This window comes from Hippocampus comes, unplaced genomic scaffold (genome assembly GCF_001891065.2).
Source record: "Hippocampus comes isolate QL1 unplaced genomic scaffold, H_comes_QL1_v1.1 scaffold317, whole genome shotgun sequence".
NCBI lineage: Eukaryota > Metazoa > Chordata > Actinopteri > Syngnathiformes > Syngnathidae > Hippocampus > Hippocampus comes.
The window spans coordinates 898,045-1,023,142 of record NW_017805531.1 but is presented as its reverse complement, the minus strand read 5'-3'; the positions used below and the strand labels follow the sequence as shown (position 1 = coordinate 1,023,142).

At 42.6% G+C, this 125,098-nt stretch overlaps 16 protein-coding genes and 2 long non-coding RNA genes across 36 annotated transcripts in view; 9 read left to right on the top strand and 9 right to left on the bottom strand.

Moving 5' to 3' along the window:
• The window catches only part of tsen15 (TSEN15 tRNA splicing endonuclease subunit), a 3,273-nt gene extending 1,184 nt beyond the window's left edge, over positions 1–2,089 (top strand). The window contains exons 3-5 of the mRNA XM_019877742.1: positions 610–745; positions 1,057–1,254; positions 1,462–2,089. Of these exons, the coding sequence (XP_019733301.1) occupies positions 610–745; positions 1,057–1,252 (332 nt within the window). The 3' untranslated portion in view covers positions 1,253–1,254; positions 1,462–2,089. The remainder of the gene's footprint in view (positions 1–609; positions 746–1,056; positions 1,255–1,461) is intronic.
• LOC109520493 (uncharacterized protein C1orf21 homolog) lies at positions 2,070–7,697 on the bottom strand. Its single transcript, XM_019877743.1, has 7 exons — positions 7,617–7,697; positions 7,302–7,481; positions 5,980–6,124; positions 5,043–5,122; positions 4,644–4,714; positions 4,463–4,526; positions 2,070–3,182 (listed from the first exon to the last, which is right to left on the bottom strand). The coding sequence occupies exons 3-7, from the start codon at positions 6,068–6,070 to the stop codon at positions 3,141–3,143; spliced, it is 348 nt and encodes a 115-aa protein (XP_019733302.1). The 5' UTR covers positions 6,071–6,124; positions 7,302–7,481; positions 7,617–7,697; the 3' UTR covers positions 2,070–3,140.
• A 20-nt stretch (positions 7,698–7,717) lies between these two features.
• sec22ba (SEC22 homolog B, vesicle trafficking protein a) lies at positions 7,718–10,493 on the top strand. Its single transcript, XM_019877740.1, has 5 exons — positions 7,718–7,881; positions 8,557–8,666; positions 9,057–9,217; positions 9,287–9,433; positions 9,858–10,493. The coding sequence occupies exons 1-5, from the start codon at positions 7,807–7,809 to the stop codon at positions 10,010–10,012; spliced, it is 648 nt and encodes a 215-aa protein (XP_019733299.1). The 5' UTR covers positions 7,718–7,806; the 3' UTR covers positions 10,013–10,493.
• Positions 10,494–10,503: 10 nt separating this feature from the next.
• imp3 (IMP U3 small nucleolar ribonucleoprotein 3) lies at positions 10,504–13,584 on the bottom strand. The gene is made up of 7 exons (XM_019877741.1): positions 13,044–13,584; positions 12,846–12,953; positions 12,193–12,267; positions 11,483–11,562; positions 11,331–11,382; positions 11,166–11,238; positions 10,504–11,079 (listed from the first exon to the last, which is right to left on the bottom strand). The coding sequence occupies exons 1-7, from the start codon at positions 13,178–13,180 to the stop codon at positions 11,053–11,055; spliced, it is 552 nt and encodes a 183-aa protein (XP_019733300.1). The 5' UTR covers positions 13,181–13,584; the 3' UTR covers positions 10,504–11,052.
• Positions 13,585–13,654: 70 nt separating this feature from the next.
• Positions 13,655–20,138, top strand: ripk2 (receptor-interacting serine-threonine kinase 2). The gene is made up of 11 exons (XM_019877737.1): positions 13,655–14,201; positions 14,911–15,064; positions 15,417–15,572; positions 16,099–16,256; positions 16,333–16,382; positions 16,486–16,647; positions 16,955–17,040; positions 17,837–17,938; positions 18,043–18,139; positions 18,901–19,107; positions 19,613–20,138. The coding sequence occupies exons 1-11, from the start codon at positions 14,002–14,004 to the stop codon at positions 19,996–19,998; spliced, it is 1,758 nt and encodes a 585-aa protein (XP_019733296.1). The 5' UTR covers positions 13,655–14,001; the 3' UTR covers positions 19,999–20,138.
• Positions 20,139–22,222: 2,084 nt separating this feature from the next.
• On the top strand, positions 22,223–27,472 carry LOC109520487 (Y+L amino acid transporter 2). The gene is made up of 10 exons (XM_019877738.1): positions 22,223–22,426; positions 22,857–23,380; positions 23,910–24,035; positions 24,110–24,254; positions 24,455–24,578; positions 24,730–24,833; positions 25,762–25,858; positions 25,975–26,124; positions 26,851–27,034; positions 27,117–27,472. Exons 2-10 carry the CDS (start codon positions 22,870–22,872, stop codon positions 27,185–27,187), a joined length of 1,512 nt encoding a protein of 503 aa, XP_019733297.1. The 5' UTR covers positions 22,223–22,426; positions 22,857–22,869; the 3' UTR covers positions 27,188–27,472.
• A 6,933-nt stretch (positions 27,473–34,405) lies between these two features.
• On the bottom strand, positions 34,406–42,303 carry LOC109520508 (coiled-coil domain-containing protein 39-like). Of its 2 annotated transcripts, XM_019877780.1 has the most exons (20): positions 41,967–42,303; positions 41,641–41,760; positions 41,378–41,524; positions 41,147–41,305; positions 40,988–41,080; positions 40,120–40,248; positions 39,703–39,894; positions 38,751–38,854; positions 38,525–38,657; positions 38,203–38,397; positions 37,965–38,129; positions 37,750–37,887; positions 37,157–37,365; positions 36,897–37,029; positions 36,655–36,814; positions 36,360–36,466; positions 35,343–35,483; positions 35,041–35,220; positions 34,833–34,921; positions 34,406–34,587 (listed from the first exon to the last, which is right to left on the bottom strand). In XM_019877780.1, exons 1-20 carry the CDS (start codon positions 42,063–42,065, stop codon positions 34,431–34,433), a joined length of 2,850 nt encoding a protein of 949 aa, XP_019733339.1. In that variant the 5' UTR covers positions 42,066–42,303; the 3' UTR covers positions 34,406–34,430. The 2 variants fall into 2 exon arrangements, with proteins under 2 accessions (XP_019733339.1, XP_019733338.1); XM_019877779.1 differs by lacking the exon at positions 34,406–34,587 and having other exon boundaries at positions 34,592–34,921.
• LOC109520516 (uncharacterized) lies at positions 34,488–46,981 on the top strand. The gene is made up of 3 exons (XR_002169194.1): positions 34,488–34,593; positions 46,390–46,428; positions 46,530–46,981. It is a non-coding gene; the product is annotated as an uncharacterized LOC109520516 (long non-coding RNA).
• On the bottom strand, positions 42,519–50,348 carry LOC109520515 (coiled-coil domain-containing protein 39-like). The gene is made up of 19 exons (XM_019877792.1): positions 49,808–50,348; positions 49,309–49,428; positions 49,074–49,220; positions 48,825–48,983; positions 48,650–48,742; positions 48,440–48,568; positions 48,158–48,349; positions 47,552–47,655; positions 47,342–47,474; positions 46,400–46,594; positions 46,134–46,301; positions 45,912–46,049; positions 45,279–45,487; positions 44,978–45,107; positions 44,751–44,910; positions 44,097–44,203; positions 43,595–43,756; positions 43,020–43,099; positions 42,519–42,921 (listed from the first exon to the last, which is right to left on the bottom strand). Exons 1-19 carry the CDS (start codon positions 49,904–49,906, stop codon positions 42,831–42,833), a joined length of 2,616 nt encoding a protein of 871 aa, XP_019733351.1. The 5' UTR covers positions 49,907–50,348; the 3' UTR covers positions 42,519–42,830.
• A 234-nt stretch (positions 50,349–50,582) lies between these two features.
• Positions 50,583–54,777, bottom strand: dcun1d1 (DCN1, defective in cullin neddylation 1, domain containing 1 (S. cerevisiae)). Its single transcript, XM_019877791.1, has 7 exons — positions 54,680–54,777; positions 52,811–53,024; positions 52,508–52,676; positions 52,233–52,363; positions 52,043–52,125; positions 51,637–51,733; positions 50,583–51,067 (listed from the first exon to the last, which is right to left on the bottom strand). Exons 1-7 carry the CDS (start codon positions 54,680–54,682, stop codon positions 50,991–50,993), a joined length of 774 nt encoding a protein of 257 aa, XP_019733350.1. The 5' UTR covers positions 54,683–54,777; the 3' UTR covers positions 50,583–50,990.
• Positions 54,778–54,888: 111 nt separating this feature from the next.
• Positions 54,889–56,480, top strand: setd9 (SET domain containing 9). The gene has a single exon (XM_019877790.1). The coding sequence runs from the start codon at positions 55,023–55,025 to the stop codon at positions 55,845–55,847; it is 825 nt and encodes a 274-aa protein (XP_019733349.1). The 5' UTR covers positions 54,889–55,022; the 3' UTR covers positions 55,848–56,480.
• A 1,048-nt stretch (positions 56,481–57,528) lies between these two features.
• Positions 57,529–65,065, top strand: eif4a2 (eukaryotic translation initiation factor 4A2). Its single transcript, XM_019877781.1, has 11 exons — positions 57,529–57,646; positions 59,546–59,591; positions 59,663–59,795; positions 62,095–62,234; positions 62,633–62,801; positions 62,913–63,022; positions 63,212–63,355; positions 63,657–63,794; positions 64,050–64,139; positions 64,678–64,757; positions 64,821–65,065. Exons 1-11 carry the CDS (start codon positions 57,618–57,620, stop codon positions 64,963–64,965), a joined length of 1,224 nt encoding a protein of 407 aa, XP_019733340.1. The 5' UTR covers positions 57,529–57,617; the 3' UTR covers positions 64,966–65,065.
• A 366-nt stretch (positions 65,066–65,431) lies between these two features.
• Positions 65,432–73,861, bottom strand: LOC109520510 (lactosylceramide 1,3-N-acetyl-beta-D-glucosaminyltransferase A). Of its 8 annotated transcripts, none has more exons than XM_019877782.1 (3): positions 73,519–73,861; positions 73,267–73,360; positions 65,432–69,869 (listed from the first exon to the last, which is right to left on the bottom strand). In XM_019877782.1, exon 3 carries the CDS (start codon positions 69,657–69,659, stop codon positions 68,529–68,531), a length of 1,131 nt encoding a protein of 376 aa, XP_019733341.1. In that variant the 5' UTR covers positions 69,660–69,869; positions 73,267–73,360; positions 73,519–73,861; the 3' UTR covers positions 65,432–68,528. The 8 variants fall into 8 exon arrangements, with proteins under 8 accessions (XP_019733341.1, XP_019733346.1, XP_019733345.1 ...); XM_019877787.1 differs by having other exon boundaries at positions 65,432–69,794; XM_019877786.1 differs by having other exon boundaries at positions 65,432–69,791.
• A 1,864-nt stretch (positions 73,862–75,725) lies between these two features.
• Positions 75,726–89,427, bottom strand: LOC109520496 (F-box-like/WD repeat-containing protein TBL1XR1). 3 transcript variants are annotated; one of them, XM_019877755.1, is made up of 16 exons: positions 89,210–89,427; positions 86,637–86,703; positions 83,730–83,833; positions 82,997–83,142; positions 82,633–82,861; positions 81,998–82,130; positions 81,559–81,700; positions 81,372–81,435; positions 81,205–81,302; positions 80,408–80,468; positions 79,887–80,008; positions 79,703–79,777; positions 79,488–79,615; positions 78,639–78,804; positions 78,377–78,478; positions 75,726–77,891 (listed from the first exon to the last, which is right to left on the bottom strand). In XM_019877755.1, exons 3-16 carry the CDS (start codon positions 83,785–83,787, stop codon positions 77,865–77,867), a joined length of 1,551 nt encoding a protein of 516 aa, XP_019733314.1. In that variant the 5' UTR covers positions 83,788–83,833; positions 86,637–86,703; positions 89,210–89,427; the 3' UTR covers positions 75,726–77,864. The 3 variants fall into 3 exon arrangements, with proteins under 3 accessions (XP_019733314.1, XP_019733313.1, XP_019733315.1); XM_019877754.1 differs by lacking the exon at positions 89,210–89,427 and adding an exon at positions 88,797–89,007; XM_019877756.1 differs by lacking the exon at positions 89,210–89,427 and adding an exon at positions 88,333–88,746.
• LOC109520498 (calcium-activated potassium channel subunit beta-2) lies at positions 83,117–97,800 on the top strand. Of its 5 annotated transcripts, XM_019877761.1 has the most exons (10): positions 83,117–83,197; positions 94,032–94,168; positions 94,850–94,952; positions 95,162–95,292; positions 95,449–95,545; positions 95,658–95,796; positions 95,873–95,992; positions 96,128–96,298; positions 97,017–97,212; positions 97,307–97,800. In XM_019877761.1, the coding sequence occupies exons 6-10, from the start codon at positions 95,786–95,788 to the stop codon at positions 97,589–97,591; spliced, it is 783 nt and encodes a 260-aa protein (XP_019733320.1). In that variant the 5' UTR covers positions 83,117–83,197; positions 94,032–94,168; positions 94,850–94,952; positions 95,162–95,292; positions 95,449–95,545; positions 95,658–95,785; the 3' UTR covers positions 97,592–97,800. The 5 variants fall into 5 exon arrangements, with proteins under 5 accessions (XP_019733320.1, XP_019733318.1, XP_019733321.1 ...); XM_019877759.1 differs by having other exon boundaries at positions 94,032–94,163; positions 95,449–95,796; XM_019877762.1 differs by lacking the exon at positions 95,658–95,796.
• A 1,649-nt stretch (positions 97,801–99,449) lies between these two features.
• Positions 99,450–117,138, top strand: LOC109520494 (phosphatidylinositol 4,5-bisphosphate 3-kinase catalytic subunit alpha isoform). 5 transcript variants are annotated; one of them, XM_019877747.1, is made up of 21 exons: positions 99,450–99,738; positions 101,712–102,130; positions 102,388–102,597; positions 102,682–102,932; positions 103,088–103,333; positions 103,497–103,582; positions 103,668–103,773; positions 104,766–104,918; positions 105,101–105,235; positions 105,806–105,930; positions 106,062–106,143; positions 106,361–106,525; positions 106,851–106,954; positions 107,467–107,638; positions 108,679–108,785; positions 109,737–109,858; positions 110,064–110,142; positions 112,755–112,925; positions 113,054–113,171; positions 113,250–113,401; positions 114,278–117,138. In XM_019877747.1, the coding sequence occupies exons 2-21, from the start codon at positions 101,779–101,781 to the stop codon at positions 114,546–114,548; spliced, it is 3,207 nt and encodes a 1,068-aa protein (XP_019733306.1). In that variant the 5' UTR covers positions 99,450–99,738; positions 101,712–101,778; the 3' UTR covers positions 114,549–117,138. The 5 variants fall into 5 exon arrangements, with proteins under 5 accessions (XP_019733306.1, XP_019733308.1, XP_019733307.1 ...); XM_019877748.1 differs by lacking the exon at positions 99,450–99,738 and adding an exon at positions 100,825–101,383 and having other exon boundaries at positions 101,476–102,130; XM_019877746.1 differs by lacking the exon at positions 99,450–99,738 and adding an exon at positions 100,825–101,606.
• A 700-nt stretch (positions 117,139–117,838) lies between these two features.
• kcnmb3 (potassium calcium-activated channel subfamily M regulatory beta subunit 3) lies at positions 117,839–122,520 on the bottom strand. Its single transcript, XM_019877757.1, has 4 exons — positions 122,339–122,520; positions 120,490–120,693; positions 119,676–119,850; positions 117,839–118,548 (listed from the first exon to the last, which is right to left on the bottom strand). Exons 1-4 carry the CDS (start codon positions 122,422–122,424, stop codon positions 118,180–118,182), a joined length of 834 nt encoding a protein of 277 aa, XP_019733316.1. The 5' UTR covers positions 122,425–122,520; the 3' UTR covers positions 117,839–118,179.
• A 693-nt stretch (positions 122,521–123,213) lies between these two features.
• Positions 123,214–124,214, bottom strand: LOC109520500 (uncharacterized). The gene is made up of 2 exons (XR_002169190.1): positions 123,571–124,214; positions 123,214–123,446 (listed from the first exon to the last, which is right to left on the bottom strand). It is a non-coding gene; the product is annotated as an uncharacterized LOC109520500 (long non-coding RNA).
• Between the last annotated feature and the right edge of the window lie 884 nt (positions 124,215–125,098).

Sequence of the window (125,098 nt, the reverse complement as noted above, 5' to 3'; positions counted from 1 at the left end):
GGGGGCGCTGGAGCCTATCCCAGCCGTCTTCGGGCAGTAGGCGGGGGACACCCTGAACCAGTTGTCAGCCAATCGCAGGGGTGTGCGATGTATCGTCCTCAATCTTATCATTAGACATGGGCGGGTGAAGCTTCATAAAGTGATGGGGCTTTCCTTCCAATTGTACTGAAACAGATTCAGACCTCTGGTGCTTCCGTGAAAGCAACACTAGGGACATCTAGTGGACGAAAGAAGTCAAAGCAACCTTTGTCACAAAATACATGTAGAGTGAAACATTCACACAGTCTTATTCAGTAGTTATCTGAGCCGCTTATCCTCACGAGAGTCGCAGGCCACTTTTTTAAAATCAAGATATTTATAATTTGTGCCTATATCACCCAAATCCAAGTACATGCAGTTGTGAACTAATTCAATTGTACCTTTCTAGCAACATTTAGTTGTCCTACTTGTGAGTACAAAGCACATACTAGGACATGGATCTTTAGGTGGATGTCAAGGATGATTGATTTGCATCTTTTCTTCAATTTTTTTCCCTATAAAACACTATGGATGTGCCTTATGTATGAATGGTGCTGTACAAATACAGTTGGATGGCCTTAATGTTTGCAGTGCGTCACTGGAAAGAAGTGTCCTGTGTTAAAAGTGACGAACTCAAGCTGGTTTTGTTGGAGGCGAAAGAGAAGGAAGGATCGGCCATCCACTCAGTTCTGCCACTGCCTGTGCACCGGTCTCTGAGCCACAACGAGTGAGGGAGAAACATTTTCTTCTTTTTCAAAGACTGGAAAGCACTTGTTTATGTTTTGAGTAATTCTACATGTTTCTATACGTAAATCAGCAAGTCACGTATCATCAACAAAAAGACAAATGTTACTGTCCCCTACTGGCAGACATTGCCGTGATTATCAAGTACATTTTCAGGATGATGTTGGTAAGTGGTAGGATAACTGTAAAAAGTATGACAAACGTTGATTCTTTGGGAGCAAATTAACTTGCAGGGTTGTGAAGTCATTAAAGTGTGATCCATAAATGCAATATATTTACCGTCTTCCCTAACAGTATACGACAGGTTTTGGACAGAGGTTTTCCTATGCTGCTGTGTGCTGTGGCCTCGGACTCCACGCTGGTCTACCAGAGGTTGACTGACGGTTTGGTGACCCCTGACCCACCAGCAGGCCCCTTCCAGGATGTGGGACGCCGGCAGCACAGGAAGAGACGACAGCAGCAGTTGACGTCCGGCGGGAAGCACAAATGATGGCGCATCTGTTTGGACGTTTAGCCACATTGCAATTTTCTGCGTTGGCCTACTAGGATGCTGAAGGAGCCTCAGATTTTGACTCCGTTAGCTGGTAATGCTAAGTCTACTTGATCAGAGGTCCCGTGATCCAAAATGTTTCTGGCAATACAAAAATATTCAGATTAGACCTTTACATGTGCGATTGCGTGGCAATCAGTCTTCTGCAGGTCACTTCATAGAGTTCATCTGGATTTAGGTCTGGGCTCTGGTTGGGCCATTCCAAAGCAAGAAGTCCAGGCATGCAAAGTTGTTTGAGCATTTATTCCGTCGCCTTGATATCCAGCTTCAGGTTCATGTACAATTACACTCTTTGCCCCTTAGACAACTAGTAGAGTGACTGTGTCTTACTAGTTATCATTTTCTACTTACTAGTGCCACTTTTGGCCTGCTGGTACGGCCTAAGGATGGATAAGAAGAATAGAGAAAAAAATGCTCAACAATTTTATGGAAAACCATTTGAGCATTTATTCGATATCCTTCATATTCAGCTGAAGGTCCATGCGCTTCACAAGTAGTTCTAGTTGCGTGCAGATGTCCACTTGTGCTGGAGCATGTAATTATCCTCTTCGTGTGCAGAAATGTCATACAATAGTGGCACTATATGGACTTGAAGCAGGATATCAAGGTTATGGAATAAGTGATCCATCGGCTTTCTATTGCAATGTACCAAAAGTGGAGAAATTATTTAGTGCAGGTTGAACTTTTACTTTAGATGCCAGTTTTACTTAACACATTTGGATCAACAGCAGTGGAGATCAGTTATTAAAAAAAGAAAAAAAACAACATTTTTTTTCTCTAGAAAAACAAAAGACCAACATTGACTTACACAGTAACACTGGTGAGTGAAATACAGACTCCGAACAACATGTGACTTCACCCAAGCGGGGTTCATCTGGACGCGGTATTGAAGCAGGTCAGTACATAGTAAGCCGACCGTGTGAGTGTTTTAAATGTGCAGTGATGACAGGAAGCAACCCTGAGCCTTGTTTCTCATAAATATATTAGAAAAAAAATGTGGGTAGACACACAGACATTTAGTTTTGGCCCAGAAATTGTAGAAAAGAGATTCATATTGTTTCCTGGAATGCAGAAGTCAACCTGGTGACCTTTCAGGGAGGCATATGGGCACAGTGGGCCTCATGCATGAAACATCTGTATGCGCAGTTTTACTCTATAATTGTACGCTCGACTAACTCTGTTGTAAATGTATTATTATTTTTTTAAATCACCAGGCTTAAAGTCTCCATAAGCTGCATGGAAGCTGATTTGAAACATCAATGAAAAACCAAAAATCATGAAAACATGACTCAAGGCAAAGAGGTTCGATTTGCTGAATACATGTTTCTTCTTTTTTTTTTTAACTTTCATTTTTCCGATGACTTCATTGAGAGGAACACAACTCGGACACCCTTCATGTATTGGGGCATCCAATTTAGGTATAAGATACGGATCTTATTTTTCCCCATAAATATATTGAAGTGAAAAATCAGAACCATTCATGCATGAAGCCCTATTTTCTGACTTGTCGTAAACTTCCAGCCGTGTATACTGACTTTGAGGCGAAATCCAAGCAGGGAAGAGTTCCTCTTGATCCCGAAATCCCTGACATCCTGTGATGGCTTTTTCAATAAAGTAAACTGAACCGAAGTATTCTCCTCAACTCCTGAACCGTCTTTGATTTTTGGTCGCTGGATTAAACAAGAAGGAGCTTCGTATTGAGCATACGGGCAAGAAGTTGCTCAGTGGAGTTTTGTCCTTCCGCCCTTTACGTAGGTGGAATGATACTTGCCCATTGCAACACTGACATCCTCTCCATCTGATGGCTGAAAGATGCATGGTCATAGTGCTATGTCATGTCCTCCTCCTCCTCGGAGCAGTAATCCCTGCCCTGAAAGTAATACAAAATAGTATAATCAGAATTAAACACAGATTTTTATCATCTTTAAGTGGAGGTCAAGTCAATTTTTTTTTCAATAATATGCGGTATTTTGATTTAATGCGTTGGTGGGATGAGAAGGAAGTAGAATAATCCACCCATTTTCATCATGTAACATTTGCAATGTGAGCCCAAGGGCACTTTGACTTCAATTCCAGTCGACAGCAGAGGGCAACAATGTCAAAATGGTTGCGCCCCGAGATACCGGTACAGTGTTTAAATGCGAGGGGCACATAGAACATGTTACAAATAAATTGTTTGACTTGACTTCCATTTGAACTGAGTTAACTTTTTAGGCAGACCCGTATCTTTGAAAAAGACAAAAGGTAACTGCAGTGAAAAAGAGAAATACACAAAGTAGAAATACTTTCTCAAATGAAAAAGATGACAATAAATCTTGAAGAAACAGATTCCTAAAGTCAAGCAATAAAGAATAATCATACATTGGTGCCTTGAGATACAAGTGACCCAACGTTTTTCATGATTTTACAAACTGGCAAACGGTGAACAATTCTTCAAAAAAGAAACTTCAAGATGTTTAATGCCACTCCCATTTGAAGTTTACAGTCACCTTAAACATCAAACAAGGACAATTTCGACTTGTGGTATAACAATAAACTGAACAACTTTGCCTCCACTAGCTTAATGCGAACAAATAATTGAAAATGCTAATGATTAGCATCGAGAGTGGCAATGTTATAACCCTTTAGCCAAACGGATATTTTAACACATGCTGAAGCAAAACATGAAGACAGGCTATCACAATACTCACATGCTTATAATCTGCGTAAGACGACGAAATATTAAATGCATTTTATGAGTCACAAAGAGCAACGGTGACTTAATGACTGCATTATACTGCCGCCCGGTGGCCAAGTTGCACACACCAGGAGAAGACTCAAGAAATGTACTTTACATTCCCCCCCCCTCCAAAAAAAACATCTTGATTTTTTCCCCCGTGTTTAGGGGAAGGCTGGAATGGATTAATTTCCTTTAATTTTAATGGGATGATTTATAGTTACTTGCGTGGTCACCAATGAATTAAACTCGGATCTCAAGGCACCACTTTATTTCCAATGAAGCCACGATCACAAACCAAGTTGACTGATTGTTGTCCCTTTATGGTCAGTGTAGTCGCGTTGTCACTTGCTGTAGATTTGCCTCAGTCGGGATTAACCTCGACCACATCATTCCCTCATTATACAAAGATATAATGTGTCCTCTCATCATACCTTTTCAATTTTCTCATCAAGCATTCTGAAGAACTCTTGCTGGCTCTCTGAGGAATGAATGCTCCTGTAAGGAGAAAACAAGTCAGGGGTGCGCAGGGTAACACGACAGCCCCAAAACAAAATACCTAGACAAATGTGATGTTGATATGGAAATACAACATCATAGGCCAGTGACTCTTACAGTATTTTTCCATCTTCATTTGATCCCATCTCATCCATGTTTTGACTTTTTCCAAGCAAAGCACTTTTCTCCTGCAGGACATAAAAATACAGACCTTCTACTACTGCGTATACTCAAATATACACTAGTATATAGACTACTCACAAAAAGTTAGGGATATTTGGCTTTTGGGTGAAATGTCAGGCTATTTTCATTCATCCCTTAGAAAACAAATACAGTATACACATTCCATTTGATATGTAAACAACATACAGTATAATAATAAATGTAACGTATACAAGTAAGTATAATAATGCTATGCTAAATCCGTCGCATTTACACTGTTTATTCTTATGTTGATTAATGTGTACCGTCCCAGTGAAATAAATAAAATAAATAAATAATAAATAAAAAACAAACCATGCTGTCCTGGCCATCCCCTCCTGCCTCTTGTCCACTGATGTACTTGACTTTCTCCTCTCCTTTCATCTTGTACTCATCTGCGAACGAATGGGCAGAGACAAAAGAGGCAGAGAGGAGCACATCTCCTTGTATTAATCCATGACACCAACGCCCGGTGGCTCCAATCCTCCCTCTCCCCTCGGTTCACATGCAGTTCTCACACTTCAGTTCTCGGCTAAGTAATTATGTGCTTGATTTCTCACGCTGCGACTCAAATCCTCTCCACACAAAGCTTGGCGAGCGGCAAACACACGAGGTGTCAGCCTGATTCTCCTCTCCCCGCGTTTTCTCTCACAATTGCGTGGCCACCCCTTCCTCCTCTGGCTCCCACGCGCTCAGAGAGCGAGGAGCTAAAATACTCGCTGCATGCAAACATCCAACTATTGTAAGAAATGAAAATCATCCCCTTGTGATTCAGTGCAATGCAAACTACTTGTACAACCAGGATAATTTTTCAAGACATATTCCCTTGGCACCAATTACTACTTTCCTATTAGCCAATTCTTTGACACTATCTTGTGACATCTTAGAGCATTGTACACACACAAAAAAGGCACGTTTTACAGCAATTACCTGAGGATAAGTTTCACTGGAAAAAAAAATAATGGGTGAATAGTGAATGTAATTTTTTTTTTTAATTTGATCTTTCAGGGCATTATTATGTTATTGTATGTTGTGTCCAGTGTGGCTATCTAATAACACTTATCAACAATTGTTTAAGATTTTTTTTTAAATCCAATCCATTTTTTTCTCTACCACATCAGATTTGCATAATTATAATACTCTTAATAATATAATATGGAATATAGAAATAGATTGTTTAGTTTAATCTGCATCAAAAATATATTGGGGGAAACCTGAAGACAGCAGTGTAATGGGCGCACAATCAACTGACCAGAGAAGAGGTCTCCATTGCTGTGGGCTTTGCTCTGGTCCTCTTCACTGTTGGGTACTGCAGACACCTGCTTGGTGGAGGTGCAGCCCATCTCCTCCTCCTCCTCAGCCTCGCTCCTCCTCACCCGCGAGCATCACGGTCAAGTCTGGAGGGAAGAGAGAGAGTGAAGAGTGCTGTACTTGTGTAAAAATAGAGATATTTGAGTACAAAAAAAAGACTGGTTAAAGCAGATATATTGGTTCAACTCCTGTTCGTAAGTAAAAGTTTTTTTTTTTAAATACAGAATCTGAAATGTACCCAGGTTTACATTTGCAGTGACTCATTTGTTTGTGTTGTTTTTAACTTTAGTGTGATTTTTTTTTAATGACTATTACTTTTGTAAGTGCAGAGGTTGGAGTAATATGCTACATTTACAAAAGCAATTTTTGGTATTAATCGTACTTGTTACTTTTCCTTGAGCCACATTATTCAAAAATAGCAGTACTTTTAACTGAGTACAATTTGTGGTGACTCAACCCACTTCCCATCACTGCACACAGGCCAAGGGAGACCATTTGAATACTCCAGCATACATCAAGCACAACATAACCTCCATAGCCAGGAGAATAAACCTCTTTAAGTTGTTCATTTTCCGAACTGTGCTGGCACAATTCCCTCGACCCGCAGCTTGAAACCACTCATTTCTCATAATCAATTAGTCATGAAGCAGCAGCAGCAGCACCGCCCTCGTGCAGGTTAAAGCACGTCTCATTCCCAGCCCTTATTGGAGTGACAATGACTAGCCGGGCTCGGTCCACTCACACCAGCGCTGATCTTGCCAAAGAGGGTGCACGGTGGTGCCAGCTGCACCGAAACAATGGATCCTTTTTTTCACCCTCTCTCTCCAGGCCTTTCAGTGGGGTCATTGATTAGTGCATCCAGAGGTGGGGGTGGGGTTCTGTTACACTCTCAAGGATTAAACTGGCGGCTGCTCCATCCACCACAGACCTGATCTATAAAAGTGAGCTGCATCAGGCTGTGGGCCAGGGATTGATCTCTCTTGGTGAACAAACTGAAAGTCCAGATGCAGTTATCTGAGCCAGACACAACACAACTATTTTTTAACTGTCGGGTTGACTGCAGCCCACAATCACTCATCAGTCATGATGAGTGAGAGATTGTAAAGTATGAAGGCTTTGATTCAATTTCCAAAATAACACCGAGGCGGGCTAGGGTTATGCCACATATAAGTAATGAGGGGAAAAATGGGGGGAAAACTGCCATCGCGCATGACTACATACGCAACGATTTTCAACTGTCAAATATGATAAGCGAAAAATTACCTCTCAGGGGTATCCATTATTAAGGGGTCAGTCCTCAGGTTTCAGATTAGAGAGGGTTTTTGGAGCCAGACAGACCGCATCTGCGCCTCTTGGTTGGAGGCAGCATCCGAAGTCGAGATGCAGTAAGTCCGTCTGCCAGCTGTCTGGCCGGTCGCTGGATGATGCCGATTATACCCTGAACTCGATACAAATACACATCCAAGCCACACAATGGAAACAATGACTTTAACGAATCTATGGTATTAAAAACAAAAATGATGCTGTTTTGAAATCGACTGTGGGCGACGATCTCCTCGACTCGACCGAGAAACCCACCACGGAGTTGCATTGGCTTCAGGTGTAACACGGACGTATTTCACCGGCGCACCGCTGATTTCCGTCCAACTCCTCTCTTCCGCGTCGGCAACTTGACCCCCCCCCCCCCAAAAAAAAAAAAAACTTCGTGAAGTTTGGCGTCTCGGGGTTACAAAAGTTAACGCGTGCGAGTTTTTCAACCTCCAGGAGGATGATTTTCCTGACAATGATCGCTCGTGTGGCGGACGGATTGCCGCTCGCCGCTTCCATGCAAGAGAATGATCAGGTTTGAATGGAAAGCTAACTCCTCTCACCAAACCCCTTTCATGTTTTCAAATGTTTGACAGTCGCTTGCCTATCCGAGATAATATAACGATGATAACGCGCTACCTCGGGTTTTTATTCTGTATATGAAAATTCGGCGTGTGTATTTGGAGTTATTCTTTTTCATTGAAATTTAAAAATACATAAATGTTTTCAGTGATATTCTCCTATAGAACAATCTCACGACGAGGCATAAAACACACAAAGTATATATGCTTAAATGACAAGTTATTCTCACACGTGGGCCTGTTTAGTTGAACACAAAGTTACAGTTTTGTTGTATGAATGGCAAAAGGTGCCTTGTGCCATGGGGTGGAATTGAATTATTTGTCAACCATATGGAACCAAACCAAACTGTGTATCTGCTTGGATAAGCTTCAGCTCACTGGCAGTTCACTTTCGTGTAATCAACTTTTATTAACCTAACATGAAATTGCCAATCATCTGGATTTCATTCCTGACAGTCATACTGGCCAAATGCTGTAGACAGGCATTCAATCCTCATAAAAAGTTTTGGGGTTTTCAGCCAGGTAAAATTTGAAAATGGACCGAAACTGCACTATAATGTAAAGCTGCACAGGTGAACTTAAGTTGACTTTCTCTGAAATTTTAAATGTAATGTTGTTCTTATTGCCAGTCAGGAAGAGACCTCCAGCAGTACCAGAGTCAAGCCAAGCAGCTGTGCCGCAAACTTAATGCTCAAAGTCCAGACCGCTGCACGCTGGAAGCAAAAGACATCAGCTTTCAGTAAGTCAAGACAGGAAGCGAGTTGAATAGATATGTCGGTGGCATCATGAGAAATGCACACTACAGTGAACCCTCATTTGTTGCACAAATACATTCCAGATAGGTGGATATCTGCGATATCGGGAGACCATATCAAAAATAGATTTAGTTGAATTATTATGGTATAACACCAATTTTAAAGTATTGCTTTGCGCTGTTCACATTTGCAATTTTACAAATAAGAGGTCAAGTATGCTTGCTTCAAGCTGTACACATTATATCTGAACCACACAATAGCCGGGGTTCACTGTATTTATTTTTTGGAGGGTACATATTTGTAAAGTCCTTGTTCACGTTGGTGTCCAGTTTGCCTGGTAGCTGTATGCCTGAAATGGTGTATCTTAATTTCAGTTATTTAATAGCAGAAGATGTTTGCTACCTGTCCCTTTGCGAGCCATCTTTCCCCAAGAAAATTGTCTTTGCCTACCTGGAGGACCTTCATCGTGAATTTTCTGACCAGTATGGGAGGAAGATTTCCACAGTCACAAGGCCATACTCCTTCATCGAGTTTGGTAAGTCTTCCTTTTGTTGCACATTATGATGTCTCCTCAACTCTAAATGTCATATCTTTCTTCATCTAGACACATACATACAGAAAACCAAAAAGTCATACATTGACAGTAGGGCCAGGAGGAACTTGGGTAGTATCAACACAGAGCTGCAGGATGTTCAAAAAATTATGGTGGCCAACATTGAAGAAGTTCTGCAACGTGGAGAAGCACTTTCTGGTAAGTTTTTTTTTCCTTTTTAGTTCTGGCCAGGTTACAAAAACTAATCGCAGAACACTATTGTGAGGATAAGCAGATTTGAAAATGGATGGATATTTAAGGCTATGGCCTGACTAAGTGAAGCTCATCCCCCTCACATCATCATAGTTCTTCGGCCCCAAGATGGCACCAAAGCAATACTTTTCTATTAGACATAGCTTTGACATGACCACAATTCATGGTACATTATGGAGTGAAAAAAATATTTTCGGACCAATCAATTGTACTTGGGGCAGACGATCCGTCACCACGCAGTTGTTGTAAGCACTTCAAACTACAAGCTCAATGGATAGTTCTCTGATCATATAAATCGGAATATATCATGGTTATATTTGTACCCCTAAGTGTGTCAGTGAAAGCTCTAAGTAATCTGTTTTTCTACCAGCCCTTGACACAAAAGCCAGCAATCTGTCCACCTTGTCGAAGAAGTACCGCAGCGATGCCAAGTACCTCAACACCCGCTCCACATACGCCAAAGTAGCTGCTGTGGCAGTCTTCGTCATCACACTCATCATCTATGTACGCTTCTGGTGGCTCTGATGGAATTTTGACAACGTTTGGAGGGATTTCTCAGAGAGCAGCATGTTTAAATTGATTACCACTGTGCCTTAACAGGTGAGGTAGAGTTCATTGGTTGTATTACGGAAAGCCATTTGAGCATTTATTCAATATCCATCTATCCATCTTCAGGGCAATGCTCTTGTGCACTCTTTGTCCTCACGTGCAGGACAACTACGGGGGGATATTGAATAAATGCTCAGAACAGCGACCATATGATGAAGGCAAATGTTTCAACAGTGGCCGTGTTAGAGACAATGAGTGTCGAGTGACTTTGGGAGAGTGTTGCTCTGGAAGCAGGCTCGTGTGTGGTGCGTTCAAAAAGTTCAACTGTGCTGATGAGTCATGTTTACATGTTTGTTTTAGGGGAGATATCTTTAAGTTAAGCCTTAAAAACTGTGACTAAAAATGTTCAATGTTAACAATTAACAAAGTTGGAAGTCTTAAAAGGGATTAAAAAATATACCCAGATGTCAGTGTTTTCTTGTCAAATGTATTGATATCAGTACTGTAGAAAAGTGTACAATGTTTACACAGCACATACGAACCATTTTGTTAGACACGTAACTACTACGTATCTGTACAATCCGATCCATGATCCAAAAAGCCTAGTTTTACAAAAAGGTGATTCACACGAACTTTACCCAATTAAAAAAAAATTTTGCTCATAAGTCTTCACAATATTCCTCAGAAGTCTTCTCCGGTTCAAACAAAACAAACATCTCTGAAAGTTTGCCCAGTTTCTAATGACATTTTGTAACATCTCAAACAACTAGATGGCACACCAGATGTGCAATATTTGACTGTTTCAGAAATTGCATCGCAATTTTGAAATGATGGATGGAGACGATAGATCTTGTGTTTGAGAGTGGTGGGTGAGACTTTGCTTGTCTTTACAAGTTTGTGGGTAGCAAATAATTTATACCGACGGGTCATTTTCTCCTTATTGATGACAGTTTAACATCTCCCGTTTTATCTGGCTTGTTGCAGAATGAACGTGGCAAAAAAAAAAAAAAAAGAAATCAGGCAAACATGTCAAAGTCGTCTCTCTGTAAAAGAAGAAGGGGCCAATTAATGAAAAGGCTGTGATCTTATGAAGTAGTACTTTGCAAGTCAATCTTACAGCAACGCTCACCTCATCATTGTAATTCATGACATGCTGTTTGATTTTTGAGGAATCCACCCAGGTCACAAAATCTTCCATGTTTCTGCAAAGATGAAAAAAAAAAAAAGATTTCCTACATTTCCAAGTCTGCAGCAGTTTGTTTCAAAGTATTTCAGTGAAGATAACTTTCCAGACCTTGTGATTAGAAACGCTGGATCTGTGACAACTTCCGGGCCCACACGCACATCTGAGAACAAGTGAAGGTCCACTGGAATGTGTTTTCGCCTGAGACACAATCAAAACCATCCAGTACAAATGTGCTGACATTAATAAATAGTGAAGGATACGTCCTTGCTCAATCAAGGTGATGGCCGTTTTCAGGTTCTGGGCCATTCGAAGGGTCAGCATAATGCAGGGAAGCCTCCTCCTGTGGGAGTGAATTGTTTTTTTTTACAAGGACAGAAGGTCAGATGGAATCAAAAGGGACCAAAATTTTAAGTACAACACATTTGCATTTAGTCTTCAATTTGTTTTTGAACATTCAAGTACACTTTCTATTTTCCTATTTACTGCGTTTAAGGGGAAGCCCCTTTCGATGCATCTCATTGGCAAGGGGGTCTTTCCACATGCAAAGAATGCAAGATACAAAATAGTGATTAAAAACGAATCCACCTTACACAGCATTTCTGCAGTTGCATATATGTTCTTTATCTGTATTTTTGTATTGCATTCTATACCATGTACAGTTCATTTTTTTTCTCTTAAACATTTTGTGCATGTTATACCTTTCTTTTTCCACCCCCCCCCCCTCAATTTTTGCTGCTGGTGATTGGAAATTTCTCCATTGTGAAACCAATTTAGGTTTTTCTTATCTTCTTATTTTAGCTAACCCTCATCAATTTCTTTTAACCGTATTACAATCAAGGGGAAGCAGATGATTCCTGGTTTTGACCGTACCCAGTAATTTGTGCTGTTTCATTCTATTTCACCGGATTAAAAACGGTGAAAAAGTATGGCCATGGACACACCAACACACAGTAAGTAGTAAGAGTCTTACCTGCAAAATGATGAAGCCGTAACTTTCTCCGTGAGAGACAAATTCTGTTTGGTGGGGATAAGTCCGGTGCTGTAGCTATTAAGAATAAAAAATGCATTAGTTTTACTCATAGACTTGCTTACAAATTGACCATTTAAATGCTTATTTAGGCCATGAATTATATGTAATGTGTGCACAAAGTACAATATATATTTGAAACACTGGTCATACAAGTACCCCCCCCCCCCGCCATTAATTGCTTCTCAAACTAATATTAACCAATGCGGGGGGGGTGTCGTCAACAGTTAGTAAAATTTCCAGATTTGTTATCCATGCAGCATGAATTTTAGTTCTTTCCTTTCATTTTCATGTTTCACTTCAACAATGTGTGTTGAATGGTAACCCCCCCACCCCCACGATTTGGGAAAGTACAGTTCTAATCTTACTAACACAAGAATATTAATTCCTCTTTTCCAAGGATACTTGAAGTTGCAAATACTGTATATTTAACTGCAAGTAGCCGTTATCCCGTAATGGACAATTGGGCAAGCAAATTGAGCGCACCTTCTCCAATTGCTTACCCAGACATCCACGTTGGTCATTGGGATGATATTAAATCCACAAATAATTATTTATTTGCCCCCATTATATTATTTTATTGATTAAACTCCTACAGTTTTTCTAGTAGACGATGTGTACTCTGAGCTCTGAATCCATCTTTCTCGTCCAAGTCCCGGATTTTCTGTGCCAGGTCCCTGATGTTCCGACTCAACTTGTTGTACCTAAGAAAGAAACACTACTTTTACTCTTTAATTCATATGTATGTCTCTTTCATTTTATATACACAGCGAAAGGAGCTATCGGTTGCTTACTTAGTGTAGTCCTCCCTCTTCTCGATATGGTATCTCCTCAACACTTTGACCTCGTGAATGTTGTTGTCCACCTCCCAGTTAATAAAGTCCACCTTCTTCAGTAACTTCTGCTCATGGTACTTCAATTTCCGGACCATTTTGTACTATTTAAAATTTCTTTTTGTGCTTACTGTTTTCACCCACACGTTGCGTGGTTGGAGACACGGGAAGCAAGCTTTTCTCTTCGTTGGTGAAAACCGGAACTCTGATGTTAAATAGTGCCACCTCTCGACAAGACTAGGAAGTGACTTTTATGCACCACTTTACACAAGAGGGTAGAGCATTTGATCTCACCTCAAAATGACAGAATAAAGTATTTTTCTGTTAACATAATCCAACGATATGTAACAAACGAACTGTGGGGCCTGAAACGTAATCATTTCCTTTTCATACGTTCCCATAGGGATATTTAATTTGATATACGAGTAAACTGACGGAACGAATTAAATCCTACATCACTGTAGTGTACCACTGAGACGCGAAATATGGCCACCGCCTGAAATTGCGGAGTCCGATGACACTGAAGGCGGCCTCACAAACCCCGAAGCGTGACGTCATGAACAATAACAAACCCGCCTACTTCAGTCTACTCGTGAGTGGTGACCGAGTTATCTTGAAGGGCGGTGCCGTATTATTTAGCAGATGAAGTACACAAACCGAAACATCCCGGCCTGAACTTTGGTGTCGGGGTGTGTATCTCTACTCCAGCAATTAGGCTGAAGTGCCGCTCCCATGCACCATTCCTTCGTTCCCTTCTTCATTAGCTTAGCTCGCTAGCGCACAACGACGTAATGTCATGAGATGTGTGCGAACACGCTGCCGCTCCTCCCCCTTGCGTATTTCGAAAAGGCCACTTCTGCTTTTTACGGCAGTCTAGCGCATCCGAGACCTTCGGAAATTCGAAGGCTCACGTTGGGCGATGGAGCCACACGCGGCTACGGGCTGCGTGAACGTTGGTTGTCTGACCAGCACCTTACCGGAGATTCCCTACCAGAAGCTGACCGACTTGTACTACCTAAGCAGAGGGGGCTTCGGCACCGTGTTCAAGGCTCAGCACTCCGACTGGAGAACTACCGTGGCCATCAAGTGTCTCAAACTGGACTCCCCGTTCGGCGAAAGGTACCACGTGTTTATGTCTGTGGTTACTCTTTGTATAGTATAAAGATGGAGCAGCCGGGATGTAGTATTGAGTGGGCGGGGCGGGGTCACCTTTGGTCAAATTCAGTTTTTCCAACTTTTAATGAACCAAGGCACGTAATTTACACAACAACCTGCTCCAAACAAAAGTTGTATTGTGGTTTGACAGTCACAAATTGATCTTTTTTTTTTCTGAGGAACCTATCAAAAAAACGAACCTGCAGCCAAAAGCCCCCTCTAATATCCATCCATTTACTAAGCTGCTTATCCTCAGGGTCGCGGGCGTGCTGGAGCCTATCCCAGTTGTTTTCGCAGGGCACACAGAGACGAACAACCATCCGCGCTCACAATCCCCTAATAGAAAAGTAGTAATTGGTGTCAACACGAGCGGATCGAGGTTGTGCTCACAAACCCTTTTGAAACTGCTTCAGTTACTGATTCAGTTACTGGTTATGAATGGCAACAGTTAGTGTCGTTACACCTGTTGCCATTTAGTAAAAGAACTGTCTGTCACTGTGTGTCGTTTGAACAGAAGAAAGGTGAGATTTGTTGTAAATAATGATTGATGTGAAAATTCAATCAGGGTTAAAAAAAAAAAAAGTCATATATGGTCATTTCCTGAGCCCTTACCTCACATCAAGGATTTATTGAATTGTTTGTGAAGGCTAATTTGTATCTGTCCGTGTTCCAGAGAGAGGAAGTGTCTGCTGAAGGAGGCAGAGGTCCTCCATAAAGCCCGCTTCAATTACATCATCCAGATCTTCGGCATCTGCAACGAGCCGGAGTTCTTCTGCATTGTGACCGAGTTTATGAGCAATGGCTCCCTGGACCAACTGCTGCACGAGGTAGATTCATATGTGCCTCCTGTATCATGTCATCACTGTCACAAGATCTGTCTGGTGTTTTAGACACTGTGAGATATCAGAGCAGGGGTCACGAACCTTTTTGAAACTGAGAGCTTCTTTTTTGGGCACCGATTAATGCGCAGGACTGCAAGTTTGATCACATACGGTAATGCTGCGGTTCTTCCTGGAAACAAAAGTGAAACTGTCATGTATTTATACTCTTAAGTATGAAGAAAAGCCAAATGTAATTGGGGGAATTTTCTGTCTTTCAGCCAGTTACTAGGCAAAGGTTCGTATCATCAACTCACCTTGGTAAAAATTGTCTGTGAATTTGTGTGTCGTGTGAATGTAGAAGGACATGTACCCCGTGCTCGCCTGGCCTTTGAGACTGAGGATCCTGTACGAGATCGCCTTGGGAGTCAACTTCCTTCACAACATGTCCCCGCCACTCTTACACCATGACCTGAAGACACAGAATATTCTGTTGGACAGCGAATTCCATGTGAAGGTGTGTGCAGGGTGCTTTTTTTTTTTTTTTTTTTTTTTTTAATTATAATGAAGACATGCTTCACTGAGCAATCCTGACATCACAAACCGCTGAAGCCTCTGGCTGGGATAATTAAAGACTATTTGAAGATTTCCTCTTTTTCGGTTAATGTTCATCGGGGTAGTATTTTATCCAGAGCTATACAATTTTATCGAGAAATGATACTATTTATAGACGAATGTTGTCGAAACCTCCTAAAAATGATCATTTGAAAATTTGTGATAAAACAGGATTACATGCCATGAACCAACTTTCAAGCCTGCAATTTATTTGGCATGTTGGCTTGGCGACAGCATCATCAACTGTTATCTAATTTCTTTCCAAAATTCGATTTGAGGATTTTTCTATGTTGTTGAATTCATTGTACTCCACTTTCAAAAAACGTACTTGTCCTTTATTCATCTCCTGACTGATTTTTTTTTTTTTTTTTTAAACACTCAATGTCACTGCAGTGCATCGACACGCTGATGATCTTCTTTCTGGTTAGATTGCAGATTTTGGTCTTTCCAAGTGGCGCCAGCTGTCTGTCAGTAAAGGCTCGGGGTCCAAACCGTCAGAAATTGGGGGTACGGTGATCTACATGCCCCCTGAGGAGTACGAACCCTCCAAGAGCCGCCGTGCTGACGTCAAACATGACATGTACAGGTGAGACGATGTCAGTCAACAATCAGTCATGTGGTCTTGCTCACGTGTCTGCCTGTTTTTTGTCTTTCGTATAAAGCTACGCCATCATCATGTGGGAGGTGCTTTCCCGGCAAATTCCATATGACGGTAATTTTTATTTTTTTTCTTCTTCTCCATCTGCGCTTGCTCACTCTCGGATTTCGTTGACTTGCTGTCGATGTGACTTTAGTCTGACTGGTGTGTGTGTCAGAAGTGACCAACCCCATGAAGATCATGTTCAACGTACTTCGCGGGATGCGCCCCGACACCAGCTACGCCAGTTTGTCCGATCAGATCCCCAGCAGAGATACGCTCGTTTGCTTAATGACCTGCGGCTGGACCGCGAACCCCGACGAACGACCTTCTTTCCTCAGTGAGCATGCGCACACGCACCGCACACTTGTCTCTTCAACCCCAACTCCGGTCTTTGTGTCGGCGACGTGGACAGATCCCGTCGGCGACGAGTTTGCCCTTCGGCGAGGTTCGGTATAGATTTGGTTTCTCGGGATCGGTCAATTTTAGAGTGAAAAAGTGCGAATTTGGGGAAAGTGGTAAATAGTTCCGTGTATGGCCTGAAAGTGCTAAACAACTTCAAGTGGGAATGCTTTGAATGTTAAAATGTGACTTTCGGTGCTTGTAGGATTTCGAGTCACATTGTGAGATCCTCGCTGTCGTTTCAGAGTGTCTCATTGAGCTGGAGCCCATGGTGAGGAAGTTCACCGAAATCGACTTCCTTGTGGCTGTACTAGAGATTAAGAAGTCAAAGGTCAGCCCCTTTTTTTTTTTTTAAAGTCAAACCGTAATTCACCTCTTACAGGAAGTTATTTGCTTCATTACTGATTAAGTCTTGCCTGACTCTGAGTCCCAAGTATTGGTTGCATGACACATACACGGTACAACATTTACTGTCCCCCATCTCATCTGAATGGCGTATGGCCGTGACGTGTGTTTGTTTCACAAAGTTCATCCTTGAGAAAGTCCCCCCGGAAGGTGACGCGCAGCAAAGCGGGAGTGATAAAGGCTGATGGGTCATGACTTAACATCGTTTCCCCTAACGTGACCTTCCTCTCAAGTGTCTATGTGCATGTGTGAATGTCTCCTTAACTCTTAAGTGGTTATGGGGGAGGAGGGGGGGGGTTACTTCTCCATATTGCATATCAACGCACGTGGGATGGTAATGTTCCCTTGCTGTGGGTCTCGTGAATGCGGACGGAGAAAAACATATCACACTTTTGGCTTTCAGAAACGTTCAGGTTCTCGCTTATAAAAGACTGGTTGTTTGAAAACATCTTACGTAACCCGGTGGTTCCCAAACTCTGTGTCGTGACAGAGCATCGGATATGCTGTGGGGAAATTCCCCATCTTCACTTTCTCTCAAAATTGTTGACTTCCAAATAGTTTCTCTCTGTTAATCCACCCTCATACAACAGAGTCATCGCTTTCTTTTCAACTCATTGGGCGGCATGCGGAAAAATGTTTCTGACGGCTCAATAAAGGTTATGGGCAACATTGATTTGTCGCTAGTCGGCGTGACTTATTTTTGTCTCCCTCTCCATCCGTAGCTGACCCAGCGATCCAGCTGCTGCTCAGCGCAGCCCGAGAGCCAGAAACCGGCTGAGGATGAAACTCTGACGAAGCTGAGGGAAACGTCTCGCCCGTGGCCGGTCAGTTGGGATGCGCCGGCATGTGCGATGACTAGAAAGAAAAAAAAAGTTAATTCACTGTGTGCGCTTGCAAATGTGAATCATCCCCCCTTGATGTGTGACAGGAGAGCTCCACCTCAGGCTCAGGCTCTTGTTCATCCCAAGAAACAGACATGTCGCTGCCGGGCGCGCTCACCAGCACCAACACGGAGCCTTCAAAAGGTGACACTCAACTTTTTCGCCGCCATCGTTGCACACACTTGTTGGAAAGTCAAGTTTCATCACATCGAGAGAGTGAGCCTAAAAATCGTTTTATGTCATTTTTGAGACCGGATTTAGTTTTTCTATAATGTGGGCGGGCCAAACGTTAGTGCTCAAGGACCACGGTTGATTTTTAAAGTGAACATAAAATCAAGTCATGATCATTACAAAAATTCACTCTGATTTTAATGACTTATCGTACTGAATTTAATTATGATGACCGAACCAGTTGTTTGATAAAATAAAGAAAAAGAAATGACAAAAATAATGTATTTATTTTTTAATTTTAACAATTAAAAAAAATTTTACTCACAACACATTTTACAATATTCAGAAGGCCAATTATTTAATATATTAATTAAAAAAAAATTTTTTTATTTTACTCATTTTATATTTTCTATTTAAATGAAATCAACAAACCAATCAATCAAAAAATTAAAATAACTCATGTATAGATTCTCCATCTTCATACTTAATTTAATCACAATGAATTAACCAATTCTGAAAATACTATTCATACTTCATTTAATTATGACGATGGAACTGATGAACACAATAATCCTTTTTGATGTGTATGTAAAAGTATCACTTAATTGTTTGATTGGACAAAATGAATTCGAATGATTACCCCATTTTAGTCGAAAACGAAACCTGCTGAAATAATGCTACAAATATACTTGCTGACGTGAGGTGCTTTCGTTTTCCTCTTGTGCCCCCCGCAGAGGGACCTCCATCATCAGTCGCCATTGATACATTGGAGCTCCCCGAATCTCTGAAGGACCCCTGCGCTGCCAACAATCTGAATGGCTTCCAGAGCGCCCGGCCCATCACCGACCTCAGCAAATCTCTCAAAACTGCTCTGCCCGTAGCCGAGGGCGAAACACAGTTGGACGCCCTCACACTCCGTGTCAACTGTGCAAAGCCACAAGGTGATAGCGCATTTCAGTCAGACACACAATTTTCATTGTGTTTGGAATCGTTCCCGATCCACCAGAGACAGTCGCTAGAACCCGTCGACTGGCCCCTTCTCAAATGATGGCTTTGCAAGATGGAAAAATAGATCAAATTCCCAAACTCGTGTCAAATGGGAGTTGGCACGCACCTGCCACCCTTTCAAATGCTTCCCGTTCTACCCAAATACATTTCAGCTATTCTCGTAGGCTTTTACTGTCATTTTGTCTGAACTGCTCATAATTCCTCGCACCTTGTCAAAGGTTCCAGTTCCAGCTCTGTAAAACACATGATGTTGTTGCGACCATGCTCCACTGTAGGTCGGCCCTTCTTTTTGCGATGAGTGGCCTTAGCCGAGTTAGAAGAAATTGCGAAAAGTTCTCTTTGTGATTAGGGAACAGAGATTGATTGAATAATTGTGGTTTTTGTTGTTTTGCCACATTTTCCAATCAACCATATCATTCGTCTCCTTCCTCCCATCAGATAATTTGCCTCCATTGCGCAGCTCGTCGCCTTCGCAAGGTCCTATCGGTCAGTGGATGTCGACGCGACGCGAGGAGATCGTGGCCCAGATGACGGAAGCCTGCCTCAATCAGAGCTTGGACGCCCTGCTCGCGCGCTCCATGCTGATGCGCGAAGATTACGAACTGGTGGTGAACCAGGCCACGCGCGCCGCCAAGGTGCGCCAGCTCCTGGACAACTGTCACAGGCACGGTGAAGACTTCTGCCGAGTCGTCGTCCACAAGCTGCACCAAAACAAGCAGATGGGCCTCCAGCCGTTCCCCAACGAAATCGTTTCGCCCAACGCGGTCTTGGTGCCCAGCGCACCGCCACTTTCGGTGTCCTACAACATCCCGAGGAACATGTAGGCCCGCATGAGGAACCGTCCAGATTGTAGAATGTGCCAAATAATTGCTCTATGGGCCTTTTCACCGTTTCTGGGTGACAAAGACTCCAAAGGAACTGATTAGAAAAACAAGATATAAAATACGTCATGATGTTAGCCATTGCTACCCGCGCAGCAATGCGGATGCCTGCGGCCTTACATGTCGCACATGCCAGGAAGCGCCACCGGTGTCAGTCGAAAAGATGTGGCTATGGGAGGTAAATTGCTTCCAAGATGCAGTGAACATAATCGCCGATGGAACGGCGAATTAATGGACTTTTCTTTGCACGTTGAAAGCCGTAGTCTACTTGTAGGCGAGCCTTTATGTTTTGCTAAATGACTTGAAAAGAGCCCAGCCAGATATTTTATCTCCACTTGTGAAAAAATCCCTTCCACACACACCCAATGATGGAGGTTTGGATTGAGCGGATTAGAAAATGGATGCATCATTCTCTGTAATTGCACAAAAGAAATGGAATGAATTAATTGTCGTTTTTTTGTCAGTGGTTCCCACTGCTTTTGGCTCCATTTTCCTCCTTTATGCCAATTGAACATAAACTACCATGTGAACCCCAAAGTTGCCCATTTTTTATTTTTTTATTTTTTGGAAGTGTTTTTTCGTGGGAAAGAGTTGTCATTTATGCAAATCAAGTTGTATTTTTTCTTCTCAAGAAAACAAATTGTCGTCTTTAGAAAAACAATAAGCTGTTTTGTCAGGATAAAAAGGAATCAAAACTTCTATTTTGGAATAGATGCCTTTTTTTCTTAAAAATAAAATAAAATAAAAGTGGTAATAAAACCCATTCAAAAAAAAAATCTTGCACGATGCATTGACATATGATTGATATTTTTCAGTCATATGACAATTTATCGCACGTTATTTTCTGAACCCCAATTTGAGTACCACTGATCAAAAGAAATGTACTTGTGATTTTATTTTTCCGAAGATTCCGTGTTTTGCGGTGTTTGTATCGCCTTTATTCAGAGGCTGCTCGACAAAGTCTCGCGTCGGTATGTCGTTTGTATGTTGTTTGCAGTCACTTGGATGTCGCCTCATTTGACGAATGCAAACCTTCTCAGCACTAGAGCAAAGATGAATACAGTATATGATGGCTCTTAAGAAGCTGGAAACAAACTGCAAAAGTAGGGTTGACTTGGAGTCCGATTAAAGTGTTCTTTGACCCGTCCAGGGACTTCTTTCTTGGTTCATCGCTTCAAAAATATTACAGTTATCTCCACATACTCTCTTTGTCCTCAACCTGAAGACAATTCAGCGTACTCGTCGAACGCCTCTCTTTGCTACCAACTCTACTGATTGTCTCGGGACATTGTTGTACTTTCTGGTCATAACGAGGTTTGACTGTATGCCCAAGTTGTCTGACTAGCGTGGTAGAAATGTTGTCCAACAGTGTATAAGGGCCGAGGGGGGGCGAAGAGTCTCGTTCGACACAGTCGTTCAACTTGTGCGTTGTCTCATGAGGACAAAGCTCGGACTAGTATGTGAACCATAAACTGGATCGCTCAAAACGGCGTTCCAGAAGTGCCTGTTCATTCTCTGAAACGAGATAAGAGATGAATAGAGCGGTGAGCAAAAGCTTGGTATTTTTTTTTTATTTGCTACTAGTTCTGCATCACATTATACGCTGCTGCATTTGGTGGCTTTGCTCTCTTCCTCATCACTGCCCTCACTTCCTCAAACTGAGTCTTCAGTGGTTGTATTGCAGCTGCGGCACTGACTGATATCTGAAGTCAAAGCTGTGTGTCTTAGTTCGCCTTTTCACTGAAGTCATGGAGTTTAAAAAAAAAATACAAAGCCATTATATTTAGGTCATGGCGTTCTCGGACTTTTTATTTCCAGAGACCCCTTACAGGGGGAGCATTTTTCCAAGAACCCCCCTCATAATCCGAATTCATGACAACGTGTAAACCTAAATCCCATTGGAATGGAAATGTTGTTTCTTTTGAGGCAAAAAGTCATAATGTTATATTAATTCATTCACATTTTTTTAGAGAATGAATTACACCAAACCAAATTTCTACATTAGTATACAGTCCATACCAGTTGCGATATTCTTTTACATGCTGACTACATGTTCTTTCTCTGCTCATGCAGGTTGACAGTTTTGACCCAGAAGTGTCCTGTTCTGTCTTCTGTCGAGGGGGGAGGGCAAGATCTGCCCCCAGACTGAAAATAGCACAGACGGGAACGAGAGAATGTAGTTTTGCATGGAGCTTGGAAAAACACATGTGAGATGTAGTTGAGCTAAGCTGTCGGGTTGCCTCACCGGCTGTCTCGCCGCGTACGACTGCTCAACGTGGGCCCGCGAAGGTCTCACGGCCTCGTTCTGGGGAGTGTCAGTGGCCCCATCGCAGGAAGATTCGTAAAAACAGCAGTTGATCTGAACAACAAGGTAAGTCATTCCTGTTGTCTTCTGAGATATTTCATCTGGAACACTTTGTTCCTTTCATGGCCACACTCTTGGACTGGACCAAAGAGAGAAACGTGCCTGCTGATGATCCGATGGGGGAATTTGATAGCTTGCATGACCTTTTTAATTGTATGAGCCTGTTCATAGACATCAAGCTTGGTAGTAGCATGGAGTTCTATGTCCCTGTGAGAAAAGTCAGAAGTTCACATTTGTAACTTTGTGTTGTTGACCCAAGCGGCTCCCTTTTTTTGTGTGAGAGAACAACAAAAAGTCATGCATTGCCAGCTTGCTCTTCCTAGTAACTATCCGATTCAACGTATAATTTTATGAGGATAAAGTTTTGAGATTCACTTGTTCAAATATGACTTGTAAATGTGGACTATAATTTCAACAGAGTTTGACTTTCCCTCAGCGCCGCCTGAATAATGGGTGAACTAAGAGAGAAGATGAGGGCCATATCCCAGACGATCTGCCCGAGAGGCCGAGTTCCATCCGACGAGGGTATAAAAGCTCCAAAAGAGGGCAAAATGCAGATGAAGAGAGAAATTTCCCTCATGAACGGGGTCTGCCTCATCGTGGGCAACATGATCGGCTCTGGGATCTTCGTCTCCCCGAAGGGAGTCCTTATGCACAGCACCTCGTTTGGACTCTCCTTGGTCATCTGGGCTCTCGGGGGGATCTTCTCGGCGTTCGGGGCCTTGTGCTACGCCGAGCTGGGCACCACCATTACCAAGTCTGGAGCCAGCTACGCTTACATCCTGGAGTCGTTCGGTGGCTTTCTGGCCTTCATCCGCCTGTGGACGTCCATCTTTCTGATGGAGCCAGCGAGCCAAGCTGTCATTTCGCTGACCTTCGCTAACTATCTGGTGCAGGCTTATTATCCAACCTGCAGTCCTCCATACAATGCCGTACGGCTCATTGCAGCAGCCTGCCTATGTAAGAGTTTGATTTGATTTTTTTTTTAGTCATCAACACACTGCCCATCTCATCACGTTATGGCTGGATCATGGCCACCAAATGAAAACCGTGACAAATACAGTGGAGCCCTGACGTCCAAATTCAATGAATTCCGTGACCATGTTCATATCTCAAATTACCTTTTAACATTGAAATAAATGGACATGCTATTAATCCGTTCCAGGCCCTCCGAAAAACATCAACCATTTTTTGTAACATGTTTTTTATGAAGAAAATACCACTCTTCAATATTGCACTTCGTACAAACATACTGTAATAACATAATTGAATAGCATGCAAAGGATGGATGGATGGATTTAACACTAACAATGTGGCAAACTCAGTGACAGAGTACATCTTGCTGACAACATAATTGAATAGCATGCAAAGGATGGATGGATTTAACACTAACAATGTCGCAAACTCAGTGACAGAATACATTTTGCTGTCCTTCATTTGGGACCCTGGGAAAACTTTGCCTGTTTTCTGTCTCCTCTGGCTTCTCCAGGCATGATCATCTTCATCAATTGCGCCTACGTGAAGTGGGGGACGATGGTGCAGGACATCTTCACATACGCTAAATTGTCAGCCCTCGTCCTCATCATAATGGTCGGGATCCTGAAGTTGTCCACCGGTAAGTAGCAATGAATCAACAAACCAAATCATCTGAAGACAAAGTGGCTTTCTTTACTCAATTTCTTTGTCTAGGTGAGACAAAAAGCTTTGAAAGTCCATTTGAGGGTTCCACCACGGATCCTGGAGACATCGCTTTGGCCTTATACGCAGCGTTGTTCTCATACTCTGGCTGGGACACACTCAACTTTGTCACAGAGGAGATTCAGAATCCAGAGAGGTAAAATAAGACTGAAAATCCTCTTCTTGTGTTCCTCTTTTACGCTGTCTGCTTTGCCTGCACATATGTTTCGTCCGATGACATCATCACATTCTGTATGAGTGGAGACGGCCCTTTCCTCAACCATTTTTTATACAATGACTCCATATACTCCTTCTCGACAGTCTTTCTTTGATAACAATGTATCGTTCTTCTCGCAGGAATCTCCCCCTGGCCATTGCCATCTCCATGCCCATCGTGACAATCATTTATGTGATGACCAATGTGGCCTACTATGTGGTTCTGGACATGCCCTCTTTGCTGGCCAGTGACGCTGTCGCTGTGGTGAGGCATCAACAGTCATCGTGCTGCTAAATTTAGTTCTGCTCTTCCTGGAATGCTTTGACTCAACACGTATTTTCCCCGTTCGACATGAAATGTGATTTCACTGATTTGTGATTATTCGGAATTGAGGATGCAAAATCTGATTACACAGACTTTTGGGAATGAAGTTTTGGGACCGTTCAAATGGATCATCCCTGTTTCCGTGGCCATGTCCTGCTATGGAGGGCTAAATGCATCCATTATTGCTGCTTCAAGGTAATTTTCGAATCAGCAGCAGTGGCAAGTAATGACGCACAAACACTTAACTATCTAAGTAGGTGAAGGAGTTCAAACAGTAGTGTTGGTACTACACAGTAAATTTCACTCTAAAAAGACTATTTGGTCACAGTTTAAACAGAGTAAAAATTACACTTGGAAGAGAGTAAAATATTCAGAGTACATTGTACTCAAAGCAGTGGATTAATCGTACTCCAAACGATTAAAATCAACTTTTATTTGATGAGAATGTAAGTTACACTGTCACATTTTACACTAATGAGAGCCTCATGTCGTAAACTGTGATCCTATTTACTCCCTCAGACGTGGCTAAAAATGTGCGCGACTCTAGCCAAACGGAGTCCCCCTTCTAACATTGATTTGCAAGTTGAAATCAACAGAATCCGCCAATAAATGAAAGAAGACACAGGAAACAGAAAGTAATAGTAAGAAATTGACCTAACGTACAGCTAAACGCGGTGCTGATGAGCAACCATGACTTCCGAAGATGAAACTATTTTGACAAGTTCCTCCCGCCCTCCAGAGCGACGCGGTGGAGGAAGCTGTTGCGCATGATATGTCGTCAAAATCAAGGTCATACAAGAAACCTCTTCAATCATTTGAACAAGTTGCACCCAAGTGATCGAGTGGAAAGCATGAAAATTTGTCTGCCCACGTAAACATGAGCAGTTTAGATGCTAATAACTAACCGGCAGCCACAATTAATCGTCTCATCTTTTGCTGAGTTACATTTGCAAGTCGGAATGCAGTATGTCATGGATTGACCGATTTGGACTCAAATTTGATCACATCGTAGACTAAAAGTCTTTTTGAGACGAGGACAGAGAAGAGTACTTTTGCCACTGCTCTAACATACGCACAAGTCACCTTTAGTCCAGGATAACTCAAAAATATCCTTATGTTGCAGGTTGTACTTTGTGGGCGCTCGAGAGGGTCACCTCCCTGACACCCTTAGCCTGATCCATTTGAAGCGCTACACACCCATCCCTGCAGTGTTGTTTAATGTGAGGACATCCCAACTCAAACTAGAATGGAACATCTAAATTCTATACATTCATAAAAAAAAAAAAAAAAAACTTTGAATGAATGACTATTTCTTTTTTTTTTTGTATCATTGCAGGGCTTGATGGGCCTCATTTTTCTATGCGTGGAGGATGTGTTTCAGCTCATCAACTATTTCAGTTTTAGCTACTGGCTCTATGTGGGCTTGTCTGTGGCCGGCCTCATCCATCTGCGCTTCACCCAGCCCGACAGGCCCAGACCCGTGAAGGTGTTGAGTTTGCTTATGCTTTTTGTCAAGTCGGATTAATATGTAAATAGCTTTTGCTAAAATTAGGAATGTAATGTGTTCTACAGATGGAAACATAATAAAAAAAAAAACAACAAAATGCTTTAAATAGCAGCTGCAAATACCATCACATTTGTAGACGACTGGCTGACAGCAAGCTGGACAGCGCCACTGAAACATCATCCGCATCGTTTCTCAGAAAGAGATTATCGTGATTAAGCCTACAAACAGATCCGTTACCAAGGCAGGGAGACGAACTTATCGTTTCGGTCTTTTCTATAAAAGCAATTATGCAGGACAAATAAAGGCTGATGAAAGAAAATTCAGATGCTAGATGTCGCAGTATCTATCGTGTCCAAACCAGCCACCTTTTAATTTCAAACTATCAGGTGCCTGCGTGTTTGAAAATGTAAAATGTCAGTAATGTATTCAACAAAAATGCTTTCAGAGACGTATAAACGTTCAGCCGTCATTGAAATGTTGTTGGAATTTTCTCTTGAAAAATCAAATGAGTTCAGAGTGTTGCAATTCACAAGGAAGAGGATCACATGGAAACAAAGTGATACGATAACATTTTCCATCACGGGGGGTACACATGGTTGTTATGTTTGTATGATGAGAGGGTCCTTGGACAAATTTGAGATTGCCCCCCTGTAAGAAGTCTCTGGAGCCAAGATGTTTGACAACCCCTGTACTTTCTCTCCACAGCTGACCTTGTTCTTCCCTTTCATCTACTGCCTGTGCAGCCTGTTCTTAGTCATTGTCCCTCTCTATGGAGACACCATCAACTCTCTCATAGGCATTGCCATCGCCCTCTCCGGCGTGCCCGTTTATTACGTGGCCATCCACCTGCCCGAGGAGAGGAGGCCAAAATTCTTGCGGCCGCTCAACAGTAAATTTCTCTTTTGAAAATGTTTCCTTTTCTACACATGTGCCGAATGAAACTCTGATTCCCTTCCTTTTTTTCCCAACAGTGTTTGCTACCAGAAACACCCAAAAGCTACTCTACTGTTGCTTGACGCAACCCGACGGTAAAAGACAGTGAGCTGTGGACAAACATCGGCGTGAGGCCGCCCACCGTTCTCAAAGGAAGGAGCTGATGTTGCGTCTCACCGCGAGCAGTGAGAAACGACCCCCGCACGTGTCTGTGAACATGTCACACGGCGGGTCAAGTTTAAAAAAAGGCCTGCGGTATCAAATGACTGCTGAGGGCGCTGGCCTTGAAAAGCAATATGCACTACTCGCAAAAAGTTGGCCGACATGGAACAAGACCCCTTGCACAACCGCCCCCCTACAAAAATCCACAAGTAGTTGACGCCCACCCATTAAGGTGAGTATGGTATTTTTCGCACGATAAGGTGCTATGGAGTCTAAGGCGCATCTTCAATTAATGGCCTATTTTAAAACTGTTTTCATATTTTGAGCGCACTGCTTGATGAGGCATATGGAATAGAAGCGACAATAGTGGCTGCGGTTGCATTATGCATCCACTAGATGGAGCGACGCTATAGGGAATACAACACAATACAGCTTTATTGATATCGAGCTTTCACAACCGCTGCAGATGTCACAAAGCACTTTCTAGAACATTTAAAATACTATGTCCAAGAAATCGGGATATTGATCAATCAAGAAGGCGCATAGGATTATAAGGTGCACTGTCGGCTTTCGAGAAAATTGAATGCTTTTAGGTGGGCCTTATAGTGCGGAAATTACGGTAATTCTCGATACATGCCAAAAGATGGTGGCAAAGCAATATTTTTATAGTAGACGTTGCTTTGGCACAAAACAGTGATCAATGGAGTCCGGGTTCCCGCCCCCAAAAAAATCCATGAATGACAAACCGGGGTTTCGGACTTTCTCTTTTTGGACTATTTCTCACTAGAGACCCCCCAAAAAAATCCATGAATGACAAACCGGGGTTTTGGACTTTCAGGGGAAATATCCAAATGACCCTTTTCTCAAAACTTTTGATGTTCTGTAGTTCAATGTTTCAGTTTGTTTTTGCACAATTTTCTGTTCGCTAAGTAGCCACAATGAAAAATTCACAATCGGTATTTGATCAATGTCCATCCAAAAATTTCAAGAAGGTCAAATGAAATTTGTTAGGTTGATCCTGACATCTCCTAGAAAAGCTCAATATCCCAAACTTTTTTGGAATAGTTTATTTCTCACGAGAGATCATTTGGTATCTTCCATGAGGATTTTAAGAAAACCTTATTTGAGATGGTGCTACCTTGTTTTTTTTGACTGAAAACTAAACCGGAAGGGCTTTTTGCAATGCATGGACTGATGAATTGTAGGACCGTTTGTGTTATCTGTATAGACTTTGTATTATGATGTGTTTTGGGATTTTACACCATGAAGAATATTTCATAAATAAGTATAGTTCCACCAGATGTTTCAGAGTGATCTATCACATTAAAATGATTGATTCTAATGTCTGCACATATTTTCTGTCTGAACTGTTTTTTGGGCAGTCAATCCAACTTGACACCATTCTTTTTTTTTTTTAAAGAAAAAAAACCTCCAATGGGTTGTTGCCTTTTTCTTTTTTTGCTGGCCAGCACCATGTTTGAAGTGACGTTGCTCTCTCTGATTGAAGGTGAGCACGATAAACAAATGACAAAAGAAAATCTAAAACAAATGACAAAAGAAAATCAAAAGACTTTCTCTCTCTCTGATCTGCTCCAAGCGCCGTCGATTCTCATGCTTTGTTCAGGACACGGAGCAGTTGGCATTCTCAAAGCCAGCACAGATCCATTTGTTGGTGAAGCGTTTGTATCCCTCAGCTTCAATCAGGTCACTTCCTGAAAGAAAACACGTAACACGTCGCATATCACATCATCTCAACTAGTTCAGAACAGGGTTACCATACTTTGGGATTTTCCATTGCAGTTGGTTTTAATGCTTTGTTTTTGTTTTCAGTGTTAGTTTTAGTTTCTTTTAATCGTATCACATCATCTCAACTAGTTCAGAACAGGGTTACAATACTTTGGGATTTTTCATTGCAGTTGGTTTTCTATTTCGTTTGCACTTTTGTTTTTTTAAATTCTGTTTGTCTTAACCAGTTTTGAGATCAAGTTTGTTCGTTTTAAAAAAAAACAATTGTTTGTTTTCATGCTTTGTTTTGGTTTCAGTATTAGTTTTAGTTTCTTTTAATCAATGGATTATTTGTCTGAGGAAAGATTTTTTTTTTTAATGCTCACGTCACGTCAAGGTATTGTGTAATAAAGTAAACTACAATTCTCAAGCGTTTAGAATGAACCTCGAAAGCTCCCGCATGACATTAATTGACAAGAATGAAAATGAAAGACAGTTTCCCTCTCATTGTACATAGTTTTCTAAATGTAAGATGTCATTTCAGTGAGGTTTTTCTTCAAAGCATTTTTGTTTTGATTTTCTTCACGGAAATGTTTTCACAATTTTCCTTTTGGTTCTTTTCGTTAATTGTCGTTAACTATAATATTAATATGTGCAGATTGCTACGGTTGTGGTTCGCTGGTCAAAGTTGCCTTTTACCCGTTTTGCTATGGCCAATCAATCAGAGGATGCAAAAAATTCTGACATTTATTGCATCTGTTAAGATGAATTGAATTCGATGGAACAATTGTTAGAATTTCGGCCGGAAATGCAGGGAGTTGCTTCCGAGTCTGCAATCGGCCACTCTGTATTTCCAAGCAATAACGTGGATTCCTGCGCACATGAACTGACCATCCATCAAGTTCTGAAGGCTGCAAAAGTTGGTGCTGTTCTCGGCTGGATCTTTGGAGGACTCCGACGTTCCTTCTCCCTGTGTATGACCCAAACACTTTGATCAGCTTATCAAATCAATACCTTTTTTTGACACGGACTTCACATTTACACGTCACATTCTTTTTTTTCAAGAGCTTTAAGGTGAAATCAGGAATGAATAACATACGGTCACTTTGCAAACGGCGGACTGCTCCAGAAGAAACTGCAGGTCGTTGACTCTCTTGGTTTTTGGAGACGTGTGCGTGGCTGTTATCATATGCGGACCAGTTGACACGAGCTGCAATGAATTTTGAACGCACAACTTTAATAACACAATCAATTTTTTACCCCCAGCCTGGAAACACTGGCTGCAGTCAATGTGATCATCCTCGGCAAACATCGTGGTGACATAATCGACGCGTGGAATTGAGCAAGATCGAGTTCAGGTTCAATCAAATGTTATCTGAGGAGGAAACAAAATGAAAACATTGTGCTTTCATTCAAGTGTGTCATTGAGATTTTTTTCCCATTTCTCTGGTTCTATTTACAGAGGCCAAACTCTTGACCAGCCACATTAGGAAAAGCTTGAATCTAATGAGCAAGGCACTTAATTCCTTCGTTACTTGCTGATCTGGGAAGTAACTCACTCCGACAGCGATTATGCAACTGTGTGCCTAATGGAATGTCTGGTGAGTGTACTCATAAACTGACTTCGTATGAGCATATCTCTCCTGCATCTAGGCAGCTTTGTTGGATCTGCCAGGCCTTGATCTGGTTCACCAGTGTTCCGTAGACATCATCACACGGGATTCCAAACAACCTGCAAAGCAGATACCAGGGACACTTTTTTTTTATAACTCTAATGTTTAATTAATGATTATAGAACATACACATCTTCAATCATTTATACAAAAAAAATTGTGTACATGTCTTTTAAATTTATTTTGGTTTTTCACTAATCAATGCAGTGTCAAAATTTTAAACAGAATTCTCATTTATATGCATCAATTCCAACCAACACGCCAATCCTTTAATAAACGTCAAACGTTCTAGACTATATTTTAAGTACCGATGAGTCAAGCTCTATAAACTACCGGTACTCAAACACAATTCGCAGCAACACATGTAGACCAAGCCTATAATCATTCCCACAAGCACAAATTCTTTATCCTCTGTGGAAAAACAGATTATATTGCTCTACCTTAGTACAAAAAAAAGCGCTCTTCTTTTTTCATCATCAAATATACGTGCAGTATGGTTGCGTGTACTATACTGCCTCCTGGTGGCCAGGCACCCACACCAAACATAATCCCCACGAATAATTAACACATGAAATCATGATGCACAAACTGCTTAATTCCTCGCTTTGTATTGGTTTTTTTAATCATTGTATGTTTTTATAATTTGAATACTTTAAAGTGCTATTTTTCTTACTTAGAAAGCCTTTCAAAATATTTTATTATTACTGACATAGACTAATGGTATTTCCATTCATTTTGTTGGGGACAGGTCATTTGGGATACGAGTGCTTTGAGTTATGAGCGTGGTCACACCACAAATTCAAACTCCAAAGTCAAGGCCTGCTGTACCAGAAATAATGAAAATAATTTGTTACAGAATGATGCTCAAATAAAGAAGCATACGATGACATGCTAGCTAAATGCAATGCATTGCAAATCTAAAATACAGAAGAAAAAAAAAAAACATCCTACCACTTGATTTTGCACTGCGCTGTGCCGTTCGCCAGCGAGATGGCGAGTGTTGCTCCAAGAATAATGGCCAAACTTGTAAACGGGAATCTCAGGTCCATCATAACCAGATCACCACGAACCGGAATATGCTGCACTGCACGGGCTCCTTCTGTCCACTCCGACAAATGTGACGGCTTAAAAGGACAACTCAGAGTTCATGGGGAATATTGCAGCAGAGGACCATCCCGAATGAATTAACGCAAGAGGGACATGGGAATATGAAACCAATGTAGCCTCAATATGAGAGGAAAATTGCAATTAAAGCAAACATTTGAATCGACAAGGCAACTCGTTTTGCTTTTGACCGGGAAATGGCCGCATTTTCCTCTTGGGTTATATCGGTCGTAAATCAGAGCAGGGTTTTCCCCTTTCTCTTGACAGTTAAGTTCCTCAGTTAATCATACACAGTGGGCAACAAAGACAAGTACAGTATTCACGCTCTGTACTTAAAAGATGATACTTGTGTCAAAAATACTGAATTTAGTGCTTGTGCTGACAAGTAGTTGTCAGTCTTTGCACGTTTTCAGTACCGGTAATCATCTCCGCTCGTGTTTCGAAACAAATGACAAGTACAGTATTCACGCTCTGTACTTAAAAGATACTTGTGTCAAAAATATTGAATTTAGTGCTTGTGCTGAGAAGTAGTTGTCAGTCTTTGCACGTTTTCAGTGCCGGTAATCATCTCCGCTCGTATTTAGAAACATATCTCTGAATTCACTTGACAGGGTCGTTAGCTTTTTTTTTTTCCCATGATCAATTTCAAAGCAGAGACTTCATTTTGCACGAACCCCTCTCACTTTCCATAGTTGACAAAGACAAAGGTAGAGGACAACAATACCGCAGTGTTCACACAACTGGTGAGTGACGATGAGGTTTCATTTCCTGGTACAGAGCGCAAGTGGTCAGAGGAGCCTGGAGAGAAGAGAAGGAACATTTTTCCACAACTGATTTCACAGCTGTTTTTATCCGGCAGGACTTTGTCATCTTCTTGATGCTTCTGCTGATCCTGTTTGTTGTGTCTCTGACCTCATGTGCTACACAAATAAGTGAGTAAATTCAACTCGTCTCAACCCTCTTATTTAAAGCATTTTCAGTGATGGCGAGAGGATAGAAACAAAACAATCCAACAAGCAAAATCATTCTTGATCACTGTGACCTCTTTAGTCGCAGTAGGGCTGCAGACAGCCCCAAAGTCAACGTCTCCGACAAAGTTAGGCAAGTGCGCTTTTTTTCTGCTTGAAACTTCCATATAGGCACTTGTTTGAATTCTTCTGAAATTATGTCATTTTGTGTTTGCCTGTAGACGTGATGGCCATTTTGGAGACGAGAGTTCTGTCTGAAATTGAGTTACATGGCATGCCAACACAAGCATTTTTGGACAAGGTAACTAACTTGAAACCACAAGTCACAGTAATTTGTTTATGCACCAGCATGAGACCTAAACATACGATTCAATTATTTGTGTGTTTCAGCTCTATGAAGTCTTCCGGATGGAATCAAATGTGACATTCGTTCTAACAATAAAGAGTATCACCGAGGTTTAAAATGGGAAGGCAATTCTCAGCAGCATGTCTGATATCTGTACAACAAAAAGGTGCCTTGAGATACAAGTCCAATGTGTTCCCGACCATGCTTGGAACTCAAAACACACACGAGTTGCGATTAGAGTGATTTTAAGTTCCAAGCACGGATCCCCCACTTAAATGATTGGAAATGCCATAATTCAGCATCCTCAAAGAAAACAACACCAATTTTGACAAAGGTGTGTTTTTAATTAAGGAAAACAGCACTCCATAAAACTGACTTCAAGAACATTAAGAAGTGAACCTTAGCATTTTCTTTAATAATAATATATTGTGTGTGCACCCACTAATCAGAGTATTCTGTTTCACATTGCGTTTGTTGAAAATGAATAAAGCAGCAAAATCTACCCGTTTTTAACCATCTCTGGGAGCAGCCATTTTGCCACCTGCTGACGGAAAATGACATCACAGCTGCTCGGGGCTCAAATACTACAGGGCTCTTTAGATTCAATGTAAATGGTCTGTTGACTCTTTGGAGGGCCTCAAGCTTCGACTCACCATTTAAAAGCCCCCCCCGCCCCTAAATGGATTTGTTCTCAGGGGGTCACTTGCGTGAGAAACGTAGCTGTGACAAATGCCGTGCGAGCAGGTTTGAATTCTTTCATGTCACCACTTTACCGTGTGAGCTGCGGCCGCTGTAATAGTTCACGTTCATGCTTTCGATGCACATTCCTGCCATTTTTCATGTAAAACTGTTGAGAATGAATTCAGAAGTTTAAAATGATGACAATTTCTAGATGATTTATTGGTTATATTTCCGTTGTTTCAAGGGTTTTAACACTGTGACACCGAGGGGAGGCTGTCTTGTTATTTTTTGCAAATTTGTTAGCTTATCTGAATCTTTGTGGTTGTTAATTCAGCATTTTTTCTTTGGAGTGCCATATTATTTACAAATGTTGTAGCAGGCTTTTCCTGACCTTTTATTTTGTTTTGCTTCGTAACAGGTACATCAAGATTTTGTGCGAATATTGACTCCTTTTTTTTTTTTGGGAACCGTTCATAATTCCCTCCATCTTGACTAAGCTGGGGCCATAGTGAGCTGAAGAAGGAAAAAAAAGCCCCTAGCATGCTTCACTTGCGCCTCCTCTCAAAAAGCTTTTTTTTTTTTTTTTCCAAATGAGTTGTACGGTTTGTATTCCACATTAAAGGTGGGGAAAGTTTTGAAATGATTTATTTTGGTCTATTTTTTTATAGCATAAAAACCTGGCATAGTATCATACTATGGATTCTTCAAGTTGCTGTTGGCTGAGCTGGAGCCCCCGCTGACTGAAAAAGGAGGGGATGGAACAGGTAGATCCAGACTGAGGGCAACAGTCTTCACTAAAGAAGACTGAGGGGCAGAGGTGCTGCGTCTGCTGGCTGAGGAAGCTGAAGACCTGCAGGTTGGAGGACAGTACATTTAGACATTGACACTTTTTTATTGATTGAATGTTTATTTCAAAGTCAACACCCAGTATCAATTTGATCCCATCCTGAAACTGTTGCCCTCTTCCACATTTGTGAGTCTAGGAAAATACCCCGCAAAAAAGGGAACATTCCAACCATGTGCAAAGTTAAGACTGCACTTCGCACCAGAATTGCATTGATCACAAAAATAGGGCTCCAAATGTGTGTGTCAGACCTGGCAGAGGTGGAAATGCGAGCTGAATTGGTCTTGGAGCTTCTGTGGCTGCCGGGTGTGGACGGAGGAGACGGAAAAGACAAGTTGGTCTGAGAGAGAAAGGAAATTCAACATAATTTTTTTTTAACATTTCTATTTATTTATTTGTTTTAATTAAATACTAAATCCCACGCTAAAGGCTGCATCATATCATTTTCCTGCGGTTTACCTGTAGAAAGTACTTCTCCAATACTGATCTGAGGTCAGGTCTGTCCTTTGTGGCATCATGAAGCATCTTGTTGATACTCCTGTCTAAATCTTTTAACTGTCTCAGCTTGACGTCCTTCTCCTCGAAAGTCTCTGACTTGGTGTTTCTTGAGCAGCGGATCTTTTGTGTTAGTTTAGAGCACTGGGTAATCACAGAAACGTGAGAAACATTTACGGTATGTTAAAGAGAACTTCTGCAATGATGATACATGTCAACGAAATGTACAGTCCAGTAACGAAAAGAAATCGGTCACAACATCAAACCTGTTTTGTGGCTCTGTTAATCTTTTCCTGCTGAGAGGCAACCTCCCGATTCAATTTGCTGATGACGGACTGTGTGTGTTCGATCTTTTGGTTCTCCACCTGTTTCGCCCGTAGGAGACTGTCCAAGGTGTTGTTCAGTTCCTGAACAAAACCAGAAAGGCGAAAAGTGCAGAAGTCAGTTCCTTGGTCGACTCAGAAAACAAACACAAAAAAAACAGACACCCAATTTGCCTTTGTGATATAACATGAAATGAAGACAAAATGGAATTGTAAGAATAAGTACAAAATTATTTTTAATGCTAAAGAGGTAAAATTCTGCCCACTGAGTTCTATTATGATCAATGTCCTCCAAATGGATCGATGTCGAAAGATAATGTTTTCATGGTAGTCTCCAACCTGCAACACTTCCACACAACGATGCTGCTCCAGCGCTCCCCCTACAGTCATCAACTATAATGGAAAACAAACACAAAAAAAACAGACACCCAATTTGCCTTTGTGATATAACATGAAATGAAGACAAAATGGAATTGTAAGAATAAGTACAAAATTATTTTTAATGCTAAAGAGGTAAAATTCTGCCCACTGAGTTCTATTATGATCAATGTCCTCCAAATGGATCGATGACGAAAGATAATATTTTCATGGTAGTCGTCTCCAACCTGCAACACTTCCACACAACGATGCTGCTCCAGGGCTCTCCCTACAGTCATCAACTATAATGATCACCTCAGGAAATTAGAGCAGCCACACTATACCTCTGTAGAAATGTTTAAATGTCAAATGACAAATTATTTCGACATTTACTTGGTTAAGCCACACCTAGTAATCATCTTGTCTGCCTCACCCTATAGGATCTGGATTTTGGCCTATTTTGCTGCCCTTCTCCCCCTGCCCCTTCATTTAAAATTCAGGAAACAACATTGAGCTTTTGCATGTGCATTCAGTCGATGATTTAGGACTCCAACTGTAGGGAATCCAGTGAGGGAAAACGCTCAGTGATAAAAATAAAATAACCAGTTGGTCTTGCTGAAGCTCTCCAACTTGTCTTCTCTTGTACTTCAGTGTGCTTTCAACCAAACGTAGCTGCTCTTCCATCCTGATTTTTTCCTGGTATTCTGGGCCTGACAAAAGAATCAGAAGTGGTCCAAATAAATCATCCAAAGGAGAGGCCTGTAAGCTATTCCTAAAGTCCTGATTTTTTCCTGGTATTCTGGGCCTGACAAAAGAATTAGAAGTGGTCCAAATAAATCATCCAAAGGATGAGGCTTGTAAGCTATTCCTAAAGCGACTGACAACAACATTGACTGACTGGATTCTTTTGCTTTGGCGACCGACGTGTGGAATCCTGAATTGCTGACATTGAACAGCAGCGTTGTGTTCTGCAGAGCTTTATTTTCTTGCTCGGCTTTGCGTATTTTGGCAGTCAGACATTCCGCCTGCTCCATCAGTTCTGCTCTCTGTAGCGCCGCCTTGTGGGAAGGGGGGAAAATGCAATATGGTTACACAGGTGGTTTCCCAATCTTAACTGAGCACCCAAAAAAGTCCTGTCACCTCAGCAATGTAGCGAGCTTGACACTTCACCACATCTTCCTCATCCTCCCCAGAGGTTGCCATTGAAAAGGTCACAACTTCAAAATGTTTCTTCACGCCATCAATTTTGGACAACTTTCTGTTCAGGTCAGCGCTGTGAAAAAATCACTTTTAAATTCATTGGCTTTTTGCCGCGCTAACTTGCCCGAAACTTGAAGGTCGGGACTTGGGACTTAACAAATGAGCACCGATATAAACGAGAATGACAGTCGAAGTTTCACCTGATTTTCTGTCTCTCCTGCTCGGTGGTCTTCAGCTCCTGACTGAGCATTTGACTGTAGATTTTGATCTCCTCTTGCCTCCCTTGGATGGCTTTCTTCACATTCAGTTGTCTTTTCTCCAACGAGAGCACGCCGTTGGCTTTGTTGAACAGAAGGTCCCTCTTGCGCTTCACCTCCAGCTTGAAGATGTTCTGCTCTACGAGCTGTTCCTGATGAGGAGCGACAAGTAACCGTGACAAGTTAGCTTAACTTGACCGTCCCTAAAGATGCAATTTTTCAGTAAATTTGGCACAACTTGGAAGTTCTTCAACCGTGGGTCGAATGGCAACATTGACGACTGGTGTTTGAGCCATGCCAATATCTCGACTTTCTAAGCGCAACCCACAAAAGTGGATTCAATGCAAAAACTCCTCGGTTGCACTGCGCTGCGTTAACAATATTGTTGAGTTTGCCTCTCGGGATTTTCACCTCCAGGTGTCTGGGTGTGTCAGTGAGCTTGAAGATTTTTTTTTTTTTTTTTTTTTACTGTCACACGAGAATTCCTTCAGGTGGTCATATAAAAACAGAGTCAACTGTTTTGCAGAGTGCAGTACCTGCTTATTGAGGCCAAGTCTCTTCAGCTCTTTTTCAGTATTATTGTTGATGAGCTTCAACTCTTCAACTTTGTTGAAGAGTTCTTCCTTCTCGGCTGCTGACTTGTCATTCTCTTTCCTCAAATAGCGAATGTCACCCTGTCAACGACAAACTATGCAATGACAACTGGAAAAATGTGGTCAAGATTGGTGAATTCTCCCGTACGCAGGCTGACTTCAGATTCTTTGATTGCGTTGATGATCTTGCCGGACGTCTTCATCATGTCGTCGAGGGCTTTGGTCAGTTCACCCATCTTCATTTCTAACACTTGCTTCTCATCCGAGTCGTGAACGCCTTGCAGTCGAGCGAGCTTCTTCTCCAGAAAGACGATCTGGAAGTCCTACAACGCAAGTGTGCCAAAAGAAAAGACGTGCTACCATCTGATTTCAAATCACAGTTTTGGCCCAGCATACTTTTTCACTCATGATCATCTGCTGCCTCCTCAAATGCTTCTCCTGTTTGCTGAGCTTTCGTTCCAAATTGCTGATGGTGGATTTGCCCCACAACTCTTGTGCCAAAGAGTCCTTCTCCATTCTCTTGAGGTTGTCAACATGCTGCTTACAACGGAAGAGCTCCTCCCTGCAGTCACGCAGTTGGACATCCAACTCCTTGTACAAAAGAAAAAAAATATCTATTTTCTTTTAAAAGGCCTTTTGGGAACTATTTGGGTAACATCAGCGCATATCCGGCAATGTTTGTCCTTCTTCATTTATAAGTGATCACATGATTCCTCACCTTAATGGCCTGCTCCTCGTCTGTGAGGAACTGTTCCATTTGGGCAGCTTTCTCTTTCTCGCTCAGGGCGTTCTGCGTCACAGCTTTCAGCTTCTCCTCAAGGGCCGAATTTTGGCTCAAGGTTTGCTTGAGTCTACCATCAGACATGAAGAAACAACTTGTTTCCCAGTCCCTACAATGTCTTCCATTGACAGCTGTGGCAAAGAACGGATGAAATGTGACTGACTTGACATTGTTTTTCTGGATTTGATCTTTGAGCCTGGCGATGTGGGACTTCATTGACTCCACGGTGGAAGCTGTTTTATCCAGCGAGGTTTTGCAGCTTTTTTCCTGCAAACGTGTCAAACAAGTCAAATACACAATCAGCTCAGTTAAAATACTGCATATTCATGTTTTCATGGATTTTTTGGGGGGTGAGAGGGGACTTATCCTTTATGATTTGTTGAGTTTGTGCTCAGGCCAAAGCCATGTCTAATGTATGAAAATGTATACAATATAGGTTGGGTGCCATTTTGTGGCATCTTGAAGTGATGGGAGGAGCTTAATTAACTCTTGTCTAATTTGAAAAAGTGCTTTGCCACCATCTTGTGGCATCTGAAGGCAATAAACAACTTTTTTTGGGGTGGACCTCAAATCATGACACTGGCCAAGAATTTTTTTCTCCATTTTTTGGATCAGAAAAGCAAGTCAACATTTCAAGATTTTTTTTTCTGATTCCCAATCTGCCCTAATTTTTTCATGTCATACTACTAAAAATAATTTTGAAATAATATCTTCTGATTCCCAATCTGCCCTAATTTTTTCATGTCAGGTTTTCATACTACTAAAAATAATTTTGAAATAATATATGAAATATAGCAACATATTTAATCAGATTTATGAATTACGTGTTAGGTTCAGCAACAAGTGGATTTTTTTTCCCTGAAACATCATACCAAGAAATAATCACAAAGAGTAAAATCTATATTGCGCAAGCTTTTATACAGGTCAAACTTAAAAAAAAAAAAAATGTAAATACCTCCAAACCTTGATTGACATTCTTAAAATCAGTGTCAAAATATGCTTGGGGACACATAAAACCATCTTTGGATTAAGTTTTCTATTGACCAGTGATCTCGGCAGAATTTTCGTTAGAGATTCACAGCACACGATTTCATCTCGGCTCCGAAAATGTTTACCTCATCCTTCAACTCCAAATAATTCTTCTCCTGCTCCTTCAGTTCCTGCCGCAGTTTTGCAGCCTGACGATTGGCTGCGGTCAATTTCCTCTCGTTTTCCTTGTTGTCGTTCATCTGCGAGTCGTACAAGTGCTTCATTTCTGTCAACTGGCCATTCTTTTCCCTGATGAGCCGGTTGGTCTCTGCGAGATTCTGGAATGATGGATGGACTCGTCTGTGTTGTGCGGGTGTGTTTTGTGCTTCTTTTTTCCTGGGTTAAATAAAGGCAGCGATGGTACCATCCTGCTTGTTCAAAAAATGGGAAACTCATTTTCAAACCGAAATCAGGCGGAATGGTCCATCTCTGAATGTTATCTATCGTCAGGAAAAACCCAAACGGTGTTCACGTTGTGTTAGAAATGTTGTTTGGTTGGTTACCAGAGCCCAGTGTTGTGTATCAGCATCTCTTTGCTTCATCTGTTGGATGGTGTTTTCCCACTGGTGCATGATCTTCTCGGTTTCCCGATGAGCCTGCTGCAAATGCTCCGTTGTCTTGTCTAAAGCAATCTGACAGGAACAATGGGAAATTTGCGATTCCACTCTGTCCAATCTGTTCTTCGATATGTGAGGTATATATGAGATATATCAGGTGCCAACAGGCTAAAAATGACATGTAACTCATCTATACAGATAAAAGAAAACTGTCACTTTCACTCATAAAAATCCTCATATGCAAAAAAATACAAATAAATATCAAACACACATAGACCAAAAATGTTCTGGGGTTTGTTTTTTTTTTGTTTTCTTTACTTTTGGTGAATGAGACCACTTTTGGGGCATTGGTATAAACTTTGTCTCCATGAGTTTTGTTGGGTTTGGATTTTTTTTTTCTGGGTTTGTCTGTGCAGGGGGTGGCGGGGGGGTGTTCTTTTCAGTGTTTTGTTCTTGATATTTAACATTTAAACGACTGATTAAAAGGAGCTTAGTCAAGGGGGCTCTATTTTATTTTGTGCAGTATATGTTATAAGAGTTACAGAATATTTAACAAAGGAAGCTTTATTATTACAGTATCATTATTATTTTGTATTTATCTTATTTTCAAGCCAAAATATTTATTTTTCATTTGAATTAAAAATAAAGACATTTCCTACTTTCAGTGACTCGTCAACGCATATGAGTGAAGGGATTCTATATGACAAAAAGTTTTGGGGGTACGACACAAGCCACAAAAAGTTATAATAGACCCACCTCGGCTATAAACACAAGAAAGATGCACAAATTCAACATGCGTCTTGCTGCGTCGTACCTGTACAGATAAATTTTCAGTCATTTGCATGTCAAGAGCTTTGCGCTTCTTATTGGCCTCCAGCGTTGTCCTCTCGATGGCCAAAGTGAGGCCCTGTGAGATCAACAAGAGATTTTATTGGGCTTTCAGAGACCTTCAAACACGAGCTCTTCTCCTGACCTTGATCCTCTGTTCATCCTGCTGCGAATACTTGACGATGGCCATCACGTCGTCCTCTTTTCGTGCCGACTCCTCCAAAAAAGAATCCATGGCCCGCTGGTCCCAGTTCATTTGAGTGCGAAAGCGCTGCAGCTTCTGTTTCGCCTTGAAGATGTGATCCTGACGACGCAGACAAAAGATTAATATAGCGGTCACGCCGCCGCAAACCGAAACGGTTGGCAATTGATAGACCTCAAGCGTGTTCTTCCTCTCGGCCAAAGATCGAAGCTCATTTCGCATCTGAGCGGTTTCCTGCGCCAGGTGGCCAATTTCTCTCTGGGCGATGGCAGTGAAGTGCGTCTCCAGATCTGCTTCTCTGTCTTTGGCCTGGCATAGGGCCTTGGCACAATAACCACACAGGATATACCGTAGCTACTCATCAGAGCGTTTGCATATAAATGACACGTTCTCTGCATCGTTGGGGGGTGGGGGTGGGGGGGGCAGGGCGCAAATACCTCCAAATTGTGCAGCTCTGCTTCAACGTGTTTCAGGAATTCCGTTGCCAGTTGTGTTTGGTCTTTATGATTTTCTCTCCTGCTTATCAATTGCGATAGTTCCTTCCTCTTCCTGAGGATCTGTGAAGACGTCATCAGATGACTTGAATGGTGGGAAAAATCTTGCCCACATTCAAATATATCCCTAATTTCATGATTTTTTTTCTTGTTTCTTTTGACAGAATTTTTTTTTTCAGCGTAATATTATTCAGACACTCCGTTAATCCTGCAAATACAAAATAAATAAGATAGCAATTGTGGTATATTTCATAAATAAAATCTCTCACCTCTTCAATTAAAGCCTTGTTTTCAACATTGGCCCCGGGAACAGCGTAACATTCCTCCCAGCTCATCTCTGGAAAAACTGCCAAAGCGGGACTCAACATTGCACATCAATCTCGAGTCACCCCAAGATGAAGATCTAATTTGAGCTCTAAGGTTGTAATTTTTTTTCTTTTTCTCGCTGCGTTACTATCCGTAGCTTCTTGCTGTAAGCTGCGAGGACTGCTGTTTGTTGTTAGTCGCTCCTAGCAACCATTCAGGCTTCTTTTTTTTTCCCCCTCCCCAAAGATGAGCACCAGGAGGAGGCAGCAGGCAGCTAGGTTTAAAGCCCTCTAGCACAGGACAAATACAGAAATGTTGTCATTTTCGGTCAACAATTTTCAAAATGTGTTTTTCCAAATTTATCATTGTCAAAATTATTCAATGACTCACAAGACAACGGCTGTGCTGTAATTGTTGCTTTATTTGTTATCAAGGGGAAAATTTGGACTGAAGCATGTTAAGAAGAGCAACAAGTTCTTCCACTCAATTGTCAAGTCAAAATTTGTTTTTCCCCGAATTTAATGTTGCAAATTCCAGTTAAACTCACATATTTTAGGGTTCAGTCAGAATCTTTAGAAGCTACTGGGAGGGGCAAATATATCATTTTACATGTCACTCAAGTATCTGATCTAAAAGGACTATCGCACACTATTGCCCTTTTTAAAAGGTAAAATGTATTTTTAAAAAAAGAGCTTCCAATAGTCTATGTTTCTGCCTTTTTCACTCATGTGTGTAAGGACTAACAATCATCCAATGCGCTCTCTCTCAATGAGAGGAGGTCAATGGCCAAGTTGCTGACCATCCAAAAGGTCACGAGCTCAAAATTGTTAGGGAAGATCCTGGCCCAGGATCACGGTCTTCACAGTGGGGTCCGGCTCATCAGAAGGCTTGCGGCTGCTGGCTGAGAGTGCAGCACACCTATGATGGCGAGGGAAGACTAGAGTTACACACCCAGAAACAGTTTTAAGTATATTTTAAAAAAAAAAAACATTTTTAAAAATGAAGGTGTGTTTGACCTTGCAGAGAGAGAGCTGCTGACAAGGTTGGACCTTCGACTCATGCCAGAGACAGCACGAGAGGGAAAAGGCAGACTGGCCTGAAAGAAGCACATACGTAAGCATTATTGCATCGCGATAATATCAACATCCAAGTTTACCAATCTTGACGCGAGGTGCATATTTTACATCCGAAAAATCACACGGCAACAACGACAGTAAAACGTATCACGATCAAAATAATGATCTTATCTCGATTCACTTCCACGTTTAGCAACTAGTGCGAAACGTGAACGCAAATCTATTATTCGGCTCAGTTGTCCGCAGTTTAAAATGCACCCCTCTGCCATCTAGTGGAAGAACGTTGTCACTGTACATCGCTGGCATAGATTGATGAACAAGGATATATTATTTGGACTCAATAATCTTTTTCGGCCCAACTGGGTCCCACACAGTTGTTTGGGCATCACTGATCTCCATCTATTTACCACTTGGGATTCTTCAAAATGTCACACACACACACACACACACACACACACACACACACACACGACCTCATTGATGACAAACACACGAAACGGCGCGAAGAGCCCAACCTGCTGAAAGTGTTGCACCAGTGCCGATTTAAGCTGAGGTTTGTACTTGGTGGCAGCAAGCAGCATGTCATTGACAGAATCATTAAATTCCATTATTTGCATGACTTCCTTCTCCAAAGCCTGCTTGGCTTGTAGTCGATTCTTCAAGGCACTGTTAATTTCCTAAGACAAAACAGGAGAAAAATGCTAAAGAAAGAGGAAGAGGGTCGCGCCCAGCTTGTTTGAGAAATCCAAGTTTCGACGTAACTGTCATGACAGATGCCAGCAGAGAGCAGCATCGCATCACTTTGGATTTGGGATCTGGCGAGCTGTTAAATTGATAATAGATGATCGAATGAATCTCGATTTGTCACGTCAAATATGAGGGAGAGAAATGCCAACACGTTGGAAGTTCAACATTGAAGGCTAAAGAATGGAAATGCAACTTCGTCATGTTACCGACCCTTCTTAAAAAGGTTTGTTGTCATAAATAGATTGTTTGTTAAATCCTTGCTTGCAGTACCTGTAGGTCCTCACGAAGCTTTTTAGCCATCTGCCTTTTGGACCCCAGCGTTTCCTCGGCTACCTGCAGCTGCTCTTCAAGCTTGAACTTTTCCTGATAATCTGGAGCTGACGTGGAAACACACATCTATTATTTATCTTTTTCTCAATTTCTTACTCTCACATTTATAATTAAGAGATCTCAACACTCGTAGTGAAATGAATGGCAATGCTATGAATCCGTTTCAGAATGCCCTCTGAAATATCAACATTTTTGTAATGTATTTTAAAATATAAAAAGCACATTTTTTACGATTACAGTTGACCCAAAACACAGAAATGGCAATTAAAGAGTGTAAGGAATGCATGGGAATTCACGACTTCTTTTTTTCTTCACTTCAATGGACATTGTGCCATTCCTTTGGATGTGTGAGCGTTGGACACCAGGGGGCGGCATAATGCACTTCTACCGATAGACACAAAAACATGCCTTTAAGTATATTGGCTGTCTGGCACCACTGCATATGTTAAGTTTGAACGGTTTCTATCAGTAGAGAAACTTGGGAAACAGTATTGGGGCAAAAAGGGACAATCACACAAGATCAAAGGTTTTACAAGCAAACTATTCTCACGAATCATTGCCAGCGATAAGAACGTTACCGTCAAGTTTACATACTGGCTTCTTTCGCTTTGACGACTGTTGTGTGAAATCCGGTGTTGCTGATGTGGAATAACAGAGTTGTGTTCTCCAGAGCTTTATTTTCCTGCTGGGCCTTGCGGATTTTATTATTTAGACACTCTCCCCGCTGCTTGAGTTCGGCTTTCTCTAGCGCGGCCTAGTGGAAGAGAGTGGCATCTCCATGACGGTGCCAGAAGAAATGGCGACGTTTCCCATCTTCTTACCTTGGCAATGTAGTGAGCTTGAGACTTGACGGCGTCCTCGTCATCCTCTTCGGCTGCCATCGTAAAGGTCACAACCTCGTAATGCTTCTTCGTGGCTTCAATCTTGGACAATTTTACATTCAGTTCCAGACTAGAGAGGATGGCAATTAAGAAAAGAAATTGTGCTTCAGGTGCGAACCCAACGCAATGTTGTCAACAAAGTCGAAATTCCAAATAGAAAGCCGTAAGAAAACCTGGGTTGGACTTTGTAAGGTTCTGTTTCAACATTTAGCCATCTTTTTTTTTTTTTTTTTTTTTTTACCAGATTTTCTGTCTCTCCTGCTCGGTGGTCCTCAGCTGCTGACTGAGCATTTGGCTGTAGACTCGGATCTCCTCTTGCCTCTCGTGAATTGCTTTCTTCACGTTCAATTGTCTTTTCTCCAAAGACAGCACGCTGTTGGCTTTGTTGAACAGGAGATCCCGCTTCCGCCTCACCTCCAGCTTGGAGATGTTCTGCTCCACGATATGCTCCTGAAGAAAGGCCACTGGGCATTATGATCAATGCAGTTGATCCATCATTAACTGATTTTTTTTTTTTTTTAAATAAGGACAGAATAAACCCCAAACGTATCAACAGTGGTAAATTTTATATACAGTATCTCATAAACGCGAGTAGAAAAATGCCTTTTTGCTACAATGTAAAATAGGCAGCGTACAGATGCCTCTCCCCCCCCCCCCCTCCCACCCCACACACACACACACACAAAAAGAGGGGAATTAACGTCTTAACCGCCAGCAACAAAAGTGAGAACACCCCGAAGCGAAACGGTCCAAATTGGGCCCAATTCGCCATTTCGCGGTGTCATGTGAGTTATTCGGGTTTTTTTTTTCTTCAATGTTCAATTTGCATCGCTCGCACTCTTTCAGTCAAACACGGCATCCATGCATCAGCAACCTGTTTCTTGAGCCCGAGTCTCTTCAGCTCTTTCTCAATATTATTATTGATCAGCTTCAGTTCTGCTACTTTGTTGGACAGCTCCTTCTTCTGAGTGGCAGAATCCTCCCGCTCTTTCCTCAAATAGCGAATGTCCTCCTGCCACAGACAAAAAAAAAAGGAATACAAAGAATGATGTCATCGTTTGTTAAGATTGGCACGTCCTCCTGTGCGCTGTCTCACCTCGGACTCCTTGATTTTGACGAGGATCTTACAGGATGTCTTCTTCTTCTCCTCAAGGGAATTGAGCAGCTCCGTGATCTTCAATTCCATCGCCACCTTTTCATCGGAATCGCCGACGACACCTTGCAACCGTGCTAGTTTTTTATCTAAAATGATCAACTGGGAGTCCTAATGCATAAGATAAAAAATGAGGAGAGAAAGTAAGCAGTTGGGCTGAGGTAGTTATGGCTTTTTTTATGTTTTTTTTTTTTTTTAGGTATGCCTACCTTTTCATTCATGATCATCATCTGTTTGAGTAAGTACTCCTCCTGTTTCCTGAGCTGACATTCCAACGTGTTGATGGTGCATTTGCTGCGTAACAAATGCGCCATATAATTCTTTTCCCTTTTCTTGTAGTCCTCCCCATGCTGCTTGCAGCGGACAAGCTCCTTGCCGCGTTCACACAGCTGGTTGTCTAGCTCCTGGTAAACAAAGCGGCATGGTGAGTAGCAAATAAAGCACAGTGTGGTGCCTTTAGATACGACTTGAATTCATTTGCGCAAAACATTCATGACCCAAATCATCGCTCCCCATTGAAATGAGTGTGCGTGCCATAAATCCGTACCAGCTCCAACCCCAAGGGATGATTTTTGCAAAACTAACTTTCTTCCGTCACCATAACATCCACAAGGATCGTAGGCTGCGTTAACTTCAGTTTCATCGATAACTAGTCAAACGTGAACTAAGCTTCATATCGGTCATACCTTTGATTGAATAGATGATAAGTACCACAAGTGGTACATGCGCTCCCTCTAGTGGTGTTAGAGGGAATCGCTGAAGCAAATACAGATAACACATGCAGTATATTCAATACTTTTGTACGATTTTTAAGTACAGTTCAGTTACGTTTGATTGAACTCTTTAAAAATGTGATTCTTTTAAAACAACTTCATTAAAAATTTCAACGTAATTAGTATCACCACTGAGTGCTAAGTATCTTATGCTCGGGTAAATGCGAGTGAGCAAAACTGAATGGCTTGACTTATAACTTGCTTAACCTGTCATGACTTGACCCGACTTGCCCGAAAACTTGCAGGTTAAGAAACGGGATCAACTCGTACGTGATGTGATTTCCTCCCACCTCGGAGGATGACCAACTTGTATTTTATGGCATTGATTTTGCAACTGCCATGGTGGCATGAAACAAGCAAAGCGTACAAGGTCCCCACCTTGATGGCCTGTTGCTCTTCCTTGAGGAAATTTTCCATCTGGGCAGCTCTCTCCTTCTCACTCAAGGCGTTCTGGGTGACAGATATCAGCTTGGCCTGAAGGGCAGCATTTTGAGCCCCGGTGTGATTCAGTCTGCGAGAAACAAAATCTCGGATCATTGTTCTGCGGGGTTTCGGCACGAGACGGTGTGCCTGTTGAGTTGGACTGACTTTTCGTTGTTGTTCTGGATGTTTTCCTCCACCCTGCGTATGTGGCACTTCATCGAATGCACGTTGGAGGTTGTTCTATCCATGACGGCTTTGCAGTTTTTCAGCTGCAGATACATGAGGATAAACATTTAGAAACAATAAAATCGATTCAATTTATCTTGAACAAAAATTAACTTTTATTTTTAAAATGATTATTTTTTTTTTTTCTCTTAATTTCATAAAGTCATCTGAATTTTTTTGGGGGGGTGGGGGATCCTATGATACATTCCCAAAAGTCTATGCTCTTCATTTTATAAGGCTTGATCTTGACTTCCAGTTTGCGTACATGAATGGTGGACGTTTTTGTCCAATCCGATTTGAGCCTGTGTTGCTACGTCCATCAAATCCGCCTTGGCACTCAGTAGCGCTGGCCCATATCAATTCAACGTGCTGGGTATAAATAACCTAGCATGTCGGGCCCAGACAATTTTTGAACTATTCCAGATGACGCGCGGCACAGTCGCATGCTGTCGAAATGTCGTCAAAAATTTCTGTGATTGCGATGCGCCAAGAGGTCGATGAACTCAGGTTAAAAAGCGCGGGGCCGCCCGCCGACTTTCACCTTACCTCATCCTGCATCTCGACGTAATTGCTCTCCTGCTGCTTGAAGTCCAGTCGCAGTTTTGCAGTTTGTCGATTGGTTGCGGCCAATTTCTTCTCTTTGTCTGTGTTGTCGTTCATCTGCGACTCCTGCAGGTGTCTCATTTCCATCAGGGTGTCGTTCCTTTCCCTGATCACCTGGTTGGTCTCAGCCAGTTTCTAGATCGACAGCGAGACCAGCGGGTTACGCGTGAGCGTGTGTGTTCACATTCTGTTTTGTTGAGATTGTTCAATCCAAAATTGGTTTACCAGAGCACTCTGATGGATTTCACCATCTCGTTGCTTCATCTGCTGGATGGTGTTTTCCCACTGGTGGATGATCTGCTCAGTTTCCACGTGAGCCTGCTGCAAATTCTCTGTCGTCTTGTCCATAGCAATCTGCGAGGAAAACGCGACACGTACGGACGGTCCTCAAGTTCCTTTTCCGTTTCCCCCCGGATGATTCTTTTGTTTCAGTACCTGCGCCGCTAAAGTTTCGGTCATTTCCTTGTCAAGTCCTTTGTGCTTTTTATTGCCCTCCACCGTCGTCCTCTCAATGGCCAAAGTCAGTGACTGCGGGGCGGACAATTCCAACGCAGTTGAGAACGATTCGGAAACGACGAAAAGAAACGCGTGGTGCCAATTTGTTAATGACCTTGATCCTCTGCTCATCCTGATGTGTATACTTCATGATAGCCATCATGTCATCGTCTTTTATGGTCGATTCCTCCAAAAAGGAATTCAAGGCCTGCTGGTCCCAGTTCATTTGCACCCGAAACTGCTCCAGCTTCTGTTTGGCCTTGAAGTTATGGTTCTGAGCATGGATTGGGGAGGGGGCAAAAGGTTAGTCATCGCATTTTGGCAATTTTATGGTAATGTTTCAAATCAAAAGGAAACAATCCACCTCGAGAGTGTTTGTCTTTTCCGCCAAATACTGGAGATCGTTTTCCATCTTCGTATTGTCTTGCCGTAGGCGGCCGTTTTCTCTCTCGGCAATGGCGGTAAGGTGTTTCTCCAGTTCTATTTCTCTGTCTTTGGCCCTGCACAGAGCCTTTGCACAAAAAAAAAAAAAAAAAAAAAGTGACTGATGAGCCAATTCCCAAAAGAAACTTTTTTTTTTTTTTTTTAATGAAACCTACCTCTGTGATTTCCAGCTCCTTTTTGGCATTTTTCAGGCAGTCGCTTCCCAATTGCTTTTTTTCGTCATTAGTCTCACGTTTGTGTTTCAGTTTCAAGAGCTTCCTCTTTATGTCACATATCTGAAGGATCAGAGAACAAACATGGCGTCATGGCATTCCCAACAATTTGCTCCTGCACTTGCTGTTCAGCACCCCCGACTGCTAATTGGAACAGCTCATAATTCCCTCCACCTTGACCGAGGCCCCAATTCCAGTTGCAGAAAAACAGCATTTCCTTTTTCAAACGAGTTGTACAGAAAATATGTCCGCCACACAAATATGGAAAAACGATTGAAATTCATTCATTCTCCAAACCGCTCATCTTCAGTAAAGTTGCAGGCACGTTTTGAAATGATTCGCCAAAAAATGACACTTGTTCCACATTGCATCGTGGAGATCAAGCATGTACGGTATAAAACTGACCTGTGGTCGTGAGAAAATAAATCAGGGCCATACTCACCTCATCTATTAAAGCCTTGTTTTCGGTGTTCAGCACCGGGAGGGCATAGTGCTGCTCCCAGCCCATCTCGGATAACACTCTCGCTGCAAATGCGGCCATATTGACTTATTGCAAGTCAGGTTTCTATATTGGTAAGGATTTCTTTTGTTGGCTGATGCGACCGCAGCGTCAAGTTAAAAGTGTACGTGGATACAACTGACTCGTCACATCAAAAGCTGAACGTACTTCCCCCTCCCGTCTCCCTGGCCTGATTGAATGTACGACATCGTCGTGTTGGTGTCGTAGTCACAGTGACTCTGTTGATGTCACCACAGAAATGCATCATTTGAAAGGCAACACTTATAGGGGGCGCTTTATGACACAATATGGCAGAAGATGCCCCTTGGAACTACGTCTCTTGTCGCCTAGCAACGATGCCGGGAGATTGGGGAGGACTGGGCAGTCGGATGTAGAGGTAGCCAAAGTAGTGCACTCACGTTCTGTACTTAAATGTAGCGATATTTCGTGTAAAAAGTAACCTATAGTAAAGATAACTCCTGTCCTTGCGTAAATGTTAAACAGATTCTGAAATGTGCTTAAGTCCAAAAATGTTGTCATCACATAAATCAACCATTCCTGCATGAATATGGTCTGACTTATTGGAAGCACACGGGGCTGGCAGTTTCAAAGATACCAAATTGAAACATTTATTTCATGTTCAAAGAAGGAAACAGCATTGATCTTGAAAAAAAAAAAAAAACAGGCTATAAATGAAATAGTCACAGATGTATCATAAAATAAAAATCGGGATGCCACTCAGAAGTCAAATTTAAAATTATTATTATTATGAAAGAATGTTGACATTACAGTTCGAGAGTGTGTTTGTTGACACTGGAGCGGAGCTCAAACACATCCCAAAACTGAGACGGTGCCTCATCTCGCTTGGCTTGGGCACCCCCTTCTCAAAAATCCCAATACTGTAGTTAAAAGCGCCCCAAACCACCACAAGCTGACCGACAAAGTGATATGCATTATTTTTATATCCGTCTTGTACATACACGAACACTCACTCACGCACGTGTTTCTATAAAGTCTCTGCTGTGTAAAATATTTCAGTCCTGAGGATTGAAAAGGCAACGCAGTTGTCAGCTCAGTGAGGGCCACGTGTTCTTTTCTCTTGTCTGCGTGGGCTGTGGAGAGGAACTTAAACTGCAGTACTTTTGGTCCCGACGTGCGGTCGTGCAAACTCCACAAAGTCATCGATGAGTACAGGCCAGGCTCCTGACGGAGGGAAAACATTCATGAGGCCACGATGGTTCTCGGTGAATATGAAATATGTTTTGTCTCTTTTAACCCTTTCGGGGACAGCGGTTACTACAGTGGACAGCGTATCATGTTATCAGGTTACAGGGTGCATGAAAGGATTCTGGAGCCGTCTGAAGCCATAACTGAATTTCCTAAGAGTCGAAAACTGAACGACAAACCTTGCAGTGGATTTTGTTTCACCCCATATACTGTCATGATGCTGTTACGGTCTGTTTTTGTCTTATGTGCGATGCTGCAAGGTGCTATTTTTGTTGTTAAATACACTGACATTTTTTGGGGGTGGAGGTGGGGGGAACGCCAGAACGGATTAATGGCATTGCCATTCATTTCAAAGGGGATAGATGATTTGAAATCCAAGTGTTTTGCGTTACAAATGTGGTGACTGAATGCATCGAGCTCGCAAATCAAGGCACCATCGAATGACAAAACAGGCTTCTAAATCCAGCGACATTTAATAGCTTTCCCGATTGTAGCCATGCCGAGAGCAGACACCTTTTCATTCCAAACTGAAAGGCGGTACGAACCTTCCTCGTCATAATTGGACATGTCATCTGTGATCATGGTGCTGAAGTCCAGCAGCAGGTTCCATGTATCCTTGGGAATCGATCTTTTATGGTGCTCCTACAATAGAAAAATGGCAGAGTCAAGCCAAAGAAAGAGATTGGTGAGCAAGAACTTTCCCCGAGGCTTTAGTAGGATTGCTTTGAAATTCTACGACAACTGAGATATTTCAGATGACATTTTGGCTGGAGTTCCAATATTTGTCATCGACAAACAAGGCCATTCGCAGTCATTTAGAGCCGCTGCAGACCGACAATCTGAGATGACCGCGAGTTAGAGATAACTTCCTTTTCAGAATGACTTCCTGTAACACTTCTTGTGAAGGAACAATGCCAAAGTGCATCTTGGGAACGCACACGGTGTACTTACAACTAAAAATGTTTTCCATAGGTCGAGGAACTTGAATCTTCCATCCAATACTAAATTCCAATATGCAATAGCCATTTCTAAATCTAGAAGAACAAAGCAAAAGGGAGAAGAGAAAAAAAAAACACGTTTAAAATAGAGATTACAAAAAGCGGGTTACCGCACATCATTTGGTGTGTCACAGTTGCGTTACCTAAACCTTTCTGGCCAGGATTCTTTGCAAAATTAAATGTAAACTGGTAAAAGTCCTTAAATCTTCCTTGGTCTTTTAACTCCTGCTCCATCTTGGGTAGCTGAGCTTTTAGCTTGTCTATACTGTCGCATCTGAGGAAACACAAGACAGTCGATGATCACGTCTCATACTTGGACCACAACGGGAAGCCCGCAAGAATCGGACTCGGGCTCCCAATTTCTGGACTTTCTTGACTCGATTTCGATACCCTAACACGACATCGCCCTACATCTCACCCTTGCTCTGCCATGCCATCCATGAACTCCTGTTTCGAGAACTCGCACTGCGTCGCAGCCCTGAACTTCCAAGCGATGAGGAGAACGCTTATACTGGCGGGGTCCAAACCGAGGTCGTCGCAAAACTGCTGGATCCCTTCGATGCCGATCTTGTTGTCATCGTGAGGATCTGGGTGAAAAAGATGGGAAAAATTATCCATAATGAATACGTCAATAAAGATTTTAGCGTAGTAATCTGTGATCAATCTTTCTCCTCAACCCGCAATAGGATAATATGCAGAGTATATTTGTTGAAAGTCGTACCTCTATATCTGTTGTATAGTTGCTCAAGCTTCTTCTTGTCCAAAGCCCCTTTTAAACTGCAAACGTAGAGCTCTGGGTTTTGGAAAAACTTGTCGGTGGCCACCTCTAGTTTCCAGTCATGTTGTGACAGACAGACGAGTGCAGTCTTCTCGTTGGATTGTGTGAAAATCATGAACTGGCGAATTTTATCCTTCTGTGAGGACTTCAGCTTGTTCTGCAAAAGGGGAAAAACCAACAACAAAATTTCGAGACACCCGAAAAGGCACACAGCCAACACACAAATACTACAGTATGCACAGTAATTACTAGTGCTGAACAATTTTGAAGAATAATTGTGATTACCCCCCCCACTCAATATTGCGAAAACCAAAACCATTTATAATGCAATTCTTTAATTTCAAGGTTCTCTTGACATGCATTTTACATGTGCCACTACATTAATCACATCAACTTAATTCATTTAGCACAGTAGTAGTGATTGTTTTAACACTTTTACTAATCAATAACTTGATTAAAAAGAAAAGAAGAAAAAACACCTTCAGAGTATTTCAAAACAAGTTCTCCAATCGGAGACAAGCTCTAATAGGACGCTGCCATTTTTAAACGTGCAAACGACACCGCCACTATCAAGACAGGGCATGTGCAGACTTGACACGGCCTGGCTGTTTCGACTGAACTCTTTACACAACCCCTTTGATGATGAATACAATTCCATTTAAATTCTGACTTTTTATTCCCACTGAGCTGTTCCGATGGGAGTTTTGTCATTACATTTGGCCATTTGGTTTCATGCTGTTCGAAATACAAGGCTCCATGCAAACCCGGCTAAACTGGCATAAATCAGATTACACCAATAATGCAAACGAATCTGTGGCTTTTGCACTTCAGCGTTTCATGTTTTACGAAGCAATGATATGGAAATACGTGGACCGTACTTTTTAAGCGCTGAACATATCCAAACACTATATAAATAAGTGCATGAAGTACACGTGTATATTAAAAAAAATAATGCGTATCAACCAACCAAATTGAAGCCTTTTTTCCCCCAAATTACATTCTACAACTTTGTGATTGATTGATTTAAATTTGATCAATTGTTCAGCTCTAGTAATTACACTTTATAAAACCTGTTTATTTCTTTACATGCTCTTTTATGATGCTTTTGCATTAACTGTGCTACTTTTATTACTAATGCAGGGGAAATTTGACATTGCAATTGGTTTCAATGGGAAAAATTGATTTTAGTCACCCGTTTAGCCACGGAAGGAAATAATTTTGAGTTACGAGCTTTGTACAGTTCAGTCTGCCCTTTACTTTTACTTAAGTGAAGGAATTGAAAGTCATTTAATTTCTACCATTTTTTTACACACGATTTTACGTCTACTTCAGTACAGACTGCGTATGTAAAATAAGGCAAACTGTTCTAAATGATCTTAGATCTGAAGCACACTACAAGACTGACTTAATAGCTACATCAACATCCAAAGAGCCCACACATTTCAGTGATCAGACGCCAAAACACTGTCTGACAACTGTGACCAACTGATTATCCGCTTGCTCCCATTTGTTTGGGGAAGGAAACACTTCGCCAAGAGCAAGTCGACAACACTACGGGGATGTCATTTGCGAGGAGTGTACAACTCTGATCATTTGGCTTCAAACCCCTTCAGCAGCTTCGCTAGCTGAATGGACGAGTTGGCCTCAATACCTTCAGCTAGTTAGCGCATGCTAACGCGCCTAGTTGCGGATTGGTGGGACCCAGAAGGGCTGTTTCTGGCAATTAAGTGTTTTTGTCGACTACAAGGACCGCGTTATCGGGATTATTGATATTTTCAGCAGTGCACTAATGTAAGAAGTAACGTTTCTTACCATGTTTGTCTTTGCTTGGCTCCCTTTCCTCCCATCCAGCTGGCTAAAGCTTGTAAAGTTGTTACAGAAACAAATAAGTTTCCGGTTGTTTTTGTTCAAAATAAAAGCGATATTTGTTTGATCTGTAATATTTCAGAGATGATTTAATTACCTGTAATTTCGATGACTAATGCCGAAAATATTTACGTTTATGATTTAAGATTTGGTGGAACGACAAAAGGTTTGGCCACGAATAGCCAGGAGCAATTCTACTTTTATAGTTCAGTACTGGTGTCGGAAGTTATTAAGTCATTGTTTCAACCTAGGTATTTATCAGTGTAGGGTTAGTTCCTTGTTCCTCTGAATGTTTCGAAAAGTACTGGAGCGATTTCGGCTTAAGTGGAAGTCATACCGGCACCGATTTTTGCCTTGGATTGTTTTAAACATTTCTAAAAATGAGAAAACACTTCGACATGTTCAAGAGCGCTGTGAGGACAAGTTGGTCCCGGACGAAGAGGTCTCACGGAACCTCCTGCATTTCTTCCGAGTTCTCCACAGGACGAATCGTCGTGTGGAATTCGGTAATTTCCACAGCCAGGTAATAAGTGACTACGAGCGGCGTGTACACGATGCCATGTTCCAATCACTTGGATTCTGCATCGACCGGAAGCCCAGCACACTTCCCGATGCAGGAAATGGAGTGTTTGTCACCAGGGGCTTGGTTCCCAAAGGAGCAACAGTTGCCATGTATCCTGGTACCATCTACCAACCATATGAGCCTATTCTCCTCCAATCCATCAGAAACCCATTTGTCTTTCGGTGCATCGACGGCGTCTTGGTTGACGGAAATGACAAAGGGATCTCCAAGATGGTGTACAAGTCATGCAGTGGCAGAGATCGAATGGGCCCTTTGATGACGAGTGATACCACCTGGCTGACAGTCACTCCACAGAATCCGCTGGCAGTGGGTCAGTATGTGAACAATTGCTCTAATGAGAGGCCCGCCAATGTGTGCTACCAGGAGTATGATGTTCCCGACACACTTCCCATGGAGTTTCGGTGTTATCTTCCCAACGTCAACTACAGTGCGCATTCGCAGAGACCTCTTCGCTGTGTGGTCCTTGTATCACTCAGAGACATTACAGCAGGAGAGGAGCTATTTTCCAACTACTACACTATTGTGCATTAGAAGCATCAATATGACATGGACCTAAGGACCACTCAGAGCGAAGTTCCCAAAAATAAAATGTGCCTCCACAGCTCTTTGTTTGATTGTTACACGAACTCATCTAATCGTACAACTGTGCTTGCGTTGTAATGGTACTGTTTGGTCCAGAAATAGCTTCACGGATTACATGCATGTTAGATTCACCAACGCTGGTCCTCGAGGGCCCCTATTCTACACGTTTTCAATGATTCCCTACACCTTTATACTGATTGAAATGATCAGGATCGTTATCATTTTCCTCTCCCATCCCACCTGCACTGAGTACAAGGGACGTTTCATGACAAAGCCAGCCTTCCTTATGTGTCTGTACAATTTTCCCCAGCCAGCAGCTGCAAAAACAATCCTGGCCAGGAAGCATCCATCCCCTAGCTGTCGTTCTCAAAATTGTTTTCAATAACTGTGTGTACAGGGAAATGCAAGACAGACAGTTTTGGCAAGAAATGAACACTGTTGGATCGTCCCTTCAGGGACTAGAGCAAGAACTATTCATTCTCATGACTGGAATACTATAAGGTCAAACTATGGTGTCAAATGAGACTTGTGTCGAAATCACTCCACGATGCAAATAAATTGCACTCCAATTACACATTTCAAGTTGCATTTGAACAATTTCATGAGTTGGTCAGTAGAGGGAAAACCGTAAAATTGCACTAATTAAAATGACCAAGAATCACTCGAGAACAGACTGCAAGATGCCAAGGAAAGCATATGTCTGGCTTGATTGAAGAATCATATGCAAGCCCAGGCTGGTCAGTCTGAAACCAAGTCTTGTTGCATTAACTGGTGAAACCTCCGATGTGAGGCAAAATGTGTTCCAAGACAATCAATTCAATGCCTTGAGAAAGAATTGACATGGATTAATGAGAATATACACAAGCACAAGTGAAGCTGGGTCAGCATGTTCAGGTATGTGTGGTGTCAAGTTCTCCATGTATGGCAGTCCCTTCCCCAGTGGTAAATGTGACCCATGTCACCCACCACCAGTCAAAGCATAATTATAAATAGTACTCTGCATTGATTGTCTCTGTAATATCATGCCAGTCTGTGCATGTTGTGGATTCACTGGCCACATTAGGTATACTTCAAAAGAGAACCTCGAACAAGAAGAGCGTAAAAAGCAAAGAAACAAAAAACATGTTATCTGGTTAGAAGTTCATATTTTAATGACGAAAGGGGAATGATTTGTTCTTCATAAAATCACAAAAAAATATCAGAAACCCCTCTCAGTACAAGGCGGTCTAGTAATATGCCACTGAAGACTACAGTAATAATCATATTAAATCAATACCTATTGGTATAAACATTCTAACTCCACGAAAATGTTGAAACAAATGAGGTATGGACTCTTGTCACGATACAAGACATTGTTTTCATTTCACCATTCCTTCTGACTTAATGACTACCCTGTTGCGCAACTCTACCGCCATACGTTTGTCCTTTCCCAGGCACTGTAGTTGCCGCAGTACTGTTCATTACTGAAAAATCCCTCCGCTAATAAATGTAGTTAGCAATGATTTCATTTTCCTATAACTATACGTAGACACTATTTCAACGAACTGATATGTGTTATATTTTTATACGCTGTAAAGAAAAAAATCCACACAAGATAAACAATATTCCCGACGACAGCGAGTACTGAGTTCAAACGGCGAAAGTAGTTCGGCCGCATAAAGGGAGTTGACGTCGCCATCAGCGATCTTTCCAGTCGCATGCCGAGCTTGGATACGTATCATGTCTAACGATTGTGCTGATTACAACAGGTAATTAAAATTACGCGGCGGGCGAAACATTGTTGCAACGCGTGGAGCAAAAGTTTATTCATATGTACATTTTTTCGCCCTATGTCCCGTCGACTAACTGAAAAGCAGCATAGGCCCCGAGGCCAACGCTGCTAACGGTGGGATAGCTAACGGTTGGCTAGTATACGTTCGCGACGAGTCCTTCCCTCTGTCAAATATGAAAAATATTTTTCCTATAGATATATCATACAACGTGTCAGCAATGCTATACTGTTAATGTGAACCAGGTGGACCATGTTCCAATGTAGATAAATGTAGTCCCAATTGTCCGCGGACTGTACAGTACTGCATAGGCCCAATTGCCCGACATATTGGCTCTCTGATCGAACCGTGGACTCCATGTTGAGATTTTCCTCAAAGTCTGTACATGCGTACGATAATAATTTGCGGCGCAATTTGGCACGAACGTCCTCATTGGTACGAAACCCGCTCGGTTACATAAGCAGCATTTTTTTGCGGGGGGTGGGGGGCGGTAGGTAGGTGATCTAGCTCGGCCCGTATTTGCGAAAGTGGACGAGTAGCTTGCGTTATTACTTTAGTCCTGTAGGGCCAAGGTCATCCGATATTTGCTTGCGAAGCAGTTGCTATTTTTCTGTCTAAATTTCTTAATTTTTTTTAACGTTAATCCGACACGATTGCGCCATAACCGGGGAGTCTTCGCCGCACCACGTGGTCGCACCACGTGCTTGCAGGGGCTCGGGTTAGTAATTTGGGGGCCGAGGCAAAAACCCAGTCCTGAGGCCCTCCGGATCTAAGCATTGCACAGATTTTGAATGATACAAGGTAAACTGTTTGGGTAGGAAAACATTCTCCTTTCGGCACATTTTCCTGATCAGTATGAAATCTAAAAAATACTTGAGGATTAGGGAACAAGGGGATCATGGCAACGCTTTCCTGCAATTGATAACAATGTTACTCAACATGTAATATAGTTTAAAATATCAATATTACTTACCACTTCAATATTAATATCATGTGATGAGAATTGTCCCCACATGGTCTTTACATTATCGCCTTTTGCTGACAATGGTGGCAATACTACTATGGCCAAGAACGTTTAGCTCTTTTCTGTTGTCAATTATATACATTGGTTGTCACGGTGAAAGAGATTCAACCCTTTTGGTAGTCTTAATCCAAAGTCATTGTTTTCCTCCCATATTCCCCAACCCTCTCAAGTTTCCTCACGATGAGTCCAATTTTATGTCACCGTTTTACTGAATCAAATCTGCACATGTGCAGCAAAGAACAGAATGGCCTGTTCCATGAGAAGGGAGGGCCAGAGCACTTAAAACAAGCATTAAATATTAAGAAGTTAGATTAAGGCTGAAAATATTGATTTATATACAATTACATCTAATTAATAGTTTTTAAAAAATGTTTGGCGGCCCCTGGAAATGGGCAGTAACTGCCAATTGTTTCCCCCAATAGTAAGTCTGCCACTACGGTTGCACATAGCATGGTGTGATCGTTCACGCCTCGTTTTACCGAATAAACGTGCCAACATTCCACTAGTTGTAAGGGCAGAAGTGCAGCCCAAAAAAAAAAAAAACGCGTCAACTTTTGTGTTGCTTCAATTAATACAATTTACTGATCTATCAACCCAACTGGTTGAGGCAGATGGCTTCCCAATTGAGTCTCAGGCCTGTTCAAGCGTTCTTCCTTGCAGGGAGTTTTTCCTTTCTGTCCATGTGTAGTGCTTATGTTGGGTTCAGCTGGCCTCTTGATGTGTGGGGAGTGTTTCTTTCGACCCTGCTCCATTATGTAAAGTGCTTAGAGATGACCTGTATAATGAATTGGGGCCATATAAATTAAATTGAATATAATTGATTGTTTTATTTATTTATTTTTTTGTCTCAACAGCGACCATGTGGGGCCAGATGGAATGGAGCCAGATGGTGTCATTGAGGTACGAGCACTTTGCAACCAATTCATAGTGCAAGATGCCGACACGTTAGTTCATTTGAATTTTGTTTTCAGAGCAACTGGAATGACATTACGGACAACTTTGATGATATGAACCTGAAGGAGACGCTTCTCCGGGGAATTTATGCATACGGTTTTGAGAAGCCTTCGGCCATTCAACAGAGGGCTATAATCCCTTGCATTAAAGGTACAGTCGTCTATGAAACCCCTAATTAACTGGTGTATTTGAGTGATATGATGCTTAACCATCTTTCGGGACTTACCCAATAATGGTGATACCTTCTTCTCCCTGATCACTCAACATGTAGTCAATGTTTCCCAACCTTTATTGAGCCAAGTTACACATTTTTACATAAGGGGTATCTCAACCGCGCGCCACCAGACAGACATCTTGAAAAAGATTATTGTCACTGCCTGGTTGAATTATATCTCCAAAACAAGTTCTCGGGAAGTTAAAATGTTTTGCTCTTGACAATACCTGGTACATTTTCAATAGGGTCCTAGCCAGGCAAGTTCGCAGCTCAATCAAGTACTGTCATTACAAGGCTATTAAAACAGGGATTGGCAGCTTTGGTTTTATGGGCAGGTGCCAAATCTCGCTGGAAAATAAAGTCGGGCGTGCGAAGCACTCAAACATTTCCTGGTAGACAGCAGTGTCGACTGTGGACTTGATAAAAGACGATGAACGGCAGCAAATGACGTTGTTCCTCAAACCATTCCTGACTGACGAGATCACACTGGACAACATTGTTTTTGATCTGTTAAGAGGACCACTGAGCATCCCACCCGGGGCCCCACTTAGTGTGTCGGATTCTAACAAAAGTGTACGTATGCATAAAAAGCATGAAATAATGTGAATACGTATACGCGCCCTTTCTCTTGATAAGTCACTGAACTTGGAACCTGCACGTACCGCCCTCTACATGATCAATGGTCAATCCAGTAGCAGTAAATGAAAATAAAGGAGCCATGCTAGTCAACACTTTGTGAAAGGTGAATCATAAGGACCATGTTTATCAGCGCAGTGGAAACAAAGAAGGGAATATTGTTTGGTTGGGTACAAAAAAGAGAATTTTATTGTTGTGACTACGTCCCATCGAGTGTTGCTGCGTGCGCTCACACAGATATACAAATGTTACTGCTAGGGTACGCTGGTTGTGGTTACAATGTAATAAATTGGCATATATTGTAGTAAAATCTAAAAATAAGGTGCTGGCTGCTGATTTGATGGGCAGGAGTGGCTCAGTAGTTGCTTCCAAGCCAGTGACCCGTGCAGGTGGCAGGTATCCCAAGGTCTCCTGGTATTGTCTGTGAAATGCACCTTTCTTCTTGGTCAATAGGCTCTTGAATCATAACTGGGCTTTTTCCCCCAACGCAAAGAAACTTTTAAAAAAAATTCTATTTTCGTCATGTTGTCAACTTGTGGGTCGAGACACTTAGCAACTTGCCATGCATGAATGGCCTTTTTTAAATGGTGGTCAGGTTCCCAGGCTAAATTGTACACCGACACAAAATGTGAACTAATATGACATGGAAGCATTCTACTAGTCGACTGGTTGGGCGCTGCTGCTTCAACGTTATCAGGGTCTCCTCATTGAAGATAAATTATTGACCGCATAAAGGTAATTTGAGCAAATGGCGTTAAAAAGTTTATATCAAATTGGTAGCGCTTTGCATTAATCAGTACCCAAGAAGTAGATCCCGGTTTTTGACTGTCCGAAATTGACTAAATTTGGACTTGGCCAGTCATTTTATTGGCAGTCTCTCTTGTTGGCTCAGGGTGTAAAGTATCTGTAGTTTGGATGGTAAAACTAATAACGCTTAATATTGAGGCACTGACTTGCTAATACACGCACGCGTGAATCAAGTCAAACGTGTTGTGTTCCCTGTCACCTGGCGATTAGCCAGGGCCTTAGAACGTAGGTGGGCAAAGCATGCCCAATTCAAACTAAACCTGCCACCAGAGGGTGCTGGAATTGCACACATGGAAAACGATCTCGCCCTTTGAACAGATGAGATGCTTTTAATAACCTGACATGACGACAAGGATATTGCTGTTCTTGCTGTTGATCGTTTCATCCCTACGACATACTGTGTGAAATCTGTCCGTGCCTGTGTGGCTGTACAGTTTGTATTCTGTTGTGACCACCAGAGGGCGCTGGAATTGCACAAATCGAAAACAATCGAGCCCGTTGAACAGACGTGATAAATCGAGCAAACTTTATCCACTATTAATGTCTTGACACGCGATATTGCCGTTGTTACATTTCTACTAATTATGGGAAAATTTTGGTTGTATAGTTTGTATTCTGTTGTGGCGAGGCATGGGGAATTTCTTGTCATTGGGAATATGCCATTTAACTTAATATTTTTTATGTGTGCTGTGGCACGATGGTTGGGGAAGCAGTGACTTAAAAGTATGAACAAATGACTGCCTGTACCGTTGAGTCTCGCCATGAATAATTCTGTGCCCCTTTTGTCATCAGGCTATGATGTCATTGCCCAAGCCCAGTCAGGCACTGGCAAGACGGCCACATTTGCCATCTCTATCTTGCAGCAGCTGGACATAGAGCAGAAGGAGACTCAGGCTCTGGTGTTGGCTCCAACCAGAGAGCTGGCTCAGCAGGTATGCTGTTCCTGAGGTCATGACTCATGAATACCTCAGCAGTGTCTCAGACCTAAGCAGCACATTGAGGAGACTATTCAGATCCAAAAGGTACCGTTCTTTAAAGACTTGTGTAAATTCTGCAAATTTAAACCGTAGCCCTCTAAGATTTGGTGTAGTCCCAGTCCATGACTGCACTGGTCTAAAAGGTGATCTGGCTTATCTTCCTCTGTCTTTTTTGGGAATTTGTTGGTGTGAGTAACTGGGTGACGTGATGGCATACCATCTTTCGGGACTGACTCTTCGTGTTGAGAGCTCTTGACACACTGATCACTCTCCAGTTTGTCTGCGCGGGCTGCCGTTCTTCGGTGTTACTCTGAGCCCGGTGTGCTTGTCTTCTGCTTCTTCCTGCTCTTTAGATTCAGAAAGTCATTCTGGCTCTCGGTGACTACATGGGGGCAACTTGCCACGCCTGCATCGGAGGGACCAATCTCCGCAGTGAGATCCAGAAGCTTCAAGCCGAGGCCCCCCACATAGTTGTGGGCACACCGGGCCGAGTGTATGACATGCTCAACAGGAGACATCTGTGTGAGTGGAATGACGGGAGTTTTATTGATGGATTGAATAATAATAATAATATAATAATGAAAGAAACGAAGCTGTTGGCAAACACACTCATGCCAATACATTCCCTTACAGCACCAAAATGGATTAAGATGTTTGTTCTGGATGAAGCTGATGAGATGTTGAGTCGAGGTTTCAAAGATCAAATCTATGAGATCTTCCAGAAATTGAGTACAAACATTCAGGTAAGACTATTTTATTGGACATTAGCAGTTGGAGATGGTTTTCACCCCCTCCTCCGTTAAGAGAAGTCTGCTAGAATTGCATGATCCAGAACATTTTATCTCAGTGTGGAAGGTGGTGTCTTATTTTAATTGCCAGCTTGCCTTGCGAACATGCGCTTATCGTTTTCAACCAATCCATGTTGTCTCCAGGTTGTCCTGCTCTCGGCCACCATGCCTACAGATGTGCTGGAGGTGACCAAGAAGTTCATGCGGGACCCCATCCGCATCTTGGTGAAGAAAGAAGAGCTTACCCTCGAGGGTATTAAGCAGTTCTACATAAATGTTGAGCGGGAGGTAGGTCTGTTACGAGCCGTATTGACTTTGAAACGCGCCTTCTCTCTAAAGCACCCTGCCCAAACTGCAGAAGCCGAGCCTCCCGGGGCTCGGCCAATGTGGGTGTGTAAGCACGGGTACACCAGGGAAGGAGATTAAAGCCACAGTTTCGGAAATGAGGCGTGGAGGGACCTCTTTCTTAATGTCCGCTGTCCATTGTCTCGAGATTCTGTGCTACATGGCTTTTTCATCAAGGACTTAATTGCGACTGAATTTGTTGAAGTGGCTGGACGTGAATTTTTGTGCGCGTGTGTGACCTCAGGAGTGGAAATTGGACACCCTGTGTGACCTCTACGAGACTCTGACCATCACCCAGGCTGTGATCTTCCTCAACACTCGAAGAAAAGTGGACTGGCTCACAGAGAAGATGCACGCTAGAGACTTCACTGTTTCTGCTCTGGTAAGATGAGTGACTATTCATTACACAGGTGGACAATATAGTGCCCACTACGTTTGCCAGTTCAGCCGACGGAGCATTTACAGTCAAGTTAATAAATGTTGGAGCATAGGCCCAATTCTCGTCTTGGCTGTGTCACCAGCTGCGTGTCAGGAAAGCGCAGGTGACTGATGACAAAAACGAAGAACTGCTATTCGGGGGGTCTGAATGTGATTCAGATGAGTCACAATACTAATTTTGTGCTTCCTCTCTCCACAGCATGGTGATATGGACCAGAAGGAGCGTGATGTCATTATGAGGGAGTTCAGGTCTGGCTCAAGCAGAGTGTTGATCACTACTGATCTGCTGGTTAGTATCAAACGGAGCGGTGTTTTGCCAACTTTTATACATTGGAAAAATTCAAACTGCAAATCACATACCCCAAAGTGTCTATATTGAGAAAATAATAACCTCAGTTTACTTGCTGTGAAATCTGGGTCAGTGATTCTCTTGTATGAATGGCTACAGTTGGATACACGCGCTGATTGTACCTTCTGCCATGGAAAATCCATTTCGTTTTTCCGCTTGTCACTATGTCGCTGATGGTTCATTTTGGGACCAATTTTAAGTGAACCGTATCGTTGACAATGTAAATGTGGTTCGGTGTCGTTGCAACAGCGGTTGTTGGTTATAATTATCAAGCCCAAAAGCTTCCAAAAATCCTGTGAAAGTCCCGCAATGACTTGGCAGAGTGAACTTTTGGGAGATGAGTGCTCAGACTCCACAATGGCTTCCTCTAATGTAGGAATCTGTTACTTATACCCGAGCGACATTCGAGTATAGCTGAGGTTAACCATCAAACGTCCTGATTTAAATACATGGCCTAATTTGTCAATTGTTCTCCCAGGCTCGTGGAATCGACGTACAGCAAGTGTCCCTGGTCATCAACTATGACCTTCCTACAAACCGAGAGAACTACATTCATAGGTAAGTTGGAATTGCCAATGAGTTTTTCTCCCAACATGACTGACTCCCTCCATTCCCCCCCAGAATTGGCCGTGGTGGCCGCTTTGGCAGAAAGGGAGTCGCCATTAACTTCGTCACCGAAGAGGACAAGAGGATTCTGCGCGACATTGAGACATTTTACAATACAACGGTGGAGGAGATGCCCATGAATGTGGCAGACCTCATTTGAGCGTTTTGGGTTTTCCTTTCTAAAAACGCAGTGATAGTTGACTGTACACTTGCATTGTGCTTATTATTCCAGGAGGTGGGGGAGGAAAAAAATAAATAAAACAAACCACCGTGTTGATGCTAAACCTTGGATCTAAATACTTTTGCGAGGTGATTTCTATGGTAGTCCCACTCGGGCCATTGTAGGCATCGTACCCTGCACGGTTTTGGCTGGTTGGAGCTACAAAGCCATGGGGTCTGTTATCGTGGTCCTTTTCAGGCATTTCTTTCCATGTTCTATTATAATGCGTATATTTGATGTGCTCCACCATTTAGTAACCTTCTTGTGGACTAAAAGGTACAAGTGCTGTATAAAGTCTGCAAATTCTGTTATGCTAACATGTGCGATGTGTTGTGGGCCTGCTTACTTAGAGGCACTTGTCACGGTATTATATAATATAGTAGATTTGTATTTGCTTTTTTGTGAATGTTTATTTAAATGTATCATGTTTTCATCCAACTCGCCGTCAGAATTTCTCGGCTAGGCCATAGTTTGCTGGTGTTTTACTCACAATAGGGTATATTAGCATTTAGCGACATGCACACCTCCCCCCTGCACTACTTTTCAGATATCCTCTCAAATTATAAGAATGTCTTAATAAATGAAAGTTGCTGTAACCTGCTGTTGTAGTCCTTTGAGGTTTTAAGTCTCCACCTGCTAGCGATACGGTTGGTGCCACTTGTTTGCAGGGAAGAGTCATCTAAATCATTACTCTTTCCAAGCAGATATTGCATATTTTTATCCCGCTTTGCTACTGGTGTGAATGGGACACATGCAATGGAATCTTTGTGCTTCGGTTTGCTGAAACAGTAACACCACTATACACTCACTTCATAGTCAATGAAAATAGAAACTTGGGACATGCATGCAAAGTTACAAATTGAAATGCAGGCATTCTGATTAAATCCGCTCATTTTTAGGGGTTGGTCATTATGCCACTTTGTGAAAATGGCATCACAGTGACAGGGCACAGCTTGCCAAAGCCACATGACCCAATCTCCCCAGAAAGGTAAATACAGGGGCTCTTGTTGACAATCCATCAGGTACTATTGATATTATGTGCTGCCCTCTTAGTGTATACACTGAACACTCAACTACAATTTGCTTCAACATAAAGCTAATTTTGGATTTAAACTTAAGTGTCTTATATGTACTTTGTGGTGCGATGCATCATACACAGTGCAATATTAGATTGAGGTTGTTTGGGATCCCTTTCATGTGTTTAATGGACATATGTAAATTCTCGAGTAAAATGACACCATTAAAACATAATAGGCCTTTTTTTATGACACATTGTTTTATTTCAGTCCACAAAACTGCTTGCATTATCAGTCACATTCAACATTTTTCTTCTCTGTGTGGAATTTTACACTAAGCCACGCAGATATTTTTGGACTCATTAGATTGGCCATCCTTTGAATTCACAACCAGGACCACAAAAAAACAGTCATTTCTGCCTTGCATTGTGTTGTAAACCAGTCGACAATTTTAAAGTCATTTTATTTGACTTGAGGCAAGACACGGCATCTGTATTCAAGAAAATAAATATTTAATCAAGTACTCACAGCTAAAGTTCAACCGTAGCTTAATGAAAGACATTATTTTATATATTTTTAGCAGGCAGTCTGAGTGACTTGAGAAACAAGACGGAGCATTTACTCTAAGTGGAGCACGGAACGAAACAGGCACGGTCTTCTCTGACAATTTTTATGAGGTTAATTTATTTTAAAAACGAACTGTGTTTCAAAAATGAACGTAGGAATGGAGTCTTAACTTTGGTGTCTCGTTACAGCCCTACCATCCGTGGCCTTATTAGCAAGAGGGTTTCATGGCTAACGTGTTGTTCGAGCCTAAAACCCACCAGCTTGTCGTCAATAATTCTCCATCTAATTTGACAAAGCACCCAGGTAAGATGTATTTTCTTTTCCAGTTGTCGTGATTAGTGAATTATCTTTTGGTTTTTTTTTTTTTTGGTCAGTTTAGGTTAGCGAAGCTATGGGAACACGTTTTGATTGCGTTAATAGCTTGTGCTTGCTTTGTCAAAACGGATATTGTATATAAATGCCAGTAAATATATTTTTTACTTTTTGCCTTAATTACATTTCAGAGTCTTAGGAGACTTACGGAAAAACTCAGCTCAATGGAGTACTTTTACTTAACTAGCAGAGGATGTGTACTTCTTAAGTAGAGTTTTTTGCTCTCTCTAACAGTAAGAAAGACTCCAATTACAACACTTAAGTCATGTCATGTCCAGTCAGGAGTGTTTGACACAAAGGACTGAGGTCATACAGTGGCGCCTTGACTTATGAGTGTCTGTGACCAAGCTCAGAACTCATATATCAAATCAATATTATTGAAATTGAAATTGTGTTGATTCCCACTGTTAAAAAATACCTGTTTATGTGATTGAATACACAGTGCTGTACTGAATATTAAAAAAAACCCAAAAGTGAATGTAAAAAAAAAAAAGTTTGTACTGTACAGTGGGGCAAGCCTGTAGTCACAAATGTGTACTTAAAGGGCGCGGGGGCCGACTGAGTGACAGCCCAATTGTCTTCATGTGGGTACTGGATGTGAGCCTACTGTATTTTGTATTTGTGTGTTTTGACGATTTCTTCCATTCATTCATCCATGTTGTTAAGAACTTGTTCAGCTTGTCCTGTCAGGGCCCACCAAAATGAGTGACTCACTGACCTGGTATAGGTAGTTGGGTTTTTTTCCCCACTCTTGACTCGACTTCCAGCCAATGGGAAGCTCACTTGTAACTTTTTTTTTTTAAAGCAACACAATCCCAAAAAATTAGTTGACGTGGTTATTGAAGTATTCCAGCCATACAGACGGTTCATTTATTACAGGCGGCAATGACGTGACGTCATCTTCAGTAGCCGTCTCCATTAAATGAGATCAAGGAGCTTTGACTCAAATACCCAAAACGTTTCTACTTCTTCCCACCATGCTACTATTGCGATAGGAGATGATCAAATGCGCCCTGATACACATTTACCTCCGTAAGCACTGCTCTGGTGTACGTCACTTCATGTCATGCATTGTGCCCATGCGTGTGACATCACAGACTCATTGATTTCAAATTAGAAGTTGTATTTGTTTTTGTAATGTGAACCAATACATCAGATCAAATTTAATAAAAAAGTCTGAATTGGGCATCACATCTTGCAGTGTGAACGCACCCCAAATAGCTCAATTAAGTTGCAGTGATTGTTGAGGGTCAAGATTATGTCTGTTTTGTAAGACAGTTTAATGCTTATTTAAAAAACATAACATGCAATGCTCTTTATTTTATGTTTAGTTTGACAGTCAACTGGGCTTGGCAGTCAACTCAACTTTTTCACTCTCTTCCAAATTGCACTTAGTTCGTTGCCAATATTTAACGCTCATATCTTTTCGGTCTAATTTTTGCTCGCAAGTCAAAAAAAAAAATGGGATCTTATCACAAAAAAAACTCCACAATCACTTTGTAAATCAGGGTACCGCTGAATTCTTAAATGTTCCTTCCTCGTACAATCTCAATGAAAAGCGGCGAGGCAAGGGTAGCCGTTGAGATGGTATCGACATAGCAGAAAGATCTTCATGGCCGTGCAGTAGAGCTTGCCTAGAAGTCCGGACGTCCTCTCTTTCACCTTCGGGTGTGTGGCCGCCTTCCACAGGTCTTGGAGGTCCTCCACGTGTCCGTGGGAGGTAATCATCTGGTTATAGATACACAGGTGGTAAGGTGCCTTCCCCTCCCCCGCGAAATACAAATGCTCTTGCGGCGACACGCCAACGGCTTTGGCGCAGATGCCCATGAACACGTCGTCAATGTGAAGCGAGGCATTCAGCGTCAGGGTGGCGTGGTAGATCTTGTCCGCCACGTCGCCGGACAGCACGTAGCCCCCCCCGGGCGTGTAGTCCGGGTACGATATCCACTGGTACATATCCGGAGGTACGTAGTACTTACTGTCTTGACTGCGCTTCGGTGGGGCGCCCCGGTGAACCCGGCCCACCCAGAAGTCAGAGACCCCCTGGTCTCGGAGGCCTTGCAGGTATGCCACTAAGTTGGGCATGTGAATAAAGACGTCGTCGTCTGCCGTCATGAAAAAGCGGGCGTGAGCGCAGCACCTGTGCATCCAGTGAAACTGCATGATCAGCTTCAGGGTTAAGTTGTGGAACGAATCCCGAAAGTCCTGCTGGATCAAATCGCCATGGTGACGGTCCTCTCGGAACAGCCGCATCTGAAGAATAGCGTCCGTGCCGTTGGGTCCCGAGGGCGCTCCCAAGGCGAAGACCACCTTAACCGTCACCCCCAGTGAGTCCAGTATAAAGGTCTCGTTACCCCAAGTGGATCGAATGGCCTCGCGCCTGGCGGTGTTCACCGGCGACGATTTCACAAATAGCAGCAGGAGGACATCCTGGTCGTCACATTTGTTCGGGTGATCCAGCAGGTTGCGGAAGTTGCTGAAGCTGCGAGCCTGCTCCCGCGTGATGGTGAGGCTCCTGTTGATATCGCCGAAGCGGTTCACCAGGAGCCGGTACGAGAAGGACTTGACATGGTTCATCATGCCGTTGTCCCACCAAACCATGACCACCGACAGCACCAGGCAGGTGGTCATCAGCCGGACCCAGTGCATCCTCATTGAACGGCGGACTCTCCAAAACATCTTGTCACTCTGTCGGGCCAACGAAGCGGCGAGGTGGGTTATGAAAGCTCGGAGCTGCGGTACCGTGGCCCCTCCTTGCGGCACTTAAAGCGGGTCTTCCATTCTAGGCGGCGATGATGGGATTCACTGGGTCTGCTGGGAAACATCGTCCATCACTGAAGAATTACTCACGCCCTACAAGCCACTTAGCAGCCAGTCATTCATCTTCATCTGAGGAAGGAGAGCATATTTACTGTGGTGACAAGATTAGGGCCAAACAAACTGCAGCGTTAATAGGATAGTTCATGAAAGTCCAACAAACAGCGGTAATTGCACTTCGGCGCCGCCGCGGATGACGGCAAAGCAAAAAAAAAAAAAAAGCTGAGATGTTGGGGTCTCCCGCGATTTGAGATATTTGGGGTCTTCACGCCATTTAACCTCATTGGGCCAAACATTCACGTTCTCAACCATGGACAAGAACCTAATGTGCACGTTTTTCCAAATGTGGGAGGAAGCCCGAGTACCTGAAGAAAATTGAGGTGGCTCTTTTGGGGTCTTACAAGGCGGAAAAAGAAAACAGCGACATTGAGGATTGTGAACCGGGGTCCAACAGATTCATCCATCCATCCATCCATTTTCTGATCCGCTTTATCCTCACAAGGGTGTGCTGGAGCCTATCCCAGCTGTCTTCGGGCAGTAGGCGGGGGACACCCTGAACCGGTTGCCAGCCAATCGCAGGGCACACAGAGACGGACAACCATCTGCGCTCACACTCACATCGAGGGGCAATTTCAAGTGTTCCATTAGCCTGCCATGAACGTGGGTTTCCATGAATGTGGGAGGAAAAACCAGAGTACCCGGAGAAAACCCACGCAGGCACAGGGAGAACATGCAAACTCCACACAGGAAAGGCCGGAGCTGGAATCAAACCTGGTACCTCTGCACTGTGAGGTCGATGCGCTAACCACTCATACACCGCGCCGCCCCCAACATTTTCAGAGAAGCATTATATTCGCCATTGTAGTGGCGGCTGGTCAATCGAGGGCCCCCACCCTTTCACCTCAAATAAGACCAAAATTCAATCACAAAAATCAAATGCTTTGATAAACCTCAAAAACATATTTTTACGCATTTCTGGCCTTGACCTTAACCCACTGACCCTTGGTTAAAACTTTGATTGCCCAACTCCCCCACCAAGACACACACAGAAAAACAACAACCATGGATATTAGAATTAGTTGAACAAAAATAATTAGCGTCTCGCGCTGGCTTCAAATCCACCGGTTTTTAACATTAAAAAAAAAATTCTCCGTCTCGTGTAAAAGAACTACATACGGGTACCGTGTTTTTTTTTCTGCTGTTGTTACCTTTAGCTAATTTAGCATTTTGTCATTAGCACATGTCACGTTAGCAAACATGCTATCTTGATGGAGTACACGGTGTGAGTGCTTTTACAACTTGTCCGTTAAAAAAAATATATATATATCACGATTCCACAGAGTTGATTTGCCATTTCTGCCCCGGAAGAGCAAAACCACTATAGCGCGCAGCTTCACCGCTAGGCCACAAGCAAGGTTTAAGAGATGATGTTTTTCCCCACCTTCTCAGAGAACGGCACCTCCATTTCCTGAATCATCACGACCAGCAATACTGACTGTCACATAAGGGGAAGTCCGAAGTACCGCATTAACCTTTGAACATGTTCCAAGTTACTGTGGCAAAATTCAAGCACGTCAAGTCAGTGCTTGGGTTCAGGAAGTCATAAATCATGTCGTGCCTTCTTGCTCAGCCACAAGATGAAGAGTATGGTCACCGATGACAGTCGTCATTTTGGTGCCACATTTTGTTTTTTTGTTTTTTTTGTAATGGTCGCAAACTAGACTCTGTATTATCTGTTACTGTGCTCGGTTATACACATAGCAGACGTAAAACTTAGTTAATGTTTCACCAGCGATCTGGGAGCCGAACTGTCAAGTTAACGTATCGCACATGTCTTTGCGCGCTCGCTCTATTGTGACCGCTGTTGATGTCGTCGTCGATGCGGCTTGCCTGTTATGTGACAAACCTTTTTGTTTCGTTTATTCTCTTCTTCACAAATTTCATGGAAAAAAGAAAACCCTTAATCGTCAAATCCAAATGGAATCATCACGGGCGCTCACTCCGTGATAGCGCTTTTATGGGGTGGCCTCTGCACTCTGAATCAGAGCATGCGGTTGGGTTGCCAGGTTTGACTTTAACGCGTGTAAAAGTTCACAACAAGCCCAAGCCCAACAAGCTGTGTGACCAAATGAGAGACTAAAATATCTGACAACGTAAACGACTCAAAGCGGCAAACAATGTCACAGTCAAAACATCACCAACCGTTAAACGCTGTTCATGTGGTTACGTGCTTTGATATTTGCGTGAGGAAAAAAACAAATGTCAAGGTAAACAAACTCCTTTTCCCAGTTTGATCCAAAACTCAGAAGATCCCGACAACTATTTCGAGGCTTTGCCCAACATGGGGCGCTGTGAGAGTGATTGAAGGGATGGCCATTGCGCCAACTGGAGTGGCCTGGGCCATTGATACCGTTTGAGTTTGTCGATCCCACTAAAATCTATACCACTAAAATCGATTCTCAAACTGAAACTCCAATACTTCAGTCATTTGAGGCATTTGAAGTCACATTCCGGAAAGGGAAATCGGTACGGCTATTGAGTGACTCACGCGTTGCAGCCGAGCGGCTTTCCGCGCTAGCAATTCAACCTCATTAGACAGTTCCATATTGATGTGTTGCGGCAACATCTAGAAGCGGCTACTAAATTTGTGGCGACCCCGCCACAGGTAAATGTGGGAAACATTGCAGTTGTAACGTCTTAATTTCGATCATAAAATGTGCATAAAATGCAAAAAAAAAAAAAAAAGGGTGATCAGATCTCGGCGGCGCGATCTTATAGTAGTCGATGATTGGGGCGATCAGTTTCGTCACGTTCGGTCGCATCTCTCGCCATGCAGTGGGCCTTGAAGTCTGCCGAGAAGTGAAAGCACGCTTGCGGGCAACGGTACCCAAACAAACAAACTAAAAATAAACGGCAAGAGTTGGCAGAGGCCGCAAGGGTTTGGGCGAAGGGGGTGGGGGTGGGGGCTTGGCGGACATTTGCTATCTGAATGCAAAAAGCCAACACAGCAAATGTTGCCATATAAGGGAGGCCGGGAGGGGGGGAAGTGGACGACCCTGTGAAAGCGCTGAGAGCCGTGGAAAAGCGCGTTTGTGTGTGTGTGGGTGGGGGGGCACAATGGACGGCATCAGAAAAGCTGTGCTGCACAATGCAACGGGTGAGAATAGCCCCGCTTCCTGCTCTCAAACCTGCAAAGGGGACAAATCCTGATGGGGTGTGAGCGGCCCGGGTGTCCCACCGCACCCTGAGAGCTTTTTAAACACCACCAGTGGACGTGTGGTGTCTAATGGTGGGGTCACTCCATCAGAGCGGCTTTTTTTGTTTTGTTTTTTTGACTGTGGGTAATGACACACCCAACCACCAGTTTGCACTGTACTGCGCGTCCCAATAATAACGAGCCATATCCGCCAACACACCTAATGAGCAGGGATAAGAGAGTATGGGACGGGACAAAAGAAACTGCTCTCACCTCATCCTCGCAGCAAACGGACTTGTGGTTTCAGGTCGGCTCGGCTGTTGACTGAGGGTGTCGCTGGGACCGCTGCGGCTCAACTGTGACAACGCTGTGTGGAAAGCACAGTGGCTGGACTGAAGAACAACCCTTCCGAGTGTTTATGCTGTGTCTAAAACCAGCGCAGCAGGGAATGCGTGGCGCACCGCTTGCATACTTGCAAAGTTGCCATTCGTCTCAATAGGAGGCGCGCCAGCGTTCGACACTCACCCCAAAGAGCGGCTTGAACCGTCCCTCACTTCTTGCGTAAAGTCCACTGTTTGACATCGAGTTTGCTCATTGGATATTTGGTTCTGGTTTGCTCTCTGTCTGTCTGGAGTGTGTTGCCTGAGCGGTCTAAATCTTACCCGCCTCCCACTCTCAACTCTCACTTCCCCTTATGGGTGTGGATGGGGGCGGAGCTATTCAGTAAATGGAGTCAAAAGGCAATTAACTCCCAATTCAGGGATTCTCACATTGTTTGGGTGAAAGAAGCTCTCATCGGGAGACATTTTGCCATGCCTTCAGGATCCATGAGCCAATTAAACATCGCTACTGTGACCGGCGAAGGCCAGAGGAATTAAAAAGTGGCCAATTTTTAAGAATTAAAAAAAAAAAGTGTGACATAATTTCTTTTCAAAACGTGCCTTTGATTCAGGAAACGATGTAGATGACCAGCGTTCCAGTATTTGGAGTAAATAAATCAAACCATGCCGACCAATGATGTGAAAATGGATAATTTTCTGTGGCACAACTGACTTTGGAACGACATGGCGTTTGGCAATCACTGCGCTAAAAAAAATGTAAATACTCCATAAACACCAAATCAAGAATTAAAATGGCTAAACTTGTGATTGGTAGAAAAGTGACTTTTCGTGGTTGACGCCACTCACGCATCCATTTCAAAAGGAAACCACAACCCTCAGCGTCTCTTTTTGGCAGTGAGCTGATGGGGTAGGCAGACATTTTGTTTTCAATTTTGTCTCCTGTTTTTCTGCGCAGGGAGTCTGGAGAAATGTTTAAAATCCTGATTTAAGATTTATGGATTTCTAAAAAAATTCGTGAAACCGCACCTGGTGCGCAATTAGTCTCTTGGCCTGACATCTGAATTCTGGCTTGTGTTTTATGTCCCTTGTGTGTCATCACTCTTGAAAGGGAGAGTAAGAGAAAAAAAATATGGGCGAAACAGTTTAAGTGTAATGTATTAACTCCACTCGACATTTTATTATCTTGACTGTAATATTCACTCACTCTGCATATTATTATCTCATTAGGCAGCATTCTGGTGACACATCTCTTCTGTTGAGTCCTTATCAACAAAGTCGAACTCGAGCAGTTTGTATTGCTGTGGCAACCTTGAGCAGTATAGCGCTTGAACCCCGAAGTAGATAAGCGTTTGCTTATTGTTACAAGACAAGGGTTCCATTCATCTGCCGATTTTCAAAGAATTACCATTCAGAAGCACCGTACAGTTGTCTTTAACGTTGAAGTTCAGTACATTTGCATTTCATTGTTTTTTTTGTTTTTTGTTCAAGATTAATTTTTTTTAATAAGGAGCCAGAGACGGCACAGTCGAGTCCTCAATCACCCACTCTTGTTGACCAATTGCCCCTTAATTTAAATACGTGTTTTTAAGCACATTGTTTGAGATTATGTTCCACCAAAATGTTTTGTTAAGAGTGTTTCGTGCAACGTTTCCCATGTACCCGCGTTACCGCGGAGTGATGGTTAAGTTCTGCTCTACGTCGCAAAGTCAACTGCCGGAAGTGGCACCAATTCAGTGTCACAATAAGGGCCCAACCCGGAAACGCTTCTTAAATGTTGCTATCTTAAACGAGGCTTTGTGTCATATGGTTTGCGAAGTGAAAGTGTCTTAATTTAAGTGTTTTTTTTTGCGTTTTTCTTTAGAAAAGCCAGATAAACATACACATACCCAAAGCCCACAATAGTATACCAATGTTGTATGAAGACAGAAGATGACGGTTTTTCTTTTAAATTGTGGTATGAATATAGCTATAACGTGCACAGGGAATGCTGAGTGTGTTTTGTAATGACCTTTCTTGTGAACGTTTTGAATTAGGTTAATAAATGGAGCGCGCCTACAACTTGGACCTTACCCACCCGTTCAGGAAAAATACTGCTATTCATTTATATTTTGTGCACACATTTATACTACTTAGTGGTCACAAACAACTTTTGGGTGCATGTTACACTTTATTCGTGGCCAAACTATTTAATATAGCCAGATGATTGACATAGTACAATTGCAGGCTCTGATGTTTTTTTGTTATTTTTTTAAATGTTGATGGTTTATATAATTTCCTTTTAATCTATAATTTTTTTTAGGGGGTTGTGGGAGCAACCCTCTCTCGTGGAAAACGCTCTGGGGCTCTGTCAGATTTTTGAGGGGGGAAGGGGGTCAATGAAACCAAGTATTATTATCAAAATATATTTTATTCTAGACCTTGAGATCTGACTGCTATTCCAACAGTCAGACTGCAACCATGTGGTGAGTGAGAGAGTACAACGCAAGTGGGGGCAAAGACATCACACAAAAAAAAAAAGCAAACTGTTATTTACATTTTCTGTGATACACCAACAGTTATCCAGATTTTTCTTTTTGTTCATTTTTGAGTACATAGCTACAAATCAATCTGAATTACAAAAGTTTGGAGGAATACAAAACCTTCAAGGGCTCTCAAACATAGCAAAGATAGAAGAATCAACGTTAGTATATATATATTTTTTTCTTGGTAGGAACAAAAAACAAACAAAAAAAAAAGCTACCACTTGAATGCAGTGTAAAAAGCGTATCTAAAACAAACATTAAAAAATACCATTCCACTGTCATGGACCTCATTTTGCAATGACGTATTTGTAGTACAGCTCAGTCACCATCGACACCACTGAAGCAAACTTCAAAATAGTACAAAACGTTTCAAACAGGTAACACTCTGACAAACCTCCAATGTATTTGTATATTCGTACAGAGCTGATGTTATGGCTGTAAGATGACACCTGGAATGCAGACATTGGTTTCAACATTTATGAGTCAGACGAAATGTAATTAAAACCCCTTGAATCTCACTAGAACACTGCACTGTTTTTTTCCTCTTTTTTAATTGGTTTTTTTTTTTTTTTACTTTAGATGTGTTCAACTTGAACAAAACACACCTCCCTGTTTCTCCATTTTTTCTAAAGTGCAGGAAAAGAAAACCCTTTCAAAGGGCAGCTAGTTCATCTTTCCAATGACTGTTAAATGGTATTTTATCATAAAAAAAAGAACTAAACAAAAAAAAAAACAAACAAAAACATTCTTCATGGTCACGGCCCCTGGTCACGCTCGAGAACATCACGCATTGCATTTCAAACATGACAATGGACTTGAATCCACTCTATGTGCTAGAGTGGCACACACATGGATGCATTTTAACAAGAACAGACTGGCAACAGGAGATAAAAACAAACAAAACACAAAAGCGCCGTCTATCTGTGCATAGGCTCGAACGAAGCCCGTCTCCAGAGCATTTGATCAAAGCAAGAGAGCCGCTCACATACGATTTGGGCAAAAGTTGGAATCGAGTTTGAAACTTGCGGTGCACAATTGAGAGAGGATTAGTTTGATGATCACTCAGCATTACTTTGCCTTGAATTGAGGATGCAAGTATAATGACTATTAGAATGGATGCGAGTTAAAGCTCCACCGCGCCCTTTCACTCTCTCTCTTCAGATCCCAGCCACGGTCCTTCACTATGACAGAGGCAGAGGCCAGATGCCAGAAGACGACGACGTGAGACGAACTTAAAGAACAGAGACGATAAGTCTTGAGTTTTTTTTTTCCTTTCTTTTACAGCTTGACATAGAACCTGATGAATTGAGAACACCTGAAAAAAAAAAAAATCGGGGCAAAAGATGCAAACAAAGGATATATGGATTGTTTGGATGACTTGCGTTATACCGTATTTTGCTTAGAATGGGGGAAGGGGGGGAAAAAAAAAAGCAACACGTAAACCAATGTACCTTGTAGTCTATACATCTGCATGTTTGAAGAGTGCCAAGAAGAGATGTCCTACTGAATAGTGGGCATCCATTAAAAAAAATAAAAACTCTCCATCCTTTTGCCCCAGCACATGATATAAAACTTACAGTAAAATCCAATTTAAAAACAATGTCCACAGGACACCAAATGCTGACATATGCAATATGCACACACCAACAGAGAACGACAACCAACAACAAAAAAATCTTTAGAATTCTGGAACAAAGGGGGGGTACAAAAAAAAAAAAGAGGAATTCTGGTATTTTGGTGTGCATATAGCGGGCTATGAACTGGGTTGAACAGAAAGCAACGCCTTTCACTTGAAAGTCTCTCACACGTGCCAAAAGCGGATGTTGTGAAAATGTGGTCCTCGAATGAGTGTTGGAAGGCGGGGGATGGGGCAGCACTCCGTTCGGCGGTCATGACAGGCCATGGCGTCTGGTGGGGACTACAGCAGTGTGGCGGGACAGGCAGGGACAGTCAGTCATTTTGGCTATGTACACATTCGTAGTCGGTCCATGGCTCCCCCGCACGAGTGTCATTTCCTCAGGTCTAATACGCAAACCTGTAAATGGGAAGAGGAGGACGGCGGTGAACAAAACTGACAGTTTACAGGCAGGAAGCCACAAGATTCTCACTTCCTCATCCAGATGGGCAGAGTAGCGAGGGATGGGGGCGCCAAGGCTGCACGCTATTGGGAAAAACATGCCCTACGGCTGCTGAGAAATCACTGCCATATATTACCGCAATGTACCCAGAGAAATGACAGTATCGAATGAAAAAAAATACATATAACAATGAGATGAAATAAGTAGATTCAATGCATTCTTATAATTCTAATAAATGTTGTTAAAGTTGTGTGTATCCATCTCTACATATACACACGCGTACCTATTCCGAGAGAAAAATATTCACGTGTCTATTTGATTCAGTTGGCCACTAAATAATTTTTTGGGGAGGACAAATAATGTTATGATTAAAATACAATTAATCGAGAACAATTATGAAGCCCCCCCCCCTTTTTTTTTTTTAAATCAGAGAGGTACTTACAGATCCATCCGATGCGCTGGCTCCTACTTTATCCCCAGTGGCATTCCAGCACACCTCGAAGATCCCTCCTGTCCCTCTGTAGCTGTGGACTAAAGCACCGGTCTGAAGACACAAACGGACGTGAGCCACGACTGCCTCCTATGCATGTGCGTGTTAGTCAGAGAGCGAGAGAAAGAGAAAGAGAGAGAGAGAGAGAGAGAGAGAGAGAGAGAGAGAGAGAGAGAGAGAGAGAGAGAGAGAGAGAGAACTTTAGCGTGCGGACCTGAGTGTTCCAGATGTGGACACACTTGTCGAAGGAGCCGCTGGCGAGGTGTCTGCCGTCAGGACTGAAGGCTACGCTGTACACGGGCTCCTGGTGGCGAGTCAGCGTGTGGATGCACACCCCGCGCTCCACGTCCCACAGGCGCACCGTTGAGTCGAACGACGCACTGTGAGGGAGCGCGCCAACGGGGCAGAGTTACGTTGAAGGCAAATGTCAACTTTGGGCAGAGCACAACTAAAACATGACAGCAAGTACCCACCGAGCCCCGCTAGGTGAGAAAACGTTTGTCAACTAATTCGCAAGTGTTGGTAAATTCAACACGTGGTTTAGCTGTAGAAGAGGTTGAGGCGCAGAGGGTGAGATGTGCTTCCCTTCCCAATACGGATTGGGCAGTTTTGATATGACCTGCTCCACTGCATGTAGTAATTGATTCTATTTTTTTTCAACCAGTACGATGCATGTTGTTGATATTAAGGCCAAACACTTCGACACAAAGCATTATCTTGCTTTTTCGACGCGATACAATTCAACGCGATCACATTTTCACGTGACATAGTTTTATACATGACAACAGAGTGACCCGCCGTCTTGTCTTAACTGACCAATCAAATTACACCACACGTCACAGAGGACCAATTAAGCTGTCCGAGTCCGCCCTCGCACAATTGTTTCCGCGGTTAGCTTGAACTCTTTTTCCTGCTGGGTACCCGAATCAGTCGAGGACTCGTTCCATCCCGAGTAACTGGTTTGCGATTGTTCTGTTCAAGACACGTCGCTTGATGCGTGGTGGCCCTCAGAGTAAATTCGCCATCAGCGAGTGATTTGAGCATAAAATGTCCCGGACTTCACCTGGCCAGCATCAGGTTGGCATTGGGGTTGTTGGTCCCAGGCCCCGTAGGGCTCCACTTGATGGTGTAAATTTCTTTACTGTGGGCTTGAAGGTCATGGACACACATGTCCTGTTTCATACTCCAGATCTGCCAAACAAGAGACCGGGCCGTGAGCTCCAAGCGCACGCTTTTGCGTCCGAAGGTGGCCACCAGACCGCGCATGCATGAACTGACCTTTAGAGTCATGTCGTCGGAGCAAGAGGCCAGCAAACTGCCAGTGGGGTCCCACTTGATAGCGTTGACCTCATTCTACAGAAGGTCACGTGAGGATTGAGTAAGCGGGACGTTGACACACAAACTTATTCGAGTGGCATCGACCAACTAACTTTGTGCCGTTGAGAAAAGCACGGCGACTTACCGTGTGTCCCTGGAAGGTCTTGACAGGTCGGTCCTGACCCAATTTACAGACATGAATGCACATGTCTGTACTGCAGGAGGCAAATGTGTTGTTACTCTGCCAGTCAACGTCCAGAGCAGGCGCTGCGGGGGGGAAAAGAATAAAGAAGACATTTTTGCAATTCGGGGTTGACAAAATGTAACGTCCACCCAATAATTGATTTGCACGGCGTTAATTGCCATTGTATGTCGGGAGGGGAAAGCAAAGAATCTTTTTGCACCAAGACAAATCATTTCAAAATTGGGAGGACCTCTCTGCCAATGTCAATTAAGGCCTTTAGGGTTTTTTTCAGGCTCGCGGATCCCTTTCAAGACTTTTGAAGGATCCATAGGAACCCTGTTCTATAGGTCACATCAATGGTGGCAATTGTTTTGAAATATCTTTCTTGCCCCCCCCCCCCCATCCTAAAAACTTGATATTTGAACAGGGCAGTTTAGACTTTTCAATTCTGCTTTAAAAATCAATGGCAACCTGAGTCTCACCTGAGTGGAAAGGAAACTGCTGCTTTGCCTCTCCTGTGTGAGCGTCCCATATAATTGTTGTCTGGGTGAATGAAAAAAAAAAAAAACATTTAACCATCAATATGCAAATACTAAGACTATAAAATGAAATTGTTATTCCAAAATTTTGGTGAATACAAACTCATGGGCTACTGCTGATTTCTAAAGAATACAAATTTTTTCGAGAGAGAAAAATTAGAGACTCGACGTTCTCTTTTGGTATGTTTGGTGTTTAGATTGTCGCAACACAATCTTTTGTCGCTCTTGAAAGTGATGTCAAAAATCCCACAAAACAGCTGGCGATCTGGGGAACCGCTTTGAAAATGCCTGGCAGTGAACCGAGCTAACGACCGACGTTAGGAACAAAAAGCGCAGCAAATATGATATTTTTGAAAGCTCACGGTCAGATTTTTTGCGTTTACGTGTCTGAGCTCTTTGGGGAGTTCCTCTTTCATTCATTTGTTTTGCTTGGAAAAAAATGCTTTGTCAGCGGTGAGAATACTTTGCATGCATGGGCGAGATTCTTCATTTTTAACTCTACAAAAAATGAACAGAATGACATTTTTCATAATGGCTTGATGATGATGATGATTTTACAGCCATATGTTCCACTGGAGAACACTAGGTGGCAATGTTGAACAAGGAGGAGGCTCAGCCAGCTCACCGTGACATTAGTTTGGAACATGAAACGGTTTTAAGCATTTGGAATACTGAGAATACAGTCTAGAGAATATTCTGCACATAACCGTTAGGTGCTCGCAGCCCCCAGAATGACTTACTTTATCGACCCCAGCACTAAGTATGAAGTTTCCTTTCTTATTCCACTTGAGTGCAAATATGGGACCTTTGTGCTGACCCAAAGTACTGGCCAGGTTACCTGTAAAAACCACATTGTTGAAATATGCGGGTGATATTAAAAAACAAAATAGAAGCCGTGCGAATTTACCATCTTTTGTCCATATCCTAGCAAAGCCGTCGTAGGAGCCTGTTGCTAAGAGCGTGCCCTCGCTCTGAAAGACAATTTATTTTCATCATGAAACAGGAGATAAACTGACCCGGAAAAAAGGCGATCACAGACACATGCGCCGAGTTTACGACGAGCAACCCTACGGGTGAATTGAACACACACTCACATTCCAGTCTAGTGAGGTGACGTCTTTGTTGCTCGGCACGTCCTGGCCTCCTTCCCGTATGCAGTGCCTCAGAACCAGCTGGGTGGACCCACCTGAACTGTTCTCACTCAGGTTCCAGATTCGAGCCGTCGAATCTCCAGACCTGTCGTAGTTTTAAAAAATTGTAAACAGTGATCATATCAATTTCAACCAAATTGTAAACGCTCAGAACACAATGCACTCTCATCTCTTACATTTCTTATTAATCGATAATACTGTGAAGCTTTCAATTTAAAGGATCAGACTCAAAGCCCCCCCCCCCCAAAAAAAAAATAGGTTGAATGTTATTATACATTACAATAATTGAACTCATCAATCGGTTCGTTAAACATGGGTGGTAAAATCACATTTTGGAGACATAGACTAACAATGAATAAGTATCTTGCAGGGAGGCACTGACCCAGATGCCAGCAGATCATTGACTGGATTCCAGGCACAGATAAAAACTTCTGATTCATGACCTCTGAGGACCATGGCTTTACTCTGGGGTATTTCCACATCCCGATCCACCTCCATCATCTCTGAGTGGTGATCTACAACACAGGACAAGATGGACAGTCAGTCGTGCGGCTCACGACTCAAGCTCGTTGGTGCCCCCCCCAAAAAAAGCAACTACTGCAATTTAGCATCTTTTAGTGACGGTATTACCGTATACTACAGTATAACGAAGGGAGGGCAAAACGGTGTCAAAATGTGGACACAGCCCAACTCTGCTCGGGATGTACCAACACCATTTTTTTTTTTCAGACTATGAGCACAAGTGCTCGCATTTACATAGCCGCCGATACGATGACTGATACTTGATAGTAAACCTTGAGCTAGCGGTAAAAATGTTATTTTCGGCCCATCTCCAGCAGAAATAACATTTGATATGGTCGCTATGAAAAAGGGGAGGGTAGGGTGTTTAAAATACATACAGTATATATTTTCAACAGCTCCGTCAAAAAATTGCTTCATGCAAGTGGGCTCCAAGCCCACCGACGACAAAAGAAAAAGGCCGTTTCGTAGCTTGTTTACAACCATGCGCTTGCTTACTGGCTAAGGCATGGGATCCGTTTTCCTCCCCGTTGGCTGCACCCTCTCCGTTCTTGGTGCTTCCCGGGGGCCCGGTGCCGCTCCCGCCGCCGCTGCCTGCCGCCGCCTGCTGTTGCTGCTGAGCCAACTTGTCCCTGTAGGCCTGCTGCCTCGTTTGGACCACATCGGGCATAACAGCATCGATCAGAGATAGTGACTCGATGGGGCGCCCGTCAAATAAAGTCCCATCCTGCAAAAAAAAAAAAAAAAAAAACAAACATGCAGGGAAACAATTAGAGAAATATGATCATAAAACGCGGTGACGACAGATCAACACCGCAGTCACAAAATGAAGCCGGGTGTCTATGTCGAGCTGCCGACTGACTTCGTTGATGCTGACTTCAGCCTCCACATACTGCAGGCCCTTCTGGATGATGGAGATGAGGGCAGCAGGGGGCACCAGGGCTCCATTGATGTTGGACTGGCTGATGTGGCTCTCTATGCCAAAGGTGAATGCTGAGTGCGAGAAGCCTGGAGAAGAGCAGCGGGGAAGGTTGCTGATGCATGCTTTTTGAATACGGACAAGGTAAGAAAAACTAAATATTCAGTGGTGTGAACACGTTTGACTATGCTTACAGTTGCACAGGTATTCTTTTTCTAAATGTTTTTCCCCAATCCGGGAAAAGAGAGAGAGAGAAAATAAATAAGAACAAGGGCTGCGACTATCAAATATTTTTTGAATTCATTATTCTACCGATTATGCTATTAATTAATCTAATAGATGAAATTTTTTTTTTTTGTTGTTTTCAATTAGGTAGGCGAATCAAATGATCAGAGTTAGACGAATTATTGTTTCAGCCCTCAAAAGAGAAAATGCCGATTAACCATTTTGCCAATTTGGACAATCTCATCCATTTTTGCAAAAGGCAACATATAAACAATGTCCGTGTCAAGTAAGTGAAAGCATGAACGCAAAATGATAGTCAGGTGCAATTACTCCTGAATAACAAAAGTTAACAAGACACGACTAAAAGGCCAAAACAGAAAACCCCAAAAACAAGAAAAAGATCAGTTTTGTTATCTTGTCTCTCAATGAAGTGAATTGCATGCATATTTACCTGACTCCTGCAGGTATCTGTAAACCAGGAAATTAACCTCATCACTGCTTATGCTCATTTTTAGTCCTGGTCATTAAACCATTTGGTCAGCACACTATAGGAGCCTGGGGAAGAAAAGATTTGGTTATTCACACTTCGTGGCAAAACACAGCACGCGCTCAAGAAAAATAGGAGCAACGCACCATAAAAATACACAGGATAGCACTTCGCACCAGCAACAATTACTTTCATCAGGGGATTACGCGGACGTTCCACAGGGTGGAGGAGAAAAAAAGGAACTTTTATTTCTTTTTTTTTAACCAACAAAAACACAAGTGATCTTTCATTTGATGAATAAATTCAAGTTTGTTTCTCCGAGCTCGAGGCAGGGAAACCGTTTCCATTCATTAACCTACAAGTGGAAAGAATTAGCAGTTGTCTCCACGAGGCAGCCATTACAGGGTATTTCGAACTAAATCTGGAATAGATAGGCTTCCATAATAACAGATCCCAGAGCTTGTTTACTGCGATGCAGATTCTTTCTCGCAGAACCAGCGCTGTTCAAATGCCAGTCGCTTGATCACTTTCCACTTGTCAAGTTTCGTGAAGACTGCACTCCTAAGCACAATATAAATAAATATCCCAAATCTCTCAAACAAAGCCTTCCGGCCGACCGAATTGGAGTCAAGATTTTTTTTCTTTTGTTTAAGCAAATTGCAGCCTTTGTAATTTTAATACGTCGTTCTGGTCGACTACATTGCGATGTCCATTTGAATTCGATGAATCGTTCAGGCCGAGAGAACAGCGAGTCTTGGGAACTCCACTTCACACTTGGATACACACTGGCGGCATTCCATCTTTGATACGACTACCTCTAAAGAGGGCAAATTCCCGAGGTTGACTTCAATCCACTAACCCACATCAATAGCGCACACAGAAGACCATCAAGTCAGTTGAAAGGCTGGGGGGAGGGGGGGGGGGAGATATCTGTCTCAGATGGCCAGTGTGTAAGGGGCTTATCCCCACTGCTGCAACAGGTGGTGATTGTGCTCCTTTCATCTAGTTAAGCTACGTCATGTCAAACAAGGAAGTGGTGGGTCGCTGCTAACGGCGCCAAGTCGAGGGGTCAATATTTTTGAGAAGCATTTTCATAATTGTGGTGGTGTCTCTTTTTGGTAAACTATTTCATGATGCTAGTTGAAGCAGAGACGGAAAAAAAAATGTTGCCCCCGTAAACACACGCCTGTCTTTATCCGCCCCCACAATTCAGGCAAGACAGAATATTGCGAACAATGTGAGAAATTGAAATAACAGCTGCATCGCTCGTAGGGGGGGGGGGGGAGATATCTGTCTCAGATGGCCAGTGTGTAAGGGGCTTATCCCCACTGCTGCAACAGGTGGTGATTGTGCTCCTTTCATCTAGTTAAGCTACGTCATGTCAAACAAGGAAGTGGTGGGTCGCTGCTAACGGCGCCAAGTCGAGGGGTCAATATTTTTGAGAAGCATTTTCATAATTGTGGTGGTGTCTCTTTTTGGTAAACTATTTCATGATGCTAGTTGAAGCAGAGACGGAAAAAAAAATGTTGCCCCCGTAAACACACGCCTGTCTTTATCCGCCCCCACAATTCAGGCAAGACAGAATATTGCGAACAATGTGAGAAATTGAAATAACAGCTGCATCGCTCGTAGGTCCAAGTTATTATGCTTCTGATGTTTTCCCAGATTTTCCCAGGCTGATGCAAATTAATTTGCAAGTCAGGAATAAGTTGAATGCTTTTAAACAAACCTCGCAAAGATTGTTTTGGGTTTTTTTTTCAAAATTTCAAATGTCGTTGTTGGTATGCACTTCGAAAAGTCATTCGATGTGACTTGCCAGCCCATATTGGACGATTGTTTAGCGGCTAGCTACTAGCCGCTACTCTGGCAACAGATGCCATATTATATAACGTCAGCGTAATTTGAGTTGACTATGCCAAACCACATTCTGCACGTGTTGCAACAGCGCGGCTTCGTAGTAAGCATCACAACTGCAGGATTATCACGTATGGGTACTCAGCGAGTCCTCTTGTACCCATGCTCAGAAATAGTGGTACTGGTGGTACATGCCTGGTTGTGATACTTACGCCAACGTCAGTCGACACGAACGTAGCCCGATTTTGTGCCGACACCCGCGTCGCAGACAAACCGTGTCACGTAGCCGATTTTGAGTTGCCCTGAGGCATCGTAGTCTGTGTAGTGTGACATACTCAATGATTGGTCGTAAGGCGTGTGGGACGCTTTCGCGAGCACGACGGCGAAAGTCTGGCATGTCAGAATTTTTCTTCGTCTTTCCGATAACTGTGACACATCCTACAATTGGTTTATCGGCATTGACCGATAGGGAGACCGTGCCCCCCTACTTCTTGATGAGGGACTGGACGTGGCACTCAATCATAATGCGGTGAATATTATTGATAAGTATCCCTAGCGTTTCAACACATGTGATATTTGCCAACTGCAAATAGTAGCCGAGTAGCAAACGTGGTGTCATTAAACAAATTTGCCATGTTCTTTTTCCGACTACTTAATCCAATTTGCTCCACGTGAAACTACTAACCAAGAATTTCGCTCTATTTTCCAACGCTGCAGTTGAGCAGACAGGACACAAACGTAACCATGATCAGCCCGAGTAGCGGCAACAAACAATTGCAAGCACATGACAGCTGCTGCCAACCTCCCCTCCACTTTATAACCGTTGTCATGTTATGACTATCAACAACTGAGACGGCAACAGAATACATATTAATGGGAATAGGTGCGCCTGCTCCACTAATGGGTTTAACGGTAGTTCGTGTAATTCAAGAGCGCCATCGTCGCACCAGTTGAATACAAAGCACTCTCACGGGGGTACCGGGCAAAACGGGACCCGGATAATGGAAAATATCTTACCCATGTGATCAGGATATCTTTATGCGTGCATCATCGCTTTGTTGTCCTCAAAAAGAACGCTCAACCCCTGAAAAACACAAATCATAATGATGTGTCATAGAAGAAGCATTTATATTGCATCACTGAAAAACATTACAAGTCGTCGTGGGGTCAAGCTGCCTAAACTATCGGCTATCAAAAGACCGGCTGCCATGGAACCAACGTGGATCCACATTTAAACTCTACTTCAAGTGAGAAGTGTGCAGGCAGTCAAACCCTATCCAAACACGCCGTACTGGTAACAGCGTTATGACAATGAACTTGTGCCAAATGAACACTTTAGCAAGGTTGTGTCAGCGTGGCTGAGAAGAAGTAAACACGGAGGTGCGACACCACACGAGGAGAAAATGGTCACCAACCCGAAAGCGAAAGGAGTAGATAAGGCCAATGTGTAACGTGAATATTGATTATCAATCGATTAGCTTTATTTACAGACTTAAGACAGATACAGTACGCCAATATATTTACTAAAATGCATCAACAGTAAAAAAATGTTTCCAGATGTGAGACTGCTATCACGTAGCATTTAACATTGTGTTCAACAAACACGACATGTTTTCATTGTTATACAAAGCATGTTTATGCATTCGATTTCTGAGAACAGCCTCCCTAATATTTTCTTATAACTAGCGACTCTTGCACCACAGTCCATCTAAGTCAGGGGTGTCAAACTCATTTTTGCCGCAGGACAAATTGTAGTTACCATTTCCATTGGAGGGACGTTATGATTGCCAAACCAAATAAAGAAGTCAAGAATAATAGTTTATTCAACTATTATTTAAGTGACTCTCAAGAAGGGTTTGGTAACAAGAAAGTCTCTTATTATATCTCTTATTTATTACATGCAAGCATCGTGGGAGTTGACATGGGCCACATAAAATGATGTGATGGGCCAGAGCTGGCCCCTGGGCCTTGAGTTTGACACCTGTGATCGAGGGCTATCAAAAGCAATAATCTCAGAGCATCATTACGCGTTAAAACATTTTTGGTTGGCTAGTTCAAATTTTGGTGGTTTTATTTATAAGTTATTGACAACACAGCTCCCAAATACAAATATTGGCATTCGGAGCATTTATTTGCTGTTTTTTCGTCTCTTAATTTCTTCCAGAGTTGCATGAAACAGTACGCTCTGAACAAAGACAGCATTACAGTATTCTATACTGGACTAGACAAGACGTCTGTTGAAAGGGTAACGTGAAAATGTTCCATAAAGTTAAATCTGAGATGTCGGTATCCATTCCAACATTGTGTCATGCACCATTGTGGCCTTTTACTCCCAGATTCAAATGAAACGAGAGTCAACTGCGTCACCCTGGAATTGCTGTTTTCTAATGGGGGGGGGAAACTCGCATCGTATCTTCACGTTTGCTTTGTCCCCTCGTTACATTGTTAGTTTCCCTCTACAGCGAAGTCACGTGTATGCAAAAGCGTGTCAACATGCTTATCTGTCGGGGGGCTAAATTAGCAGGATAGCGTGGCGTGCTAGCCATTTGCGGAAACACGTCGCCCATCCCCCAACACATTGGCGGTGAATGGGCTCCACATAATAACAGTGTTGACCTGCACCGATGCATTTAGTCATCTGAAGCACACTTCTTTGAACGCATGAATGACTAATAATGCATTTAAATGAGTAGTAAGCCATGTCATCACTTACCCATCAACCGTATATTAACGCGATCGCTGCATAATATGCGAATGTATGACTAATGACAACGGCACATCACCTCATTTAAATACACGGTCATCGGCAATTATCTCATATTTAATGTAATTTCAATACAATTATCCAGGCTATTTTCTGGATATCGTGTACGACCATTACAGCGACGCCCCAGCCGGCAATGCTCTTCTTAAGGCGGTCGCCACACAAGGCGCTTTCAAAATTGAATTAATCTTCTTGTGGTACCACTGCAAGTGTTGCTGGTGCTTCGTGGTTCTCTTGATCACAAGCCCACCAATAGATACATTACAATTAGCTTGTTTTTAAGGGGATTGAAATGAGGACTGTACTAGGGCATGGCTAGGTAGCTCCAAGCTAACCTAGCCCCCGTGCGCTAAAGCTGCTAACAAGCTGGCTAACCGCTAGCGTGCTAAGTGTCGCTATAATCTGGTACCTACTTGGGTAAAAACCTTTTCAAATACGACGATATCTCCCGACAGTTCTCGTGTAAAACTTGGAGCGTGTCATGTGTGCTGTCGATTGTCTTTTTTTGTTGTTGTTATTGTTGCAAATGTTAATATCAATCGTTAGGTTAAAATACTAAAGCTAAAGCCAGGCGGTAAGAAGCCTGCAACGCTTTCAGACGTTCGACATAGTGGCTTGACCCAGCAGGCGAAAATGGGCTGCCTGTAACTACTGTTATTTTCAAAGCGCCGCGCTCATTTCATCTTCTTGTACTCTCCCAGCGTGTTTATGGCTACCTCATACGCGATTTTAACAGCACGACAATAAATCACACACATACGTACTTTTAAGCACAAGCAAGGCGATCGTAGTAGCGATCGCAAAAATCGTCACATCGGGGACTAACCTATTTTCCGAAAAGCAGCAAACACCCGGTGTATGTCCTCTCTTGTTTTGCAGATAAATTCCGGTTACGTTGAACGGCTTCACGGTAAAACAGAGTCAGATGTCCTTGCCGATTCGAGCGATGAGAGGGAAATGTAAAATACCAAGGCCCTGGAAGTTTGTCCTGCAGCCAAGCACCAGTCATAACAACAGAGAGCGCGCCCATCCCCCACCACACAGCTCATTTGTGCATGTGTGGTCACCACTAGCTAGGATTAATGACACCCCACCCCCTATCCTCACCCCATCTCCTCACCCCCCCATCCTTCCGTCAGCCATTCAGACTGGAAAAGTCAACAACAAGCTTACATCATCATTGCAATCTCTGTTCTACACAGATTTTGTTTGTAGCTTGATACAAAATCCATAATCACATTAATTCATCCAATGTCCCTAAATGATAAAAATAGCCCGTCAATATTTATGATGCTCGCTGATAAACATTTATACTATTCATTGCTATTCGTTTCTACAGCAAATTTCCACATCATCCATCCATTATCTTCGGTTTATCCAGGTTCGGGTTCGTGGGGCAGTGGCCTAAACAGGGCAGCCCAGACTTTCCTCCCCCTGCTACTTCGTCCAGTTGATTTGGTGGTATCCTGAGATACCCAGCTGCATCATCCGTATCTCCACTCTGAGCCCCTCACTGAGGACCCAACCTTCTCACCCTATCTCGAAGAGCCAGCAGACATTCAAAGAGCTTTTTCCTTCTCCCCAGTAACTCCCTAAACAGTAACCGCTGTGGAACAGTCTGACCGCGGTGATCTTTGTACCTCCAGCTCTCTACATACTTGAACAAGTGTCGTTGATCAATATTCCACAGCACCAGACCGTTTAAAGCGCTCAAGGACTTTCTATATCATTGCACACCTGAAGTTGTACAATAATTACTGCTACTGGGCCCTCAAAAATGATGCAACCATTTTCTGCACCATCTGCGCAACCGTCATGGTATTGGATTGCACCACTGATCACTTTTTCTCTGCCCGATGACATTGCACATTGTCGCACAGCTGTCATTGGGTGGTACTACTGTACAGCACAGCGGTACCCTTACATTACAGAAAGTCTTTCAATATTTATGTGTCATGTCTTTGTTTATCGTACTTCCTTGTTATTGCAATACTAGTGTAGCCTATAGTACCAGAGTCAAATTCCTTGCGTGTTCTACATAATTAGCCAATAAAGATGACCGACATGACTTCCCACCTCCTCCATGACCACAAAGCACATTATCGGACGCCGGCGAGTGGGCCAGAATTCCTCTCAGCCGCCCCAAAGTCATTCTCCACAGCCTCGCTGAAGTCCTCCCACGTTAATAATCTTTGCCTCGCCGAACACCAAAGCTTCATCTTGGCCTGCCAAAACCTGACGCCTGCCTCGGGAGTCCTTCAGGCCAGAAAAGCCCAATAGGACTCCTTCGACTTGTCGGCATCGCTCATCATCGGTGTCCACCACCGTTGAGCAATAAGTACGCTTGTACCTACCTGATGCCCTTTACTGTCCTCAACGCCTCTATTAGCGGTTCCAGAGCCAAAATTGTCCATTGAGGTGAGCCGAACCATATCTAGCCCGAACCCCTCGACCTGGCACACCAGTTCGAGCTTCTTTTCTGCCAGTCAGATGACATTCCAATTCCCTAGAGCCTGGGAATTGAATAACCCAGGGTTGTCGACGCTAACTAAAATTTTGAGTTCTGAGCTTCAAAAGTCAGTGTCATTATTTTGAAGCTGTAGCACATGGCAAGTATTTCAGGATTGATTCATGTCAGCTCTGCTGACGGATGTTACCACCCTGCTTCTGCCCTCTCCCATGTGAGATGATGACACACAATGAAATACCATATTTGGAGCTCTTTCAAATGCATTGTTGCAGCGACAGCAAACATTTTCAGAGCATCTTTCAGGCAAGTTAGAGTGTTTCATGTTTTTTTTTTCTTTACAACACAAAAGAAAGGTTGAATCTACCTTGGGTATTTTGACAAACTACTGTCGCCTTCGTCAGAATTGCTCATAAATGTGTTATACTGTACAGTATAGAGATATGCAGGTCACGGAGTAAGTTTAGAAATGGTTCGCATTTACAGTATTTGTAGCCTATATCCAAAAGGGGATGATAAATGCGTGATCAAGTGATGGATTCAGTTGAAGCAGGAATACTGCAGTTTCAGCCTCTGAAGCGTCTGATCCTTCCTCCCACTCAATTATTGCAGCACTCATCTATTTTTATTTATTTATTTATCTATTTTTTTATCTGCAACTCCCGCTCCCCCACATCTCCAGTCACATCCTCAGAAATGTGTACGGATGATTGGGCATCACAGTACGTCGTAATTTTCACGCGCAGATGTCAACTGTGAACGTTCTTTACAGCGTCGTTTTTTGGCAGCCATGGATTTGGATGCATAGTAGCTCAAGACTGCATTTCAGATTTATTGCGGTTTGGTTCACGTGAGGGTTTCCCCATATGCTGCCTCTTTGCGTCTCTCTCATCGAGCCAGGGGCAGGGAAAATACATGCGCCGCATTCCTACTGTGTGCGGGTGTTTCCCACCAATGATGTGAGGGAAATTCCTTCCAAGCCAGGTGTTACACAATCGCTGATTTACTTTGATGTGCAATGGAATTCCCTAAACATCATCCATCCATTCTTACATCCATATTCTGCCTTCTATACTTACGTAGAAGATAGCGGAAATCGACAGCCTATAAATCTGGATAAATTGCCTAAAAATTAGATCCGAGTGCTCATTCTAGCAGGAGTACAGCTGTGGGGGCGGAGAGTACATCTGCAGGTCAATGACATCAGGTTGCGAAAGGATATAAGCAGAGCAGCAATGCTGATAAATATGAGGTGGACCTGTTGACATTGTGCTGCTTGGATACAGCAGTCGTGGCAGTGTGCGTCATCATCTTAGAAACAGTAGCTTTGCTTCGATTTAGGTGGCTTTCATTGAGGTGGCTAAGTTCCAAATTGGGGGTGAAGATTGTTGTTTGTCATAATTGGAAAACCTGTCTCGCGTGAGACTAGTATGAATACAATAGGGAGTACCTAGGAAAGTCTCCAGAGCAAAATGGCGGTGAGATTGCATGCACTTACAAACATGAATCCTTGCATTATGGAAAGGTGCCTGAACAGTTCCCGGATATTTTTATTTTTTTTGCAATCCAAGATGCAGTGAGATAGTGGAACTAAAGACAAACAGGAAAATGGAGCAGTACAAAGAGCCGCATGGCGGCTTTAGTGCCTGCTCAGCAAGAGCTATTTTTAGATCTTGGGAACAAAGACACAGAATTGCCTTTCTTCCTTTTTCGTCTAATTTCACCTCGAAATGTTACATTCAAGGGTAGCCTACAATCATTGGTGCTATGTTTAGATCAAAACATGAAAAACAATTGACTGCCTTATCTGCCACTGGTTCATGTTTTTCCATTTGGGCAAGATTTGTTCATGTCTACCAAGTGTTTTTGTTTGTTTATTTGTTGTTGTTGTTGTTGTTTTTTTTTTTGCTATGGGGTTGCAAATTTTAAAGATGGACAGAGAAGGGGCTTGTGTAATGTTAACGGAAGGTCACCAGAAAAGGTCAGTCCCCTCTGAGGACCCCCCCCCACCCATACCTCGAATGAAGTACACAGTCTTGTGCATTTTGTATGACTAAAAAGACAGACCTAGTCAAATAATAGCATCATCTCAGGAATGTGTCATCTGTTCAGCAACTATTGGTCTTTCACGTGACAAGACACTTCATATTTGGAGCAGTACCGAGTTTGTTCCTGTTAGGTTAGAGAGCCACCCTGTGGCACAAAATGGTAACATTTTAAAGGCATCGCTTTCAAGGTGCCTCGAGTACAGTACATACTACACATAGCAAGACAGAGATGGTTGAAATAAGAGATCCTGGATTCCTCTTTGGAGGTACACAAGTGCCAAAAAAAAACCCTTTAGCAACAGGCCCAGATAGGTGCCACTCACAACCAGCTATTCATTCACCGTGCTGGAAGTCTGGGACCAATTCATTTGAAGCGAAATATCAATCAGCTATTATTAAAGAAAAACAAACAAAAAAAAAAAGCAAGTTGACAGATGAGCACTATGTGGTCTATAATAGGTTGGAGATGGTCGTCCAATAGCGCATGCAGTAGTTTCACATTCAAAGGATATACTGGTTAATCTTATTGGCATCCATGTGCATGTTGGATAGAATGAAAAGTTTCTTATTATATGACAACATTCCCCTTGACAGGGGAATGAATACTGACAATGCCAATGAAGATTTTTTTTTCTTCCGTTAAATACTCTTTAATTTTAGAATTATCCCACGTGGAGTAAGCAATCGTCGCAATCATAAATGAATGACAAGTTGCTTTCAATTCAGACTTTGCATTGTTAATATGCTTCAGGTAGGGGTTCCCACCCTTCAAGTCGGTGGGGGTGTTGCTCAGTTGTGGCTATTTAAAGTCATCAAACACAAGAACACCTGACAGTCAAGCAATAATCACTGGAAGGACGAGGCAAAAATACATGCGGACACATTCTTCATCAAAGAGCGCGTTGATAGCAAAAGTGTGCTTTGGATACCAAAGCAAACAAAGTGAGCGTAAACGCCTTCGAAATCAAATTGTTTTATTTCATTTAAAAATCAGGACGCATTATCCACCTAAAGTAGTCAATCTGGAGGGTGTTGAATTTATATTCACCTTTGTTTGACGTTACCATCTCTACGAGCCATGCAACTGAGCCCCCAAAAAATACTACAAATAGAAATAAACACCTGCTTTACAGTTATGTGGTCTGTCACATGCCATCAAGATTTACCACTCATCCACACACGCTTTCAAGACCGGAGAGCGGCAACTGGAAGAAATGTGAACCGAGCCACATCAGTCACATCCATACAGGACCGTTTACTGTACGGTAAGGTCAGTTGATCGTGTATGCGTCAGACTCGAGCTATGTGGTTTCTCAACTTAGAACAGGTGGTCTGAAGTCCGAACAATAAGTTCCTGCTAGGTGAAGTTATCCACTGCAAGAACGTGAAGCATTTATGACGTGATTTTTGCTCGTTGGGCTCGTATTTCGTAGGGCAATACTCATGCTCTACATTTTGTTTAATTCTTTCCCCTGACCGTGTATAACACTCAAAACTATATATATAGTAACTTAAAAATGCCACGGGCAATTAGGCTAAAAATCGTACTGTAAATCGAAAATTTTACTGAATTCATTCAATAGTCATATAATACATTTTTTTAGATTTCAGATCACATCTTGAAATCATTTCTGGAAAATTCAAATTTTGCTTGAATAGCTCAAGCCCCCCCACCCCATTCTGTTGGAGCTGCCCTGGAGGCTTCTGCAAGGTTAGAGTCTAAGAGACTCCCAGCCCTTTCCTTTCACTCACTCAGAAGAGTGACATGAGCCATTGCCTATGAGCTATTTGACAGAAAGTCACCTGCCACATTTCAGTTCAGCCTTTGTGGAACGTGGAGCCTGGCGAACAAGTGACACACTCTTCAATAAGTTTACAAGCTTTAGTCTGATTGTAAAGTTAGCTGAAGCAGTCAGACGGTGATTGTTAAAATTTATGTGTCCGTGTTTAGCTGAAATCAATCCAGGCATGCGTGGAACTTGAGGCACTCGGGACGCAATGGCCAGTGTGCTTCCACGACGGAGAAAAGTTGCAAGACACGGCATCAAAATCATGTAAGTGGAAGTCTGTGTGGTGGGAATGCATGCAAAATGTTACGGAATCTTTCCAGGAAAGCATGATGAGTTGAATAGTTTCCTTCCGATGTCTTGCGTCACTCTCGGAAGACTTTTCCTGAAGCAGCTGGGAATATAGTGCAATGAAAAAAATTTGCAATCGTCCAAAACCTTGATTTCTTTTTTTTTCCGTACTACTTTGCTTCTAGTGCATCTACTTGTTTCCCTCTTCAGTGACAAAAAAATTTGAAAAAAGTGAATTTCGATACATTTGAGTGCTGTGTGAAAAACATGGATCGCTGTCATACTTTGGTGCAGAAGGAACTGGGCAGCCACAAAGGTATGTTTGCGTGCAGATTCATTTTCGCCTTTCATACTGTTTAGTCAGCTCATCGTGTTATTTATTGCATCGGTCAGGGCTGTGCAACGTTTGAGAAGGCGTTTGGGAATCTAATGTAACTACAGTCGCCTGTTTTTGTTTTTACATCCCTGGTAGGAGCTGCAGAGAGAAAAAGGATCCCCATGCAAGGTGTTGTTGTTTTGCCAAGCAAGGACCCAATGACTTTGTGTTGACAGCGTTCATGATCCAACGGGTAGGTTTTTCACTGCCTCCCAACCCCCCCATCGGCATTACACCGTTCGTCTGTCATCGACTTTACATTTTTAGTGTTTCTTTGTGTTCAAAATGGGATGTTCACCTGGTAGCCGTCACCAGGAAGTCAACTATAACTGGAACGATCCTGTTCAGACAACATCGTAAAAATGAGGCAGCGCAGGATTATTCATAGGTGTAGATACAATCACTTTAAGTATTGCACTGAATAAGGGTAGACATGCACCAAAGGTAGGTATAGTTTGATGTTTTTTTTTTTGGGGGTCCTGTAAATCCCCTGCCTAAGTATTTCATCTTTCATTTTCAGGTCTTTCCAGCAATCTCCCTGTTCCACTTCACTGAGTAAAGGAGGAAGAGGATCATCAAGAAAAATGTTCTTTGTGGCCGGGGCCAAAAATACAGCATCGGGTGTCGGAAATGAAAGGAGGTGAGGAAGTGTCAAGTGGATGGATGTACCGAGAGAAGCTCTGTAAACAAGCACTTTGATTTCCAGCTTGTTTTATTTTCTATGTGGCTTCTGTGTAACGATACAATTTTCTCTCATCCGTTCTGTAATTGTCAGGTCAATTTATCAGAAATTCCGGGAGGTTGATTTACTGGACAAGAAAAAGACCGTGACTGCTCTCAAGCCGGGTGAAGATCGAGCGATTCTCCTGGGTCTTGGAATGATCCTTTCCTCCGTCATGATGTACTTTGTACTTGGGATCACCATCTTACGCTCATATGCTGAAAGGTAACGCTCCAAATTGCCATCTTCAAAAACTGTGCTTTGAAAAAATTGTTGCTTTACGACCGCGTTCTCTTCACTTGCTAATTTAAATGATAATGAAATAAAAACTTGAGACTGTGATCCCCTGCGTATTTGCAGATTTTTCTGCTTTGACTTCACTCATTACTGCATCTTACTGAATGATAATGAAATAAAAACTTGAGACTGTGATCCCCCGCGTATTTGCAGATTTTTCTGCGTCATTACTGCATCTTACCGGAGAGTTTTGACCAGCTTCGTATGTATCCGTATGACTGCTCCAAGTTTACCAAGGAATGTCCACTAGAAGTGAAGCAAAAAAAAATTTTTTGTTACTTACAGTTCATCTGATTATATCATTACTGTATGTTTTTTTTCTGGTAAGTGAAATATTAAAGAGTGCCATTTTTTTTTATATTAAAAACACAACATTTTTTGTTGGACGGGGTTAAACTCATATTTCAAAGCAGCACAAGATGTTGAGGTCAGTTGAGGCATTTCATTTAGAAATAAGCAGTGCTTTGCTGCCATCTTGTGGCATCCACAGGCAAAACCATTGTGGTGAGGGCTGTTGTCAAGTGAATAGCGTGGGTTTACTGTACTAAGATTCAAGAAATTAAACCCCAAGCCAAATTGTTTGGCTTTTTTTTTCTTTTTTTGAAATTGCATTAAATGTGCACCCCCCATTTAAATGTCACAACAGTGCGTGGACGGAGGAAGGTGTGTGCGTTGTCCTCAACTCCACGGTCACGGCAGACATGAACTGTTCCTACAACTGTGGCTCCGATTGCTGGCGAGTCTCCAAATACCCCTGTCTGCAGGTCTACGTCAGCGTCAACAACACAGGCCGCATCAGTCGATTATCTCACAATGAAGAGACGCAGGATGCCAGCTCGGAAGTGAGTAGTACGCGAGGATTCACATGACGGCATTTGGAGTGAGTCATTCTCGAAACAGGTGGACAACTGCTCACAGCCGGGTGTTTTGTGGCAGTGTTTCTATGTGCCCAGGTGCCAGAAGGACCGTGCTCAAATGCACACCATCATCATGAACATCTCCGAGCGTCTGAAGGCCAACCAGCAGGTTCCCTGCTACTTCGATCCCAGCGAGCAGCAGGAGACGGTTCTCCTGACTCGGCTCTACGACCACAGAGTCGTCTTCCACTCGCTGATGTGGCCTTCGTGCATGTTCGTGGGAGGGGCCCTCATAATTGTGATGGTCAAGCTCACACAGTACCTCTCCAGGTTGTGCGAAGAGATCAGGAAGATCAAGATGTGAAGCACCTGACATCAAACGCGAAAGAGGAGATTTAACCAAATGAGCAATCTGGGAAATGATGCCTTTGGCTCAGGCATTTTGGGGCAGCTGACTCTCCCAGGATCGAGGATGGGACCGAAAGAAGGTTGCGAAAGAGGAAAGTGTCAACTGTGGTTGTTAGAAGAAAACTGACTGAAATGGATTTTACAGAAGGTCATAGCACTGCACAATCAAAGCATTTAGAGACTGTTTACAAGTTTTCTGTCTGCAACATGAAATATTTTTCATTGGAGATATGTGATATATAAGACAATCCCAAACCTGTCCATAATTTATAAGAGCAATGTCATTTTTGACATTGTTCTTATACACCCTTATAATTCAGAAAAGAGAATCATGTGCTCACGACTATTTCGAGTGACCAAAACAAACAGCAGGTCTCGCCAGTCTTTCATTACCTGATTATTACTTTCCACTTCTTTTTTTATTTAAAATTCTATGCATTTTCTATTAGAAATGAAATTCCTTTTTTGTATGCAGCATTACATTGTCAGATAGGATGATATATACTCGATTACTTTTATGGTACAAGAAGTGGGAACCAGATTTATTGTACATTTTTTTCCAACATTACTCACAAAAAGTGCATCGCATCTTCGACCTCTTTTAAGTCTCTGTGAAGTCAAAATAAATGCATCCTCTAAATTTGACACACCACAGAGAAAAGAATTGTTTTAACTATTTTTTTCTTCTGCCGAATTATCAGAATATGCACTGCATGTAATTGATAGTAAATTTAGACTTTTGTACTAGAGTACATTTCAGAGGGTATTTTTTTGTTTTACTTTTCATATTGGTAATTCTACTTAAGTTATGATGTTGTTTATTACCTGTTTTGTGACGCACATTGAAATGTGCTATATAAACAAAGGTTTGATGAAACTGATATTTCATTTTACCTTATTTATTTACCTAATTTATTTTTGAACATGCGATCGTCCTGGTCATCCTCAATTTATTAAGGAAGTGCTCTAAATGGTACTTAGAACATGTAAGCGTGGGTACAGTACTGTTTTTGCTTAAAATATGACATACATGAGGCTATTTTTGAACATGACATTTTCTTGTTAATGTCTAAGAAAGTGGGTCATGATTTTTCCAATAGCAACCGTACAGCTGAACGGCAAAATTAACAAGTGGCATTTGACCTAAGCTTTGACCACAAAAATTCCAAGGACATCTACTTCTTAACCTTTCTGTGACTCTTCCAGTCTCTCATGTTGAGATTTTAGGTTCATCCTAAAATGTCACCCGAAAACTGAATATCCCCCACTTTTTGTGAGTAATTTATGATTGAAATTATTTTGTAAAGCTAGGCCCTAGAGCTTTCTATAATTACTAACTATAAATTAATCAGGCCATCGTTATTATTTGTTGCCTGTTCTCTGTTTTATAAAGCTTTCTAACACCAACTTTTTGAAAATAGGATTTAGATTAAGATTTTCACCAGTCACTACTTTTGTATTTGTCTCAATAAAATGATACTTTTCACTAGAATCGTCTTAAAAATATCTTTTTTGTAATGCTGGTTTCGTCACTCTGAAAGATTTCACACATACCTCCCGTGAACCATATGTTTTCTTTTTTTTTTTGTTTTGTTTTTTGTTATTAACTTGTATAAAACTAGGCGGCGGCTTTTCCATTAGAAAGGTCAGTGTACCGGGGACACACCTGATCAGAACCACTGGTCTAATCAATGAAATTCCTCCAGGTTGACCTCATTCCCTTTAACAGGAAGATAAACAGAAGATGTTTCCAGTAAAATCCGCCGTCAACAAGCCGCTTCCCTGGGCGGTCCGTCACGAAGAGCCCGCTTGTAGTTAGCTCGGGCCAGCTAGCATGTTACCACACCGTGCCGTTTACTTTGGGGGCAGCCCAACGGGAAACATCATGAAGTTGTCTATCATTTTCCGCACCACCGCTGGACAATAAGAAGCGTATTTCGCTCCCACGGCCATGCTTTGGAAGGACTAATGTTTCGGAAGGACTAATGTTTGGACCTCCGAAGCAGGCTCGGATGGGATTTGCGCAGTTAGCCGCCGCTACTAATGATTGTGCTGGATGGCTAGCGTCGCGGCCAACCGGTTCGGACTAGCTCTGTGACACAGGTAGGTAGCATGATGTTTTCTTCTCCTTTACTCCTCCCGATGAACAAGCACCCGATAACAAATGTATATCGCGTAGATCTACACTGAGCTTGTGTATGCGTATCGAGGTTTTCCATATTGCTTGTGACAGTTGATCTGCTTAGACAATTCGTGAAAATGATCCATCAGCTAGCATTAGCCCAGTGAGTAGCAGCACAAAGTTTGGAGGGATGACTGGCAAGTTTATGTGTGAAAACAACATCTTCGCACAGTAAATCTTATTTTGGGGCAAATGCCAGATTAGAGTTTTCTGTGCAACACTATGATATTTGTACCGTAATTGGAACGCTTTCGTGTGGCATTTGTGAGATGTCACATTCTTTTACTACTTGTGACATTATTTTCCTAATTAATGTTGGTAGGTATGTGTGTAAAATGTAAAAGATTAATTGAGTTGGTTTGTCAAGAGAGATCTTTTAAAAACAATTCCACTGTTCTAAATACCCGTTTTCCTGAAACAAACAAAAAGAAAGTTATGACTATTTAAAACAGGTGAAAATGCACCAATTGCTCGTTTTAATACAAAGACAATATTGACAGTTGAATCCAAGTTTGAAACTATCACAAACTTTCATAGTCTTTATCTTGTTTTCCAAAGGGTGTTGTCATTGGAATGCTTGCTAAACACAAACAACAGTTCATACATGTAGTCATGGCATGACTGTGTACTAACTTCAGGAATATATACACACACATATATTTGAAATATAATATTCCATAAAATGTTTTTGTGCCAGACTGTGTACTAACTTCAGGAATATATACACACACACATATATTTGAAATCGAATATTCCATAAAATGTTTTTGTGCCACTGGCAGTTCTCATGTGAGGATATATTTTGGATGGACTGGCACAGAACCCCTCCAATGATTTTAAATATTACCGATACTCACCATCAACGATGCTTTTACAAGGCTGGTCTTAAATACACTGTATTCCAACAAGTGTTGGTTGCCGTTACGTGTCTTGACTGGCCGTTCTCATGTGAGGACATATTTTGGATGGACTGGCACAGAACCCCCCCAATATTGCTCACCATCAACGATGCTTTTACAAGGCAGGTCTTAAATACACTGTATTCCAACAAGTGTTGCCGTTACGTGTCTTCTTGTTGGTGCACAATGTCCTAAAACTTCTATAATGCATCAACTTCTCATTGGAACACTGTTGTTGTTCGTGTAAGATTGGACATAATAACCTGGCGATGAAGCATCACTTTGCATTGCTGCTTTTTTTGTGGTTCTATTCCATGATCCTGCTGCCGTTGGTACAAGTATATTAATTCAGCAAGAATCGACCGGGCTGGCGATAGCTAGTGACATCAGGCTAACCCCAATCAGTGCCCTTTATCCAGTTGAACGTGTTTTTTTTTTTTTTCCCTTGCGTCATAACAACATCCCCTTTTCTGCCGGATTTTTTCAGTACAAAAAGTATTACGTCCCAACGGCAGCCATAATTTAGAAATGTGTACTGGTCCAGCGTCTGAAGGTGGATAATGGCCTATCTGTGGCGTAGTGGCCGTCTGATCAATGTTAATGTTAAACGCTGCGGTTCTGTTCCCACGCAAAGTACGCGATCAAGACTGACCACTTCTGACAGCCAGTCAGTGGTCGATACACACACAACTATACTAATGAAATGCTTGTCATCGCATCAATCACACAGAATTAAGTATTCCCTTTCCTTGTTATCAGCTCCATCTGTAAACCTCCCTTGCCTTACTGTACTGTATTAAGCATGTGTACAGAATGTTAACAAAGAAAATCTTCGGGGAAATACAAATGCTCGAGTAACGTAGCTTTGGCTTATTTGTTTCTAAGGGAAAGTAAGTCCATCAGTTTTGAAATCAAAAATTGAACTTTTAGCCTGGCATTATTGTTCTTGGGCATGTTGTACATTTGTAACTCTTGTTTTCCTTCTACCCGTTTAGCTGGTTCACATCTATCCTCTAAAAAAAAAAACAACAACAAAAACCAGGTGGATTAACCGGAAGAACCATGCCACCCCGGCCATCCTCGGGAGAACTATGGGGGATGCACTTGATGCCACCCAGCATCAAAGTGGACTGCCTCCTGCCGAATGGCATGATCCTCACGTTGGAGTGCCTCCGTGAGGCCACGCTAATCACAGTGAAGCACGAGCTTTTCAAAGAAGCCCGGAAATATCCTCTCTACCATCTACTGCAGGAGGAGAGCTCCTACATCTTTGTCAGTGTCACCCAAGAGGCAGAACGAGAGGAGTTTTACGATGAAACCAGGAGGCTATGCGACCTTAGACTCTTCCAGGCCTTTCTCAAAGTCATCGAGCCTGTCGGCAACAGAGAAGAAAAGATTCTCAATCGAGAAATAGGTATCGTTCACAAATTACCGTAGAATGAACAAAATAAAAGTACTGTTGGCCACAACTTGCATTGTGAGCTCTACGGAATCTGTCAAAGTTAACAGGGCTTGCTTAAAAGTCATTTTTGGGAAAAAAATCAATCTAAACGAACTTTAGAGCACTTTAGAAGCAATGCGAATTACAAACATGAAAACTGGAGGAAGCAGAAATGATGTGCTTTATCTGCATTAATGACGCTGTTGGATGTGTTTGTTCTTCCCTTTTAGGTTTCGCTATTGGGATGCCCATATGTGAGTTTGATTTGGTTAAAGATCCGGAAGTGCAGGACTTCAGAAGGAACATTTTAAATGTTTGCAAAGAGGCAGTGGACCTTCGAGATTGTAATGGACCCCACAGTAGAGCTTTGTATGTCTATCCCCCGAACGTGGAATCCTCAGCAGAATTGCCCAGGCACATCTATAACAAACTAGATAAAGGTGAGTCAAAAGCTATTGATGCCCTTTTTTTTCTTTTTAAAACTGAAATATTGTAACCAATACTTTGTATTTCTTTTTCCTCAGGTCAAATAATTGTGGTAATCTGGGTTATTGTGTCACCCAGCAATGATAAGCAGAAGTACACTTTGAAGATCAACCATGACTGCGTGCCGGAGCAGGTTATCGCCGAGGCCATTCGCAAGAAGACGCGCAGCATGCTGCTCTCCCAGGAGCAGTTAAAGATGTGTGTGCAGGAGTATCAAGGGAAGTACATCCTCAAAGTCTGCGGTTGCGATGAGTACTTACTGGAGAAATACCCTCTGAGTCAGTACAAGGTAATCTCATTTCACGTGACACTAACTACATCTGATGCTTAGCCACCGAGCGCAAAACGCATCGTATCCAATTCGGTTGAAACGGAAAGGACCAAAATGTGTTGTGAATATTTATTTCCGTCATTTTTAGAAATGGTGTTTTTCTCTGTCCTCAGTACGTGCGCAGCTGCATCATGTTGGGGCGAATGCCCAACTTGATGCTGATGGCAAAAGACAGTCTGTATTCCCAACTGCCCATGGACAATTTCACCATGCCGTCATACGCCAGACGAATATCCACAGCAACTCCTTACATGAATGGGGAAACATCCACAAAGTCTCTCTGGACTATCAACGGCGCACTCAGGATTCGGGTGCTCTGTGCCACTTATGTCAATGTCAATATCAGAGACATAGACAAGGTACAACTGCAGCAAGCGTGTGGTTACATCATCTTTGATGATTATTCGCCTCTTAAGTTATCAACTCTTACTTTGGTTATTGTTACGCTATTCCCTCACATCGTGATCAGTCGAGATGGAGATGAATCAGTTGTACGTGGTGTATTGTTTGCGCCTGATTTAGATCTACGTCAGGACTGGGATATACCACGGTGGAGAGCAGCTGTGCGACAATGTCAACACCCAGCGCGTGCCCTGTTCAAATCCCCGGTAAGTCACAACAAAATCCGGTGACGCACACTTATCTGTGTGTGTGTGGTTTTTTTTTTTAACATGTCATTCTTTTCTATCCTAGGTGGAATGAGTGGCTGAACTACGACATGTACATTCCAGACATCCCGCGGGCTGCCCGCCTATGCCTCTCCATCTGTTCTGTTAAAGGCAGGAAGGGAGCAAAAGAGGTGAGCTGCAGTTGCACTTAAAAAGGAAGTCAGCTCACTGAGACGACCATTTTCGATAAATTTGGAGCAATGTTTGGTGGTTGTGGAGCTGGATGACATCATTGCCATCAAAGTTTGTAATATGTTGATACCTTGTCTACTTGAGAGCACTCATTGAGGAGTTTTCCGCGTAAAAAGCAATCACACACTTGTCCCTCCTTTTTGGTTGAATCGTTTTTTTTTGTGAGCTAAAATTTGATGTACAAGCGAGCTTCAGATAGGTCAGCGCTAGATGACAGTTTAGGGAAAAGCTCAGTCACAATCAATTTTAAAAAAGTGGGCAATTAAGGGTCCCACAAGGTGAGTTTGAAAAGGCTGAATTATTAATATAGGCAATTGTAAACATTTGGGGGGTGGCTGTAAATTACTCATAGTTCATTACTGTATTTGTATTCTATATTCATTTGTGTTCATTTTAGTCGACTTAACTATTTGTAATGTGCTTCCGACTCGACTCCCTCGAAACAGCATGAAACGGTTGCAACTTGATCAGAACGCTGCAGCGAGCGCAGAAATTGAAGAAGCCGCAATCAGTCGTGACGTCAGCCCCAAGTGTGAATGTTTTTAAGACCAGGATAAAAAAAACAATCTTTTTTTCCCCACGCTTATGTTTGAGCTCCTTTTTAAAGCATTTTAAAATTGATGTTTAAAATCTTTTTTTTTTTGCACTGTACATGTCAAAAATTGAGTCAGCTGTCTTTTATTTCTGACATCTGTTTTTAAGTATCTTTACTTCCTTGTTTTTAAATGTTGTACTTTTCATCACATAAAGCACATTGTGTCACCTCCTGTCTGAAAAGCTGCCCTGCCTTGTTTTGCCTTGACTCAGCTCTGACTCGATATACTCTACTCACGTGGACAAACAGCATCATGGGAACCAAACAAGTTAGCTGCGGCTTTGTTGCTATTGTAATTGTTTTTCTGCGCATCAACTTACCGGTATTTTCCTGCAGGAGCACTGTCCTCTGGCTTGGGGCAACATCAACCTGTTTGACTACACCCACACACTCGTAGCAGGAAAGATGGCGCTCAACCTCTGGCCCGTCCCACACGGCCTGGAAGATCTGCTCAACCCCATCGGTGTCTCGGGCTCAAACCCCAACAAGGTTAGCCAAATTTTCTGCAGAGTCTAGTTGTGTATTATGTGAACCGACATCTCCACCTGTAATAGAGATGGTGGTAATTTCATGATTGAATTTTGACCACCTCTCTTTAAGCACCATGTTTTTCTCGATGTGAGTGGCATTCTTTCATACAAAAATATAGACTAAAATATTAAATCTTGTAGGAAACCCCTTGTCTGGAGTTGGAGTTTGACCATTTTAGTTCTCCAGTAAAGTTCCCTGATATGACCATCATTGAGGATCACGCCAACTGGAATATATCTCGAGAGCTTGGCTTTAATTACTGCCCCACAGGTTTGGTAAGAGAGCACACTTCTTAGGTTTGCACCATATTCATCATGACAGTGAACTTTTCCATCTGTGCTGACCCCCAAAAATAAAATACAGTGGAGCCTCAGTTTCGGCGACGAATCCTTGCAGATATTCAGACTAAAATGGAGGAGAGGTAATTGTTTAGAAGAGCAATCTGCCATTTTTATACGTTGAAGTTCCATGGTGTGTCCGGTCTTCTTTATCGAAGGCACGACACTTGGAACTGTCTTGGGCACCCTGGTGGCTTATTGAACAGTTGCGCTTCGTAGCTAAGAAAACAAAATGCGGGTGCGGTGATGCTCACTCGAGCCAAAACTCCGTCAAGTTTTGAACTTGCTTGGGATGCTTTGTGTGGCACGAGATTCCAGGGAATGAGTGACAGATTCACACAGGTAGGCAGATGAGTTTGGTACGGACCATTTTCAGCTGTGCGGAAACTTGATCGGATGTGCGAAATTTGGAATAGTTTGAAGACAAACCGAGGTTCCACTGTAGTTTGTACATCATGTGCTGTGAACACGGTCGAGTTTATTTCAATGTGTGGTGTGGTGCAATAGAGTAACAGAGTGGCCCGAGACAACTCCTTCACAGACATCGACAATGAGCAGCTTCGCCAAGTTTGTAACCGGGACCCGTTGTCTGAGATCACTGAGCAGGAGAAAGACTTTTTATGGAGGCATAGGTAATGTGTGCAAGTCCACGATGTGACCGAATTGTTACAAATTAATTTGACAGCGCATGGCAAATCGTTTTCTTGAGTTTCTCTGTAGTATTCTCAAATATAGCTGATGCGCTTTCCTGAAACTCTCACAGACATTATTGTGTCAACATGCCCGACATCCTTCCCAAGATTCTCCTTGCTGTGAAATGGAACTCCAGAGATGAGGTTGCACAAGTAAGATCCGTTGCCCTCCCTCCTCCCCATTGCTGACGTGTATTCATTTCAGGACATTGTTTGGGCCAACAAATGTCTACCGGGCTTACTTGAGTTACAGACAGAACTCAGCAGATTTTGACATTGATAACGACAGCGGATTCCCTCTTTTATCCAGTGTCGATTTGTTTTCCCGTGTTTAGAACTGCTCAGCGTAATTGTACCTCTTTGCCGCCAGATGTATTGCCTTCTGAAGGATTGGCCTGCGATCAAGCCGGAACAAGCCATGGAGTTGCTGGATTGCAACTTTCCCGATCCCATGATCCGAGATTTTGCTGTCAAGTGCCTTGAGAAATATTTAACTGATGACAAACTGTCACAGTACCTCATTCAATTGGTTCAGGTGAGTTATATTTTTGCTGTATTCTGTGTTCATGCTGGGCCATGTACACTTGACTGGACGCTTCAGGAGGCACACCTGCTCAATATAAAAAGATCGATACAAGAGCTGTATTTAAAAAACAACAACAACAAAAAAAAAAAAACGGCGTACACAAAGATACCACGGTTTTCATTACTGAGGTTTTTCGTCGTTTTCATGTCGCTGAAGTCCCAACCTCGCTGAATCTTTTTTTAATGAAACTCTTGTTTGATATCTTTCAGATGCTTGGCGTACTGCAGTATTAATGATTTTGTTGTACGCCTCTAAATTCTCTCTGTGTCAACAGGTTCTAAAGTATGAGCAGTACCTCGATAATCCACTCGGCCGTTTCCTGTTGAAAAAGGCTTTAACCAATCAGAGGATAGGACATTTTTTCTTCTGGCATTTGAAGTAAGTTTATTTTCATATTTATAAAAACCAAGGACTTTGGTCTTGATGGGTTTATTCAGAATTGATTTTCCGCAAAAATATTAAGAACAATATAGACTGCAATTTTTTTTTTTTTTTTTAAACACCACCAGAGCAGCGCAGTGCCGAGCAGGCTGTGGTGTGTGACTCGAGAAGGTGGTGGAGGGTGGAAAGTGCAGCTGTCAGTGACTGCAATTTAAATTTTTTAATTGAATGTAAAAACCACAACAAAAAGAAAACAAATATAGAATAAGCAAAACAATCACAAAGGTTAAATATTTTTCACCTGACATCTCAATAAATTACCAGCTATAGTCTAGCATTTTGACAGCTAATGGTGGGTAAGTTTTGTGAAAATTAATTGGGAGTTTCCTCAGGATCCAGTCCAATTCAGACAAATTTTTTCAAATATGTCTCCGCTGGAAATACTGTAGAAATCTAAAAATAAGAGGCAAAAACACATTAACAATGTTTCTTCTCCCCTGTGTCTTCAGATCAGAAATGCACAATAAGACAGTTAGCCAGAGGTTTGGACTCCTGCTGGAGTCGTACTGCCGGGCCTGCGGCATGTACCTGAAGCACCTGAGCCGGCAGGTGGAGGCCATGGAGAAACTCATCAATCTCACTGACCTCCTCAAACAGGAGAAAAAGGATGAGGCGCAGAAGGTAATCCGACTGCTGACAGCTGCTTGGCCAAATCACGGAGTTTAATCTCGGCAACATCTGGCCTCGGGGCCACGGAGGTCATTAGTGTGCTTTGGAGCTTCGGATACATTTGGGGATGGTTGCTGTTTTCTTGTACTGGCTCGTCCTGTTCTATTGTTAAAAAAAAGATTATAGAGAAACGTTTCACAAAGGCTGCGGTAAAAATAACCAGTCTTTTATTTATTTTAATTGGCGGTTCAGATAATGGATGGATGGATGATATTAAGGTACCTTCCGTCCCAATTATGATGTATAAATAGGTCATATATGTCAGTGGTCCCCAACTACCAGGATACCGATGCATGGGCCAATTTGGTTGTTGTCTCAGTTGGGTAGCGCGAATATTCAATCCATAAGCTAGCAAAATGAGTAAAATAAACAGATTTGGAAAATTTCTTTGCAATGGGCACAGGGCCCAGTGAGCATTCAACATGAGTCTTTTTCCCCCCCCAAGAAGAAAAAGAAAAGTGCATTTCACAAAGAATACCAAGTTGCAATATTGATTCACGGCGACGGGTGATTCCCGCGCGCGACGAAAAAAAAACAGCCGGGCGACGGCTCATCAAAATCGCCATTTCCTTTGCGTTTCGATTTGTAAAGGCTGAACATGAACAGATGAATGTTGGGAAAGCCATGCATGTTGACGAGTCACTTGTGTTATCCAGGCGATGTGGTATCTGACCTTCCACACAATCCATATTATATTGTACATATTTATTTATTTATGTATTTATTCGAATAGATGATGTAGATTTCAGAATCCTTTCATCATTCTTACTTGCATTGCCAAGCGTTGTACGCGTGGACGACTTCCATGCCCACTGGGTGTTTATTCTCCCACTCAGCCCGGAGTACAGCAGTGTTACGTCATTGTGAAGGGTTAGTCTTTTTGCTGAAGCAAACCAGCAGATGGGCAGCGCTTCTGTTTACTTCTCTGGCTTGATTCGTTCCAGCTGCCCACACCTGGCGGGTTATTGATCTACCTGATTCTCTCCTCACAGGTTCAAATGAAGTTTCTGGTGGAGCAAATGAGGAGGCCAGACTACATGGATGCACTGCAGAGCTTCACCTCCCCGCTCAACCCAGCACATCAGCTGGGAAACCTCCGGTACTTCACATTCTTTATGTAACTCACCCGACTACTGCTATTGTGCGTCTGTGCGTGTGTGTGTTTAATATCGTGATCCGCGCAAAATCAGGTCTCACATACTGCCGTCCCGCTGTATGGCAGATATTTTTGGTTGAAATGCAACTACTTTTTTATCGCGGAAATCCCTGCTATATTTCGCTAATGTGTGGTATATGCCTATTGTTTTCAATGTTTTTTTTCCTAGCATCTTTAATGTAAATATAGAAAATGTGTAATATTGATTAAAAAGTAGTGTCTGTATTTTAAATAATGAGACTTCAGCAGTTCTGGTTGGCTTCGGAATCGCTGCTGGTAACAAAACACTATCTCAGATAAGATAAGATAAGAAATCCTTTATTAGTCTCACAATGGAGAAATTCCCAATTCACAGCAGCAAAGTTATGAAATAACATAATGAAACGGTGGGGTAGCCTAAGCTTCGAGTGTTTCCTGTGATTTTATCCCCCCCACGACTTTTGTTTTATTTTAACGCGTACAATATTCCACAAGCACCCTGCATGTTCTCAGACTTCTGGTAGTGAGGCTGAGGAAATGCCTGGGGCCCCCCCAGGCTGACATTGGGCCCAGTAGACAAAACAACGTCTCTGCCTTTGATGCTGCAACAACAGCTTGTTTGAAATCCCCCACAAGGGCCCCTTACTAGCTGTTGCTGGCTGATGGCTAGTCAAGAGCCCTGTGAGACGGCTGAGATTGGTTCATATTAGTCACATGCGTTCTCAGAGCGCTTAGCAATACTGTATTTTATTTTTGAAAATACATTTTATGCTTTTACCTGTAGTTCTGAATGATGTGTCTCCTAAGGACACAGCTGCCTTTAAAAAAAAAAAAACTATTTTGTCCGCCATCTCTTCCCGAGTCATACCATTCTTTTTCTGCTTCTCACTAATTGTGTGCTGGTTTCTGTTCCAGTCTGGAAGAATGTCGGATGATGTCATCTGCCAAGCGACCGCTGTGGCTTAATTGGGAAAACCCAGATATGATGTCAGAGCTCCTTTTTCAGAACAATGAAATCATCTTCAAAAATGGAGATGGTAAGTTTTTGACATCATCCACGTTTGCTCTGGAACTCAAGATGCAGTCTCTGTACTTGGAATCTGGTCATGGCGTTATCCAAATCGCACAGTGCAATTGTGTGACCAAAGGAACGTTGACAGCCCTCCTCCATAATGTCCCAACACGTCGTTGAGTTACTAATGTTATTCCCATCTACTTTCCCATCTTACTGTGCCTCTGTAGATCTGAGGCAGGATATGCTGACGCTGCAGATCATTAGGATAATGGAGAACATCTGGCAGAACCAAGGCCTTGATCTCAGGTAGGTGCCTCACTTCCACCGTGACAGCAAGGATGCAGGTGCTCATTAATAGGCGGCGGATAACTTTTATGTTCTCTGATCGACGCCTTTAATGCTGAATAACCTCAAAGGGTTCCAGCCACCTTGGGTCATCACACACTAAAGCTGCTTTGACATTGGCTTCCCAGTAAATTGGCACATCAGAGGTGTAGCGCTAGAGCCTCTTCTTAGTCGCCCGCCTCTTCCACACCGACCTTGTTGAAGAGGGACAGCCAATGCAGGTGGATGTATGTGCTAATTAGTTGCTCGGTGATGTCGGCGCAAAGGCTACGTTTGCTGTAAAAAAGAAACAAAGAAACGGGGCGTGGACAGTGAGTCCCAGGTGACAAGTGTTCACAGTGCTGATACGACACGGCGATTCCAAAAGCGTAAGCCAAACTCATCACATGATGTTTCAAAAACAAGAAGCTCGAGCTTGGATACGTGTTGCACATACCTTCACGTTATTTCATGTTTTACTCGTGCATCCTGTGATGTAAATATTTTCCATGGTGGGGGGGGGGGGGGGCTTTTTAAAAAAAAAAAAAAAAACCGTTTTTGGGAAAAAATGAAAATTCAACACATTTTGGTTGTGCGAATTAAGAGCAGAACTTACAGACGGTCATGTGGGTTTTTGTTAACTGTAGAACCTGATGGAACATTTCAACCCCGGCCTTCAGAAGCTCGTCGCGTTGGGTAACAGCTATGTCAAAGCTTTCCAGGGTAGGTGTGAACAGAGAAGAGCAAAAGGGATGAAAATTGAGTATAGATTGTGCAATGGTGGAGTAGTGGTTAACACACCAGCACACGTATTATACATTTTAATTTTGTCGTAACAATCTCAGAGTTTCCAACATGGTGTAACTGTTTCATATGTTTTCTGTGTGTTTTTACAGCATTAGGTGTTTGTAGTGAGGCCTACTTCAGCGCTGTAGCCAAAATGGGCGACCAGGCGATTCACACGCTATCTTCCCGCTCCCTTGGTAAGTTATGATGATAGAGGGGGGAAAAAAAAAAAACATACCGTATTGGGATAAAAAGTAATATTTTTTTCTAAGACAGACATTTCATTGATGTTGTGATATTAAAGTTAAAGTTAATTGATGGAAGAAATTTTAACATGTATATTTAAAAAAATATATACCGTATTTTCACAACCATTCGGCGCACCGTATTGTTGGGCGCAGTCTCACTAACGGGTGCTATTTTGGTATTTTACACCGGATACACGCTAAAAACACGTTTTTAAAAAGGCAACGGAAGCAAAACTGAGTTCAGTTGCATTTTATTTAGCCATCTTACAATGTACTCACGTTTTTTGATCAACGTACACAGTCGAACAAACGTGAGTACACAGTCGAATGGTGACTGTGGAGACGCTTCTGCCGGCTGCTCTTTGATCAACAATCCACCGCTCCAGTTGGTCTTCCAACTCGGGCCACCTCGCCTTCTGTCCACGGAAACTCAGCTTCGTCTTTTTGACTTGGCGAAGCTCGTTCTCCTGCTTCCTCCATTTGCGAGCCATGGATTCGTTGACTTGAAATTCTCTCGCGGCTGCTCGATTCCCATGTTTCTCCGCATAACCGATGGCTTGAAGCTTTGTAGGCGTGTCTCTTTGTAGAAGTAATTTCGGGGGTTCTTAGAAACCAAAACCGAAGTTGTTTTGCAATAACGCACATATCCACACTTTATACAGGTGCTGGTACCTGCTAGGGGCGTGCCTTTAGCATCCACTTACACGTCCACCCTTCACTCATTGGCGGACTTCTTCCCCGCATGCCTGTCCTCACTCACGTCAGCCTTTTCTTTTTCTCTCTCTCTCTCTCTCTCTCTCTCTCTCTCTATTATATATACACGCCCACCCTTCACTGATTGGCCGACTTCTTCGCCGCATGCCTGTCCTCATTCACTTACGCCTTTTCTCTATATAAACGCGCGTCGGCTCTCTGTCAGGTTTTGGTACTCAGCGCATACACAAGACGCTCCGCATTATAAGGCGTGCTGTCCACTTTGGAGAAAATTTTAGACTTTTAATGGCGCCTTATAGGTGTGAAAATACGGTAACTATAATTTGAAAACTAGGCTTTATTACACCCTGGAAAATACACCTTTTGCTCTAATAAAAAAGGAATTTATGACTTTATTACTGTACTAACGTTACAACTTTTTTTTTTTTTTTTGCTAAAGATAAACCATATTCATGCAGGGCTGTCAAAATAATGTGATAATACATCACAATATCATATCGAGTGGCCCAAAGCTAAGCTGAGGTGGGATCATTGATGTAGCATGTTTGTTTTGCTGGCACGTTGCCCCAATGTGTAGATAAGCACATTTTAAAAATAATAAAACAATCATTATTTCTAGTTCTTGGGCAAGCCGCAGCTCGCGAACCCCAGTTTGAGAACCGGCGCCTGAAGCTAGCCAAGAAAAAGATGGAAAAAGAAGCCATTTTAGATCGCCCCTTCCACACTGGCTTACGCAGTTCTTGGGAACCACAGAGAATCCTTTGAATTAACGTGCAATTTCACTAACCTAAATCTTTGATCTCGGGCCCCCACTTTTTTTCCTTCTCTCTTTTTCTGTCTTTCAAGGATGCTCCCTTACGGTTGTCTGTCCATTGGTGATTGCGTTGGGTTGATCGAGGTGGTGAGGAATTCTCACACCATCATGCAGATCCAGTGCAAAGGAGGCCTAAAGGGGGCGCTGCAGTTCAACAGCCACACTCTGCACCAGTGGCTCAAGGATAAAAACAAGGGCGAGATGTGAGTGGCGCAGCGCAATACCCGGGCAGTGCTTTAGTCAGAATAATGACAAGCCACACATTCGGACATTAAACCTAATTCTGATGCCCTTTGTCATGATTGACATTGATTATTGATTATTATTTTAGGTATGACCAAGCCGTAGATTTGTTCACACGATCATGCGCAGGCTATTGTGTCGCCACATTTATCCTGGGGATAGGGGATAGACACAATAGCAACATCATGGTTAAAGATGATGGACAGGTAAAATTCAACATGACATCATTCTAATCTTCCGCTCATACTTCTCACGAGTGTCCTTCATTTATTGATGCGCTGCAGCTGTTCCACATCGATTTTGGCCATTTCCTTGACCACAAAAAGAAGAAGTTTGGATACAAGCGAGAGCGTGTGCCCTTTGTTCTGACGCAAGACTTCTTGATCGTCATAAGCAAAGGAACGCAGGAGTGCACCAAAACAAGAGAGTTTGAAAGGTACAGTCCGTGCTCACTTTCAATTCGGATTTTTACTTACCGTTGTTCAATGCAGTGAATCTCCATTTATCGTGGGAGATGCGTTCCAATCCCACTCCAATAGGTGAAAATCTCCAATATGGGGATACCAAATGAAAAATATTTTGAAAATAGTTGTACCCCTCCCACACGTATTAAACACACTTAAACAAACTTGTTTTTTTTTAACTTCTCAAAATATGCTTGTATATTTAAACACCAAATTGCTCAACCAAGCCCATCATTTTTGTATACCTAAAGTCTGCTTGCTTAGTGCTAATGCTAGTGAACAATGTCTTCCTGTTTAGTGCCACTCCCAGTTGCAGTTTACCGTCAAACGACACATAAAACAAAGACAATTACATGCCTGTTTAAAACAACCACACATTACATTCCACTAGCTTATTGCTAACACATAATGAGAAACACCACACATGAGCTCACGAATAGTATCTTTGTGGCAGTGCTTTAACCCTCCAGGCGATGGATATTTTTGCACACTGGGCCGGATAATATAATGATCCCAGTCATACATTCTTTATCCTCTTCGAAGAACAATTATTATCCCGGTCTACTGAAGAGTTCGCAATATGGCCGTAAGAAGATAATGCCCCCCGTAGCCAAGGTGCGCGCATCAAAATGAGCAGCGCAGTCTGCGTTGAATTGAAGCAAAAAGTGTTCAATTCTTCATATTCTGTTATGTGCTAAGCTTCCAGAGAAGATTATTGGCATTTCAATGGGAGAAGATAATTTGGGAAGAAACCGAACCTCGGTCTGGGAAGAAACCGAACCTCGGTTCTTGTGACAATGTTGGTCACAAAGGCTGATGAGGTTTTGGCTTTCCTTTGCGCCCACCAGGTTTCAGGAGATGTGCTACAAGGCCTACCTGGCAATCCGGCAGCACGCCAACCTCTTCATCAACCTGTTTTCCATGATGCTGGGCTCAGGGATGCCCGAGTTACAGTCATTTGACGATATCGCTTACATCCGGAAGACCTTGGCCCTGGACAAAACTGAGCAGGAGGCCCTCGACTATTTCATGAAGCAGATGAACGACGCTCACCATGGCGGCTGGACTACGAAAATGGACTGGATCTTCCACACCATCCGCCAGCACGCCATGAACTGAAGCGGCAAGCGAAATAGTTGAGCGAACAGAAACATTGACCAGAACGAGCTGCGCACTGAGAATGCAAAATGCAGTAGCGGCCATGAATTGCCACACTAAGACCTGGTTTCGTTTGCCAGCATGTGACTCTGAACCATTACCTGCCAGCGCAGTATGAACAGGGGTGCTAAGAAGAGCCTTTATCAGGGACACTAAATGTTTTTTACACCCTTAGGAATTTATTTGTGGCTGCACTACATGAACTTCTGAAGGCATGGTGGAGTTGTATTTCATCAGTTTCCTCCATAGGAACGAAAACAGTCTCATGGACCTCGGGCACATTCGGCCGTCTTCATAAGAGCTAACGAGATACACTTTTTTTGGGGGGGGGGGACAGACTTTGCCAATGCATTACGAGGAACATCACTATGAAGTTGTACATCTTGAGCACAGCAGGCTTTTTTTTTTTTAAAAATAATAATAGTAATAATAACAATAATCCTGGACAGCTGACAGGGGTCATACTACAAAATTTCCACTACCTAATTTAAAACTATGAACCATTAAAAAAGAGGGGATGATATTTGTTCATATGGAAGAAAGAAAAGGACACTGAGAAGCCGATTGAGATGACTCATCACAATCCTGAAAAAAGGAAGTAACGGTATTCAGAGTACAAATGGAAAAGCCGTGAGAGCATTTATTCGATTCGGTACGGTCTTTGTCCTCACAAGTATGACAATTCAGCCAACTAGAAGAACAACTGGCTCAGTAGTAATGTTTTTTTTTCCCACTGTTTCCTTTCACAACAGTATATTTCTGCACTCTAGCAGGACTACTTTGGTATACTTGTAGGACAACTAGATGACGCCAATGAAGCAAACTCTGCACTAGTTGACACACACCGCCTTCCACAACAATTCTGCACACTAGTAGGACAACGGCATGTTACTAGTGGACATATTGAGACTACGAGTAGGGTCCAGGAGGAAGTTGGGCTTTGTACTGTTTCTAGTCCAGCACGGTAGGGTCCCTTGTAAAATTGTTGGTTAAAAAAAAAATTGCACTAGTTGTAGAGTTTTCTCCCCCTCTAATAGAAAGACATTTTGTTCTACTAGTGTGCTGAATTGTCAAGTGAGGTCAAAAAGTATACTAGTACATGACCATCAAACTGGGAATCAAGAAGATCAAATAAATTCTCAAACTGCTTTCCATAAGTATGAGACTGACTGAGATATTTGAATAATAGCATTTATTACCTGGACTTACCCGCCTTTGCTAATTTGCTAACTTGTAGCATACGGATATGTCCACCATGTTTGAAGTCATTACACCGTACTCTGTTGTTGTTGTTGTTTTTTTTTTTTTTTTTTGTTCAGCAGTATAGTCCCATTTCTGAGCCAAAGTGCGACATGTGTTCACCCCTCTACTCGACAGTCTTATTGTTTATTTAAAAAAAAAAAAGAAGGCCCCCCCCCTCTCATCTGGTCCAATTGTCATGTACTCATCGCACTGATTTCTGCAGTATGTGTTTTGCGCGTGTCATTTTATCAGTATTATTGGGTCGGAGGGAAAATGCGCAGATTTGAACTCACCTCTTTGGCCACTTGGTATAAATTGGCCTGGCTTAAAAAGCAAAAAAGGGGAGAAAAAAGTGGTGTTCTTTTTAGTTGTTGTTGTAATATGCTGTTACACTATGCAAATTGTGATCCTAATAAGTACTGTATTATGCAAAAATGACAAAAAAAAACAGTTGATGTCACGAAAAAAGAAAGCAACTCCCCAACTGAAAAGTGTGCAAACTTTATAAACCCATTACACACGTGGAAGAAAATAATGCACAAAGCCGCACTGTAAGGAGACAAAAACTTGTTTTCCTGCCTTTTTAACCTTACTTAACATCAGTCAGTTATGCTCTTGTCTCCTTGCCGGCGCTTGTTGTCCTTTTTAACTTTCCAAGTGTCCTCCTTCCTATGATTGTCATCTTATACAGAAGAGGTACCTAGCTTTACCAAACGATGCATTTATACACATGCACTCACACACAGTAGTTTCCTGTTTTTTGTTTTTATAAATAGAGGAAGCCAGTCCTGGTCAAATGCTTGGGCTGGACCCATACGAACTGAGACCCCATTCGCATTTACTTTGTGGAGAAACAATTCACATTCTCCTATGCTTTGTACGTTTTCTCCCTTTTTTTTTTTTTTGGTCACATTGCTTTATGTATGAGGTCTGCGAGTATTTTTTTATTTTTTTTTTTGACCTGATGCTGTTTACTTGAATTTCATGTATAGAAATGACCTTGTTACTTGTGAGGTACAACTAAGTCACAATGAAGGTAACAGAACTGCTACTGCTACATGTGCAAATGTTTTTGTTTTTTTCCCTTGAATAACTACAGAGGTAATATATTTTTGTATTTGAAAAAATATATATAATCAAAGTCGTATATTAAATTGCTAACCAAAAAGAAAAAAAATGTCTATCATCTAACCCAGTAGACAGCTTGTAGTTGTGAAATGAAAGACAAAAGTTGAGTGGATGAATGCACGGGTTGATGATGGCGTTCATAAAGAGCACAATGAGGAGGGGAAAAAATACCCTGCATGTTAAAAAAAAAAAAAAAAGTTCCACATGTTATATATCCATCTGTGTACATATTTACATATATATTGTAACTATAAAGCCTCCAAATACTTTTTAGTCATTCTCCTGTGACTTGTCCGATAACAAACTGTATCCATTGTTAAATAAAGCGTTTCTCCCGACAAACATAATGACCTTTATTATTTTACTGTGAACAAACATGAAATGTTTGTGCAATGGCACTTATGTTTTATTGTGATGATTTTGATGAAAGAAATAAAACATTTTCTGGTAAAAATGATGATCGAGTAGACAATGTGCATTGTTAGCAAATGTTAGCTCGTTTACCAGCCAGTTGAGCAGTAGCACTTGTGGCTACAAACTGTGGCGGGGTTTTTACTTCCTTGACCTGGATTTGCCACCACTGCAGATGACACGTCACGCCAATGAGACGTGTTCACGAATGAACCGTCTGCGTGCATGGCAGCGACGCCACAAAATTCCACTTCGAGCTTTTTGAAGTGGGATGCAATTCAAATCAAATTTGAGCACAGTTACAACTTGCAGATGAAAAGATCATCGTGATGGGTCGTTCCAAATTCCGTGTCGGCCGCCCCATGATGCAGGCAGCGCATATTTGGACTGACTTGTCAATACTGAATAGTATGTTTCAAGTGTTGATGTGTTGCTTATGTGGGACATTGAATCAGAAAAAAAAAATGGTGAACCATCAAAACGTTTTTATTTCCTTGATGTGGACAAATGCATTTAAGATATCATATCCATCATTAAATATCCCCAAAAACATTATTGTCACACCAAATGGCACGTAACCATTTTAATTGAAAATTTCTAAAATCAAATTTCCCATTTTAGCAATTTGAGGCACGTCCATGTATTGGAAATAAGTTGTAGAATTTGAATTTTTTTGCATATCTCAATTTGCATTTTCGACCCCACGAGGACCGTGTAGTTGTACTCCATTTCTTGGAACTCGCTAAATTAGTCACTGCATGCCAACTTTGGGCATGTTGCTTCTTTTCTGACATCAACATCAACATCGCAGTCACATCGGCGAGGACACAGCCGACCTCTGGAGAAGTTGCAAGAATTTTCCCCGAGTGTATCTGGAAGTCATGCGCTCCCCCGCCGTCACGCTGCATATCTCGGCCGACAGTTGAGCAAGACACTGTGTCACTTTGACCAGGCCCACCAGCAGGGCTCCGCCAGCCAGCATCAGGCTAGGCCACAGAAGTGCATACAGGGTCCTCCTCAGGGTGTACTTTCTGCTCAAGATGACATCCCCGGGGTGCCTGGCCAGGTCTGTGAGGCACGAGGAGGCGCTTCCCAGCTGAGAGTCCAACTTGGTTTTCACCTTCAGGGCTTCACCTTCAAGTTCTGTTTGCTCCATTGTACACTTGGGCATGTAGAAACACTGCCGAGAAACATATTTGTTTACTAACACTCGGAAGCGCTTCATGCAATCTTACGAAAACATTCTGTGCTCGCCGTGATTTTTATTTCTGATAGCACTTGAAGCGGTGGGAGCATTGTAGATATCGCTACAGTCAAAGCTCGTTCCAAGGTACCCCGTTTACGTTTTCTATAACGTTCACATTTCAAAGTCCCAATTTCACGTCATTCAGTTTCCTTTTGCCGAGTTTGCTTACAACAAACACGGTTGTGACGTAAACTTCATTATAAGGACCCGATTTACCCGCACAAAATAGTGAAAAGGCCTTCGTTACGGCGAACGGTGGGAAGCCAACTGCCGTCGCGACCTTGCTTATGAACAAAATGTACAGCGTGGGATTCCCCTCCGTTGCTTAGCAACGCTGATGATCGTCTCCTACGTTGTTTGTACTTCCGGTGGCACGGCGCGGTCCAGAGCGCATGGTATGAAAACACGTTTGGTCAATGGAAGCAAATCTTGCTGTCTGTGAAGGCTGAAATTGTCTCTCGAGGATTTGGGTCAACTGTACATTTACTGTTAAAAATTTTTTTTGAATCTTTTTTGGTTCCCAGAATGCATTGCACGGCACAATGAATTTAATTCATTAATCCTTGTCCAGGGGTGGGGTGGCCATTGGGAATTTCAGGAAAATATCGGAATTTTCCTGAATGGGTAGTGTATTTCCTGGCCGGTCCTGAAACATCACGGCCGCCAGTTGTTGTCTTTCAACACATTGACGTTTGATTTATATGTTGCTCTAAGTTTGTATTTTAGTCTTTTCTTCTTCTTCTTCTTCTTTTAAATCGGCTGATTTAATCAACCAGGCCATTAAGCATCTTTGCGGGCTGGCGCGGCCCCCCTGCGGTGATGGGTCTGGGTGAATATTGAATTTCTTTCAATTGAATCTTGCATTAGTGCTTTCTTTTCAGTAGGGTATCCATTTTGGTTGAAGATTTGAAAAAAAAATAATACTTATCCTAGGATTATTGGGTGCGGCCTTGAAAAAAAGTTTGAGAAGCCATGTTGTATTGATATTATTCTTTTTGATCATAGAAGATGCAGTACGAGTTCAAAGACCCAAATGGCAGTGTCCCAAACGACTGCCTTACCTTCGGTGTAAGCATCACTGACTCCTCGTCAAAGTGCAGAAAGGCTTTTTGATTGGAGCGTGTGAGATTAACGGTGACCGCCAGGCACGGCACGCTGCTCACTCCTCTGCAGTCCACCCACTCGTCCAAGATTTCAGTGTGCAGCAGCACACAGCTGTCCTCCTCCTCCCACTTGCTGCAACACAAGGAGGCGGCGTGAGTCCGGGAAAGGCCACGAGAGGGCTTTCGCGCGCCCACGTCAAGACTCGCGTGGACGCGCACGCGCGGAGTCACAGATAAACGTAAGCTTTTGTTAAATTGTTAATTATTGTCATTTTATGTTTGAGTATTATATTCTTTTGTGTTAGTATTACCTAAATTATATTCAGTTTAATAATTGCTTAAACATGTTTATGTTGATAATGTCTGATTGGCTGAAGGAAAGCAGGAAGTGTTGGAGTAGCCGGAAGAAGGTGTGTTCTCTTTTGTTCGTTCGTTCGCGGGTGTAGACGTTGAAAAATGAAAGCTACGTTCAAAGCAAATCCATCTCTCCTTTTTGCCCATTCTTAACGTAGAGCCATCCATTCCAAAACTACGAACCCCTCAACTTACATAAGCAACAACAAAAACACACACACAGACACACAAAGATTGACACAAAGATTGACACAAAGACACACGCACAGAAACATGGAACACACCCAAAGAGACACAGAGAACACGGCAATGATGCCAGTTGCTTCTGCGATGACAGAAGTTAGTATTTATATACATACAGTGCTACTCAAGTACAAGTTTGATGACGAATGCCAGCTCCGATGCAGTTTAAGCGTACCCGTTCACATGCGGCTTGACCGTGGTGATTCCAACCACGAAGAACATGAGCACAGAGAAGGCCATCATGCCGAAGCCCAGCAAGATGGCTCGCTCTTCCCCAATGCTCGCCACCAACTTCTGGCTCCGAACTCGCTGCTCCCCGGCACCTTCGACACTTCCGCCTCCGTCTTTTTCTTGGGATGTCACCCTGTGGAGGAGCTCCCTGTGTCTCGCGCCCACACGCAAGAAAACATGCAGTATCGTAGGCGGTCAAAACTATGAGGGGCCGTCAGGGCCTTAATTCAGAATCAGCCAAAGCGAATTCACTTGCTTGGGGATTTGCGTGCGGGAGAATGTTGGAAGTGTTGCCCGTGAGAGTATTTCAATTGTGTTTGTTTGCGTGTTTTCACTTGTGTGTGAAAACATGTTAGTAGTGTGTGAGGGGACATTTCATTTGGTGCGAGAGCTAAATTTGTGTGTTTCAGTAGCAAGTGAGAGCATTTCAGTAGTGAGTGAGAGCGTGACATTCTTTCAATGATGTGTGAGAGGACATTTCAGTCACGTTTGTTAGACCATTTTACTTGTGTGTGAGAGCATTTAGTGTTGTTAGCCCTGTGTTGAGTTTTTTAATTGTAGATGGGTGTTTCAGAAATGTGTGTGTTTCAGTAGTATGTGTGTGAGACAAAAAAAATCCATGTGTGAGAGCATTTCAATAATGTGTGTGTTTCACTTGTGTATGTGTGAGAACAGAAGGCTTAATTTGTATGTTGCGAGCCAAAGTACTGTAGTTAATGAAAACTAGCAAAATAACTAAAACGACAATTGGAAAAAAAAAAGTTTAGTTAGCCCAATAAAATCAAAACGAGAGGACATTTAGAAAGACTAGCCAGCCAGTTGCAGTTGCCTTCATTCAGCGTGTTTGCTCACCATTCACTCCGTAGCTCTGGGCAACTTCTGATATATTTGGTTTCAAAGAGCAAATTATGTCAAGGGAGAAGTTATTAAAAATATATATTTTACCATGCTACCGTTTGTAAATGCTCTCTGTGGTACCACGAGACCAACGTGCACTTTGTTTTTTCATGTATATGACTATTTATGAGAGCGCCATTTTGTCGGGCGCGAAGCGTAACGTAAATAATCTTATCTGTTTACCTTTCTACAAATGCGTTTTATACGTTGTAGAGCTGTGGGAACAGATCAAAATGAAATGTTTCATTCACAAGACTCACTTTGAAGGGACAGTATTATAAATACTTAATGTGGCACTTAGGATGACGGATGAGTGACAAAAATCAAAGCAGCAAAAGCTCTTACGAGTCAAGCTATGAAAAGACATTTTTCCGTAATGGGGTGACCGTGATTACGTGTCATCGTAGCCCTTAAAATATAAATGGAGCCACGCTTGTCGAAGGCTGCAACCCACCGGCCATAATATGCGCCTGGTCAAGATTGAAGGTTTTAATCTCTCACATCTTTTTCAACGAGTCATAAGCAACAGTATTTGCCCTTTAACTTGCGCAGCCCCAGACATTTTGTTACATTTACATTTATTAAAAATACATTTCCCCCTCAACATTCTACAAAACACATTCCATAACGACCAGATCATTTTGCTTGAATCAAGCAATCAAAATATTGCATATGTCATCACCCACCCCCTCGAGTTTTTGAAAGCCTAGTTTTTTTTTTTTGCAAAGTGGCGCTGCATCAAAAAAAAAAAAAAAAAACTGCGCTGCTGAATCCAGAATTTATGCTCCAACCAAACTTCCCGCTCAGAATCGTAATGAGAAGCCGAGTGAAACTTGAGCAGCGTTTCTAATGATCTCCAAAAAGAGTCTGCCCGGCCAGGTCAATGGTCCTCCTACCGTGCGTGCCGCCTGCGAGCACCCTGCAGGTTGATGTTAATTGGGATGCTGAATGATCTCCCGGGAGAGGCCGTGTTCAAGAACATAGTAACTCGGTCACCGCCGGCCGGGCCCCAGATATCCACCCTAACAAGCTGCTCTGTCTATCTGAAAGTCAAATATCTCTGTGTCAACAGCCGAGCGCGGCTTATCTTCGGCAGGCTCCAGAGCCCGCGGTGACAAAACTGGAATGGACGAGAGCTGGCCGCTGAGGGAGCAACCCGCTTGTTTACCCAGGCTCAAAGGTGAGAAGGAAAACACCCTCATGTCTGTTCCTATAGAAACAAGCACAGGTAAGCCAGGTAGGATGTCTAATGGCCTCTCAGTGGGCCTGGGAAGCCGAGACAAATGTCACCACTTGTTTGAATCCCGCAAACAGCGTCGCAGTCTATTGGAGCTAGAAGTATGTGCCTAAATTCAACTTCGGCTCAACTTAAATACGCTGATATGAGTGTAATTCTTTTTTTTTTTTACCATGCTTTTACATCAAAACATTCAGATTCTTTTTCTCTGTTGACTGAATAGTAAATCCGTTCCATTGATGACAACAAGGCTAAATTTAATAAATGGATGAATAATATCTCATCCCAGTGTTTGCTAAGATTTTGGATACAACGCTTGCATCCAAGTATTTTGTGGTCAGTTCCTATTTAGGACGGGTTGAGATCGAAATGGGGATATTAACGTTCGATATTAATGTCGAAATCAGGACGATGTGAGTCACGTGACATTGCCGCGCTCGCGTTGCACGTCAATCTCAGTTCAAACAACCCAGGTAACCCCCCCCCCCCCACAAAACATCCACCACACCAAGTCTAAAATAACCAAGAGAAAAGAATGCTTGATAATAATTTTAATAATACCAAATAAATCCGGAGTACCCACTAAAATGCAATTTTCTCTTGTCCTTGCTCCTACGAGTTGTGATTGCGTTTGACTTGACTTTTCTTTTTCAAGTTATCTCCTCAGATTTCTTCTCTTTAGTTTTGTGACTGCTGACCCGAGTTGATTTCACCGCAGCCTCCTGCTGTTTTAGGCCCAGCGTGTTGGCTGACGTGTTGCATTTAATCTAGACGGGGGAAAAAAAAATTGTCATCGTAGCAAGATGGAGGGGGAAAAAAGGCGGTAAAAAACACATTACTGTCCATATAAATATCCTCCAGTAATTGTGCCTTTCTACCTTGAAAAGTTACCTTATTCAGGCAACGATGATGCTGTGGAAAGGGTCTTCTCTCCCGCAGCTCAGTCACATCCTGACGACCTCTCTGGTGTTTCCCACTTACGCCGACTGCCTATTTTGCCTGGAAACAGCGCTAGACAGACGCCAGTGGGAATTGGATTCGGGAGATTTATTTCCTCCCATGTCCACAGGCAGCAGACGGCAATAAAACCTTGGGAAAGAAGCGGTTAATAAAACTGCAGCGTGCGGGTGGTGGTATGCATGGTGAGCAGAGAGAGAAAAGACAAGACAGTTTAAAAAAGATATGTTGGTGATCCCAATTCTATGTGAATGTCGTCTATAAACTTGATCTTTTTGTTTGGTGATCGACTGGCATCCAGTGCAGGGCGTTGTCTGCCTTTCAATGCCTGTCAGATCGATGTCCCGCTGAGCAGAAAAGACGCTTTCTCAATGAGGCCACTTTTATCCTGTAGAGGAAATCAAGACCTGGTTGGCACTGATTCTCAATGAAAAGAAGATGGAAGTGATGGTGTTTGGTCCCAATGGACCTTGTACTTCCCACCCTGCCGACTTGGGGCCCCCTGGCTCTTTATCTTAAGCCAACAGTTTCAAACTGGGGTCTTAAACTGGACAGTGATTTTAAATTGGATCTGCAAATTGGTGTTGCTGTTAATTCCAGCTTCTTTCATCTTACGACAGCTGGCTAAGGTAAAGCCTCTCCTTTTTCAAGATCACTTTCAAACAGTAATTCATGCCTTCGTCTTATCTCGGCTAGATTGCTGTAATGCACTTTACTTTGGAGTCAGCCAATCCTCCATTAAGCATCTCCAGTTGGTCCAAAATGCTGCTGGTCACCTCTTGACTGGTACTCGTAAGAGGGAGCACATAACTCCCTTCACTGGCTCCCTCTACATTTTATAGTTCTTTTTAAGATCCTATTATTTGTTTTCAAATCTTGAAATGGCCTCGCTCCAATTTACCTCTCTGAGCTCCTCCGCCACTCCGCACCTGCCCGGTGCCTCTGGTCTGCAGACCAGACACTATTAGAGGTACCGAGAACTAAGCGGAGGCTCAGAGGACACAGGAGCCTTTTCCGTTGCTGGTCGCTCTCTTTGGAATGACCGCCCACTGAACGTTCGGCAAGCCCATCTTTAAAAGTCGTCTTCAAACTCATTTTTATTCTTTGCCTTTTGACTTGGCATGAGACTTGCTTCCTAGTTTCACTGTTTTTGTGCTTTCCACCGTCTTTGTTATGAATTCATATTTTGTTGTATGAATTATTTTTGCTCCATGTGCAGCATTTTGCATACCGTGATGGTTGTTTTGAAGTGCTCTAGGAATACCGTTGAGTCGAGAGCCGAGTTGGCTGCAACCCCGAATAAAATAAAACAAATCGATGGATGACTTAGATCAGGGGTCCCCAACCTTTTTTGCCCCACGGACCGGTTTATGTCAGACAATATTTTCAGGGACCGGCATATCAGGTGTGGCGGAAATAATACAACAAAATAATATGGTATGAGCTGCATGAAAACTGTGGT

Coding starts and splice junctions, on each gene's coding strand:
- LOC109520493 (XM_019877743.1), bottom strand. CDS start 6,070: ATGGGCTGCACCTCCACCAAGCAGGTGTCTGCAGTACCCAACAGTGAA. Junction 5,123..5,979: donor CAATGGAGACCTCTTCTCTG/GTCAGTTGATTG, acceptor ATTCGTTCGCAG/ATGAGTACAAGATGAAAGGA. Junction 4,715..5,042: donor GGGATGGCCAGGACAGCATG/GTTTGTTTTTTA, acceptor TATGTCCTGCAG/GAGAAAAGTGCTTTGCTTGG.
- LOC109520510 (XM_019877782.1), bottom strand. CDS start 69,659: ATGTTTTGGAGAGTCCGCCGTTCAATGAGGATGCACTGGGTCCGGCTG.
- kcnmb3 (XM_019877757.1), bottom strand. CDS start 122,424: ATGTTCTTGAACACGGCCTCTCCCGGGAGATCATTCAGCATCCCAATT. Junction 120,694..122,338: donor GCTCGCAGGCGGCACGCACG/GTAGGAGGACCA, acceptor CGCGAGACACAG/GGAGCTCCTCCACAGGGTGA. Junction 119,851..120,489: donor GTCAAGCCGCATGTGAACGG/GTACGCTTAAAC, acceptor CTTGTGTTGCAG/CAAGTGGGAGGAGGAGGACA.
- LOC109520487 (XM_019877738.1), top strand. CDS start 22,870: ATGGGTGAACTAAGAGAGAAGATGAGGGCCATATCCCAGACGATCTGC. Junction 24,255..24,454: donor GAGATTCAGAATCCAGAGAG/GTAAAATAAGAC, acceptor TTCTTCTCGCAG/GAATCTCCCCCTGGCCATTG. Junction 25,859..25,974: donor TCCCTGCAGTGTTGTTTAAT/GTGAGGACATCC, acceptor GTATCATTGCAG/GGCTTGATGGGCCTCATTTT.
- dcun1d1 (XM_019877791.1), bottom strand. Junction 52,126..52,232: donor TCCTGGCCAGAAAGGTTTAG/GTAACGCAACTG, acceptor TTGTTCTTCTAG/ATTTAGAAATGGCTATTGCA. Junction 51,068..51,636: donor GTCCAATTATGACGAGGAAG/GTTCGTACCGCC, acceptor TCCCTCCGTCAG/GAGCCTGGCCTGTACTCATC.
- imp3 (XM_019877741.1), bottom strand. CDS start 13,180: ATGGTCCGGAAATTGAAGTACCATGAGCAGAAGTTACTGAAGAAGGTG. Junction 11,563..12,192: donor ACGGCTTCATCATTTTGCAG/GTAAGACTCTTA, acceptor TCACTCCCACAG/GAGGAGGCTTCCCTGCATTA. Junction 11,383..11,482: donor CACCTTGATTGAGCAAGGAC/GTATCCTTCACT, acceptor ACTTGTTCTCAG/ATGTGCGTGTGGGCCCGGAA.
- LOC109520515 (XM_019877792.1), bottom strand. CDS start 49,906: ATGGCCGCATTTGCAGCGAGAGTGTTATCCGAGATGGGCTGGGAGCAG. Junction 46,050..46,133: donor TCAAAATCAAGGAGTCCGAG/GTGAGACAGCGC, acceptor TGTCTGTGGCAG/GAGGACATTCGCTATTTGAG. Junction 42,922..43,019: donor AGCAGCTCTCTCTCTGCAAG/GTCAAACACACC, acceptor TCGCCATCATAG/GTGTGCTGCACTCTCAGCCA.
- eif4a2 (XM_019877781.1), top strand. CDS start 57,618: ATGTCTAACGATTGTGCTGATTACAACAG. Junction 57,647..59,545: donor GATTGTGCTGATTACAACAG/GTAATTAAAATT, acceptor TTGTCTCAACAG/CGACCATGTGGGGCCAGATG. Junction 62,802..62,912: donor GCTCAACAGGAGACATCTGT/GTGAGTGGAATG, acceptor ATTCCCTTACAG/CACCAAAATGGATTAAGATG.
- LOC109520508 (XM_019877779.1), bottom strand. CDS start 42,065: ATGTTGAGTCCCGCTTTGGCAGTTTTTCCAGAGATGAGCTGGGAGGAA. Junction 41,081..41,146: donor AGGATGAACAGAGGATCAAG/GTCAGGAGAAGA, acceptor TTGATCTCACAG/GGCCTCACTTTGGCCATCGA. Junction 37,366..37,749: donor GACTTGGCCTCAATAAGCAG/GTACTGCACTCT, acceptor GCTCCTCATCAG/GAACAGCTCGTAGAGCAGAA.
- LOC109520496 (XM_019877755.1), bottom strand. CDS start 83,787: ATGAGCATAAGCAGTGATGAGGTTAATTTCCTGGTTTACAGATACCTG. Junction 82,131..82,632: donor CGGATCCCATGCCTTAGCCA/GTAAGCAAGCGC, acceptor CCTGTGTTGTAG/ATCACCACTCAGAGATGATG. Junction 78,805..79,487: donor GCCAACCTGATGCTGGCCAG/GTGAAGTCCGGG, acceptor GCTCCCTCACAG/TGCGTCGTTCGACTCAACGG.
- setd9 (XM_019877790.1), top strand. CDS start 55,023: ATGTTTCGAAAAGTACTGGAGCGATTTCGGCTTAAGTGGAAGTCATAC.
- ripk2 (XM_019877737.1), top strand. CDS start 14,002: ATGGAGCCACACGCGGCTACGGGCTGCGTGAACGTTGGTTGTCTGACC. Junction 15,065..15,416: donor TGGACCAACTGCTGCACGAG/GTAGATTCATAT, acceptor GTGTGAATGTAG/AAGGACATGTACCCCGTGCT. Junction 16,383..16,485: donor CCGGCAAATTCCATATGACG/GTAATTTTTATT, acceptor TGTGTGTGTCAG/AAGTGACCAACCCCATGAAG.
- LOC109520498 (XM_019877759.1), top strand. Junction 95,993..96,127: donor GGTGTCGGAAATGAAAGGAG/GTGAGGAAGTGT, acceptor TGTAATTGTCAG/GTCAATTTATCAGAAATTCC. Junction 97,213..97,306: donor CGCAGGATGCCAGCTCGGAA/GTGAGTAGTACG, acceptor GTTTTGTGGCAG/TGTTTCTATGTGCCCAGGTG.
- sec22ba (XM_019877740.1), top strand. CDS start 7,807: ATGATTTTCCTGACAATGATCGCTCGTGTGGCGGACGGATTGCCGCTC. Junction 9,218..9,286: donor ATACTCCTTCATCGAGTTTG/GTAAGTCTTCCT, acceptor TTCTTCATCTAG/ACACATACATACAGAAAACC. Junction 9,434..9,857: donor ACGTGGAGAAGCACTTTCTG/GTAAGTTTTTTT, acceptor TTTTTCTACCAG/CCCTTGACACAAAAGCCAGC.
- LOC109520494 (XM_019877747.1), top strand. CDS start 101,779: ATGCCACCCCGGCCATCCTCGGGAGAACTATGGGGGATGCACTTGATG. Junction 102,933..103,087: donor ACCCTCTGAGTCAGTACAAG/GTAATCTCATTT, acceptor CTCTGTCCTCAG/TACGTGCGCAGCTGCATCAT. Junction 105,931..106,061: donor GACTTTTTATGGAGGCATAG/GTAATGTGTGCA, acceptor AAACTCTCACAG/ACATTATTGTGTCAACATGC.